The sequence below is a fragment of the Globicephala melas genome, chromosome X (assembly GCF_963455315.2).
Source record: "Globicephala melas chromosome X, mGloMel1.2, whole genome shotgun sequence".
In the NCBI taxonomy this organism is placed as follows: Eukaryota; Metazoa; Chordata; class Mammalia; order Artiodactyla; family Delphinidae; genus Globicephala; species Globicephala melas.
In genome coordinates, this window is record NC_083335.1 from 7,783,905 (window position 1) to 7,928,083 (window position 144,179).

Genomic DNA, 144,179 nt, shown 5'->3' on the forward strand with positions numbered 1-144,179 from the left:
CTGGGAATTTAGCCAACCTCCCTCCTACTACAGCCAAACTCTCTTTTCTAGATCTGCAAGGAATATGGAGTTTGCTGAACTGAACTGAACTTCTCCAAGCACCAGTTCCCTTAAGTAGGAAAGGGTTGTTGTGATGATTAGAAATAATGTATGCAAAGTAGCTAATTACAGACCTGGCTTTCAGTAGGCAATCAATAAATTGCAACTATTTTTATTTTGCTTATAAGCTAGAATTTCTACTGGGATGGTGCACACTGTGGAAAACTGGCATAGTCTAGACAAGGAACAAATATCCAAATTTGATTAAAGCCACAACTGGAGTCTCGGCTGAGGACTGGACCTTCAGAAAATGTTCACAAATGGGTTCTAAAATGAATGTGGCACCAGTGACTGGAGGATGGATGACTTCTTTGGGCCCTGGACTAGGGTAAGGCAAGTGAGACACCTAGGGTACAAAATTTAAGGAGGCGCTCACTTTCCAGTGCCCACTCTGTACTCGCATCAGCAGTCCCCAACCTTTTTGGCACCAGGGACCGGTTTCTGCCTTTCGTGGAAGACAGTTTTTCCGTGGACGGGGTGGGGCAGTGGATGGTTCAAGTGGTAACGCGAGCGATGGGGCAGATGAAGCTCTCACCTCCTGCTGTGCGGCGGGGGAGGGCGGAGGGTGTTGGAGACCCCTGCTCGCATGACCTTGAGAGTGGGTGCTTCCTTAAATGGTCTGCCCTGGATGCTTCACTTGCCTCAGCCTGAACCGGCCCTGTCTGACTTCCGCCTCCTTTTGGAGGGTGTAGGAAGGAGTGGGTGTACCACATGCACTGGCCTGGGACGAGCCAGAGCAGCCACCAAGAGAACACCCTGGCCTGGGTTGTTAGTACCCAGAGGTCACAGGAAAGAAGATTGGCTAGGGAATAATTATGGAAGAGAAAGACTACAAATTCAGTTGGGCCATTGCTGTTTTAAGCATCTTTTAGTAATACATAACAGAGTGTTCCCCTGTGAAAAAGGTCAGCTATTTAGAAGGAAGATCTGCTTTTTAGCAGAGGCGTCTGAGCCAAGGGAAATGGTTTAATACCTATATTTTATTAGTTGCCTCTGGCATAAAGAGTATAAAAGCATTTCCCCTAAAGAGATTAATAATATAAAGGTATAGGGTTCACAGTTCTCCTAAGACTCATCTATGAGTGTCGCTTTACATTTCACAAAGAGCTTCTGAACTCATCATCTTATCTGTTCATTACAACTCAGATGGTGGCAACCTAGGTACTAGTTTTTCCACATTATAGAAGAAGCAGCATGAGGCAGAGAGGGGGTTACTGCCTTAGTGATGCTACTTTTCGGGAGGGATCATGGCAGAGGGGCAAGAGTTTGTCCTGGAGAAGCTGACTTTTGAATCAGACAGTGCTTTTGATCCCAGATCCACCACTATTAGCTCTGCAGCCTCGGGCAACTGATTTCGCCCTTCTTTGCTTCCTGTTTCCTTAGCCATAAAATCTATGCTACAACATCCAGGCTTTGGGGTTGTAGTGGGCAGTAAATTAGAAAGCAGGTAACAAGTGTCCTCAACAAATCCCATTCTCCTTTCCTCTGTGATTCAGTATTGTACTGATTTGTGGTGTCTCTGCTCCAGATTTTGTCATGAGCCCTTTTCTAGATGACTTCCCCTCTGAATGCACAGTTGGCTTCTCCAGCTGGAAGATTAATGACAAAGAAGGGAGCTTTGTTCAAACAAATCCCTTCCCACAGCTAAAAGGGAGGGGGCCCTGGGAGACTGGCCGTCATTTTCATTGGAAATAAATCAATGCATGAATCAGAGCACTGCAGCTCGGGGGCGATGGGGTGGGCAGGATGGGAAACATTTTTAGAACTGTCACTTTAAAAATATGTTCCCTCCTGCACTGTGGTTCTCTCAGTGGGCAGATTTGAAAATAGAAACAAGTAACTTTAATTAGGCTCTAATTAGCCCCACAAGTTTGGTGAGCTAGGATAGTTCATTTTAGAAAAAAATTACAATAACAGACAGAGGATTTTCCAGCCACCATAACTTTAATTACAATCTCAAACACCTCAAGCATGCTTACTGCGCCAATTAAATCAGCAGGGCAATGGCAAAGCGAATGCACTGGATGCCAGACCCCAGCTATGATGAGGTTTTTGACTTCAGTTTGTTTCCAAAGTAATTTGAAAAGCAGCTAACTTACAATGCTTACTTAAACAGAAGCAGGAGGTTAATGCCCGAGGCACTGAGATCTCAGAGATAGGGATTCTCCAGGTCAATGTTGTTCAAGCGCAGGCCCTTGGGTGGGTGTCCCTCCTCCTGTTTGCTTCCGACCTAACCCCTAAGATGGAGCCACTTGGTCCTTCTCTCTCTCACTTCCCTTTGAACCTTGGTAGGGGATTCAGATGATTGAGCAATCCACAGAGAGTAAAAGACCAGAGAGAAACACCACTCTACATACCTTTTCTGGCATCTTCTGACGTATCAGTGGAGCCAGCCCACAGCAGACTACCTCTGAACTCAAGAAGTGTTGTCCAAGGAAAAACAGTATCTCCTCCTCTTCCAGTTACACTCCTAGAAAGGGAAAGAAGATGAAAAAGGCCTAGCATTTCCCTGACCATGTTTGGGAGAATGATGACAGTAAACACTCGTGTCCAAACAAGCCATTCAACCCCAACCAGAGGTTCAAATGAGAAGTCCAGGCAGGTAAGGAAATACTTTCGATTTCTTCCCCACAAATGCATTTTCCATATCAGCTGAGAGAAATCGAACACTTGTAACCAATTAATGGGCAGGTGGGCCCACCCCCACTCACAAATCTAGTGAATTCCTAGTTAAGGGCCTTTGAGGCTGTCAGGAGAGTGGATCTGTCAATTACTGAACAGCGGTCTCCAAATATAATAGTGGATTAAACTATTTTCCTTGCAGCAATAAAAGTGGTTGCCTAACATATTTTGATACTCTGTTGCTAGGCACATACACATTAAAGATTGTTATGTCTTCTTGGGGAATTGACCCTTTTATCTTTATGTAATAACCTTCTTTTTTAATATCTTTATTGGAGTGTAATTGCTTTGCAATGGTGTGTTAGTTTCTGCTTTATAACAAAGTGAATCAGTTATACACACACATATATCCCCATATCTCTTCCCTCCTGCATCTCCCTCCCTCCCACCTTCCCTATCCCACCCCTCTAGGTGGTCACAAAGCACCGAGCTGATCTCCCTGTGCTATGTGGCTGCTTCCCACTAGCTATCTATTTTACGTTTGGTAGTGTATATACATCCATGCCACTCTCTCACTTTGTCACAGCTCACCCTTCCCCCTCCCCATATCCTCAAGTCCATTCTCTAGTAGGTCTGTGTCTTTATTCCCGTCTTGCCCCTAGGTTCTTCATGACCCTTTTTTTTCCCTTAGATTCCATATATATGTGTTAGCATATGGTATTTGTTTTTCTCTTTCTGACTTACTTCACTCTGTACGACAGACTCTAGGTCCATCCACCTCACTACAGACTCTAGGTCCATCCACCTCACTACAAATAACTCAATTTCGTTTCTTTTTATAAGCCCTTTACTTCTTAAGGCAGCTGTTTTTGAACCTCCTCTAACTGTTGGCAGATTATCACTTTTATCTAGATGAAACTCACTCCCTTCTGACTTCCACCCATTGGTTCTCATTTTGCTCTTTGGGGACATATTATTAGTCTAGCCCTTTTCCTACATAACAACTCTGAAAGCAACTACTATATTCCCTATGAAACTTTTCTTCTCCTGATTAAATAACCCCCATTTCTTCATCTGGTCTTTCAAATCTCCTTTGCCATCATGATCACCCTCCTCTATCTGCTCCTGTTCACCTATAAGCTTCTTCTGAAGTAACGATACCAAGCCAGCACTGATTTTGTTCTGGTCTCACTCCAGGAATGAAAGGGAAGGCAGCCCGCAGTCAGTCAACAGTATGGAATATATGGGAGCTTTAGAAGTCAGTTGTGAATTCTGGCAATAATATAGAGGATATATTCATCTATCTATCCTTCCTTCCTGAAACATTTTAATGAGGGCCTATCATGTGCTATGAGGATATAAAGGTTAAAAAATCTGTATCATATGCTACTTTTTCTACCTTGGAGCTCCTCTCTTTCTTACTCTCTCAGATACCTCTCTCTCCCTCTTTCTCCATCTCTGTCTCCCTCTGTCTCTCTCCTCTCCAAGGAGCCACGTCACCCCAGAAGTTGCTGGCAGCTATTTTTTGACCAGGAAGAAAGTCATACTTAGAATGAAATCTATGAAACTGACATCACAGAAGGTGGAGTGGAAAAACAGAAACAAAACAGGATCTTGGTGACATCACTGTGTTACTTGATCAAGCTATACCTGAAGCCCTGCCTCCCTCTCAACATTTCATTACTCTTGACAGGTAGCTGCTCTATGGCCATTTAGACCTAGCCTCAGAAACCACTAGCATCATTTCCACAGTATTCTATTTGCTGAAGAATTCACAAGCCTGCCTAGATTCCAGGGGAGGAAAAGCAGAACTACCACTGGCTCTAAGAACTGAAGTTAGTGAGTAGTAAACCCTGAGGCTCAAATGCAGCCTTTCCTGATATAGGACCTGTGCTTAGTGTACCACAAACTCATTCATAACCTGTGGACAGAACACCCCTTAGGATCCACAGAGTTATTACAAGGAGTCTGGGAAACCATATGCACACCAAGCATTTTCTGTGGATAAATGATGTGTCTTATATACATAAATAACTGTATTATTATCTTTAAAGTGTAAGTACTGTTCTTACAAGTAATAAAATGCAAACTCATTTTTAAAAAAATCTGTATCATAGCTGAAACCTATAAGCTTATCTTTTTGATGTGACAAAGAACACAACAGAAGACACCATAGGAAAAACAATAGATTGCCAAAAGGGAGAAGCCCAGAAACCCTCAAGCTGTCTCCACATTTTCTGTTTTTTTTTAATTTCAGTAATTTAGGACAGGCAGTCTTGGAAGTATTACTTTTTTTTTTTTAATGAGGCATAGCGATCCAGGTATTAGAAGCCCAGCAAGTGGTATAACAGAAAGAACTCTTAACTGGTAGTCAAGCAACCTGGGTTTAGGTCCTGGCCCTACTATCAGCTGCCTGTGTGGTCCTGGATATGTTACTTCATCTGTATTGACATAAGCTTCTCCATCTATAAATGTTAAAAATAAATAAACTTCATTACTTGTTTGGAGATAAGGACACAGAACGCATGAACTTTGGAAAGCAAGTCCAAACTTAAGATATAGGTTTCTTCTCTGCCAGTGCACGTGGACTAGGGAATGTCCTCTCTCCCTCACCTAAACCTCTTCCAGGAGGGACCCTTGTGGCTTTTAAGGACTCAGAGGGGAGGCAGGTATAGAGAAAGGTAAGAGGCCTTGGCAAGAGGAAGAAAGTAAGCCGCTGACTGTTTAAAGCACGCTGCAGGCTGAGACTCATAAAAGAGAATGAAAGGGGATTTCAAGTATGCTTTCCAGGGTAGCCAGCCTGCCACATGTGGGGAATAAAACAAGCGAGCATTTGAAACTAAAGTCTTATACTGGGGGGACAAAAGCTTCAGGGCAAAACCGACCGGATTAACTAAAATCCCAATGACAAATATCACACCAAAATGTGGAGAGAGAGAACTTCAACAAATCAAGCATAAAACAATACAATAGTGGCCCCCACCCAACACACACACATCAGGAATTCCTGGGAAATATATCCTTCTCTCTGCATAACTGGTGAGCTCCCACTTGTCCAGCTTAAATTCGACTTCCATTCTGTGGTTTTCCCTGGCCATCCCACACAGAGTCTATCATATTCCCTCTGTGTCACACGAGCAGTTGTGCAGACCTCCATTACAGCCCTGGACACATTACATCGTAATCATTTGCACATATGTCTGTCTTTCCCACTGGGTTGTGATTTTTTAAGGAAATGGTTCACCTTAGAACCCCCTGGATCCTGCACTGTGCAGGGCCTAGAGTAGGTTCTTAGTAAATGGCTTTTAATTTGACCTTAGGTAAGGGTCAAATCCCAGTTCTAACAATTTCCAAGAACTTTCCTTTAAAGAAAATTTGGATATAACTAGAGAAGGAAGGGTGTTTGATTAACTGTGGCCAGTTTGAGTTAACTAGAATACCAGAAGTTTGCGTGCTTGGCTAGAGGGAGTTTCCAGCTGACACTAATCTCTGTCCTTGCCCTGGTAATCATGGGCTTCACGTAAAGCTCTGGGAATGCATGTGAGGGAAGCAGACTGACCTTCAAGGGCTGGAATCTCACAATCATCCCAGCACTGAACTGAGTGAAAGCACTTTACTTGGAAGCTTCAAATGAGTACAGGCAGGTCTCTGCCTTTACCATGGGATTGCCTACTCACTTACCCCCTTGTCTAAGAAGATGAAGAAACCTTTAAAGTATAGCCAAAAAAGTTTAACTGTGAATAGCCTGTGAGTTAGGAGGTAAGGAAAGCTCAACCAGACACAGGATGCATACTGCTTGATTGCAGAACGCTCTGAGCGTCCCCACCCTCCTTCGCACATTTTACCCCTCCACAATGACGCAAACACACACACCTGCATCTCTATAACCACAGCAGAAAGTTCTGATAATTTCATGAGACCACGTGGAAACTGAGGGTAGAAGCTCTTTGCTAACACTATTCTGGTGTCCTCACAATGCACACAGAAACCTCCAGAGGCAATCTAGTTCATTCATTTGTAGTGGGGTCCCAAAATAGCCATACTGAATTCAGGTCTGCCAGGAAAATATAGCTTCGTCATTTCCCTGAAACTGTTCTGATCTCCTCTGTCCCTATCCCTTCCACAACCCTTTGATGAGGTCAAAGGGGAGGAGGAAATTAGAGACTAGATTGAATCCAATCCAATAAACTCATACCCATTCATAATTTGAACTGTCTCTTTAGGTAATTATGTCTCTCTCTTGATGGCTCAGGTTAATGGCCAGTCTTTCAGAGTTCAGCCTCTTTTCAAAGATGGCATCCAGATGTTATACAGAGAGGCTCCTCCCAGAGACTGACAGTATCTTTCTTCCAGGATGCTCAGGATAAGCATGCCACCAGGTTTTCCACTTCCTCAACATCATATCCTCTTATGAATCTAGAGTAGCAACCTTCACGGACAAAAGTTCTTTGGTCTGGGTTTTTGTCTTCCTGGGTATCTGTCTATCTCTCTGGCCAAATCTTGGCTTGAAAGCCTCTTGTCTTGCTGAGGACTCAAGGCAAAGTGAAATTTCGAGCGAGCACTGGCTTCTCAGTTCTAGCAGGTATTAGCCCTGCCCCGAAAGTCTAGCAACAATAAGGCAATGAAATCTAGAGACAGACCTCTTTCAAAATATCTCCAAAAAATAAATTCTGTGTTATACTTTCATTCACTCATTCACATGTACGGAGCCCCTGCTGCATGGCTTACCCTGTCCTAGATGCAGGCAATACATAAATACACAAGGCAGACAAGCCCCCTACTCCGGAAAAGTGAACAGACAGTGAGGGAGAGAGACAAGCAAACAGAAGAATTCAACATAGTGTGAGCAGCCCCAGACAGGGATTGGCTCCAAGGACTTAATGATCAGAAAAAGCTTGTCATAGAGGTATAGCATGTTTTATTTTGTTTTTTAAAAATTTTTGTTGGAGTGTAGTTGACTTACAATGTTGTATTAGTTTCAGGTATACAGCAAAGTGAGTCAGTTATACATATATATATATCCACTCTTTTTTTTAGATTCTTTTCCCGTAAAGGTCATTACAGAGTATTGAGTAGAGCTCCCTGTGCTATACAGTTGGTTCTTATTAGTTATCTATTTTATATATAGTAGTGTGTATAGGTATAGCATGTTTGATCTGCAAATGCCCTTAGAGGTCCTCTAGTCTGGTGGTTCTCAATGCTAGCACCCTATCAGAATCACTCATCACTCAGGAATTACAAAATCAGACACAGTCCCTAGACTCCACCCCAGATACTGAATCAAAATATCTGAGGACTGAACCCAAGAGTTCATATTTTACAAAATTTCTCAGATGATCATGATGCCATTTTACAGTCCTGTGTTTGGGAATCACTGATCTATTCCAGAGGTTTTCAAACCATTTTTTAAATCCAGAAACTGTTCAATAATAAAAAATAAAAACAAAACTTTTCTATCACTCCTGGATACTCAAAAGTAATGAGTTCATATGTGGACCAAAATACGTACAAGAATGTTCATAGAAGCTTTATGCATAATTAGCCACAAGCTCTAAACAACCCAGATGTCCATCAATAGTGGAGTGACTAAATAAACCATAATATATTCATACAACAACATACTGAAATACTACTCAGCAATGTAAATGAATGAACTCCTTCTACTTCCAGGTAGGAATTGACTTGGATGAATCTCACAGATGTTATGTTGAGCAAAATAAATCAGACACAAATGAGTGTATGCTGTTGATTCCATTTATATTCAGTTTAAAAGTAGGCCTAAGAAAGCCATGGTAATCTAAGTGGGAATAGCGACGACCTTGGGGGCAGCGGCATCAGAGCTTGTCTGGGAAGAGGCACAAGGGGACCTCGGAGGTGATCAAAATGTTCTGTATCTTGATTTGGGTAGTAGTCCAAGGGGTGAGTTCATTTTGTAAGAAGTCGCTGAGCTGTGCACTTAAGATTTGGGGACTTGACTTTATACAGCTTACACCACAATAAAAGTTTAAAACTCGAGAAGCCATAGTCACCTCCCGAGGAAGCACGAGCAGGCACAGCAGAGAAAGCTGACAGGCTCTGCTTGAAACTGAGGTGCAGGTTGGCCTGGTCTGGGCCTCCTATAGCAGCATCCACAGTACATGGGGGGAACATTACAGATCCAGTTTGTCTTCTTCACTATGCAGATGAAGGGACTGACCTCCAAGAAGGGAGAGTGCCTCAGAGTAAGGGGATGGCAGAGCCAGGAGTGAAAATGAATCCACCAGAAGTAACTACATTAAAAACCATTAGACAGAAAATGAAAAAAGCACTGTTATAGTCACTGTGACCTAAAACAAGGCAAATAGAAGCAAAGAAGGCCAGGTCACAATGTTTCCTTCTGAGCATCTATTCATTCCCTGGATCACCTTCGGCCTCCTCGATTCCATTTGCACTGTATAAAAGCCTCATTCAGTCAATCTCTACTAATTGCAGCATCATGATAATTTAATAGGTGTTTATCTGGAGTTACCTATTACTCAGCAAACTGTTTCTTCAAAGATTGGGCAAAGGAGCAGTACACAACTAGAGGCAGTATGTCTACAATACTTAAAAAAAAATAAAGCAGGTTTCAAGTAACACTAAGCACATTAGAAATGTTCAACAAACCACTGTCATCCTCAAGGCTGAGTCCAAGTGCCGCCTCTTTCCTGTGACCCACTGACCCACCAGCCGTAACTGACAGCTCCCTCGACTGTATTCCTCAGTCACTGGATCTTACCTCTGCGAAACATTGTCCTCATGATTATCTACCTATATGTTTAAGTCTTGACTTCCTCTGCTTGGTTGTGAACTCTTGGAAACCCTTGGTCTGGTCAGTGAACAGTGTGTAGTCAGGTGTGATGAGAGCAAAGGGCATGTCTGGGGGTCAGGGGGTCTGGACATGAGCTCAGGATAAGAGCTGAGGCTTGACTCTAAACCCATGTCTAGAATCCCAGCTTTTATAAAAGCAAGGTGACATAGCAGAGTATCAGCAAATAACAAGTAGCTCCTTGTGGCTAGACTATAAGCCAAAGGTGGAGCGGGGGAGGAGGGAGGGGTAGATAACATCAGGGGAGCCAAGGGTCAGAACAAACAGAACGTTGTAAGTCAGGTTACGACTTTATCAAGTAGCAAATGGGCATCCAGTGAAGGCGTTTGAGGCAGTAAAATGATCTGATTTCTGTTTAAAAGCTTACCTCTGGGCTTCCCTGGTGGCGCAGTGGTTGAGAGTCCGCCTGCCGATGCAGGGAACATGGGTTCGTTCCCCGGTCCGGGAAGATCCCACGTGCCGCAGAGCGGCTGGGCCCGTGAGTCATGGCTGCTGAGCCTGTGCGTCCGGAGCCTGTGCTCCGCAACGGGAGAGGCCACAACACTGAGAGGCCCGCGTACCAAAAAAAGCTTACCTCTGCTGATGTGAATTGAGAAGGAGAAACGAGGGAGACAAGTAGGCCAGTAGGGGTCGCTAAGGGTCTTAATTACAGTGCAGGGAGTGGTGATGGGGAGCAAGAAGGTGGGTTCCAGTGATATTTAGGAGGTGGAACCTCTAAGACTATGTTTCTGGCTTGAACAACATGGATGATACTAACCTTTTCAGTTGACTGACAACGCCTTACATTACACACGTACAAGCAAAGTATTTGTTAAATTAAAAATTTTAAATGATGAACCTGGTGACTTTGTGACCTGGCATTTGTCTTTGTTACTGGTTTGCTGTTTAGTTTCAACCTCATCTGCCCGAGGGCAGAGTCTTTCTCTTACCCAGACCCCCGTGCCCAGAAGGTCGGATCCTGACCTTCACATCCCCCGAATAAGAGCATGTGCCAGTCTCTCAGTATTGCCCCCTCTCGATGCCATTCAGTTGGGATCTAGCCCCACTATGCTCCATGCTGGATATAAAAAGATGCCCTCAAGAAGCTCCCACATTGTTGGGGACATGCAGATCTATAAGCCAACAAGGCATGGAGAAAGGGAAAGTACTTTTTTATCCATCCTTCCAACCATTTGCCTGTTCATCCATCAGTTCTACAAATGTTGATATACTTGCCATGTCAATCAGCTAATTGCTGTTTTGTGTGTTGGGGCTGGAAGTGCAAAGAATAATACAGCTCAGGTCCAGGAGGTCTCAGTCTCCAGGTCCCAGTGACTCCATTCCTGACTTCTTCCACTTCCCACATGTCCACTACTAAGTTCTCAACAAGCCTTGTGACCAAGCCTTTCTAAGACACATATTACACATCTAAGATCCTCTATTTCTTCTTTCTTTCTTTTTTTTTTTTTTTGCAGTACGCGGGCCTCTCACTGTTGTGGCCTCTCCCGTTGCGGAGCACAGGCTCCGGACGCGCAGGCTCAGCGGCCATGGCTCACGGGCCCAGCCGCTCCGCGGCATGTGGGATCTTCCTGGACCGGGGCACGAACCCGTGTCCTCTGCATCGGCAGGCGGACTCTCAACCACTGCGCCACCAGGGAAGCCCTAAGATCCTCTATTTCTGAGATCACAACTCAGGGTAACAGAAGATGAGAGACTGCAGAAAACTTAAAGGAAACCTGACATCAGAACAAGTTCATAGAAATAACAGTATCACAAACTATTCATTATATATGAACATGCTCCGGGATTCTTACATCATCTAGAAGAGCTAGGTCACCCAGGAAGCATTTCTGCCTCCAAGTTTTCTGCTATAGACACATCTGAGCAATTTGTGTGCCTCTCCAGAGGCCAAGAGATACTGCTTGCCTCAGACACTCTAAGGGCTCTGACCTTCCTTTGGAGTCCACAGTCTCCTCTGCAGGTTTGCAGCATTTCTAAAAATTGAGGGAGGCTCTCCAAAACCAGATTGAATTTCAGGAACTGTGGACAGTGTTGATTGGTACAGGGTTTTTTTTAATGTTATTTATTTATTTTTGGCTGCGTTTGGGTCTTCATTGCTGCATGCGGGCTTTCTCTGGTAGTGGTGAGCGGGGGCTACTCTTTGTTGCGGTGCATGGGCTTCTCACTGCAGTGGCTTCTCTTGTTGCAGAACACGGGTTCTAGGCACGGGCTTCAGTAGTTGTGGCTCGCAGGCTCTAGGGCGCAGGCTCAGTAGTTGTGGCGCACGGGCTTAGTTGCTCCGCGTCATGTGGAATCTTCCCGGACCAGAGCTCGAACCCGTGTCCCCTGCATTGGCAGGCAGATTCTTAACCACTGTGCCACCAGGGAAGCCCTGGTAGGTTTTTGTATCCAGAACAGGGTCCCTGCCAGCCCCATCGATTTGGTTCATGTCACTAAACTATTAGGGTACAACAAATTGTCCTGGCTCTACCCTCAAGCCCAGGAATCTGGTTCTATGTTTATATTAAAATTAAACCTGACTTAGAGGTCTCAGTGGAGGATTAGGAAACACTAGAAAAATATCATGATCTATAAACAGACAAGAGGCATCTTCCTGGACCATTACATTCCCTACTTCTAGCATATTCCATGGGGCTTCCTAAGCACCCTTAACTAAGAGTTGGCTCTTAGACCATGGTAGGTGCTCAAAAAACACACGAAAAAATGTCATCTTCTGATAAGGTAAATTCTTGTTTCACTCATGTAGCATGAATGAAAAGTCAGCACACATACTGAATTGATTTGTAAAGCTTATATGAGGAACATATGACCAGATGCCAGGGTGGGAGTCAGCCTAGACAAGCCAATAATAATCTTAGATACCATGAATCTAGTGTTTCCCACGTGCCAGGCATATTTTCTTATTTAATCCTCACAATAACCTTGGGACACTGGTACTATTATTATTATCCCTATTTTATGCATGAGGAATCTGAGGCCCATTGAGCTAAGGTGGCTTGCCCAAGGTCACATTGCAGGTAAGTGGCCAAGCTACAATTTGAACCCAGGTCTGTTTGACTCCAGAGCCTCTTAACCGCTATGATTTACAGTCTTTTAACAAGAAAGTTGCTTTTTATATTTTCAAAACCAAAATCAATCAAATTCAAGAATCCAATGAGCGGGCTTCCCTGGTGGTGCAGTGGTTAAGAATCCGCCTGCCAACGCAGGGGACACGGGTTCGAGCCCTGGTCCTGGAAGATCCCACATGCCGCGGAGCAACTAAGCCCCTGCGCCACAACTGCTGAGCCCACGTGCCACAACTACTGAAGCCCATGCACCTAGAGCCTGTGCTCCACAACAAGAGAAGCCACCACAGAAGAGTAGCCCCTGCTCTCCACAACTAGAGAAAGCCTGCGCGCAGCAACGAAGACCCAACGCAGCCAAAAATAAGTAAATTAAATTAAAAAAAAGAATCCAGTGAGCAAAAACCAGTTCAAAGATGGCCACGGTACATGATGGGGAGCCAGAATGTTACCAGATGATGAGTTGGCGGATGTTCTGTGATTGAAACAGTGATGTACAGATGAAGCAGACACTGAGAATGGGAAAAAGCCAGTTTGTGGCAGATGCAGTCCCCTGACTTCTTACCTGGCTCTGCCATTCCCACTTCCTCTTTGCTGGGCCTGCTTGTCCTTGGACCTGAAAGTTTAGTCCCATTCAGTTTCTGGGCCGGTCTTTAAGACTGAGGAAAGATAATGCACCTGCCCCGCTACCCACCCCCTTCCAAGGAGACTTTGGTCTCATTCCCAGTGTTGACTCGTGGGCCCCTGAGTTACTGTTTCCACGTGCATGAAGCTGCAACTCCCAGGACTGGGTTTCTCCCCTGCTTCCCGGTGCTCTGCCTGGTCTCACACAACTGCTCCCCCAAGGGCTGCTGCTGCACCCCTAACACCTGCCCAGTGGTGGCGAGCAGAGGGTGGGCTGGCTCTCCTGCCTGGCTCTTGCCAGGCCTCTGCTCTATAACCAAGCTAAGTTCCTGGGTGGGGTCCACAGATGGGCATCCTAAATGTTCAGATGTTTGAGTCCTCAGTTTCCCTCTGCTGCATTCCTCCTGCCCGAAGAAACCCAAGCTACCTCCTCTTGAACACTCTAGTGCCAACCTCAGAGATTGGACTTCATACCTGTGGTATCCGTTCACAACTAATATTGATACCAGGTCATTTTCCCAGCCTCTGTCCCATTGTAAAGGATGAGTCTCCTATTGGGTCCCAAATCCCTGCCTCTTTCACACATGCCTGGTGTCTCACTCTTTAGTTATGATAAGATCAAAGAATTAAACTGTCCAGCAGTAGAAGAAATATGAGTATTAAAGGATTTTAGTGCTGGAAAGGAATTCAGAGATTATCTTCTTCAAGCTAGACATTATTACCGATGGCCGAGCTGAGGCTCAGGCAGATGCGCCTGGCAAAAATGCCTAAGAAGTGGCTGTCCTACAGCCCCTGGATTGTGCAGACTGGTAGCCTTCCCCAAGCAGAATGGGTTTACATCTCGGAATCGGAACACTTACTATCTTGGTTTTACATCAGTTACTTCAATAATCAGGCCTAACAAGTCAATGCTTTGGAAGACCACATGGATCAGAGAAATAGAAAGGGCCAAGCCAAAGTGGGCTGCCTTATGTAAATTTTTCTCTCCCAAACAGAAGAGTTCCAAAAAGTCAGGTTGTCAAAACAGATTAAGTAAAATGCAATGTACAGTTAATACAAGGGCTACTCAAAGTGATGGGCAAATAACCTTGAAGCACATTTTGTCATTAGGAAGGCAAGACAGTCTTGGTCATGGGACAGGGCCTATGTTGTTTAGAAAAGCAAATAGGAGATGGATGATGACAAGTGAAAAGATATAGATTTATTATCCCTGTGAGATAAATACTGGGGACACAATGATCAGTGTTCTGTGGTCCAGGTTAACTATTGTAAAGAAAGCAGAGCCTATATGTATAGAGCCTATACATATATAGATTCATGCCTATGCTTGAATCTTGGCTTGGGAAAGGGATTTAAATTCTCTGAGCCCCATTTTTCTCATCTTTGAAGCAGGGATAATAGTAGTGGTGGTGGTGGTGGTGGTAGTGATGCAGGATAGGTTAGCAAGATTAAATGAAATAACAGATGCACGTGCCTAACACATTAGGGGCTCACTTCATGTCAGAACTCTACACCTAAATGACAGCAATTAGTATGTGGGCAAAGCTATACCAAATATCTCAAGATTCCCTTTCAGGCCAAGACAGGACAATGTCTCACAGTACTAGAAAGGAAACAGACCCTTTAGGTCAATAATTACATCAAAGATGGTCACATGTACACTCTCCACTTGGAACCTTCCTCCTGGTAGTATCCCCGTAACAATGGCAAACAGAATTTTGGCCTTTTCACACTACTCTTATAGTGACAATATAGTGGAAAGATTGAGAGTTAGAGGATCGCAAGCTTAAGTCTCACTGTCGCCACTTACTAATTATAAGTAAAGTAAAAATTAACCTCAAATAAGTATCTATATATTTATCTAATATACTTAACCTCACGCATTGGCTACTGGAACATAACATTTGTAAGGGTGCCCTAGTAAGCAGTGCGGATGGGTAAGGGCATGATGGTATCCACCATAACCACTTCCACAGGTGTTTAAGTGCACACAGGCTACATGGATTAAGATTGGATCAACACTGAACACTCAGGGCTGTTTCTGCTAGAAGACAGAATGGATCATGGGGAGGCAAACAATACACGTTCACTAGAACGCTCCACCTTGAAAAGGTGGAGATGTGAGTGAATAAGTCCCCTGCCCCGAAGATGTCAGGTCCTAATCCCTGAGACCTGTGAATATGGTACCTTACATGGCAAAGGGGATTTTGCAGAAGCGATTCATTAAGGATCCTGAGACTGAGAGTTTAGCCTGGATTATCCAGGTGGACCTAATATAATCACAAATGTTCTTAAAAGGGGAAGAGAGAGGAAGACGGCAGAGTGATGCAGTATGGGGGACTTGACTCTCTTGCTAGTTTTAAAATGGAGGAAGGGGCCATGAACTAAGGAATGCAGGCAGCCTCTAGCAGCTAGAAAAGGCCAGGGACTGCATTCTCCACTAGAGCCTCCAGGACTGTGGCCCTGCCGATACTCTGACTTTAGCCCAATGAGACTACTGATCTCCAGAACTGTAAGATAATACATTTGTATTATTTAAGTTTGTGGTAATGTGTTACAGCAGCAATAGGAAACCAACAGACCATCCCACTACTTACTGATACTATGGTGAAGAAACTACTAGTTACTATGAAGCCAAGGCAGCTTAAAGTTTAGGTGCACATTCTCAGCGTGAGAGCAGCATGGAGGAGTCCCGGCCCTTAGAGTTCAGTGCTGAGGCGGGGTAACGGGACAAAACCTTCAGCTCATCCAGACCCCATGTAAACAATTTGGTTCTTCAGTCGCTTTGAAATTTCTCATAGGTTCCAACATAACTCTGCTCTCATCAAGCCAACAGGACACTTTGTAGGGTTTGCAATGTCAAGCCTTTTGGGGCAGGAGCTCTCAGTTGACCTACAGCAAACTGAGAGGGCAGATTTCTGGGCCCCAGGGGGGGTGCTTTGACAAGACAAGCTCAAAGACCAGAAAGTTCTGCATGTCAGCATCACTCATGAGGAGGGTTCTGCTAAACACTGCACATTTCCATCCCAGTTATAGACACAGGAAGTTACGGAAGCTGAGAAAACGCCTCATTTAGAATACAATGTGAAAAGGAAAAAAATCCAAATAGAAAATGTGCCAAAAAGGAAAAGGTAGTGAGTTGAAACAAACAAGAGTAAAATTTAACAAGCCAATTTAAGATCCAACAAATATTTGTTCATACCACTGTGAGATTTTGAAGTCGATGGCATTAAAAAAAGCCCTACACTTTGAAGGAGCTCAGGTTTCCAACATAAAGGTTTACATTGACATAAATCCTAGTCCCCCAGCAGATCTTTCAATTACCTAAAAAAGTTCTTTATCATGGAGAGAAAAACTCACTGTGAGGAGGACGAGAACAGGGCTGCATGGTCCGCTGCGCACAAAGTGTGCTGGGGAAAGGGGGCCGGAGGAGAGTTCTCTGACTCTGCCAGCTGAACAAGTGGCAGAAATGACAAGCTTGATTTCCACAGGGAAAGCAGGAACTGACTTCTCCTTCTAGAAGCCCTCCCTGTCGGCAGTAGGTGAGCCACAGCCGACAGCACATCCGGCAGTGCTTTCTGGTGACATGGGAAAAGATGGGTTTTGAGCCAGTGGGCAGAGGAGAGAACACAGCTCCTACTAGGGAATCTAGGAGACTCACCGTGTGCACGGTTGTCGGTCTTCCAGGTCAGCTCCCCACTTGTCGCCTCAGAGGAGAGCCTCACATGGGCCACGCCAAAGCCTGCAAGCTCCAGGCTCAGGGGACTTGAGATGTGTTTGAGACAGAAAAGGTCAAGAGCACAGGACAGCTATACCAGCTACAGCTGGAGAAATTTCACTGTCCCAGAAAAAGAACAGCAACACTCCTCTTTCCCTAGCCATGGGGTGACTCTAATACCTTGGTTTTAGACTTAAACTGAAGGTGATCTAGCCCTTCGCTACTCAGTCAGTCCCTAGACCCGCAGGTTGTCATCACCCGGGAGGTTGATAGAAACGCTGAACCTCAGATCCCGCCTCCCCAGACCTGCTGAATCACAATTTGCATTTTAACAAGATCCTCAGGTGATTCACATGCACATTAAACACTGAGAACTGAAGCAGTCCTCAATTGGTGTGGATGGGGAAATTGAGGCCCAGGGCGGGGGAAAGGGAACTGCTCAAGGCCATTAGTACAGGTTTTTTTTAAAATTTTATTGGAATATAGTTGATTTACAATGTTGTGTTAGTTTCAAGTGTACAGCAAAGTGAATCATTGTACATATACATATGTCCACTCTTTTTTTTTAGATTCTTTTCCCATATAGGTCATTGCAGAGTATTGAATAGAGTTCCCTGTGCTATACAGCAGGTTCTTATTATCTATTTTATATTTTATTTTTTATCCTTTTTTTATTGGAGTATAGTTGCTTTACAATGTTGTGTTAGTTTCTACTGTACGGCAAAGTGAATCAGCTATACGTATACATATATCCCCTCTTTTTGGATTTCCTTCCCATTTAGCTCACCACAGAGCATTGAGTGGAGTTCCCTGTGCTATACAGTAGATTCTCATTAGTCATCTATTTTATACATAGTATCAATAGTGTATATATGTCAATCCCAATCTATCTCTTTTATATATATTAGTATGGGACAGTTTTTAATAGAGCCAGAATTAGCACTCAGGTCCCAGGTTTTTAGCTTTCTAAAACACATCCTTTTTATTCTCGTTTTGTTTCCAATCTTTTTTTTAATAGCCTTTGATCATTTTAAAAGGGAATTATTCGAAAAGACATTACACATTACCTTACCTCAGCAAATGAAAACTCTGAAGCAAATGGAACCTTTCCTAACGATTCAGCATCCCCATCCCTGTCTGATCGTGTGCTGTTTATAAAGTTCTTCTTTCTCCTTGTGACTACCAGTCACGGTACAAAGGTAACAACTGTAGTGATGAGGAGCCTGAGCTTTGCAGTCCTACAGACTGAGGTTCAAATCTGAAATCTGGTATCCCTAGGCTGTGCTATCTTGGTTAAGTCACTTAACCTCTCTGTGCCAAACTTTGTTTACCTGAGAAATGGGGCTAACAATACTCCGTAGGGTTGTTGTAAGGAGATGGAGAAATAACACATGTACAGCCCTTAGCACAGGACTTCACGTGCAATTGAAAGTCAGCAAACTTTAGCTCTCAGGACGTAACTAAAAATGATCAGCAGCCCTGTGCAGGCTTACAGGGAGCAGCCCATCTCGGGACGGTCATTATCCTTAAGGCCCGTCAGGTGTAGAGGCTTTTTCTTTTTCCTTTGAACCACTCAGCTTTGCTCTGGATAAATGAGGTCAGCAGGTTGTGACCTTCATAATCTCTGCAGGGGGAACCCGAATAGCAATGAAACAAGAGGGCTGCATTGGGATCTTAGCTCTACCTCCCAAGCACCTGAGGAAGTCAGAGCTTTTGTTTTCTTGCCTACAGAGTAATATCTGCTCAGTCTGCCTCAGAGGGTGCAGGGCTGAAAACAAAATTGCATATATGAAGGTGCATGTTTATCTCAGCACTAGAATCTTAGAACGCTGGAAATGAGAAGGCTCCTCAGGAACCATCTAGTTCAACCTACTCATTTCACAAATGAGGAAACTGAGCCCAAGAGAACGAGTGTAACATAGTTAGCCAAGATGACAAGCCTCAGAGCCAGGGATGAATAATAGTAAAAGCGATCATAAATGATAGATACAACCTGAGTGCCTTCTGTACACTAGGGGGTCCTCTAAACCTAATCTCAAATCCTCACAATTTTCTTAGATAGGTACTATTATTGTTCCCATTTAGCAAGTGCAGAAATTGAGGCACAGAGAAATTCAATAACTAACTCAAGACAACACTGCTAGGAAGTACAAGAGCTGGGATTTCAATCCAGGCCTGCCCACCCCAGAGCCTGTGGTCTTTGTGGGGGCCACTCCCTGCCCACACGTTGCACAGTGCTCTGGAGACTAACAGTGCAGAAATGGGGAAGCCAGAGCCAGTGGGACTCCACTCTGCAAAGCTGTGCTAATTATTCTTTGGGATTTCATCTGGGACTCCATTTTCGAGTGGCTGAGTTTCCTGAAAACTGATTTCATCCACTCAGGTTGAAGATGGGAGCTTTGTTTCTTAGCTGCTTGTGCCAGGACTTGGTCAAGCCTTAAAGCAGTCAGCTCCTAGACATACTGCTTGAATTACAAGTATCCCTTCCGAAGGCACGCAAGTACCAGAAACTCCATGGTTGTGATTAACTTCTTTGACTATAACTCCCTAGTTCCAGTCCCCAGTCTTCCCCGTAGGAGCTACAAAAATCACAGGAGTCAGCTTCCTGCAATAATGCAGAGTATCAATAAGAAGCCTAGAATGGGAGCCAAGAGAGTTGGTGCTACCGCTACCAGGGACCTTGAACAAATCACTTTCCCTCTCTGGGCCTCAACTGCCCGACATCGTGACCTCCCATTCCCAACCCTGGGTGGGTGAAGGGCCCTTCATCGGGCTACGGTTGATTGGGAGGCTTCACTCCACCATAGCACTTAGCACTCCATGTTGTCAATGTCATTTCTTTTTCATTCTGTCTATTACCCTGTAGATTCCCTTAAGTCCTGGACTTTATTATATTCATTTCTGCGTCCCCCAGGCCTAGCATGGTGCTCAGAGTGTAACTGGTACTAGATAATAAGCTGTAAGCTCCTTATGCTTCTCACAGTTTCCGATGGTATTTTACCCTGGATAATATAGAACGAGAAAAACGGATTTTCTCCGTAGCAGAACTGAATTTGTTGTGGCTATTTCTGTATACAGAAATTACCCAGCACTTCATAGGGGAAACCATAAAATAAAGAGAAGCAGCCAGGTTAACAGGGGATCTTAGGTCTCAAGATGGAACCAGTTTGAGATTTAAGGCAGAGCTGGGATCAACCGGTCATGATCAAAAACACTGACCCTTCCTCATGGCAATAATTTCTCACTTCATACCTTTTTATGCTAAAATAGGGGTGGAAGACAGGGTGTGACATGATGATGCTTTCTGGAAGCTCCTGGTAAAGTTCATCGTTCTTATTTCTAGTGATTCCTGAGCTGTGCAGAATTTCAAGGGAGCCGGCTTGTAGTGCAAATTGTTAGGATTTGGCCAAATCCCCTGCTCCTTGGGGCTGATCATTCTACATGTTACTGTTTCATTCAGCCAGCCACACAGACATATTGAAGATCCTGCTTTTGGGTTCATCACTGGGCTCGGGTACATGGAATCCAGAGATTAACAAAATTTACACTCTTGGTGGTTTCACAGTCTGTGGGAGACAGTGATTTTGATATAGAAATAGAAAAAATTCGAATACTAGCATAGTAACTGTTTATAATGGAATAAAAACTGTGGCGGGAGATGAGATGAGGTAGTGACTATCCCTGCCTGTGGGAGTTGAAAAGGAGAAAGGAGGAAGAAGGATGAGCGATCCAAAGCCTAAGAGAAGAGACCATTTGAATTAGCCCAGGTGTGTGGTGGAGAGGGCTGGGTGGTGGGAGCATTTCTGGCAGAAGGGACCACCCACACATGGAATGATGAGAAGGAAGCGTGGGTACAAGGAAGATGGGAGGAGAAGGCAGAGCTCAGAGAAGAGGGAGAAGTGGGAAAAGAGGTCAGAAAGTCCCGGGGAAGGCATGAGAGCCTTGATGAGGTTGGTGGAAGTGATGGGAGAAAGCAAAGGGGAAAGAATAGTTTCTTTAAATCTGGAGATGATTGAGAAGTTCTGAGGTATCTGGGTTAGCTAGAGGGACAACACAGAAAAAACATTGAGTTTCATCAGTTAACTAGTTCAATGAACGCCAAGTGAATCCCAACAGCAAAGTGGCCACTGTGTAGGGCAAAAGAACGAGTGGTCCCCTGAGCCAGGAAGAAAACAGAACAGGGATGACTCTATTTGCAGTTCATATCCAATACAGAAACTATAAAATTCCTGACCCTCTGACATAGAATGATCCAACCCTGATTGTTTCTTCCTATGATAGCAAACCATGGTCCTAGAGGAAGTACCCAGAAAAACATCTGGATCGACTCTCTTGAAGCCAAGTGTATTTGTTTTATATTGCTGTCTAACAAATCACCACCAGTGAGTGGCTGTGAAAACACTTTTATTATCTCACAATTTCTATAGATCAGAAGTCTGACAGGCACAGCTTAGCTGGTCTCACCCTATACTTCAGGTCTCAGCAGGCTATGATCCAGGTGACAGCCAGAGCTGTGGTCTCATCAGAGGCTCATCTGGGCAAAGGTATCCCTCCCAGCTCCCTCAGCTTGGCAGCAGAGTTTATCTCCTTGTTATTGCAGGATTAAGGTCCTCACTTTTTTGCTGCCTATTGGCTGGGGGAATCCTCAGATCCTGCAGTTTCTTGCCCCATGGCCTTCTCCATAGGTCCTTTCACAACATGGCAGCTGGTTTCTTCAAAGCTAGCAGGGGAGAGAGAGTTTCTCTGACCTTAGGGAGGGCCTAGTCCCTCTTTTAAGGGCTTTTACCTGATTAATTCAGGATAATCTCCATTTTGATTAACTTGGAATCAGTTGATTAGGGACCTTAATTATATCTGCAAAATCCCTTCACCTTACCATCCTCTATTGGCTAGAGGTAAGTCCCAGGTCTTGCCCACACTCAAGGGGCAGGAACAGTAGGAGGCAGGGGGCATTGGGGGGCCACTGCAGGGTCAAGTTCACCACAGCAAGTTCTGCTCTTGGGTGTATTTGATAACTCCCAAATTAAACACATCATAGATTTGGACAAAACTGCCCACATCTGAAAATAGTAACCTTCTTTTGTTTCTGCACTCAATTATTTCACTGGCCTCCATTCCTCACACCACACCCTTGGCTTTACACTCCCATCCACCAATGACAATTCTAGAGAAGTAGCCTAAGACTTTTGTCTAACAAGAAAAAGGATATAGTGTGCCTAGCATAGGGCTTAATACATTCTAAGTCCTGAATAAATATTCCGTGGATAGATGGATGAATGAATGAATAAATGAATGGATAAAGGGAGGGAGGTGTTCTGAATTCAGACAAACCTAAATTCCAGTCTTGTTCTGCTCCTTACACATTGTGTGACCTTAGTACAATGACTAAACCTCTGAGCCTTCATTTCCATGCCTATACATTTCCATGCCTATAACTTGGAAATAGGAATACCTCCCTCACAAGAAGCCATATAATAGAGTAGCTACGAGCATAAATTATAGAGGCAAACTCCTCGATTGTATCCCCAGCTCCCACACTCACGCAAAGCTCCTGGAGTAACAGTAGAACCTGCCTCATAGGCGTGGTGCAAAAATGACGTGACAAACTACTTATAAAGGTTTTAGAGCAGGGCCTGGCAGTTAGTATGCATAAAATGTTACTGTTAGTACCATTACTGAAACCTACTAATGACTATTAGTACCACGACAGGCTGTTGTTGTAGTTATTCAGTAAATGCTATTTAGCTTTCCCAGTCCAGGTGGCGTTAACTCCTTTCCCCCTATACTAAGTGGGTAAAGACCTCTCTCTCTCTGCCCTCCTTATCTTCTTCAAATTGGACACAGCAAATGATCAGGGGTTAGATGGGACACCCCAAATCAGTGGTTTTCAAATTTTTTCTTTTAAGCCATGGAACCTTTTCTTCAGAGGAAAGTCTATGGGGGAGGCCAATGAAATTAACCCATAAAAGTGGCTGCTGTGTTTGAAGCTGCTTGGTGGGACAGACCCCTGGTGTCTAGCTTAACTGTCTCTCTCTCTTCTAAATTAGTGGCTCTTAAACCTGGCAGATTATCCAAAGTAAGAGCTAAGCTGCCAGTGCACCAGGGGAAGTGCTATAACTACCACTGTAAAACAAAGATACCAAGACGAATGGAGATGCTGCCAATTTCTGTAAAAAACGAAAAAAAAAAAGCTGCCAGTGCTTGATGTCATGGACCCTGGTGACTTCCTCTCATCCCCCAAACTGCTGCCCAGCAACCATCGCCACTCTTTTCCTTCCTGGAAGAGTTCTCATTTTGTTCAAGTGGCCATTCCTCCCCTATGTGGTTCAGAAAATAGAAGACCCTCTCTTCATCCCCAGAAGAAAATCCTGATTGTTTTAAACCATCATCATGACCCATTCTACTTGCTAGGTATTGGATTTGGACTGAGAATGTGAAACAATTCCGCCAGTGAGGAGAAGCCTGCTGAGGAATTTCTGGGAAAGGTTCTTCTAATAAGAGAAATACTGAGGAAGAGAGAGTCCCTGCTCCTCTGCTGGACTCTACCTGGATATGGCCTATAGAGGCAGCCATCTTGTAACTGTGAGGTGAGCTTACCCAAGGCAAAGCCACTCCACTTTGAATGGCAGACTGAAGGATGGAAAGCATCTGTGCCCTTGAGGACATCATTGAACTCTCAAATAAGCAGGGGGCTTCCTTTCCTTGAGACTTCTTATTACGTAAAATAACCATTGTTTTTATCCTTTAGGCCAGTGTTTCTCAAAGTATCAGCATCACCTTGTTAGACATGCAAATTCTTGGGCCCCAACACAAACCACTGACTCCAAAAGTCTTGGGGCTGGAGGCCAGCCCTCTGGGTTTTAACAAGCCTTTAGGTAATGCTGATGTCTGCTCAGGTCTGAGGATCATTGAGAACTAAGCCATTTTGAGGTGTTTTTTTTTTTAATTTATAGCCAAGTACTTTAATTGATACTAAAATCTATATAAAGTTTCCAAGCCTGAGATTATTCTTTTAGTTTTTATGTGCTCATTGATGGTAGCCCCTCTGCCAAGGGCTGAGACCTGAGTTTGTAGGGTTGGTCTAGGGACAGTCCTCCTCTCCCATCCCTTCTCCTCACACAGGCTCATGACTCTCACCCAAATGGTTAATGTTTTGTTCTTTCTTCCTCTCTCCCTTCTTCATGGTAGGTACCCTCATCCTCAGTGCCTACTGCACATACACTTCTTCTAGGCCCGTCCAGGCCTCCAGAAATACCTCAACATGAAAGCCTTAGCTACACACAAGTTGTCTTTTAAGCCTCACAACAACCTTGGGGACAAGTGTTATCACCATATTTTCCATATGGGGAAAAACACAAGGCTCTGAAAATGTAAGGAACTTTTCAAGGTCACCAAGCCAGCAGGGTATGGAGCCTGGGTCTTGACTCTAATGACTATTCTTTCACAAATAGTGATACCACAACTGGTGATGGTCATTTGAATCACATTTTCGTCATTTGTTTTGGAGAGACGTAGACCAGACCAAAGTAACTCAGAGGAGTCTAGGACCCTCCTGCAAGCCAGTTGCCTAGGGTGTTATTCAGAAACACCCGCAGTGTTAATCCTGCTTTTAGACAAATTTACTGCTATTACAGACTCCTCTTGGGGAGGTCTAGAACTATCAATAAATAAAGGCAGTAGAAAGATAAACCAGGAGGCTAAGAGCACAAACCACTCAGAGGTTCTGGAAATTCAATTTGATATGTTTAAAGACTATGAGATGTAGGAGGAGAGATAAATTAGGAGTTTGGGATTAGCAGATACAAACTACTATATATAACATAGATAAACGACAAGGGCCTACTGTACAACACAGGGAACTATATTCAATATCCTGTAATAAACCATAATGGAAAAGAATATGAAAAACAATATAGACATATATATGTATAACTGAATCACTTTGCTGTACACCAGAGACTAACACAACATTGTAAATCAACTATACGACAATAGAAAAAAATTGTTTAAAAGACTATGAGATGGACAGATACATCCGAAATACATCTACATGTGGAACAACTCCTACAGAACACCTACTGAACGCTGGCAGAAGACCTCAGACCTCCCAAAAGGCAAGAAACCCCCCACGTACCTGGTTAGGGCAAAAGAAAAAAGAATAAATAGAGACAAAAGAATAGGGACGGGACCTGCACCAGTGGGAGGGAGCTGTGAAGGAGGAAAGGTTTCCACACACTAGGAAGCCCCTTCGTGGGTGGAGACTGCGGGTGGTGGAGGGGGGAAGCTTCGGAGCCGTGGAGGAGAGTACAGCAACAGGGTTGCGGGGGTCAAAGCAGAGGGATTCCCACACAGAGGATTGGGGCCGACCGGCACTCACCAGCCCGAGAGGCTTGTCTGCTCCCCCGCCGGGGCGGGCAGGGCTGGGAGCTGAGGCTCTGGGCTTTGGTCAGAGCGCAGGGAGAGGACTGGGGTTGGCAACGTGAACACAACCTGCAGGGGGTTAGTGCACCACGGCTAGCCAGGAGGGAGTCCCAGGAAAAGTCTGGACCTGCCGAAGAGGCAAGAGACATTTTCTTCCCTCTTTGTTTCCTGGTGCGTGAGGAGAGGGGTTTAATAGCACTGCTTAAAGGAGCTCCAGAGACGGGCCCGAGCCGCGGCTAAAAGCGCGGACCCCAGAGACGGGCGGGAGACGCTAAGGCTGCTGCTGCCGACACCAAGGGGCCTGTGTGCGAGCACAGGCCACTCTCCACACCCCTCTTCCGCGGAGCCTGTGCCAGGTCCCTGTGCCAGGGCCACCACTGCCAGGTTCCTGGGATCCAGGGACAACTTCCCCGGGAGAACGCACGGCGGGCCTCAGGCTGGTGCAAAGTCACGCCGGACTTTGCCGCCGCAGGCCCACCCCGCACTCCGTGCCCCTCCCTCCCCGCCGGCCTCAGTGCGCCCCCGAATCAGCGGCTCCTTTAACCCCGTCCTGTCTGAGCACAAAACAGACGCCCTCCAGCGACCTACACGCAGAGGCAGGGCCAAATCCAAAGCTGAGCCCCTGGGAGCTGTGAGAACAAAGAAGAGAAAGGGAAATCTCTCCCAGCAGCCTCAGAAACAGCGGATTAAAGCTCCACAATCAACTTGATATACCCTGCATCTGTGGAATACCTGAATAGACAACCAACCATCCCAAATTAAGGAAGTGGACTTTAGGAGCAAGATCTATGATTTTTTTCCCTATTCCTCTTTTTGTGAGTGTGTATGTGTATGCTTCTGTGTGAGATCTTGTCTGTATAGTCTTGCTTCCACCATTTGTCCTAGGGTTCTATCCGTCCATGGTTTTTTTTTTAAATTTTTTTCTTAATAATCAATTTTAATTTTAATAACGTTATTATGCTTTACCTTCGTTCGTTCTTTCTTTCTTTCCTTCCTTCCTTCCCTCCTTTAGACAACGAATCATCCCAAATTGAGGAGGTGGTCTCTGACAGCAAGATTCATGATTTTTCCCCCTTTACCTCTTTTAGTGAGGGTGTATGTGTATGCTTCTGTGTAAGATTTTGTCTGTATAGCTTTGCTTCCAACATTTGTCCTAAGGTTCTATCCGTCCCTTTTTTTTTTCTAAATAAGAATTTTTTAATTCAATAACTTTATTATACTTTATTTTATTTTTACTGTATATTCTTTCTTTCTGTCTTTTTTCCTTCTTTCCCTCCTTCCTTCCTCCCTCCCTCCCTCCCTTCTTTCCTTCTTCCCTTCTTTCCTTCTTTGCTTCTTTCTTTCTTTCTTCCTTCCTTCCCTCCTTTCCTTCTTTCTTTCCTCATACTTCTACTAATTCCCTCTACTTTTTCTCCCTTTTATTCTGAGCCGTGTGGATGAAAGGCTCTTGGTGCTCCAGCCAGGAGTCAGGGCTCTGCCTCTGAGGTAGGAGAGCCAACTTCAGGACACTGGTCAACAAGAGACCTCCCAGCTCCACATAATATCAAATGGCGAAAATCTCCCAGAGATCTCCATCTTAACACCAGCACCCAGCTTCACTCAACGACCAGCAAGCCACAGTGCTGGACAACCTATGCCAAACAACTAGCAAAACAGGAACACAACCCCACCCATTAGCAGAGAGGCTGCCTAAAATCATAATAAGGCCACAGACACCCCAAAACACACCACCAGACGTGAACCTGCCCACTAGAGAGACAAGATCCAGCCTCATCCACCACAACACAGGCACTAGTCCCCTCCACCAGGAAGCCTACACAACCCACTGAACCAACCTTAGACACTGGAGACAGACATCAAAAACAGTGGGGGGCTTCCCTGGTGGCGCAGTGGTTGAGAATCTGCCTGCCAATACAGGGGACATGGGTTCGAGCCCTGGTCTGGGAAGATCCCACATGCCACGGAGCAACTGGGCCCGTGAGCCACAGCTACTGAGCCTGCGCATCTGGAGCCTGTGCTCCGCAACAAGAGAGGCCGCAACAGTGAGAGGCCCGCGCACCGCAATGAAGAGTGGCCCCCACTCGCCACAACTAGAGAAAGTCTTCGCACAGAAATGAAGACCCAATAGAGCCAAAATAAATAAATAAATTAATTAATTAAAAAAAAAAAAAACAGTGGGAACTACGAACCTGCAGCCTGCAAAAAGGAGACCCCAAACACAGTAAGATAAGCAAAATGAGAAGACAGAAAAACACACAGCAGATGAAGGAGCAAGATAAAAACCCACCAGACCTAACAAATGAAGAGGAAATAGCCAGTCTACCTGAAAAAGAATTCAGAATAATGATAGTAAGGATGATCCGAAATCTTGGAAATAGAATGGACAAAATGCAAGAAACAGTTAACAAGGACCTAGAAGAAATAAAGATGAAACAAGCAACGATGAACAACACAATAAATGATATTAAAAGTACTCTAGATGGGATCAATAGCAGAATAACTGAGGCAGAAGAACGGATAAGTGACCTGGAAGATAAAATAGTGGAAATAACTACTGCAGAGCAGAATAAAGAAAAAAGAATGAAAAGAACTGAGGACAGTCTCAGAGACCTCTGGGACAACATTAAACGCACCAACATTCGCATTATAGGGGTTCCAGAAGAAGAAGAGAAAAAGAAAGGGACTGAGAAAATATTTGAAGAGATTAGAGTTGAAAACTTCCCTAATATGGGAAAGGAAATAGTTAATCAAGTCCAGGAAGCACAGAGAGTCCCATACAGGATAAATCCAAGGAGAAATACGCCAAGACACATATTAATCAAACTGTCAAAAATTAAATACAAAGAAAGCATATTAAAAGCAGCAAGGGAAAAACAACAAATAACACACAAGGGACTCCCCATAAGGTTAACAGCTGATCTCTCAGCAGAAACTCTACAAGCCAGAAGGGAGTGGCAGGACATACTGAAAGTGATGAAGGAGAAAAACCTGCAGCCAAGACTACTCTACCCAGCAAGGATCTCATTCAGATTTGATGGAGAAATTAAAACCTTTACAGACAAGCAAAAGCTGAGAGAGTTCAGCACCACAAAACCAGCTTTACAACAAATGCTAAACGATCTTCTCTAGGCAAGAAACACAAGAGAAGGAAAAGACCTATAATAACGAACCCAAAACAATTTAGAAAATGGGAATAGGAACATACATATTGATAATTACCTTAAATGTAAATGGACTAAATGCTCCCACCAAAAGACACAGATTAGCTGAATGGATACAAAAACAAGACCCTTATATATGCTGTCTACAAGAGACCCACTTCAGACCTAGAGACACATACAGACTGAAAGTAAGGGGATGGAAAAAGATATTCCATGCAAATGGAAACCAAAAGAAAGCTGGAGTAGCAATTCTCATATCAGACAAAATAGACTTTAAAATAAGGACTATTAAAAGAGACAAAGAAGGACACTACATAATGATCAAGGGATCGATCCAAGAAGAAGATATAACAATTGTAAATATTTATGCACCCAACATAGGAGCACCTCAATACATAAGGCAAATACTAACAGCCATAAAAGGGGAAATGGACAGTAACACATTCATAGTAGGGGACTTAAACACCCCACTTTCACCCATGGACAGATCATCCAAAATGAAAATAAATAAGGAAACACAAGCTTTAAATGATACATTAAACAAGATGGACTTAATTGATATTTATAGGACACTCCATCCAAAAACAACAAAATACACATTTTTCTCAAGTGCTCATGGAACATTCTCCAGGATAGATCATATCTTGGGTCACAAATCAAGTCTTGGTAAATTTAAGAAAATTGAAATTGTATCAAGTATCTTTTCTGACCACAACGCCATGAGACTAGATATCAATTACAGGAAAAGATCTGTAAAAAATACAAACACATGGAGGCTAAACAATACACTACTTAATAATGAAGTGATCACTGAAGAAATCAAAGAGGAAATCAAAAAATACCTAGAACCAAATAACAATGGAGACACAACGACCCAAAACCTGTGGGATGCAGCAAAAGCAGTTCTAAGGGGGAAGTTTATAGCAATACAAGCCCACCTTAAGAAGCAGGAAACATCTCGAATAAACAACCTAACCTTGCACCTCAAGCAATTAGAGAAAGAAGAACAAAAAAACCCCAAAGCTAGCAGAAGGAAAGAAATCATAAAAATCAGATCAGAAATAAATGAAAAAGAAATGAAGGAAACAATAGCAAAGATCAATAAAACTAAAGGCTGGTTCTTTGAGAAGATAAACAAAATAGATAAACCACTAGCCAGACTCATCAAGAAAAAAAGGGAGAAGACTCAAATCAATAGAATTAGAAATGAAAAAGGAGAGGTAACAACTGACACTGCAGAAATAAAAGAGATCATGAGAGATGACTACAAGCAACTCTATGCCAATAAAATGGACAATCTGGAAGAAATGGACAAATTCTTAGAAATGCACAACCTGCCAAGACTGAATCAGGAAGAAATACAAAATATGAACAGACCAATCACAAGCACTGAAATTGAAACTGTGATTAAAACTCTTCCAACAAACAAAAGCCCAGGGCCAGATGGCTTCACAGGCGAATTCTATCAAACATTTAGAGAAGAGATAACGCCTATCCTTCTCAAACTCTTCCAAAATATAGCAGAGGGAGGAACACTCCCAAACTCATTCTACGAGGCCACCATCACCTTGATACCAAAACCAGACAAGGATGTCACAAAGAAAGAAAACTACAGGCCAATATCACTGATGAACATAGATGCAAAAAACCTCAACAAAATACTAGCAAACAGAATCCAACAGCACATTAAACGGATCATACACCATGATCAAGTGGGGTTTATTCCAAGAATGCAAGGATTCTTCAATACACGCAAATCTATCAATGTGATACACCATATTAACAAATTGAAGGAGAAAAACCATATGATCATCTCAATAGATGCAGAGAAAGCTTTTGACAAAATTCAACACCCATTTATGATAAAAACCCTGCAGAAAGTAGGCATAGAGGGAACTTTCCTCAACATAATAAAGGCCATATATGACAAGCCCACAGCAAACATCATCCTCAATGGTGAAAAACTGAAAGCATTTCCACCAAGATCAGGAACAAGACAAGGTTGCCCACTCTCACCACTCTTGTTCAACATAGTTTTGGAAGTTTTAGCCACAGCAATCAGAGAAGAAAAGGAAATAAAAGGAATCCAAATCGGAAAAGAAGAAGTAAAGCTGTCACTGTTTGCAGATGACATGATCCTATACATAGAGAATCCTAAAGATGCTACCAGAAAACTACTAGAGCTAATCAATGAATTTGGTAAAGTGGCAGGATACAAAATTAATGCACAGAAATCTCCGGCATTCTTATATACTAATGATGAAAAATCTGAAAGTGAAATCAAGAAAACACTCCCATTTACCATTGCAACAAAAAGAATAAAATATCTAGGAATAAACCTACCTAAGGAGACAAAAGAGCTGTATGCAGAAACTTATAAGACACTGATGAAAGAAATGAAAGATGATACAAATAGATGGAGAGATAGACCATGTTCTTGGATTGGAAGAATCAACATTGTGAAAATGACTCTACTACCCAAAGCAATCTATAGATTCAACGCAATCCCTATCAAACTACCACTGGCATTTTTCACAGAACTAGAACAAAAAATTTTGCAATTTGTATGGAAACACAAAAGACCCCGAATAGCCAAAGCAATCTTGAGAACGAAAAAAGGAACTGGAGGAATCAGGCTCCCTGACTTCAGACTATACTACAAAGCTACAGTTATCAAGACGGTATGGTACTGGCACAAAAACAGAAAGATAAATCAATGGAACAGGATAGAAAGCCCAGAGATAAACCCACGCACATATGGACACCTTATCTTTGATAAAGGTGGCAGGAATGTACAGTGGAGAAAGGACAGCCTCTTCAATAAGTGGTGCTGGGAAAACTGGACAGGTACATGTAAAAGTATGAGATTAAATCACTCCCTAACACCATACACAAAAATAAGCTAAAAATGGATTAAAGACCTAAATGTAAGGCCAGAAACTATCAAACTCTTAGAGGAAAACATAGGCAGAACACTCTATGACATAAATCACAGCAAGATCCTTTCTGACCCACCTCCTAGAGTAATGGAAATAAAAACAAAAATAAACAAATGGGACCTAATGAAACTTCAAAGCTTTTGCACAGCAAAGGAAACCATAAACAAGACCAAAAGACAACCCTCAGAATGGGAGAAAATATTTGCAAATGAAGCAACCGACAAAGGATTAATCTCCAAAATTTATAAGCAGCTCATGCAGCTCAATAACAAAAAAACAAAGAACCCAATCCAAAAATGGGCAGAAGACCTAACTAGACATTTCTCCAAAGAAGATATACAGACTGCCAACAAACACATGAAAGAATGCTCAACATCATTAATCATTAGAGAAATGCAAATCAAAACTACAATGAGATATCATCTCACACCAGTCAGAATGGCCATCATCAAAAAATCTAGAAACACTAAATGCTGGAGAGGGTGTGGAGAAAAGGGAACACTCTTGCACTGCTGGTGGGAATGTGAATTGGTTCAGCCACTATGGAGAACAGTATGGAGGTTCCTTAAAGAGCTACAAATAGAACTACCATATGACCCAGCAATCCCACTACTGGGCATATGCCCTGAGAAAACCAAAATTCAAAAAGAGTCATGTACCAAAATGTTCATTGCAGCTCTATTTACAATAGCCCGGAGATGGAAACAACCTAAGTGTCCATCATCGGATGAATGGATAAAGAAGATGTGGCACATATATACAATGGAATATTACTCAGCCATAAAAAGAAACGAAATTGAGCTATTTGTAATGAGGTGGATAGACCTAGAGTCTGTCATACAGAGTGAAGTAAGTCAGAAAGAAAAAGACAAATACCGTATGCTAACACATATATATGGAATTTAAGAAAAAAAATGTCATGAAGAACCTAGGGGTAAGGCAGGAATAAAGACGCAGACCTCCTAGAGAACGGACTTGAGGTTATGGGGAGGGGGAAGGGTGAGCTGTGACAGGGCGAGAGAGAGGCATGGACATATACACACTAACAAACGTAGTAAGGTAGATAGCTAGTGGGAAGCAGCCGCATGGCACAGGGATATTGGCTCGGTGCTTTGTGACAGCCTGGAGGGGTGGGATAGGGAGGGTGGGAGGGAGGGAGACGCAAGAGGGAAGACATATGGGAACATATGTTTATGTATGACTGATTCACTTTGTTGTAAAGCAGAAACTAACACACCATTGTAAAGCAATTATACCCCAATGAAGATGTTAAAAAAAAAAAGATATCAGTAATACCAGAAGAGCTTGCGAAAGATTTTACGAGAGAACAATAAGCCTCAGTGCCTTCAAATCTCTAATACTTGCTCCAAACAATAATATGTTTAAAAAACCATATCAACTATAAGCCATAAAGAAAAAAATATAGCTTACTAGAAAAAAATTAAGGATGTCTATATGCCAGAAAGATGATGAACACATTTCTCAAAAGACAAATGGGAATCTGGGTACCATTTTAGACAGATCCATTTGACAAACAAAAGGTAATTTTACATAATACAGTATGACCTTCACACAATTAAAGAGTAATTACTTTATACAGATAGAGAAATTAAGGACAAAGAGGCCCAAGGAAAGGGACATGAATAAGGACATCAGAGGAAAGAAACACCAATGGCTTACTGGCATGTATAAATATGTATTAGTCTTAATGAAATGCTTATTTAAACAAGATGAGGATTATTCAACACAATAATCATAGATGATGATGTGAAAGTTGACATTTAGTGCTTCCCAGTAGCAGTATTCTCACGGGTGCCTATTTGTTTATTCATGTGATCATTCACTCACTCATCCAAGCATTTACTGAGCCGTTGTTACATGTCCACTGCCTGAATAGAGAGCAAAGCCTCCCACTTTCTGTTCACTAAAATCTCACATTATAATAATAAAAGTAAAGGTGTGAAAGATCAGAATCAACTGTGATTAAAAATTTCCGAGCTGGGGGAAGTCTCAAATGTTTCAGTTCTACTCCCCACAAGCACAAATGTAGGGGGATTTCCCCTCCACTCACTAGGGGTCCAGAGACCTATACATTTTTCTAATTCTTGCAGATGTTCCGGGACTTCGCAGTGAAGGTTCAGCCTAGGGCCATCAGATGGACACCTGGAAAAGTTTTTAGGCTCAGGCAACTGTCCAACTAGATTAGTCAGCGGAGGAGGTACTGACTGCTGACCAAGTGTGGTCCTCATCAGAATTATGGTGGGTGAAGGGGAAGAGATGGAAATCATTATGCCAGGCAACAAGAAACCAAAGGAGAAGGAGAGAAAAAGCAAAGATAGAGGATCTGAATAATAGAATTAATAAGCACAAACTGGTATAGAGAAAACTTACCCTCCACAAGTAGAGGATACACATGATTTTCAAGCACTCAAGGAATAGTCTCAAAAGTTTACCATGTACAAGTTTACAAAGAAAGTCTCAGAAAACTTTCATGAGTTAATATCCTACAGACTGTGTTGTTTGACTATAATAAAATTAGGTCTTTTAAAGGATAGCTTAAACACCTAACATGCTTAGAAACTAAAATCATACTACCTAATAATCCTTGGATGAAAGGAGAAATAATAAAAATGAGATACTCCTAACATGAATTAGCAGGAGAAGATTTGTGACTTGTAGCTAACACAGAAGTCTGTGAGAAAATTGCTGCTCTGAATACGTTTATCAGAATTCAAAAAAGTATATTGAAGACAAATAAGCTTTGTGTTCAATTTAACAAGCTAGAATGAAGGGCAACAGACTAAATGTGAAAGAAACCATAAAGGAGGAAATAGATATAAATAAACAAATGAGGAAATACAGACCAAAAATAAAGAATAATTATAAAATCAAGAAATGATTACTTTAAAAGATTTACAAGATAAACCATGGGAGACATCAGGGAAAAAAAAGAGCCAAGACTAAAGCAAAATATGAATGAGAAAAGTAAAAATACTATAGCAATTTAAAAAGTAACGAAATAATATTATGAATTAGTGTATGCCAATAAGCTTGAAGCCCAAGAAGAATGAGCATACTGCTGGGGGAAATAATATAAATGGCTAAATTTTGCAGAGAAAAACCTGAAAAGGCCAATTGTTTGGGAGACTCTCACTTGTTCTAGTGTAACTTTTTATTTTATTTTACTTTATTTTTGGCAGCGCTGTGTGGCATGTAGGATCTTAGTTCTCCAACCAGGGACTGAACCCATGCCCCCTGCAGTGGAAGCATGGAGTCCTAACCACTGGACCACCAGGGAATTCTCTCTGGTCTAACTTTTAAACAGATTTAGCCTCACTCGCTTCTCGCCAGGAAGAGACAGGGATTTCTTTGGTAAAATTGTAAGCAGCAGTGGGGCATGCTTCACCCAGCCCTTCTGATCCACTCACTTTTCACAGGATCAACCTACCAGCTGAATGATGAATTCTGATCTGCCACGTAGTAAGGAGTGGAGCAAATTCAGGGGTGAATTGTTAGCAAGTCTGCTTGGCTAGAGATCTAAAGTCACAACTTGCAGTCAGCTTTATCTATGTCTCTCTGATGCATACGTATCTACCAATAGGTTCCAAACTCGGAAAGGGAAGAACTGGGTATTATTAATTAGCCCATCTCACAAATCCAAATGCCTGTAACTATTACAGAAATAAAACAGTCATCAGACTCACCCTTGTCCACTGCTCCACATACAGGAAAGCCCTGGATCTATATAGCTTTAGAGATATATTGTACAAAATGTTCAAGGAACAGATAATTCCACCTCTCACACAAGCTGTTTCAGAAGATAAAAAATGAGAGAAACCTTACCAACCCGTCTTATAAGGCTCGTGTAAACCTTGGTTTCATAGCTGAGATAGAACGGATCATACAATGAAATTTAAAGGCTATCTCCCTTATGAACATAGATACAAAACTGGAAAATAATATATGATAATAGGATAATGCATCATAATCAAGTAAGATTTGTCTTAGGAAGAGAAGACTGATTTAAGATAGGAAAATACGTCTGTGAGATCCCCCACCCTAAGAAGATAAGGAAAACATTTAATTTAAATAATCATCTCAATGGGGAGATCAAAAGCATTTGGTAAAGACACATGATTTTTTACAAAGTGCTTTCCAAAACCTAAGAATAGCAGGAAACTTCTTTAACATGATGTAGTCTCTGTAGCAAATAAAACAAAATAAAACCCAGAAAACCTTCTCCTAATTACTATAACACATTAGGCACATAAATTTCAGGATATCCATGTCTGATATTGTCTCTACATTCAACCTAGTACTAGAGGCCATGATCAATGAAATAATACCCCTTCAAAATAAAAGGTATATGATAAAGATATCACCACATACCACATGGTGCAGGAACTCTATGTAGAGGATAACACAAGTATTGAACATTACCCAAAGCATATCAAAGTTCACTAACAAAGAATTAGTATCCATAAAATACAGAGGAATGGTAAAACCAACATGAAAAAGAGAAGAAATCCAATAGAATGAGAAACATTATTAACCAAGAAACAATTTAAAGAATAGAAAATCTAAATAGCTGAATCACTAGTAATCACAGAAGTGAAAGGAGATTACACTATTTACCAATCAGAGTTTTTTAAAATTAAAAGTCGGGTAATACTAAGTGTCTTTGTTATCACTTGCTGTGTAAAAACTTACCCCAAAACTTAGTGGCTTGAAACAACAGAATCTATTATCTCAGAGTTTCTATGGATCAAGAATATGGGTGCAGCTTAGCTAGTCCTCTGGCTCTGCATATCTTATGAGGCTACCTCATCTCAAGTCTCAGTTGGGAAGGATCTGCTTCCCTAATTGGGTGTTGGTAGCACGCAGCTCCTTGTGGGTCGTCGCACTAAAAAGCTCAGGTCCTCAGGAGCTGTTCCTTGATATGCGAGTCTCTTCACTGAGCACCACACAATATGCTTTCATCAGAATGAGAAAACAAGGGGGCAAGAGAGACCGTCAGCAACAAAGTTCTAGCAAGAGGAAACTTAATCATGTTAATCACATCCTATGACTTTTGCTGGCTTCTATTGATTCAACTCATTAGAAGCAGGACACTAGGTACAGCCCACACTCAAGGAGAGTGGATTACACAAGCATGTGAACATCAGGAGGCTGGGATTATTGGGAGTCATATCAGAAGCTGCTTCCACACTGTGTATTGATGAGTATGCAGGGAAACAAGTAATAATAGAATTCTATTGGGAAAACAGACTGGTACTGTCACTCTGGAGAGCAACCTGGCAGTATTTAGAAAAAAATATTGCTTATAGACAATGTTTGTGTCCCTCCAAAATCCATATGCTGAAACCCTAGCCCTCTAGATGTGATGGTATTTGGAGGTGGGGCTTTTGGGAGAAAACTAAAGTTGGATTAGGTCATGAGGATGGGGGCCTTATGATGGGATTAATGCCCTTAGAAAAAGAGGAAGACACAGGAGATAGCTGTCTCTCTCTTTGTGTGTACACACTGAGCTAGGCCATGTGAGGACATAAGCAGGAAGAGGGCCCTCACCAGAACCCAACCATGCTGGCATCCTAATCTTGGCCTTTCAGTCACCAGAACTGTGAGGAGTAAATGTTTGTTGCTTAAGCCACCAGTCTATGGTATTCTGTTCTAGCAGCTCAAACGGACTAAGGATATCTATGACCTAGAAATTCTATTCCTGAGCGTATATTACAGAAAAATATATGCAGAAGTCCATAGGGAGACATGAATGAGAATGCTCCTCATAGCAATGTTTCTGGCAGTGGAGTGGAGAGCCAACATAGATGTCCCTCAAAAGAGGAAGGAATGGACAAGTTATACTTGGGATATTCGTTCTAATGGAATATGATGCAGCGTTAGAAACAATTAGCTAGAGATACATATAGCTACATAAGTTGAACTTAAAAGCATAAGGTAAGAAACAGAACGAGGTCTATGGCACAATGCACCATATTCACACACACACACATTTCATAAGGCTATATGTTTCACAAGAGTACAAACATATACGAGGGCATGATTCAAACACATCCGAGTAGGTGCCTAATTGTGGGAAGGAAATGAGTGTTGGACTCTAGGATGAAAGAAAAATAGAAAAACTGTAGGAGAAAGAACCTTGTCAAACTCAATGATGACAATATGGCCAGAGTCCAAGAATAGAATAAAAGAAAAAATAAAAGCAACCTTCATGAGTGGGCAGTTAATTCTAATCCCTGCCTTTAAGTTGCAGAGCGGGCAGAAGATAATTTAATCAAAATCAGCAGGCTTTAATGCCAGATGCTCTAGGTAGGGAGATGTTTATTCATGGGAGCTGTCTTTTTGTTAGTTTGTAAGATGATTCATATCTCCACCAATATTTAAATTCAGCCATACAGCTTTTGGAGGGATTTTAAGTAAGATATCCAAAACACTAGCTGATAACTAAGGGTGGGAGATCTCAGAATAAACCACTGAGTAGGGGTGGCCTTGGAGAATAGCTTGGAGGAAAGGTTTGTTCTCTACCATGTGCACCACCACAACTGAACATAGGGATATGAGGAGGGTGGCAGTTCGGCTTGGGAAGACTCTTCTCTCTAACCGAGCCATCCTGGCCTCATCATCATCCCCCCCCCACTCCGCCTCATCATCATCCCCCCCCCACCCCGCCCCAGGTGTCAGGAATGGTTCTTTGAAATGTCTGAGCTACAGCAACAGACGTGTCACAAGGGCTGCTTTGTGATGGCTAAGTCCCTCCTTAGCCACCATTGGCTAAGGGTACGGACCCTTCATCGTCCTGGGGAGCTGAATATATAGCGTGGTCAGTAGGCCCGGATTAGACCACTGGTAGGCTTCAATACAGCTGAGGTGTGCCGAAGACTACTGGAGCCTGATACAGACATGGATCGAAAACCCTCGAGAGCCAAACGGAGAAGGGTGGATGAGGCTCCCTATAACCTCAGACCTAGACGTGGTGGCCACGTAAGATGACCCTACCCAAGCTGTTTTCTTCATGGATTCCCTCTCCCCCAAGAATCCTACCCTCTCCCTGCCTGGCACAAACCCCCTCCTCAGCCCTGACCCCTTCTCATGAAGTCTCCCTTTCCATCAATAGCCCATCTTCTTCTCCCTAATCCAATGTCCTTTTGACCTCACTCTGTTGTCCTTCCAGGTGCTGAAGACAGCCAGGACCGTGAGGAAACCCCGTCAAAGGAGTCTGAATAAAAAAGCCTCTAAGAAAGCTGTCAACCCCACAAAACAGCAGAAGAAAGCTACAAGACAAACACTCTCCAGCTGTTCTCACAGGCTGGATGAGACACTAAATCAACATCAGAATAATGCAGAGCAGAACCAAGAGGCCGAGCAGAACCAAGTGCCATGTAGCAACACCCCTCCAAGCGAAGAGCTGTGAGCCAGTAAAGCTCAGGGGGAGGCCAGAGACCTCAGAAATATCTGCCAAGTCTGAGGTCTGAGAAATGGCCAACTGTGTAGACACGGAATTTTATAGCATCAGGGTACACGGATGCTAATTAAATAAAAATCAACTTGTGAAAATTTCTGTGTGTTTCTGCGAGTTCTCTCATGGTGGGAGCAGGGAAGGAAGGGAAGAGGCAGGTGTGTGAGGAGGGAGGGACGTTGAGTCCTGCAAGGTTGCGGGGGACACTGGCAGAATCACAGTTAACCAGACAGTGGGGATAAGGAATGGGTCAGGACTGAGTGCTGAAGATAAATTTCCTACTTAACACTTGAACCCACAGGCAAGGTGGAAAGGGGCTTGGCGTTTCTGTCTTTGGGGTAGGGGGCTGGACGAGGGGCACGACAAAGTGTACATTGCCAGAACCTATGTGGTTTGAGGTGTGTAGGTGGCAGTATCATCCCAAGAAATAGACAAATCACTTCCAGGCCACCTACGTCATACAAGTGTTTGCTACATCTCACCCTACGATGCCAGCGACTAAAGGTCCTCCAGAGGGCCAAAAATCTCACCCTACTAAAAGTTATTGAAAGCACCCTGAGGACTCAAATAATGGTGGATGGAAGCCACAAACTCAACACTGATCAGCCCACTTTCTAAAGAAACTTAAGGTGGAGCAGTGGCTTCCCAAGGGCAGGGAAGTAAGAGCTGTCTGCTCTCAGTACAGGCAACTGTCTACAAAGAATTCTAAAACAACATCATCTCCCCTCCAAACATCTTTTATCTCTATTCCTTCCAAAGTTGTTGTTGTTTTTTCTCTGAAGAGACGATCCTTTTAAGTGGTTTTATTGAAGTATAATTGACATATAATAAATTGCACATGCTTAAAGTGACCGCTGAATGAGTTTGGTCATATGTGTATACTTGTTAAACCATTACCACAATTTTAAGTGTGAAAATACCCATCACCCCCATAAGTCTCCCCTTACCCCCTGACAATTACTTCCTCTTGTCCCTCTCTGCACCCCCATCCTCAGATAACCACTGATTTGCTTGCTGTCTCCATAGATTACATGTTCTGGCATTTTATATAAATGGAATCAGTATGTACTCATTTTTATCCAGCTTCTGTTACTCAGCATAGAGAGTCAATGTTCTTGTGTGCATCAATATTACATTTCTTTTTAATATTATGATTGTTATTTTGTTGAGAGTTTAGTAGCATTTAAATGATGCCACAAACTTGCTTTAATTTTATTTAAAAATTAAGATCATTGTCAAGCCATATGCAGTCATAAGAAATAGAAAGATACCTTATACCCTTAAATGTTGCATATAATGCAACATTTAATAATCTCCCACTACATAATTTTCTCTTTACATCCCATTTTAACCCCCAGTATCTACCTCATGGGTTTCACTGAAGTATATCTGTCATATACAAAGAAAGAGAGAGAGAAAGAGAGAGGAAAGGAGAAAGAGGGAGAGGGAAAGGCAGGAGGGGGTCGGCGGGGGAGGGAGAGAAATTCCACTATAATGCCCTGTATGGGGTGTTTATTTTATTTTCCTATAAACATTAGAACACACTATGCACATCATTATGCAGCTCATTTACTCTTCAGATCACTCCATGGACATCCATGCCAAGATGCATATATATCACTGGATAGATACATAGATTTATGGATATAGACAGCAGATTTTAAAATTTAGCTCTGTAAACCACAATGTCTTGTGGGAAGAGCTAGTTTTTGTAAAATGGAATCGATTTTTCAATGGGAGATTCAAATTTCTCTAACAGCATTTTATGTGTTCATTTATTTTCCTACTGTACACGTCATTAAAACTCTAGCTATAAATATATATTAAAAAAACTCTAGGTAATGCCATATTTTAAAAATGCACGTATGACAGAGCCTTCATATACTCTGGTTTCTGCTATTGCCAATCTTCTTAGCAGGCTCCTTTTTTATGGTAAATCTAGAAGACTTTTGTTAAGACTTCATGTGGCAACTAACTAAATGTTGCACAGGTTTGCAAATACCAGTTGTGTTGACTGGAGATTTGACTTATAAAAAGTGAAAATAAAATGAAATATCCAATATTTGGGGGGAAAAAGATAAAAGCTGTGACCACTGGTGAGAATAGGAGAGTAATAATATAATAATAGCCCAATAAGATAATGAGGAATTATGATATATACATTATAAGCAGGGGTCCTAGAATCTGGGAGACTGGATCTAAGTCTCAGCTCTGTCAGTTACATATTAGTGTGAATTTGGGCAGGTTACTGGACTTCTCTGAGATTCACTGTTCTGATCTATAAAATACTGGGTCAGTAAACATTTTCTGTAAGGGGTCAGGTAGTAAATACTTTAGGCTTTGTAGGCTATATAGGTTTCTGTTGTGTTAGCACAAAAGCAACCACAGACACTATGTAAGTAAAAGTGTACAGTTATGTTCCAACAAAGTTTTATTTGTAAAAATAAGCAGCTGTGGTCTATATTTACCCCCACATGGACACTGGTTTTCTGGCCCCTAAATCACAGTGACTATATATATATATTTGTTTTTTTCAATAACTGCCATCGAGAAAGAACTCAAGCAAGAATGTAAAATATCCCAACATATTAAATACCCATAAAAGAGATTTTAAAGTGAAGGATTACTATAAGCCACGCTAAGATAATAGGTTTGAAAAATGCAGTCTGATCGATTTCCTTAAGATTATAAAATACCAATTTTCACATATTAAATTTCAAAAAAAGGAAAGAAAAGCAGAATAACCGACCCAACTATAAAATTATTAAATGTATTCTATAACTCTCATTTGGTCCTTATTAAAAATATAATAAAGGAGATTTCATTCTAAAGGTTGTTTATAACGGAAAGGCAAAGCTCTGACAATCTGGCCCATCAATACAACCCCCAAATGATTTAATTGTGATGCAAATAAGATAAAATATGGAAGTACAATATTACAGAAAACACTTGATTTTTTAAAAATATATTTTAAAAATTATTTGTCAGCCCTGGATTTATATCTAGAAAGATAGATTTCTCATATCCTGAAATTGCTTTATCAGGGGGAGAGCATATATATATATATTTTTTACCGGTAATAAGAAATATTAATCAGGTCATTACTGACAGTCCAGTCCTATATTGACTATTTCTTGGTACTCCATGCAAAAAGGATAATTTACTCATTAATATTTTACTATTAGAAGTTCTTCTGGGCTTGAAAAGTTAGTTCAGGTTCCAGAAAGACCTCATTGTAAATATTGAGTTACGTAAAGATCAACATTTAAAAATATCCCTCCTTTGTTTTAAGGTTTTTGCTATTTTTAAGTGGATTCTGAGGCTGCAGCAGAAAATTACGGCACCATCAATTAGCTATGCTTTCATATATGCATTATGGTGGTTGTAGAAATGTCACTTCCCTACCTATTTTTAGCATGAAAGACAGACACTAACAAAAAACTATTAAAACTTGTGAAAAATGTCATAAAAGACATGTATATAAGACAAAAGGTACTTAAAGATATCAGAGGGGGGACCTTGAAGATGGCGGAAGAGTAAGACGCGGAGATCACCTTCCTCCCCACAGATACACCAGAAATACATCTACACGTGGAACAACTCCTACAGAACACCTACTGAAGGCTGGCAGAAGACCTCAGACCTCCCAAAAGGCAAGAAACTCCCCACGTACCTGGGTAGGGCAAAAGAAAAAAGAGACAAAAGAATAGGGAAGGCACCTGCACCAGTGGGAGGGAGCTGTGAAGGAGGAAAAGTTTCCACACACTAGGAAGCCCCTTCGCGGGCGGAGACTGCGGGAGGCGGAGGGGGGAGCTTCGAAGCCGCGGAGGAGAGCACAGCAACAGGGGTGCGGAGGGCAAAGCGGAGAGATTCCCGCACAGAGGATCGGTGCCGACCGGCACTCACCAGCCCGAGAGGCTTGTCTGCTCACCCGCCGGGGCGGGTGGGGCTGGGAGCTGAGGCTCTGAGGCTCGGGTTTCGGTTTCAGACGGAGCGCAGGGAGAGGACTGGGGTTGGCGGCTTGAACATAGCCTGAAGGGGTTAGTGCACCACGGCTAGCCGGGAGGGAGTCCGGGGAAAAGTCTGCACCTGCCCAAGAGGCAAGAGACTTTTTCTTCCCTCTTTGTTTCCTGGTGCGTGAGGAGAGGGGTTTAATAGCACTGCTTAAAGGAGCTCCAGAGACGGGCGCGAGCCGCGGCTAAAAGCGCGGACCACAGAGACGGACGGGAGACGCTAAGGCTGCTGCTGCCGACACCAAGGGGCCTGTGTGCGAGCACAGGTCACTATCCACACCCCGCTTCCGGGGAGCCTGTGCAGCCCGCCACCGCCAGGGTCCCATGATCCAGGGACAACTCCCCCGGGAGAACGCACGGTGCGCCTCAGGCTGGTGCAACGTCACGCCGGCCTCTGCCGCCGCAGGCCCGCCCCGCGCTCCGTGCCCCTCCCTCTCCCCGGCCTGACTGAGCCAGAGCCCCAGAATCAGCGGCTCCTTTAACCCCGTCCTGTCTGAGCACAAAACAGACGCCCTCCAGCGACCTACCCGCGGGGCGGGGGGGGGGGGAAATCCAAAGCTGAGCCCCTGGGAGCTGTGAGAACAAAGAAGAGAAAGGGAAATCTCTCCCAGCAGCCTCAGAAGCAGTGGATTAAAGCTCCACAATCAACTTGATGTACCTGCATCTGCGGAATACATGAATAGACAACCAATCATCCCAAATTAAGGAGGTGGACTTTGAGGGCAAGATTTATGATTTTTTCCCCTTTTCCTCTTTTTGTGAGTGTGTATGTGTATGCTTCTGGGTGAAATTTTGTCTGTATAGCTTTGCTTCCACCATTTGTCGGAGGGTTCTATCCGTCAGTGTTTTTTTTCTTAACAATCATATTTATTAATAACTTTATTGTATTTTATCTTATTTTATTTTATTTTACTTTATCTTCTCTCTTTCTATTTTCCTTCCTTCTCTCCTTGCTTCCTCCCTCCCTCCCTCCCTTTCTTTCTTTCTTTCTACTTCTGCTGATTCTTTCTTTCTACTTTTTCTCCCTTTTCTTCTGAGCCGTGTGGATGAAAGGCTCTTGGTGCTCCAGCCAGGAGTTAGTGCTGTGCCTCTGAGATGGGAGAGCCAACTTCAGGACACTGGTCCACAAGAGACCTCCCAGCTCCACATAATAGCAAATGGCAAAAATCTCCCAGAGATCTCCATCTTAACACCAGCACCCAGCTTCACTCAACGACCAGCAAGCTACAGTGCTGGACATCCTATGCCAAACAACTAGCAAGACAGGAACACAACCCCACCCATTAGCAGAAAGGCTGCCTAAAATCATAATAAGTCCACAGACACCCCAAAACACACCACCAGACGTGGGCCTGCCAACCAGAAAGACAAGATCCTGCCTCATCTACCAGAACACAGGCACTAGTCCACTCCAACAGGAAGCCTACACAACCCACTGAACCAACCTTAGCCACTGGAGACACACAACAAAAACAGCGGGAACTACGAACCTGCAGCCTGCAAAAAGGAGACCCCCAAACACAGTAAGATAAGCAAAATGAGAAGACAGAAAAACACACAGCAGATGAAGGAGCAAGATAAAAACCCACCAGACCTAACAAATGAAGACGAAATAGGCAGTCTACCTGAAAAAGAATTCAGAATAATGATAGTAAAGATGATCCAAAATCCTGGAAATAGAATAGAGAAAATGCAAGAAACATTAACAAGGACCTAGAAGAATTAAAGATGAAACAAACAATGATGAATAACACAATAAGTGAAATGAAAAATACTCTAGATGGGATCAATAGCAGAATAACTGAGGCAGAAGAACGGATAAGTGACCTGGAAGATAAAATAGTGGAAATAACTACTGCAGAGCAGAATAAAGAAAAAAGAATGAAAAGAACTGAGGACAGTCTCAGAGATCTCTGGGACAACATTAAACGCACCAACATTCGAACTATAGGGGTTCCAGAAGAAGAAGAGAAAAAGAAAGGGACTGAGAAAATATTTGAAGATTATAGTTGAAAACTTCCCTAATATGGGAAAGTAAATAGTTAATCAAGTCCAGGAAGCACAGAGAGTCCCATATAGGATAAATTCAAGGAAAAATACACCAAGACACATATTAATCAAACTGTCAAAAATTAAATACAAAGAAAACATTAAAAGCAGCAAGGGAAAAACAACAAATAACACACAAGGGAATCCCCATAAGGTTAACAGCTGATCTTTCAGCAGAAACTCTGCAAGCCAGAAGGGACTGGCAGGACATATTTAAGTGATGAAGGAGAAAAACCTGCAACCAAGATTACTCTACCCAGCAAGGATCTCATTCAGGTTTGATGGAGAAATTAAAACCTGTACAGACAAGCAAAAGCTGAGAGAGTTCAGCACCACCACACCAGCTCTACAACAACTGCTAAAGGAACTTCTCTAGGCAAAGAACACAAGAGAAGGAAAAGACCTACAATAACAAACCCAAAACAATTAAGAAAATGGGAATAGGAATATACATATCGATAATTACGTTAAATGTAAATGGATTAAGTGATCCCACCAAAAGACACAGACTAGCTAAATGGATACAAAAACAAGAGCCATATATATCCTGTCTACAAGAGACTCACTTCAGGCCTAGAGACACATACAGACTGAAAGTAAGGGGATGGAAAAAGATATTTCATGCAAAAGGAAACCAAAAGAAAGCTGGAGTAGCAGTTCTCATATCAGACAAAATAGACTTTAAAATAAAGACTATTAGAAGAGACAAAGAAGGATGCTACATAATGATCAAGGGATTGATCCAAGAAGAAGATATAACAATTGTAAATATTTATGCACCCAACCTAGGAGCACCTCAATACATAAGGCAAATACTAACAGCCATAAAAGGGGAAATCGACAGTAACACATTCATAGTAGGGACTTTAACACCCCACTTTCACCACTGGACAGATCATCCAAAATGAAAATAAATAAGGAAACACAAGCTTTAAATGATACATTAAACAAGATGGACTTAATTGATATTTATAGGTCATTCCATCCAAAAACAACAAAATACACATTTTTCTCTAGTGCTCATGGAACATTCTCCAGGATAGATCATATCTTGGGTCACAAATCAAGCCTTGGTAAATTTAAGAAAATTGAAATTGTATCAAGTATCTTTTCCGACCACACGCTATGAGACTACATATCATTTACAGGAAAAGATCTGTAAAAAATACAAACACATGGAGGCTAAACAATACACTACTTAATAACGAAGTGATCAATGAAGAAATAAAAGAGGAAATCAAAAAATACCTAGAACCAAATAACAATGGAGACACGACGACCCAAAACCTATGGGATGCAGCAAAAGCAGTTCTAAAAGGGAAGTTTATAGCAATACAATTCTACCTTAAGAAACAGGAAACATCTCGAATAAACAACTTAACCTTGCACCTAAAGCAATTAGAGAAAGAAGAACAAAAAAACCCCAAAGTTAGCAGAAGGAAAGCAATCATAAAAATCAGATCAGAAATAAATGAAAAAGAAATGAAGGAAACGATAGCAAAGATCAATAAAACTAAAAGGTGGTTCTTTGAGAAGATAAACAAAATTGATAAACCACTAGCCAGACTCATCAAGAAAAAAAGGGAGGAGACTCAAATCAATAGAATTAGAAATGAAAAAGGAGAGGTAACAACAGACACTGCAGAAATACAAGAGATCATAAGAGATTACTACAAGCAACTCTATGCCAATAAAATGGACAACTTGGAAGAAATTGACAAATTCTTAGATATGCACAACCTGCCAAGACTGAATCAGGAAGAAATAGAAAATATGAACAGACCAATCACAAGCACTGAAATTGAAACTGTGATTAAAAATCTTCCAACAAACAAAAGCCCAGGGCCAGATGGCTTCACAGGCGAATTCTATCAAACATTTAGAGAAGAGCTAACATCTATCCTTCTCAAACTCTTCCAAAATATAGCAGAGGGAGGAACACTCCCAAATTCCTTCTACAAGGCCACCATCACCCTGATACCAAAACCAGACGAGGATGTCACAAAGAAAGAAAACTACAGGCCAATATCACTGATGAACATAGATGCAAAAATCCTCAACAAAATACTAGCAAACAGAATCCAACAGCACATTAAACGGATCATACACCATGATCAAGTGGGGATTATTCCAGGAATGCAAGGATTCCTCAATATACGCAAATCAATCAATGTGATACACCATATTAACAAACTGAAGGAGAAAAACCATATGATCATCTCAATAGATGCAGAGAAAGCTTTTGACAAAATTCAACACCCATTTATGATAAAAACCCTGCAGAAAGTAGGCATAGAGGGAACTTTCCTCAACATAATAAAGGCCATATATGACAAGCCCACAGCAAACATCATCCTCAATGGTGAAAAACTGAAAGCATTTCCACTAAGATCAGGAACAAGACAAGGTTGCCCACTCTCACCACTCTTATTCAACATAGTTTTGGAAGTTTTAACCACAGCAATCAGAGCAAAAAAGGAAATAAAAGGAATCCAAATCGGAAAAGAAGAAGTAAAGCTGTCACTATTTGCAGATGACATGACACTATACATAGAGAATCCTAAAGATCTTCCCAGAAAACTACTAGAGCTAATCAATGAATTTAATAAAGTATCAGGATACAAAATTAATGCACAGATATCTCTGGCATTCTTATACACTAATGATGAAAAATCTGAAAGTGAAATCAAGAAAACACTCCCATTTACCACTGCAAGAAAAAGAATAAAATATCTAGGAATAAACCTACCTAAGGAGACAAAAGACCTGTATGCAGAAAATTATAAGACACTGATGAAAGAAATGAAAGATGATACAAATAGATGGAGAGATAGACCATGTTCTTGGATTGGAAGAATCAACATTGTGAAAATGACTCTACTACCCAAAGCAATCTACAGATTCAATGCAATCCCTATCAAACTACCAATGGCATTTTTCACATAACTAGAACAAAAAATTTCACAATTTGTATGGAAACACAAAAGACCCCAAATAGCCAAAGCAATCTTGAGAACGAAAAAAGGAGCTGGAGGAATCAGGCTCCCTGACTTCAGGCTATACTACAAAGCTACAGTAATCAAGACAGTATGGTACTGGCACAAAAACAGAAAGATAGATCAATGGAACAGGATAGAAAGCCCAGAGATAAACCCACTCACATATGGTCACCTTATCTTGATAAAGGAGGCTGGAATGTACAGTGGAGAAAGGACAGCCTCTTCAATAAGTGGTGCTGGGAAAACTGGACAGGTACATGTAAAAGTATGAGATTAGGTCACTCCTTAACACCATACACAAAAATAAGCTCAAAATGGATTAAAGACTTAAATGTAAGGCCAGAAACTATCAAACTCTTAGAGGAAACCATAGGCAGGACACTCTATGACATAAATCACAGCAAGGTCCTTTTTGACCCACCTCCTAGAGAAATGGAAATAAAAACAAAAATAAATGGGACCTAATGAAACTTCAAAGCTTTTGCACAGCAAAGGAAACCATAAACAAGACCAAAAGACAACCCTCAGAATGGGAGAAAATATTTGCAAATGAAGCAACTGACAAAGGATTAATCTCCAAAATTTATAAGCAGCTCATGCAGCTTAATAACAAAAGAACAAACAACCCAATCCAAAAATGGGCAGAAGACCTAAATAGACATTTCTCCAAAGATGATAAACAGACTGCCAACAAACACATGAAAGAATGCTCAACATCACTAATCATTAGAGAAAGGCAAATCAAAACTACAATGAGATATCATCTCACACCAGTCAGAATGACTATCATGAAAAAATCTAGAAACAATAAATGCTGGAGAGGGTGTGGAGAAAAGGGAACCCTCTTGCACTGTTGGTGGGAATGTAAATTGATACAGCCACTGTGGAGAACAGTATGGAGGTTCCTTAAAAAACTACAAATAGAACTACCATATGACCCAGCAATCCCACTACTGGGCATATACCCTGAGAAAACCATAATTCAAAAAGAGTCATGTACGAAAATGTTTATTGCAGGTCTATTTACATTAGCCCGGAGATGGAAACAACCTAAGTGTCCATCGTCGGATGAATGGATAAAGAAGATGTGGCACATATATACAATGGAATATTACTCAGCCATAAAAAGAAACAAAATTGAGCTATTTGTAATGAGGTGGATAGACCTAGAGTCTGTCATACAGAGTCAAATAAGTCAGAAAGAGAGAGACAAATACCGTATGCTAAAACAGATATATGGAATTTAAGAAAAAAAAATGTCATGAAGAACCTAGGGGTAAGACAGGAATACGGACACAGACCTACTAGAGAACGGACTTGAGGATATGGGGAGGTGGAAGGGTGATCTGTGACAAAGCGAGAGAGAGGCATGGACATATATACACTACCAAACGTAAGGTAGATAGCTAGTGGGAAGCAGCCGCATAGCACAGGGAGATCAGCTCTGTGCTTTGTGACCACCTGGAGGGGTGGGATAGGGAGGGTGGGAGGCAGGGAGATTGAAGAGGGAAGAGATATGGGAACATATGTATATATATAACTGATTCATTTTGTTGTAAAGCGGAAACTAACACACCATTGTAAAGCAATTATACTCCAATAAAGATGTAAAAAAAAAAAAAAGACTATGAGATGTAGATGCCGCTGAGGCCACAAAAAAGTGTTATGCACAATATCCACTTCAACTGTGATTGGGACCTACAGGAGGTAGCCATGCATTGAATAACTTACTCAACATCTTGGGGAGAAATTCTAAATACAGCCCTAACTTTCTTTGAAAAAAATAAAAGACATTTGAGACTCAGCTAAAAGAAGATGCCCTGTGACAGGTACCTTCCCTCTCTTTCTCCATGCCCCCAGGCACCATTTTCCATTTAACAGAGAGGAAGTGATGGTGAAAAACTTGGAGTCAAAAGACTTAGGGTGGGGACTTCCCTGGTGGCGCAGTGGTTAAGAATCCGTCTGCCAATGCAGGGGACATGGGTTCAATCCCTGGTCCGGGAAGATCCCACATGCTGCAGAGCAACTAAGCCCGTGCACCACAACCACTGAGCCTGTGCTCTAGAGCCCACAAGCCACAACTACTGAGCCCACGTGCCACAACTACTGAGCCCATGTGCCACAACTACTGAAGTCCGCACACCCTAGAGCCCATGCTCTGCAACAAGAGAAGCCACCGCAATGAGAAGCCTGCGCACAGCAACGAAGATCCAAGGCAGCCAGAAATAAATAAATAAATAAACAACCAAAAAAGAAAACTGTTATTCAATTAAAAAAAAAAGTCTTAAGGTGAATTTCAAGCTATGCCACTTACTAGTCCTTAGTGGGACATAGTGCAACTCAACCTCTGAGCCTCAGGTTTCTTAGCTGTAGAATGGGGATTACAATCGCACTACCATCATCATGGATCTTTTATGGGGGAGGGAAGTACTAAATGAGAGAATAACATACAAATACCTAATCAGTGATAATATAGTGGGTTGGCATTAAATATTAATAAAAATAAGTTTCCATATATTGGGTGCTTACTCCTTGCCAAGCATGTTGCTGAGGCTTTAGGGGTATGATTTCTTTGGATCCTCACAACAATCCTATTATAACCATTCTATTATCTTCTCCATGTTACACATGAAGAAGCAGAGTAAGGTTAAATAGTAGCTTCCCCAAGTTTAAATAACTAGCACCTGGCTGCCCTAGGATTCAATACCAAGACTGCCTGACTGCTAAGACAAATGTGTGAGTACTATTATTATGCCCATTTTACAGATGAGAAAAACCAAAAGCTTAAAGAGGGTATGTAACCTGCGAAACTAGTAGATGTCAAATCTGGGATATAAACCCAGCTGTGATTCTAATGCTCAGGCTCTTAATCACACATGGTCCCACTGCCTCCAGAAGATCCTTGGTGAAGGAATTAGCATAGCACGAAGTGAAGGGCGGGGCCACAGCGTCCCTTTGTGAACACCTGGGTTTCAAGTACTGCTAGATATCTGGTTTCCTTGCTCCTGTTCAGACAAACTTGGCACCTTTCTCAGCAACACCTGGGGTTTCTTTGTATCACAGTCTTGTTGAGATATTTTGTTTGAAGACAAAAGAAACAAAAAGAGTGTGGTGGTGTCTATTTAAAGTACAAGATGCAAGTGGCTAAGGAAGCAGCAATTGCATTAGTTCTTGGAGTCTCTGATTCAGCCTAGCTAAAGAAAAAATCAGATTACTGAGTTTTTCAGATTGAAACATTCCTTTCAAGTACATAGATGCAATATATCTGCTGCCACGAAAGTTCCAGACTGTGGATGTTAGGAGTATCCTGCTTTCTTTTATATGTGTTATACTCGGGAACCATCGCTTACACTAACCCAGTAAGCATTTGTTCCCATGTCATGCATCTTGTAAGCCTTCCTGGCATTGAGATGTTTGAAGACATTTAATGAACATAAAACAATATTTGTCAGTACTACTTCATTAGCTGGTGTACGGAGCTAGAAAATTCTCCTCCCTTCTGCTGCACTCTCAAATACTATTACCCTGGGTACAGGACCACAGATAGAGCCCTTTCTTCTTGATCTTCTACCAAGCTCTCAATAGTCACTCTTTACAAGTCTCTCCCAGTTATTATCTTGTCTCCTCTTCTGCATGTTTTCCCCTCTGGCCTCCTAGGGAGGCCTTTTCTCTTTAACTAGTGGATAAGATGGCCTCCCCATGGCCCCTCCCACAGCACAGTGCCATCCCATGGGCTGGCTGATTCACACCTACGTCCAGGTGTGGTACCCGGGAAACTGAAACTGAAAAACCTTTCCATTAGAGTACTGCCGTGCTGACTTTCCATTAGAGTACTGCCACTGATCATCAGTGGCAGAAGCTTGTCCAATTTTGGATCGGGTCACCCATGGTCCTGCAGCCAAACAGACCCATGGGGAACACTGGCACATTACCAGAATAGAGCAACAAACACAGAGATCCAAATCCGAGGAGAAGCAGAGACCACCAGAGAGAAAATGAAGACAGGAACACCTAAAGAGGGGGGCATACAGACAAACCAAAGCGAAGCACATAGTGGTCAGGGTCAGGATGTACGGGGACCAGGCTCCTGGGGGAGTGCTTAAAAATGCACGTTCCAGAACCAGACAGCACTGAATTCACAGTCCTATTTTTCTATTTACTCTGAGACTTTGGGCAAGTCACTTCCCTTAGTTTCTACATTCAAAGAGTAGAGATTAGTACTGCTTCCCAGAGTTAATGCTGGGGAATAAAGGCAATGAAAGGGATACAAAAGTCCTGGCACATAGTATGTGCTCAAAAATTGTTTGTTGAAACAATAGAACAAACAGCCCAATCCAAAAAATGGGCAGAAGACCTAAATAGACATTTCTCTAAAGAAGATATACAGGCGACCAAAAAGCACATGAAAAGATGCTCAACATCGCAAATTATTAGAGAAATGCAAATCAAAGCTACAATGAGGTAGGATCTCACACCAGTCAGAATGGCCAACATCAAAAAGTCTACAAACTATAAATGCTGGAGAGGATGTGGAGAAAATGGAACCCTCCTACACTATTGGTGGGAATGTAATTGGTACAATCACTATGGAGGTTCCTTAAAAAGCTAAAAATAGAACTATCATATGATCCAGCAATCCCACTCCTGGGAATATATCTGGAGAAAACTATAATTCAAAAAGATGCATGCACCCCTATGTTCATAGCAGCACTAATTACAATAGCCAAGACATGGAAACAACATCTATTTGTCCATCGATAGATGAATGGATAAAGAAGATGTGGTATGGGAATTCCCTGGCAGTCCAGTGGTTAGAACTCCTTGCTTTCATTGCCAGGGCCCAAGTTTGATTCCTGGTCAGGGAACTAAGATCCCACAAGCCACATCGCACAGCCAAAAAAGATGGACACACACACACACACACACACACACAGTGGAATACTACTGAGCCATACAAAAGAATGAAATACTGCCATTTGCAACAATATAGATGGACCTAGAGATTATCATACTAAGCAAAGTAAGTCAGAAAGAGGAAGACAAATATCATATGATATTACTTATATGTGGAATCTGAAATACGACACAAATGAACCTATCTACGAAACAGAAACAGAATCACGGACATAGAGAAGAGACTTGTGGTTGCAAAGGGGGAGGGGGTTGGGGGAGGGGTGGAGTGGGAAGTTGGTTAGGAAACGCAAGCTGTTATACACAGAATGGATAAAAAAACAAGGCCCTACAGTATATAGCACAGGGAACTATATTCAATATCCTATGATAAACCAAAATGGAAAAGCATATTAAAAAAAAGAATGTATGTATATATATATATATATTTGTATAACTGAATCACTTTGCTGTATAGCTGAAATTAACACAACATTGTAATCAACTATACTTCAATTAAGAAAATGGTTGTTTACATTTCTTTCCTTTCTGCAAGAGGCAGAATTAGGGCAGGGCAAAAGAGAAAGAACAAACGCAGGCTCATGAGGGCCAGAGGATGTCAACAACCAGGCATGGCTTTGCAGGAAGTTGCCCTCTCTGGGCTCAGCTCACTCACCGACCTGGCAAACCCAGGACTTCCGCTTCACAGTAGTACTTTACAGAGTCAATTCATATCGATTTTTAAATTTTTAACACAGCAACTAATATTTACAAATTCTTATTTCTACTGCCCTTGAGGGTACTGGAAACAACTCTCTGAAGCAAGGAAAGCTTCACCATTGAGGTTTTTTCTATTGAAATTTATGTAATGAATATTTTAACTATTTTCCTCAAGAGAACCTTTATTAATTCACACGTGATGGAGACCAAGATGGGTGAGGAGTAGGAAAACAGAGATACCAGAGAGGGTTAAAAAGAATCGTGGGGGCTTCCCTTGTGGCGCAGTGGTTGAGAGTCCGCCTGCCGATGCGGGGGACACGGGTTCGTGCCCCGGTCCGGGAAGATCCCACATGCCGCGGAGCGGCTGGGCCCGTGAGCCATGGCCATTGAGCCTGCGCGTCCGGAGCCTGTGCTCTGCAACGGGAGAGGCCACAACAGTGAGAGGCCCGCGTACCGCAAAAAAAAAAAAGAAAAGAAAAAAAGAAATAGAATCGTGGATTTGAGCATTGATTTAGCTTGAGGAGATCACCAAAATAAACCAAATGAAATACAAAAACAAGAAGTGAAGACTTTTGGGATGGTCCTTGCATTTGCTGGAGGGTAAAGCATACTTAGACCCTTTTCAACATCTCTTTCAAATTTCCATATACTTTCATGTAATACCCAAATGATATGTAATGTTTTACAATAACTGTCTCATTAAGTCTAAATTAAGTGCTTAAGATACTTAAAATGTAATCAATTTCGTGCTGTATCATGTTTCTTTCATAGCTTAAAAATCATGCAAAATGTATTTATGGTGCATTTCTGCCCCAGTAAATCTTACAAAAAATGGTTCTTATTTATGATATCCCATGCCTGAGCCTGACGACTACATTTGTGACAAGGGAAGTCTCAAGAGGCAAACTCATGACTCAGAAGACAGATGAGTCATCCAACATATTTAAAAGGGAATTTGAATTAGACCAACCCACCCATTAACGTGGTTAGGATTAGTTGACAGGACATAATTCAATCTACAAATAAAACTTTCTTTTCTTTTTTCTTCTTTATTCACATTAAGGTGTCTGCCACTAATGTATTCAAATTGAGACATAAGAGATTTGGGTACTTGTGTGTGCCTATGAGGTCATATAAAACTCATTGTATTTGTGTCTCGGGAAATCATTTCTCTTTCAGCATTAATAAAATTAAAAAACGAATGGCTTTATGGTAAGTCATTGAATCAGGCTATAGTTCCAAAAACTTACTTTTTAATTACAATATTAAAGCCACCTTTAATTGATGTGCCTGCTTAAAATGAACAATGCTATTGATAGAGCTCTAGAAACAATTAAGATAATCCTGTCAAGAGGAATAGAAGTGGCATATTCTTATTAGCCCCAATGCCTGCTGGAATCCAGGATTCTGTTCTCTTGTTTTCACTTCCCTATTCTTCTCAAAGGTCATCCACTGAAAAGTAGTCCATTCCCTTGTTTGTTACTGACTCCAGGTAGAGCTGGGCAGAGGAAGAGATCTAAAGTATAGGTCAAACTCCGGGGGTGAGGATTTGCTGCTTGTTCCTTCCCTCTAGTGCCATAGTATAGTCTAGTAGACGTAAAAGGAGATCTGGCTCTTTAGGAAGAAAGATTGTCAAAATTAAGCTAGGGATATTTTCTTAAGGATGAAGTACCATAGATTTTCAACTCAAGCCATTGAAGGCCACCCAATTCCAGTGGAAAAGTGGCACCATTTGAGATGAGTAATGTCTTGTTGCAAGCAGCACAACATTCATGGTTCTTTTATTCTGCTCAATGTTCCTAGAGGAAGGGTATCTTAGGCAGAACATGCATTCCATCTTCTTTATTAAGCACTCATTATCTGTCAGGAACTGAGCTAAGGGCTATGCTTATATTATCTCATGTAAACTTTAAAACAATCCTGTGTGAAGGTGTGGCTGAGCCTGCCAGCTGCTTATCAAATATCCATTCTTTCTTGCTTCATAAAGAGAATTATGATTTTATTTGGCATAGCAATGCCAATAACTAAACACATTTCCTGGCCTCCCCGGCAGCTATGTGTGGTCATGCTAAGTTCTGGTCAATTACATAAAACTGGAAGTATTATGATTATGACAGACTTCAAGACATACTTTTTATTTGTTTTTAAAAAATTTTTATTGGAGGATGTTGATTTACCATGTTGTGTTAGTTTCAGATATACAGCAAAGTGTATCAGCTATACATATACATATGTCCACTCTTAGATTCTTTTCCCATATATGCCATTACAGAGTACTGAGTAGAGTTCCCTGTGTTATCCAGTAGGTCCTTATTAGTGATCTATTTTATATATAGTAGTGTGTATATATCAATCCCAATCTTCCAATTTATCCCCCTCCTACCCCCTGGTAACCATAAGTTTGTTTTCTACATCTGTAACTCTATATCTGTTTTGTAGATAAGTTCATTTGTGCCCCTTTTTTAGATTCTACGTATAAGTGATATCATATTTGTCTTTCTCTGTCAAGACAGACTTTTTAAAGGGAGCTGTCTCAACACAGAAATGGACCCTTTTTGCCTTCCAACCATTCTTTCTTCCTGCTGCATGGAATATAGTCCAAACAGCTGGAGCTTCAGCAGCCATATTAGACTATGAGGTCACTTGAAGATGGAAGCCCAAGTGCTAATGTGCTGGTGCAGAAAGACATAAAGGAACTGAGTCCCTATTGATCTTGGAAATATTGTGTTAGTCCTGGACTTCCTGCTTCTAGACTTCTTTCACACGAGAGATAAACTTCATTCTTTTTAAACTACTGTTATTTTGTTTTTCTTTTTTATGAAGTCAAGCCTAATCCATCCTCCTAATGCAGAAGGACACTATTATCACCCTATTTTACAGATGGGGAAATTGAAGTTTATAGAGGTTTATTAACTCATCTAAGGCCTTAGAGCTACTAATTGGTGAAGCAGAGCTTTGAATCCAAATACGATTTGTATGCATACGGTATGTGGGATGCATGCACACACAAGCATATGCATCCACATACTGCCTCTAGGGAATATTAGTTACATTTATATTTTGTACTTTTTTGGTATACCCTCCTCTGTAAAAGAAATCATATAGTTTACCTTTATTGAGTACCTAAAATGTATCAGGCACGTTGTCAGGCACTTTTCATCCACTAAGTCATTTAACCCTTACAACAACTACAAGAAAGTACTATTATAATTTTCCATTTTTCGAGATGAGGAAAATAAGAATCAGAGAGGCTAAGTAGCTTACCCAAGGCCTCACAGCTAGGAAACAGCAGAGTCAGTACTCAAATTCAAGTCTGTCCAATATACTGTACTCTCATAGGAACTGTATTGCTCAAGGTGTCTGCCTACCACCCACATAAGAGTAGGGAATGTCAGGAATTCCCTAGTGGTCCAGTGGTTAGGACTCCACGCTTTCACCACTGGAGGCCTGGGTCCCATCCCTGGTCGAGGAACTAAGATCCCAGAAGCCACGCTGCATGGTGAAAAAAAAAATGAAAATTGAAAGAGTGAGGAATGTCCATTTCTCATGGTCCTGGGGTCTGGTAGCCAAGAAAAGTTGGCAGTCCCACCAGTGAGGGTAATACATATAGGCATTCCAACAGAGAAACTATTTCAGATGATGTCATCCTTGTGTTGATTACCTACTAAAGGCTTCTCATTGCCTTCAGAATAAAAGCCAGACTCTTCACCAGGGACTACAAACTCCTGGATCAACTAGTGTTATTCTGCCCCTTTCTCGGTATGTCACAGCCACCCTGTCTTGCTATTTTTCATTCTAGTCCAAGCCCATTCTGGCCTCAAGACCTTGAAGTTTCTTTTCGGTAAGCCTGTAGTTTTCTTTCTCCACTATTTCCACATGGCTTTTTCCTTTTCACCATTCAGGTCACTGCTAAATGCCACTTTCTCACTGATGTATTTCCCTGAAAATCTAGTCTAAAGTAGCTACTGGCAATTCTGCCACTCGTTTTCATTATCTGATATTATCTAATTTATTCGTGAACTTGCATGTTGGTTATCTCAATTCACTCAAATGTAAGCTCCATCAAACAATTACTAGAAGGGCTGATTCTTCTCTAGCTAATCTTTTATGCAACAATAATTCACTCAGCAAACACTTACTGAGTGTCTCTTCTGTGCTGGTTCACCTGATTCCTTTGCATTTTATGACTGTTTAACTTGGGAGAGTCAGAAAAGATGATCATTATAGATACCTGTTTAGAAGCAGGAGTCCTATTCTCTAATAACGGTGTTGCTGGTAGAAACCCTGTTCAAGGAACTCTTTAATATTAAAAGAGCACAAATAAAGGCAACACTCCTGATTCTGCAAGGTTTGAAAGTTCTATTCATTCCCCTACCCTTTCTCTCTCATAATAAAAGACACACATTGACCAGATAATCGGCAAAGAAGGAGGATTCTTTGGGGTTCTGGGGAAAGGAGTTAGTGTAAATGTAAAGAACCTAAGTAAGGAATAAATTCATGACCCATGCTCTAGAGTCTAAGCAAACGAGTCACATGGTATTCATGGTTTCAGAAAGATGCTTTTAAGAAATGTGCTTCCACTTGGAATCAAGCTATTCTTTCTTACAGGTACAGTTCTTACATTATACGCCCTCATGATCAGGGCATTCATACCCTAGCCAATGAAAAAGTCATCATCACTATTGTTCTTAGATGTTATCATCTATAAAAATAGGATAGAGCTTTGAGGGAACAAAGGATGAGATCATTCTCATCCAGTTATTAGCCTGTTTTAATTTTATTTATTTCTTTTTCTTTTTTTTTGCCGAGCTGCGCACAGCACGCAGGATCTTAGTTCCTGGACCAGGGATCGAACCCGTGCCTCCTGCAGTGGAAGAGCAGAGTCCTAACCACTGGACCACCAGGGAAGTCCCTAGCCTGTTCTTTTTAATTAAACATTTTACTCTGATATAATAACACATTCACGTGCATTTATATGAATTAGTACAAAGAGGTCATTTGTACCCTTTACCCAGCTTCCACCAATAGTAATATCTTCTGGGAATTGTAACAATAATATTGTATCATCATCCAATGGGATTGGTAAAAATCAAGCATATATTTTTTTTCTCCCAGTGTTTTAGAATTAAACTACTGTCCACATAGGTCAAGATGGAAGAGGCTTGCTTGTAAGATAAGACTTGCTTTAGCCCATAATGCCAATGCTGTTTGAATTCCTAACTAACAGAATCTACACTGGAGGTGTGAGGTTAAAAACAAGCACGTCAGGGCTTCCCTGGTGGCGCAGTGGTTGAGAGTCCGCCTGCCAATGCAGGGGACACAGGTTCGTGCCCTGGTCCGGAAAGATCCCACATGCCGCAGAGCGGCTGGGCCTGTGAGCCATGGCCGCTGAGCCTGCGCGTCCGGAGCCTGTGCTCCGCAACGGGAGAGGCCACAACAGTGAGAGGCCCACACACCGCAAAAAAACCCACAAAAAAACAAGCATGTCAGCAGTAAATAAAGCACTAGCTATTTTATCAGAGCACCACACTGGGGCCAGGACTTACAAATAGTCTCTGTAGAAGAAAAAACTTTATCTAATTATCATTTCATAATAAGTTTGTCCAATTATATATATATTTTAAGTTAAACTCCCTAAATTTTAAACACACACACACAGCAGAGTCACAAAGCAACAGTTTTATTGGACGTATTTTATTGACTATGAGCTCCATGAGGAAAGATACTGTGTCTGTCATATTCACAGTTATAGCCCTAGCATGGTGCCTGGCCCATAATATGTGATCATTACATAAATGTTAAAGGATTTTTTGGTTGAATAAATACCTCATCAGCAAGTCACAATTTTAAATATATTAAGAGACTAATAATTGCTAGAGAGAAGATATAATAAGGTCTCCTTTTCACATTTAATTGCAATAGTTTTCTTAAAAATACTTAGCACAAATTCCTGTTACAATAAGGAGACTTAGGCAATCTGTCTTAATGTAATTTAGAGCATGATGGCTCTAATTTAAAAGAAAGAAGTGCTGTTAATCAGTCTGTACTAGACTTTTAATACAACTTGAGAGAAACACGCTTTACATTTTACTCAGTCCATCAGGTGGGTAAAATGCTGATATGTCAACTTAGGTACACAAAAGTATCTTGAACATTCTTAAGATTTTAGCTGCTGATTCAGCCTCTCCAACTAGCAAAACAAACATCTACACAGAGACACAAGACACTGTCCTGCCTCAAAAATGAACTTTATTCTCTTGTATGAATGGCCCAAAGTTTTAAGGCACCTCCTACGACGCCTATTTATAAGCAAAACCTATTTATAAATAAAACCTGAGAACGTTGAAAATAAAAAATTATCATAGCTATTTATAAGATTGTTGACTACATTTTTCTTTTACAAAGATTTCATCTTGGGACTTCCCTGATGTCTCAGTGGTTAGGAATCCGCCTGCCAATGCAGGGGACACGGGTTCGAGCCCTGGTCCAGGAAGATCCCACATGCCGTGGAGCAACTAAGCCTGTGTGCCACAACTACTGAGCCTGCACTCTAGAGCCCATGAGCTGCAACTACTGAGACCACATGCCACAGCTACTGAAGCCTGCAAGCCTAGAGCCCGTGCTCTGCAACAAGAGAAGCCTCTGCAATGAAAAGCCCGCACGCCACAACGAAGAGTAGCCCCCGCTCACCACAACTAGAGAAAGCCCGTGTGCAGCAATGAAGACCCAACGCAGCCAAAAATAAAAAATAAATAAAATTAATAAATTTAAAAAAAGAGCTCTGCATAAAAAAAAAGATACAGTTCAATTGTGACCTCACTCTTTTAATGGGCGTATATCCATTATTTTATTCTCCACTATTTCCAGGTATACTGTTTCTTAAGTCAGAGGGGTGGAATTCACTGGAGAACTCAGAAATCTTTTAGTTTTTTATGAGCAGAGGCTATAGCAATGAGCTGTCTTAGAATTTGTAAAGTGTTTCAGGAAATCAGCCATCCCATATTATTTTTTTCCTCATAGTTCAGGAATAAAACCTCTGGACAGACCAAAAGAAAAAATTCCAGAAAAAAAAGTAATGATTCATTTCTGCTATTGTTGCCCTGACATAAGTCACTGAGACACTGGTTATACTGCCAGATTCATCTTGATACATTTCCAAGAGTCCTTTTGGAATCTACTAAATAGGTTCCATCCCCATCCTCAAGTAACTTAGGCTCATGAAACCAAGACCCACTAAGAGACAGCTCCAGTGAAAAATCCGTCAATATTAAGGTCATCTTGTTATTAAAATAAACCAGATTTGACTCCAATAATTTTTCGCCTATCACATTTGCAAGTATTCAAAAGAAGACTAATACCCAATTTGGTGAGGCATGGTGAAACAAGCACTTATGTATATACTACTAATGAGACCATTCATTGGCATTATCTTTCTGGGGGGAAATTTTGTAAGATATATTCAAGCCTTAAAAATCGCCAAATTCTTTTACCCAGTTATTTCCTTTCTGGCAATTTATCTTAAGAAAATTACCATGAATTTCCACAAAGACTTACATATAATGACATGCATCACAGCATTGTTTATACTAGCAAAATAACAGAAACAGTTGAAATACATACAATAGCGAACTGTCAAATCATGGTATACCCGTATAATAATATTCTATGTACCTATGTAGTGAGGATAGGATAGGTTATTCTACCACAACAAATTAACCTAGAAATCCCAGTGGCTTACCAAAATAAAGACCAATTTCTCACTTGTGCTGCCTGTCCAACATGAAGTGGCAGGGGTCTCCACACAGCCATTGTGAGACAAAGGCTGATAGAAAATCCAGCACACAATGTCACCCATCACTTAGCAGAAAAAGAAATAAACTGGTGGATGGCACATACCAGCTCTTCCACACTTTGGCCCAGAAGTTTATTCCTCATTTTTGTCCTTTATGCTTATGCCCATTGGCCAGAATTAGTCACATAGTCCTATCTAACTACAGAGGGGATGAGAAATGCAGAGGACCAAATGGAATGCTTGGTAACTCCCAATAACTCTATGGGAGCAGTTCAAAAAAACATTCTGTAGAGATATAAAAGAATGAAATGCTCATGATATGTAAGTAGAAAACTAAGCATAAATACTCTGTCTTGAATATAATTGCAGATTTGTAAAAAATATTGTATTCTTTTTAACTTAGTGCATTTTGAAAATGTTCTTCAATTAAATTGGTGACTTCTATAATAAAATTATTTTTGAAAAGTATCATTTGGCTTTGGATAGTTAATTTAAACTTCTTTTTCTCTTTATTGGTACCTAACTCAGTCAGATACTGAGTACTAGGCACTGAGGATACAGAGATGGACCTGACAGTCCTTAGCCTCAAGAAGTTCACAGTCAAATAGGGGAGAAAAATACATAAACTCAATGGTGAGGCAGCATTGGTACTGTGATGTGATAGTAGAGGTGCATACAAAGTCTATGGGGGAGCAGAGACAGGAGGAAGGCAAAGAGAAGGAGGGTTAGAGAATGCTACCAATGAGAAGATATTTGTTTTAAACTTTAAAGGGGGTGCAAGAACTTGCAACATAGGTCCCCAAAAGGTCTTGTCCTTGTTTTTGAAACCTACATTCTTTTGCTTTATTGCCTTACCTCTACCCTGGTTAGATATTGACTCATTGCCCCAAGTAACTGGCAACAAGAGTAGTTATGTGCCCTAAAGTTAGGATCTAAGATGCCTAGGATAGAGACACAAATACCAATATAGTCTTTACCCTATGCCCCACATTACATGCCTAGTCTCTAATGATATCTGCTTAACTTCATCACAAGAAAAATTTGGAGCCATAGCTTACAAGGCTTCGGCTCTTAGAAGAAGGCGCCTTTCCCCTTCCCTTGGTCCTCACTAACCAATCACCAACTTAGTTGCTGCTCCACAACTTTCTACCCTTCCCCCGCCAGGTTAACCATGACACAGTAACCTGCCAGACTACCAGTATCTCCTTTGCCCAGGTGCCTGCTACCTTGTCACTTCCACCAGAATGTGTGTACCTCAGATATCAATATCAGCCCCAAATTAACACAAATTCACTGCATTCTCTTTGGAAACAGTGATTTGAACTGCCTTTGGAGGTGATGGGTAGATAATGTCAATTCCTTTGGAGGACCTCACCACTTGAAAACCCAGCATACTCCTGGGTCAAAGATATTTTGGTGATGCCAGAGTTCTCAACTGTTCCTTACTAGACTAGAGGCCTGACTTCTGACTGGTGTCCCATTAATATTTGTCATCTTCACCAAGCACATTTACAGCCATTTCAGTGTGATGGCTTATTAAACTGGCACAATAATGATTTTTGAACACAGATTGTGTTCATAAGAAATGTGAAATTGTTTGTATCTATAATATGTGATTATCTTTAGATTGCTCATTTAGAGAAAAACATTTTGTGCTTAGCACAATGAGAGATTACCCTCTAACTCCTTACTGTTTCTAATGGTTAATGATGCAAACTAACAGTGCCCCAGAATGTCATTCATCATTTCAAGATGGATGGCATAACTGAAAAAATGTTGCCAACTTAGTAAAACACATATAAAATATTAGTTTAGGCAGCTATTGTGAAAACCAACAAAAAAGAAATGCAGTTAGATTAACAGGGACTGACTACACAGAATTTTTTGTGTGTTGATAGAGTATACATACTAAGAAAAATAACGCCATTGCCACAACTATTGAGTTGAGAGGTTAGTATTTCAAAAGTATTTAACAGCATACTAGCACACGGGACCTGCTTACATTGTCCAAATGGCAATGCAGTAAAGATTTCAAGACCAAAAAACATACAAACAGTGTGTGTGCGTGTGTGTGTGTGTGCGTGCGCGCGTGTGCACACGTGTGCGCACGTGTGTGTATAGAACAGCTATCCAGGGAATTCCCTGATGGTCCAGTGGTTAGGACTCTGCGCTTCCCCTGCAGGGGGCCCAGGTTCAATCCCTGGTCAGGGAACTAAGATCTGGCATGCTGTGCAGTGTAGCCAAAAAATAAATAAATAAACTTAAAATAAATAAATATAGAACCGTTATCCAATAGACAACTAACAGTAATAAGCATCCATGGGCAATAATTTTCTACAATAACATAGAACATTAGGTTTCAATTTTTAAAAAACAATTTGCTTATGAAATTTTTATGGATTAAAAGTAAAGCTAAGGTTTTATTCAGTTCAGATTTAAATATAAAGAAAGGCATTATTGTAGTCTCAGGAATATGCTTCAGGTTCTTTTTTAAATCTTTCTTTTAACATCAGCAAATTATACTCTAAAGCAGAGGTCTGCAAACCACAGCCTACAGGCCAAATCCGTCCTACCACTTACTTTGACCAATAAGGTTTTAGGAGAATACAGCCATGCCCATTCTTTTATGTATTGTCTATGTGTTTTGTTTTGTTTTTCCACTTTACAATGGCAGAGTTGAGTGCTTGTGACAAAGTCCATATGGCCCACAAAGCCAAAAACATTTACTATTTGGCCCTTTACAGAAAAAGTTTGCTGGCTGGTCCCTACTTTAGGGCTGCATTGTCTAATACAGTAGCCACTAGCCACACATGACTATTTAAATTTAAATTAATGAAAATGGGGAATTCCCTGGTGGTCCAGTGGTTAGGACTCTGAGCTTCCACTGCAGGGGGTTCAATCCCTGGTTGGGGAACTAAGATCCTGCATGCCTGCCGCGTGGTGCAGCCAAAAAAGAAAATGAAATAAAATTAAAAATTCAGTTTCTTAGTCACACTAGCCACATTTCAAGTGCTCAGTAGCCACATGTGGCTAATGGCTACCATGGTGGGCAGTGCATCATTTCCATCTTGGCAGAAAGTTTCATTGGATAGCAAGGCTCAGTGATAGCCTCACTACTCAAAGTGTGATCCATGTACCAGCAGCATTGTCATTACTGGGGAACTTGTTAGAAATGCAGAATGTGGGCCCCTACTAAATCAGGAACTACTGTTTAACAAGATCCCCAGGTGATTCTTATGAACATTAATGATTGAGAAGCCAGGTCTGGGGGGGATGAGGAAGAGGGTCAATAGATGGGGAACAGATGATTTAGTAATGAGAGGAAAATGCCATCACCAGGGGGAATAAAATACAGAGAAGTCCCCCACAACAGAGATTCTGCTAGCTGTGAGACCACCCTTCCCTCAGCACCTCCCATGTGCAGGCCCCAGAAACTCGTACTGTATTTAAGGGCAGCATTCAGGCCAATGATGTCCAGAAAGGCACAGTCCTTTCAATTTTGTATTGTTGCTGTTGTTACCATCACCATTAATATAAGGCTTCTGGTGATGTCATGATCTGAGGACGGAGACACAAAATGGAAGCCTGGGAAGCCCTGAGCCTCTCTCTAGAAGAGATGCCACTTGAGACATCCCTGTGCTGAGGACTGTCTGCATACATGTGAGTTGAAAGCGGACCTTCTGGTTCCAACCAGTCTGGGATCTAGTGCTTGTGGTCAGCATGTAGTTACCATCCTCCATCTGGGTGGGGGTCTTAGTTTCTGTAGAATAATTCAAAGATATGAATCAGACTGTTATCTGTATCCCTTCAGGAGGAACTAGGAATCCTGTGATTCTATCATCCAACTAACTGCTGGGTCTACTCTTTGGAACTCAGGGAAGGCCTAGGAGACTAAAGCCTTTTTTTCTGCAAACAAGAAACAGGGGACACAGAGGGGCTTTCATACCCGGGAGGACCCTGCAGAGTCCTGTCTGGTTTCAATCCCCCCTTTTCTTTGTTACTCCTCAATCTTGAGGGGAACAGGGGTGGTACAAGACAGAGAATAGAGTTTTGGAGAGGTTAATCCTAAACTCGGCGGAGGAACTCGGTTTTAGGGGGATTCAGTTTCATTATGAGGAAGCAGACGTTGGTACCCATAAAGGTGGCCTGCCTGTCATAGTGGAAGGCCAGAGGAACTGTTGACCCTACAGGTGTGCTAGTGGAGGCCTCCTTTGGAGCAATGCTTTTCAACCAAGTGAACAAACCAGAATCATTGCGGGTGGGAGTGAGGATGGATAAGGGAGCAATTTGTGTGGTCTAGGAAAGCAAATTATGAAGTGATCTTCACCTATGTATTTAGAAATTTTAAATCACAATCAAGAAAATTGTTATATCTTTCTGTTTATTAAAACATGGTATGGATTATAAAACGTTAAAAGTCTCTTTTAGGTAGAGGTGGAAATGGCTCCATGGGGTTGTCTTCATGACCTTGTGCATTTAGTCTGTTCCAAGGTCTAACACTTGGCATTGAAGACTCAGAAACCTGAATGAGTCACACATGGAGAGGAGAGGTGAATCCACTCACTGCTTCAGAGTGCACTCGTGTGAATCAAGATCACAGGAATAATGTATAAAACCCAAATGCTAACTTATTAATGTACAAAGTGTGTCACAAGAATCAAATAGTTGGCACAACTAGTTCATTTTCTCCCTTTTCTCCCTATCTCTACCTGTAATTCAAAGTGTTGAATATAATACAATACAATATAATATAATATAATATGATATAATATGAATGTTGATTTGTTAACATGCGGGGAGACTTACCACTGTCACAGGAACTAGATCATTTTAAGGACAGCATATTCTTTCTCTCCTTTGCAAACATATATTTGAATCCAAACCTTAAATGATTACTTTGTGATGGTTTATGGACTCAACTAAAGATAACCTTTTGTATTATTATTATTATTATTATTATTTTTTTTTTTTTTGCGGTACGCGGGCCTCTCACTGTTGTGGCCTCTCCCGGTGCGGAGCACAGGCTCCGGACGCGCAGGCTCAGCGGCCATGGTTTACGGGCCCAGCCGCTCCGCGGCATGTGGGATCTTCCCGAACCGGGGCACGAACCTGTGTCCCCTGCATCGGCAGGCGGACTCTCAACCACTGCGCCACCAGGGAAGCCCTTTTGTATTATTTTTATGGTAGGAATTGCTTGCCAAAGAAATAGGAAAACTTGCTTCTGTCATTCCTTTCACTTATTCATTCATTTCCCCAGTCATCCATCTATTCATTCATTTACTCTTTCATTCAGTGGACATAAATGTCTACCACGTGCTAGGCTCTCCCTAATAGGCATTAGGGATACAGACATGAACAAAACAGGCAAAAGCAAACAAACAAACTACATATTCACATGGGGTTAATATTTTAGGTGGACAAAAACATAAAGGGAGACAATTAAAGCGACGAAGGGAGATAGAGATTGAGGGTGAGGAGTGAAAATTTTAAACCAGTGATCAGAAAGGGCTCAAATACAAGTTTTCCCCAGAGTTTCCTTAGCTAACCAGACCCTCTCCCCTTACGAATGACACATTCCTTTTTTTGGCCACATCTCGCAGCATGCGGGCATACGGGATCCTACTTCCCTGACCAGGGATCGAACCCACATCCCCCCTGCATTGGGAGCACGGAGTCTTAACCACTGGACCACCCTGACACATTCTTTCTTTAGCAGCGTTCAGTGATGTGAGTGAAATCCTGAAACCTTAAAACCTACTCTGTCTCTTTAAGGCAATGATTTGAAACCATGACAGCAGATTAGAATCACTTGGTCCAATTAAATAAGAATCTCTTGTGACATCAATAGTTTTTAAAAGCTCCCCAGGTGACTCTAATATGCAGCCAACGCTGAGAATCACCGTTTCAAGGTGACATTGCTTTAATCTAATATACACTGAGCTTAAAGTTTAATTCTTCAAAGGCCACCTTATTTCCTATTTTGGGGGCAACATACCTTGCTCCTCCAAATTCCTCTGTAAGAAAAGAAAATGTATTCTCTTTAAACTGTTACATGCAGAGCAAAGAATTTTGATGGATATGATTCAATACCCTTTAACACTTCTAAAACAGGATCAGGAAATAAGTAACAAACAATCCTTTTTAAAAATGAATTTGAGGGCTTCCCTGGTGGCGCAGTGGTTGAGAATCCGCCTGCCGATGCAGCGGAAATGGGTTCGTGCCCCGGTCCGGGAGGATCCCACGTGCCGCGAGCAGCTGGGCCCGTGAGCCATGGCCGCTGGGCCTGTGAGTCCGGAGCCTGTGCTCTGCAACGGAAGAGGCCACAACAGTGAGAGGCCCGTGTACCTCAGGAAAAAAAAAAAAGTTGCACCTCTTTCCTTCTTGGAGAATAGAAGATTGAGTTAGTAATCTAGCTGCAGTCAGTTTAGCTATTAATTTGTTTCAGTTTCAAGACAGGTGCTGTGCTGAAAATTACAGCACTTTGTTGCTAAGTACCGAGGAGATTTCCACAGACCTCCTTTCCGGGAGACTGTTCACAGGAAATTCACAAACTTGGAATGCAAACCACTGGTGGCTAATGAGGTAATTAACACGTAATAGACCAGATCTGTATATTACAAGTGCAATACATAAGGTCAGTGTGACTCAGAACTTCAGAAAAGAGATGTTGTTGATTACACATACAAAGGCAGTGGGAAATGGGGTTGTGGAATTGGCTGAAAAGCTTGTCACATGCAACTTGGCTGCTCTGAAAATTGCCAGCAATGATATTGGCTAGGAGACCCCATATTTGATTCACTCCAAAGCTAACATCTGTCCAGATTTGCTCCTGAGCAAGTTGAAATTTGATACCTGTCTCACTTTCTCTTGAGATATACATAGGTTTCATAGTAAAGGAAAAAGCTGTCCTTCAGGGGTACAACAGAAAGCCATGGCCCACAGGAATATCACAGAGAATATTAATCCGTTCCCGAGGCAGGCACACCAGCAGCAGAGAGGAGAGAATGAGCTTTGAGTACAGCATTATACTATGAGGCTTTCCTCGCCTATGGCTTATTTCTTTTCATTCATCTGTTCCTTCACTTGAAAGGAACTTTTGCTCCAAAATGTACAGAGGAAAAAAGAACTGGTTTAGCTCCAGGACACATGTCATGAAAGCATCATCTTCTGTGTGTCCTAGTCCAGGAGATGCCCCTCTTTCAAAATGGGCAAGATTCACTTGGAGATTCCTGGAACAGTCTCCCACTCTATTCTGGGCCCTGAGTCGCTTGAGTTAAAGGGGAAAAGTGGGTAGAGGAAAAGTGTGTTAGGTGCTCACAATGTGTCAGACATTTTACCTAGATTGGTGCAACCTGTGGTGGACTGAATAGTGTCTGCCCCCCAACCCCAATTCATGTCCACCCAGAACCTCAGAATGTGACGTGAGTTGGAAATAAGGTCTTTGCAGATGTCATCAGTTAAGGATCTTGAGCTGATTTGATACTGGAATTAGGGTGATCTCTTGATTCAGTGACTATTGTCCTTGTAAGAAGAGAAGAGGACACACAGAGAGGAAGGCCATGTGAAGACAGAGGCAGAGGTTGCGTGATGCAACTACAGCCAAGGAACACCTGGGACCACCAGAAGCTGGAAGAGGCGAGGGATGCTTCTCCCCTCGAGCCCTCAGAGGGGTCATGGCCTGGCGGACACGTTGATTTTGGACTTCTGGACTCCAGATCTGTGAGAGAATACATTTCTGTTGTTTGAAGCCATCAAACTGGTGGTAATTTGTTAGGGCAGCACTAGGAACCTAATAGGCCATCCAGTTCAAAACAAATTTATGAGGAACACATGCTTATCCTCGCTTTCTAGATGAGGAAGCTGAAGGCACTCAGCAGTGAATGCAGAATTTTAAATTCATACCTGTCTGACCCTAAGGCTGCTCCCTTTCTAGTAACCCACACTGCTTGTCTGATAAGAGAAAGCCCTCATGGATTGCCTTCTGAGCCCAAGCCTCTCTAGGTTTAATGGGCATGTGAATCACCAAGGGCTCTTATTAAAATGCAGCTGCTGAGTCCATCCATAGGTCTGGAAGGTGCCCGAGATTCTGCATTTCTAATATGGTCCGGGGATCAGCACTTGGGTAGAACTCTAGGTAGCAAGGACCTATATCAGTGGTCAGAAAAGTGTTTCTGCAAAGGGTCAGATAGTACATACTTCTGGCCTTATGGACCATATACTGTAATCTCTGTTGTAGCTACTCAGCCCTGCCATGTAGCATGAAAGCAGCCATGGACAATATAAAAATGAGCGGGCGTGGCTGTGTCATTAAACCTATTTATAGACATGAAAATTCGAATTTCATATAATTTTCCTGTGCTATGAAATATTATTCTTTTGATTTTTTAACGAATAAAAAGTATAAAAAAAATTCTTAGCTTGCTATTGATGCCAAAAAAGATGGCAGGCTGATTTTGGCCCACAGCCCATGGTTTGCAGACCCCTGGTCTAAATTACTAACATCTGGTTGGTGCATGGTACAGAAGAGAGGATCTTATTTTTTAAGAAGGCAGCATATTTGAAAAACATCCTTGTGGTATGGAAAGAGCATTAAAGTGGGGATGAGAAAATCTAGGTTTCAAACCCGACCTGTGCTCTTTATTAGCAAATGACTTCTCTGAGCTGCATCCTTTTTCATGTCTTCTCTGGAGCTGATGATAAAAACTGCCCTCCTTTTCTTCCTGGGTTGTTTGGAGGTTAAATGGTAAGATATTCTCCTAGTTCCCCTTTCTTCCGGTTCCTTCTACCCTCTTCTTTGTTCACTTTTGCAAATGAGTTTACTCCCCGCAGGTAAATTAGTTGAGATGAGAACATTAAGTGGACTGTGTCAGCATCAATCTTAAAAATAACGGTGCCAGTGTGTTCTGAAGGCCTGTATATCATCAAGCTAAAAACACTGGAAATAGATACGTGTACACCCGCAACAAACAAACCCCAATGCCAGATAGGCATCTGAGAGGATATGGCGAATGGTGGCTAGGTGGCAGGGGAAGAAGGGATAGTGAGGGCTGGGGGGCAGAAGCATGCAAAGGAAAGAGAGGGGCTAAGGAAAAGAAGCCAGGAACAAGCATTGAGGTTGAGGATGTCATCCCTTTGTTAATCAGCATTGGGACTCACATCATTGTGGAGATGATTATACCATTATGTATAAAACATACATATTTGCACCCAACATTCTCATTTCAAAGTCATTTTTAGGTGCTAGGGTAGGCTTAACTCTGAGTGACACTGGTTTCCTACGATGTTCATCTTGGATTAAAATCCTCCTCCACTGGTGAGCCACAGAAATGACCCAGGAAATATTGGACCCACATTAATTGCTCAAAGATAAACTTCTATTTGGAAATCTACCTTTTAATCTGCCAGTTGGAAGTAAACAAGGCAGGGCAGAGGGGTCAAAGAAAAGCAGCTAATAATGTAAGTCCCCTACATACGAACCTTCAAGTTGCGAACTTTCAAAGATGCAAACGTGTGTTCGCATGTCCAATCACATAAGTTCACATGTCTGGTGTACATTGTCACATGTGTGCATCCTCTACAAGTGGTTGTGCTTTTGTGTATTTTACTGTACAGTACTGTATAGAGTACAGTAGTACAGTATCTTTATTTCAAGCCCAGAATGTCCGGAAACAAGCATAAAAGCAGTGGTATATAGCCGATTGTGTCAGTGGGGTACTTAGGCTAAATTTGTTGGACTTACGAACAAATTGGACTTACGAACGTGCTCTCGGAACGGAACTCGTTCGTATTTAGAGGACTTACTGTACTCAAGTTTCTACTAGTAAGAGAAATTTGACCCTAAAAATAATGTTGAATTACCATTCCTGTAACATGCCTTCCATTCAGTTCAGCAAGCATTTCTGGAGCACTTACCAGGCCTTAGGCACTGCACAGCACCCCAGCTCCACCAGTGGGTTCAAAAGGAGAAGGACCTGGCCCATGCCCGTAAGAAGCTTGTGGTCTAGAATGAGAGACAGGCATGCCAATAAATAGCCAATAAATAGAACGTGGAACGCACGTTCCATTAAGACAGAAGTGTAGACAAGGTTCAGCAGCAAGGATGGGGAAGGAGTGCTTTATTCTAGCTGAGGCCAAGGGAGCAAGGGTAATGGCACGTAGACTGGGCAGAGAACACCCAAGTAAGGTTCTGAAGAAGAGCAATATCCCATACATATAGTGTGCTTATTACATGCCAGACATTAGGCCACATTAACCCATTTGATCTTCACAACAACCCATTCTTTCTCTTTCCCTAGAAGTTGGGATTGGGATTGAGAGACACTAGTCAGTCTGTGCCAGTGGCCTGGGCTGAAGACACATAAGTGCAAGAGGCATGAATTAGCCATGTCAACCTATGTGCACACTCAAGCCCTCCAAACTGGCCTATAGGGAACGGCAGAGACAAATGGCAAATGAGAATGAATGAGGTGGTGTGCAAATAGAAACAAAGATAAGAAATGGGGTGAGCAAGCAAGAGAAAAGAAGGGCTGCCTGCTTAAGTGGGCGTTGACAAGTTTCAAACTAATTTATCACCATATCTTATAGATGCGTTTGAGAATAATGATTCAATAACAAGTTATGTATATTCCTCGATGAAATCAACTGGTGAGGAACCATGCTCCTCCCCTGTATCAAGCAACCCTTTCTGTGTTAGTCTAGTTGTGAGGGCTGACTCCAAAATATTCCATTTGGATGCAACAGGTCGTTCAGCTGAATTGGAAGGCAAGTTATAGCACAGGGCTCTTTGATTCTCAAAGAAGAGGATAAAGGAAGAGAATGCCACAGATGTGCCAACCTTCCCATCACACCTATTTGTACTCAACTGTGTTAGCACAAAAGGTACCCAGCAGAGTGGGTGAGTGGAAAAGGAAATCCAGCCATAGCTCTGTCCACCAAGCCTGGCACAATGGCCAGGACCTACTTCCTCCCGGAGGGAGAAATTTTCTGCCAGTTTGCTCAAGGGCATTGTACAGTCACCAAGCCCTGTGTTGCTGGAGCTGTATAAGCCCGGGAGGGGTAGCTTTTATTGATTTAAGGTACCCTTGAAAAGGCACCCTATTGATTAATGGCTCCCCTCTTCTTTCGAAAGCACATTTTTTTAAAGGCACATCTTAATCCCAGAATAAAAGCAACTCCTGCTCAAGGAGAAACAAACAAACACAAACACCTGTCTGTATAGTCCATACCTGTCTGGTGTCCCCAAAATAAAATTTATAATACAAGTGACTGATTTTTGGAGCCAGCAAAATCACAGAAACCTAATTGCAGAGACAAAGGCAGTCCTTTGCTTCTGATCACCCCGTAAGGAGCTACTCAACATGGGCCTGGATCAGAGGGGACAGATCCTCTGAGATTATGGCCTGCCCCAATTTGTGCAAGGCTCAGTGAGACAGCTCTTGATCCTACCCTTGTAGCATATCATGGAACTCTGGCCCTGGCCTTTGCTTAGGAATCTTGATTTTTGTGGGGCAGAGAAAGGCAGAAAGAAACCTTGAGGAAATAGAGGCAGCACTCCAGATCCAGATTTTCTAGAGGGGACAGCAAAGTATCAGTTTTCAGCATGGTGTTGGTCTTTCATGATCAGATCTTATCTCTCCTAGTAATAGCTTTAATAGATATTTGCTTGTGATTGACTATAAAACTATATAAATAAAGGTGATTCTCATCCATTATTACGTATTGCATATTTGGATCTCCCCAAATTTTATACGTTTAAATCCTAATGTCTGATGTGATGGTATTAGGAGGTGAGGCCTTTGGGAGATAATTAGGTCATGAGGGTGAAGCCCTCATGATAGGATCAGTGCCCTTATAAGAAGACAGCTTGCTTCCTCTCTCTGTTCTCCACCATGTGAGGATATAACAAGAAAATAGCCATCTGCAAACCGGGATGCACGACTTCGCTAGACACTGGATCCACCAGCACCGTGATCTTGGACTTCCCAGCCTCCAGAAACATGAAAAATAAAAGTTTGTTATTTAAGACACCCACTCTACTGTAATTTGTTATAGCAGCTGGAATTGAGACATCCATATGCTAATATACTTTATGTTAGAGAGAATGTATAACTGGGGTGTTGAGTATTACACATAACTGCAATAGGACCATGGGAATGTGGCACTTAGGTGATATGCAGGAAAGATTTAACACAGCAGGCTTGAGATTGCTATCCTTAGACAGGCTTGCTTGCAGACTTGGCCATTGGTTGGAGTCTGGAAACTTGGATTTGGGGAGGGTTCCCACCATTCTCTAACTGAAAACAGTGGCTTGCTCTGCTTAAACTGTTTGTACAAACAGTATATCAAGAATTTATGCTGAATGCCTGCTTTCCTTTTGGGAGTCTGGAATTCTGGTACATGCTAGGCAAAGAGTGCCTACAATACTAGCCTATTGAAAATCTTGAACACTGAGTCTCTAATGATCTTCCTTGGTAGACAACACTTTGCCTGTGTTGTCACAGTTTAATGCTGGAGGAATTAAGTTCATCCCTTGTGACTCCACTGGGAGAGAACTCTTGCAAAAGTGTGTCAGGTTTCCTCCAGACTTGATCCCCATGTTACTTTTCTCTTTGCTGGTTTTGCTTTGTAACTTTTTGCTGTAATAAGTCATAGCTGTGAGTGAGACCATATGCTGAGTTCTGTGAGTAATCCTACCAAATCATTGAACCTGGGGGTGGTCTTGGGAACCCTCAACATAGGTGAACACCAAGAGTCATGGGAGTAACAGAAGGAAACAGACAAATAAAAAGGTGAGATCTGCTGACAAACAGCCAGCCTCTCAGAAAAAATACCTTACTCTTAGTTGCGGCATGCATGTGGGATCTAGTTCCCTGACCAGGGATCAAACCTGGGCCCCCTGCATTGGGAGCGTGGAGTCTTAGCCACTGGACCTCCAGGGAAGTCCCTAAAACCCCACATCTTTATCACCTCACAGTTTCGGACGGTTCAGCAGTCTGAACCGGATCTTCTGCTCAGGGTCTCATAAGGCTGCAATCACATGTGTCTGCTAGGCCATGTGCTAATTTGGAGTTTGGGGTCCTCTTCCAAACCCATTTAGGTTGTTGGCAGAGTTCAGTTTCTTGCTGCAGTAGGACAGAGGACCTTGGCTCCTAGCGGTTTCCCCTTTCCATAGGTGGTTCGCAACCTATTGGTTGGTTTCTTCAAGGCCAGCAAGATAGCATCTCTGCTGCTTTGAGACTCTGACTCTAGGGAAGGCCTAGGCCCTGGTTATAAAATGCCTCACCTGATTAGGTCAGGCCCGCCCAGTATACTCTTTCTTCTGACTGTCTCAAAATCAACAGATTAGGGATTCTGCTTACATCAGAAAAGTTCTTTCACCTTTGCCGTGTAATGTAACATAATTACAGGAGTGATATCACATCATATTCACAGGCCCTACCCACAGTCAAAGAGAAAGGGTTATACAGGGTGTGTATATCAGGGGCAGGAACTTGGGGACCATTTTGGAATTCAGTATATTAGAGACCCCTTGATTTTACTTTGGGGACTACACTTCTCCCCCACCGCAGTCCATGAGATTTGGATGAGGCTGACCCCAATCTCCACCATTCTCTAACTGATTTTTATAGAAAATCCATTAATGAGCTGTTCTTTGTCAAATACAAGGCAGATTATGTCTAGCTGCTCTATAGGGAACCCAGGAGACCACCTGGTACAGGCAAAAGTATACTGATCTTTGTGTCAGACAAACCTGGATTGGAGTGTCCTACTTTACCATTTATTCTCTGTGTGACCTTTGGCAAGTCTTTTTTTTTTTTTTTTTTTTTGCGGTACGCGGACCTCTCACTGTTGTGGCCTCTCCCGCTGCGGAGCACAGGCTCCGGACGCACAAGCTCAGCGGCCATGGCTCACGGGCCCAGCCGCTCCGCGGCATGTGGGATCTTCCTGGACCGGGGCGTGAACCCCCGTCCCCCGCATCGGCAGGCGGACTCTCAACCACTGCGCCACAAGGGAAGCCCCTGGCAAGTCTTATAATCTCTCTGAACCCCAGTTTCATATGTGCAAAAGTGTTGTTGTGAAGAATTAAAACAATGATGGAGAAAATAAATATTGAGCAGCATAATCCCAGCCCTTCATATGTTTGCAATAAAACTAAAATAAATGTGATAAATGTACACATCTTACTAGAGCTTTGTTTTTATAAATTCTCTAGTGAAAATCTGGAACAGTGCCACAGTGCATTATTCTGGCCAACATGTTTATCAGTGACTTTCATAAGATAAAATCTCTGAACACATAAAGCTTTGAAGAAGGGAAACCCATTTGCTCTGGAATTCCAAAACATCCAGACCACCAGGCAATGCAAGATGGTCGTGTTTTCCCCTGAGGTCCTAAGTTAGCTGCTGCCTGGATTTATTAGCTCTGCTGGACCAAAGACTTGGGCACCCTCCATTGTTTGAGCTACAGATCTCGATGATCAGTGCTCTGGTACAGGAATCTCCTAACTTTCTAGAAGCAGCACTTACATACTCAGCTGGGCCAAAGCCATATCTAATGACTGTATACTGCATGTGCGTGCACACACACACACTCACACACACCAATACTCTTACTTCAACAAAATGGATGCTACTGTCATTCATTTTTATTAATAGTATAACTTATTTATATGACCACAGGAGATTCCTCCTCTCAAAGACAGAGAGGGGGCAGAGAGAGAGAGAAGTGACACAAAACCTCTTTTTCTTCTAATCTTCCTTATCTTAGTAAATAACATCACCTAGTTACCTAATTGCACAAGCCCAGGACTCGGGAATTACTGCATCCTCTCCTCCATATCCAATGCACTTCCAAGTCTTGTTGGCTCTACCACTAAAATACATATACCAAATCATTTCTTTCCATCTCCACTGCTACCAGTCTAGCTCAAGCCACCATCATCTCTTGCCTAAATAATTACAATAGTCACCTAATTTGTCCTTTGACTTTCACTCTTGCTGCTTGCCCTATAGCCCAATTTCCATGCAGCAGCCAAAATTATCTTTCTGAAGTTTAATCATATCATGCCATTCCCCTGCTTAAAATCTTAAACTGTCTTATATCTTAGTCCAAAATACTTGATGTGACTAGAAAATCTCAACACGATCTGGCTCCTACTTCAGTCTCCAACCTCATCTTATCCTACTCTCTCCCACATTCACCAACCACTCTAGCTACATTGGCCTGTTTATTAACATGTTAAGCTTATTTCCTCCTCAGAGCCTGTGCCCTGGTTGTTCCCTCTATTTGGGGCATTCTTCTCCTTGAACTTTGCACCCACAACCAGCTCCTTCATGCCATTCAGGTCTTAGCTCAAATGCCACCTGCTCAGTAATAACTTTTTAAGTTGCCCAATCTAAATTACATCTAATTCCCAGTCCATCACTATCAAGTCGCCTTGTTTATAGTCTTCATAATAATTTGTGTTATTTTATTCCCTATAATATTTGTTTTTATGTTTATAACCTCAGTCCCTACTAGAATGTAAGCACCGTGAAATCAAGGACCTTATAGATCTTGTTCAATTTTATGTCTTCTGAACTTAGATAACTGTTTGGTATATATTAGGGGATATTTGTATCCAAATATATATGTATTTGATATATATTAGGGGACAAATGTTAAATGGGTTTTCTCCATCTTCAGATGAGGAGAGGAGCTTGAAGAACTTATAGAACTGTTTTTGGGTTATACAGCTGGTAAACATCTTTGAAGCCAAGAATATCTCTGCAAAACGAAGTATAATAATAGTAACCACTTCTGTAATAATTTGTGCCAGGCATGGTCCTTACTTAATCTTCAAAACCTCTCTAAAGTGTAGAGTATCTAGTGGGGTGTTGGGGGAGGGTTAACAAATAATGATTGATTTATTGCACATCTCACAGTTCAGTGCAGTCAGCCAGACACGTCTCTTCCATCACGTGGCTCTGCCAGCTCCTTGGGCCTCAGAATCTGGATTCTTTGTAAATGCATTGCAAATGAAGGAAGAGACAATGTCAAAGATCACCTGGTATTTTCTAAGAACAAGGTCGTTCTCTTTCAGCACAGCAATACAAGGGAACAAGTAGAATATGTTGCCTAATTTTGAAACAAAGTAAACCCTCAGCGCACAAACACGCCGGGCTGGGGGAAGACACGGGCAAACGGAAATGGTTCCTATTCCTCCACATTTCATTGGCCAGGACTCAACCACGTGACCCAATCAGAGCCCAGAATGGGGCGGGGATAGTTAGTGCTTCCTGTGAGCCCGGAGAAACAGGATGCGACGTAGGGGCGGTTAATCCTTCTGACGACACCGTTTTTTCTCTTCACGAGACCATTTGTCCTGGGAGCTCTAGCGGTGCCAGACATGAAGGGGAAGAAGTTTGTCTCAGGTAAGCCAAAAAGATGAGGAGGAGGGAAGCTGTTTTCTTCATAAGCCTATATACTTTACAAGTAAATGCTGTTCCTTTGTCTTTACCGTTTTTTTGTTTGTTCGTTTGTTTTTTGGGGTTTTTTTGTTCCCTTACTCTACTTGTCCTTCAAAATAGGGCTCTGCCACCGTCTGGAACTCACTACCTGATTTCTCTAGCAACCCTGACGATTCTATTTTTCCCTATCTTTTTTTTTTTTAACATCTTTATTGGAGTATAATTGCTTTACAATGGTGTGTTAGTTTCTGCTTTATAACAAAGTGACTCAGTTATACATATGCTCCCATATCTCTTCCCTCTTGCGTCTCCGTCCCTCCCACCCTCCCTATCCCATGCCTCTAGGTGCTCGCAAAGCACCTAGCTGATCTCCCTGTGCTATGCGGCTGCTTCCCACTAGCTATCTATTTTACGTTTGGTAGTGTATATGTGTCCATGCCACTCTCTCAGTTTGTCACAGCTTACCCTTCCCCCTCCCCATATCCTCAAGTCCATTTTCTGTGAGTAGGCCTGTGTCTTTATTCCCGTCTTACCCCTAGGTTCTACATGATCTTTTTCTTTTCCTTAGATTCCATATATATGTGTTAGCATACGGTATTTTACTCTTTCTGACTTACTTCACTCTGTATGACAGACTCTAGGTCCATCCACCTCACTACAAATAACTCAATTTCGTTTCTTATTATGGCTGAGTAATATTCCATTGTATATATGTGCCACATCTTTTCCCTATCCTCTTTAGTCAGGTCTCTTTGCATCTCAAAAGTGAAGCTCTTCAAGGACAGGGGCTTTGCTGTTAGAAGTGTGAACCATGTAATTCCTAAATTTCAAAGGTTTCCCTAAGATTAGTCGTTTTCAACTTTGTGTTCATATTGTGGAATATTGGCTTAAATAACCAAAGTTCAATCTCATAGAAAAGAGCAAATTTGAAAGAAATGGAAAGGAATTATTTATAAATATTTAGACAGAGTCTAAAAACAGGCATTTGAACAAGGTGTGCAACATGGTATAAGAAAAAGAAAACATAGCCAGGAAAGATTCATATAAAGGTAAATAGAAAAGCTGAAAATCTTGAGATATTTTTTTCTTTCATATCACAGATATTAATTTTAAAGGAGGAAATGCCTTGCTATAGAGGTGGTTTCGTTTTTTACTCAAACTTTTTCTTTGGAAACAATTTCAAACTTTAAAAATGTTCCGAGATATGAACAGTATGAGCAAACCAGATACCCTTTACCCAGAGTTCACTTTTGTATTTTATAGTTTACTCCATGTGCTTCATCATTTACTCTCAATCTTTCTGAACCACTTGAGAGTCACTTGTGTGCCTCATGGCCCCTTCTGCTAAATATAAAAGTGTGTATTTCCTAAAAATAAGGATATTCCTGGGGATTTCCCTGGCGGTCCAGAGGTTATGACTCAGCACTTCCACTGCAGGGGGCGCAGGTTCGATCCCTGGTAGGGACTAAGATCTCACATGCCCCAGCATGGCCAAAAACCCCCAAAACTAAGGATATTCCTATGGAGATTGTATCTATTTAGTACCAGGGCATCTAGAAGAGCTGGAAGCCACAGCAGTTAACTGTTGTTGCAACTGTTGTAGCTGTTGTTGCAAACCTCACTGTATTGTATGCTGATTGTTTCTTTCTTTTCAGGGGGCCAGACTTGCTGCTATTGAGGGCAAGGATCACAGCTGATTATCTCTGAATCCCTGTGCCTGGCACATGGTAGGTGCCTGTGATTTTTTTTTTTTAGTTATATTGGCTAATGGTGGAAGGATTGCAAATATCAATTTTCTTTGCTTGACAAAAATGAATGAATTTTGTTTTTATTAGTAATTTCTAGTTTAACTGCTTTATGATTGGTGAGGGTTGTTTGTAATATTGCTCCTTTGTGAAATTTATTGATGTTTTCTTGTAACTTAATGTCTGATCAGTTTTTGTGAATATGCCATGGGCTATTGAAAAGGTGTGTTCTCTATGATCAGAGTGAAAAGTTGTACATATGTTCATAAATTCTACCTTGTTGATTATGTTGTTTAGGTCTTCTCTCTCCTTACTGAATTTTTGTCCACTCAATCTGTTTTGTCCTGAGAGTGGAGTACTAAAGTCTCCTATTCTTACTGTATTGCTGTTTCTGACTCCTTGCAATTTCCATAGTTTTTATTTCATTAAGTTTGTTGCTTACTATTTGGTAATATTCTTAAATGTATCATCATTCTGCATTGTGGCCTTTCGTATAAAAAATTGTCCCTCTTTTGTTATGTCATTTTGCTTTGGGACTTGAATTTACTGCTCTTTTTCTGTTTCCATACTTCTGTTTCCATTTGTCTGGTATACCTTTGTCCCTCTCTTTATAGGCTTTTTGAATCAGCTTGAGGTGTGTTTCTTGAGAGTTGTGTTTTGCTCTGTGAGTGAAATTGAAAATTGTCCTTTTTTACTGATTAGGTAAAGCCCGTTTAATTTTATGAAGTATCTGTTTATTCTCAATTTTGTCACAATCTTTTATAATTGTGTGTATTTTATTATATTTGCTATGTTTCTCTATAAAATGTGTATCCTTTGTTCTTTAATTTAACACACACATATTTTAGGGGTTTAGAAAAGTTTGCATTTTTTTCTGGTGGTTATCTTTGTGTTTGTACCTTTTTAAATATACATAGTTTCTTGTTTTCTTATTTACCCTATTGATGTCTGGTTTATCACTTTTTATTTGTATCATACTTTCTGTCTATTGGCTATTCTATTTTCATCTCTACTTTCCTTTATCCCATTTATTGGTTGAATTGCTTTTACTTTGTCAAAACATATAACATTTATATATGAGTCTTTCACTCTCATTTCTCCCAAATTTGTTTTGGTCTGTAAATCTGTATCATCCATCCATCCCTCAATCCACTTACCTAGCTACCTACCAAAATGCTTTACTATCAGTCCTTTTGCTGAATTCTTCCAAATATCTTTTGGTTGAGAGAAGCTTATCTTCTAGTGCAGAAGTTGGCAGACTTTTTCTCTGACAGGCCAGATAGTAGATATATTAAGCTTTGCAGGCCATACGGTCTCTGTCACAACTGCTGAGCTCTGCTTTTGTAGCACAAAAACTACTATAGACAATAAACAAATGAATGTAGCTGTATTCCCATAAACCTTTATCTATAGACACTGAAATTTAACTTGCATATCATTTTCACAGGTCACAAAATATTGTTATTTTTAAAATTTTCTTTCACCAGTTAAAAAATGTAAAAACCATTCTTATCTCAGTCCCCATACAAAAATAGGACAGGCTAGAAGTAATTGATGGATGTAGTTTGCCAATATTTGTTCTAGTAGATTTCTCAAAAGGAGCTCATGGGTGCAGAATTCCCTAAGGTTTTGTATGTTGAAAAACTGTGTGTGTGTGTGTGTGTGTGTGTGTGCGCGCGCGCGCGCTTAAAAGCCTTGATACTTATTGGGCAATTTTGTTGGATATAAAAGCCCTAGTTCATAGTTAATTTCATTGAGTATTTGTAAAATGCTGGTCCATTTTTGCTTTGCTTTATAATACTGTTTTTGAATGTCTGGTGTCAGTTGAATGCTTTTGCCTTTGTATGGTACTTGATCTTTTTGCCTGTAGGCCTTGAAGATTTTATCTTCATCTTTGAAATCTTGTAGTTGAAGTAGGCTATATCTTGGAGTTGACTTGTGTATTTTCAATGTGTAGGTAGACATAGGTCTTTTTTATTTCTGGAAAGTTTTCTTGGATTATAATTTTAAGTAACAGTTTTGTTCTATTGCTTATCTTTTTACCAGGACGGCAATAATATGTTATTCCTTCTTTGCTTGTCTTCTATTTCCTTTACTTTCTGTGCTACCCTTTTTACTTTCCTGATCTCATTTTCATTCTATTGGTTGTTTTCTTGATCCTAAATATTCTTCAGTGCATTTTATTAACTTTTACTAAGGTCCATTCTCACTTGAGAACCTTGTAATTTATTCTTCATTTATAAAATGTCTTATTTTTGTTCCATTTTTTTCCTGAGTTCAGTCAATTCTTTTAATTTCTTCCTGTGTTTTGCCCATTTCTGTTTTTAGCTTTTGAATTTCTGATTCAAGGTAATTTAAAAAAAAGTCACCAAAGTTTTATTTGTGTCCATTTAATTTCATTTGGAGTATTAATCCTACATTAACTTTTTTTTTTTTTTGCTTCATGATTGCTTCTCTGGGGTTAGGCTACCTCAGTTGTTATGTACTGAATTTAATTTTCTAGTTTTTCCTAGAACCCTATGTGAACCATTAATTTTCTTCTTATTCATTTTTGTGGTGTTGTGTGTTTTACAGGGTTCCTAGTTTAATGACACACCCTTCTGTCAGAATAGCAAAGTCCAGATACTTCAGTGGATTTGTTTGTTTTGGTTGGTGGGGAGTGATTGTGTGTTCTCTGATTTTATGGATCTCTTGTCTTGCGTGACCCCTAAAATTTTCTCTTTTGCTCCTTTTCAACTTCACCATCCAACTGCCAATGGATGCTTTTCTCTTCCTCTTACCACTTTTCTCTCCAAGAAACTATGAGTTTTGAAGACTGCACCTTCAAATTGCATGTAGTTTTAAAGTCCTCTGTTATCTATGTTCAGACACTTGTTTTTAGTATTTTCACACTGAGGATGGGTTTACACTTTCTCACAGTTTTTAGACCCACATTGGGTCCTGTTGCTATTTCCTCTCTTTTGTCTTGGTTTTTGTGTAGGCTTATTTTTTCCTTCCTGTTTTTCTTTTATTGTTTTGGAGGAAACATTGGGAGATGGAGACCTAGGTGGCCTTAGTTGTCTTCAGATGCTTTAGAAGTCCCTAAAAATGGATACACATTGAAAATAAGCCTTCTTTTATGCTATGAGAGAAGGAAAATTATTAAAACACAATTTGTATTTTTTTGCAAAGACCACCACTAAAATGCAGCCAAGGTCAAAGAGACCTTAATTATTTCAGTTTACAGTAAGACACACTATATCTGAGAAGCCCATAATAGATATTTGTCACACCACTATATCTGAGAAGCCCATAATAGATATTTGATGACTTCATGGAATCTTTTGAAACTCGAGCTATTTGTCCACATTTTCCTCAGTCTTTTTAATACTGCCAGAAACTTTAAGGTAATGACAGTATGAGTAATTCATGCTGTTGAGTCATGTTCAATTAATGTAATTATAAAAGTTAGACTGAGAGATTTTTTTAAACTCCTGGTAATGTCAAATGATAAACAACTCACCTGAATTGTTAATCATTTGAGAAAAGTTCCTTCAACTATTTTAGTCATACTGGGAATATTAAAGATAAAAAAATGCCTATACTTTATATAGGTGGAATGAAATGTCATCAATTAAAATGTTTACTATTCTTATATATAGCAAATAACATGTTACTAGCATCAAATACCAAACCAAATAAATAATAATTCCCTGATTGTGACTTTAATGGTTCAATGATGATGTTTACTAAATGATCTGCTTAAACTCTCGTAGCTCATTGGGAGTAGATTGAACCCTCACTAAATCAATTAGATTAGAAATTCCAAGAAAGCAGTACAGTTAATGTGCAATTTGTAATTTACATTCTATTATACTTTAAAGGAGTATTCTGAGCTACCTTTTGCAAAAGTAAAACATAGCTGACAATTATATGTCTTTGAAAGTTCTATATATGATAGATCCTTAAAACAAGAATAAAGAAATTAAGTCAAGATTTGCTCCTGCACAAATTACTTACTAAGAATTTGCTCTTTAAGAGGTTACATTCACTCTTTCTTGCCTAACTGATGATTTATGCAACTCTTGTCTTTTATTTCATTATTTTTTCTTCTAGTTTTATTGGGATAGAATTGCCATACAGCACTGTATAAGTTTGAGGTGTACAGCATAAAGATTTGACTTACATGCATAATGAAACGATTAATACAATAATTTTAGTGAATATCCATCATCTCATATAGATAACAAAATAAAAGAAAAAGTTATTTTTCCTTGTGGTGAGAACTCTTAGGATGTACTCTCTTAACTTTTTTAAAAAATTTATTTATTTTACTGTTGGCTGCATTGAGTCTTCGTTGCTGCGCACAGGCTCTCTCTAGGTGTGGCGAGCGGGGGCTACTCTTCATTGCGGTGCTCAGGCTTCTCATTGCAGTGGCTTCTCTTGGTGTGGAACATGGGCTCTAGGAGCGCTGGCTTCAGTAGTTGAGGCACGCAGGCTCAGTAGTTGTGGCTCGCGGGCTCAGTAGTTGTGGCTCACGGGCTCTAGAGCACAGGCTCAGTAGTTGTGGCACACGGGCTTAGCTGCTCCACGGCGTGTGGGATCTTCACAGACCAGGGATCGAACCTGTGTTCCCTGCATTGGCAGGTGGATTCTTAACCACTGCGCCACTAGGGAAGTCCCTCTCTTAACTTTCATGCATAACATATAGCAATGTTAATTATATTAATCATGTTGTACATTACATCCCTAGTACTAATTTGTCTTATAACTGGAAGTTTGTACCTTTTGACCACCTTCATGCAATTCCCCCTCCCACCACCACCTCCGCCTCTGGTAACCACAAATCTGATCTCTTTTTCTAGGAGTTTCTTTGTTTTTTGAAGTATAATTGACCTAAAGCACTATGTTAGTTCCTGATGCACAATGTAGTGACTCGATATTTCTATACATTACAAAATGATCACTATGATAAGTAAGTCCACTTACTACTTGTCACCATACAAAGATACTATAGTATTATTGACTATATTCCCCATGCTGTACGTTTCACTCCAGTGACTCATTTATTTTGTAACTGGAAGTTTGTACCTCTTAATCTCCCTTACCTATTTCACTCATCCTCTCACTCCCCTCCCTCTGGCAACCACCTGTGTTCTCTGTATCTGTGACTCTCTGTTTTGTTATAGTTGCTCATTTGTTTGTTTGTTTTAGTTTCCACATATAAGTGGTACCATACAGTATTTGTCTTTTTCTGTCTGACTTATTTCACTTGGCATAATACCCTATAGGTCCATCCATGTTGTCGCAAATGGCAAGATTTCATTCTTTTTTATGATGGGTAGTAGTGCATTGTGTATATTTACCACATTTTCTTTATCCATTCTTCTTTCAGTGGGCACTTAGGTTACTCCTATATCTTGGCTATTGTAAATAATGCTGCAATGAATATAGGTGTGCATATATCTTTTCTTCTTTTTTTAACATCTTTATTGGAGTGTAATTGCTTTACAATGTTGTGTTAGTTTCTGCTGTATAACAAATATTTTTTCAAATTAGTGTTTTTGTTTTGGAAAAATACCCAGAAGTGGAATTGCTAGATTGTATGATAGTTCTATTTTTGAGGAACCTCCATACTGTTTTACATAGTGACTGTACCAATTTACATTCCCACCAACAGTGCATGAGGGTTCCCTTTTCTCCACATCCTTGCCAACACTTGTTATTTGTTCTCTTTTTGATAAATAGCCATTCTGACAGGTGTGAAGTGATATCTCATTGTGGTTTTGGTTTGCATTTCCCTGATGATTAGTGATGTTGATCACCTTTCACATATGTCTGTTGGCTATCTGTATGTCTTCTTTGGAAAAATGTCTCTTCAGCTGTCCACAGGGGGGCAGGGCCACGTCCCAGGTTAGCTGACTGTAGGATCTGAGGGTTCCAGGGCTGGCACCGGCCCACTGGTGAGCAGGGCCAGTGGCCAGGGCCACTGGTTGTGGGTCTGGGGCTGGGTCCAAGGTTGGCTGGCTGCAGGGCCTGGGAGTCCTGGGGCTGGTGCCACATGCTGATGAGTTGGGCCGGTTCCCAGGGCAGCTGGGTGCAGGGTCTTTGGGATCCCGGGGCTGCCCCCTGCCCACTGGTGGGCAGTGCCATGTCCTGGGGCGTCTTGCTGGGGGACCTGGCTGAACCTGGGGCTGGTGTTGGCCTTCCGGTGGGCAGCTCTGGGTCCCCATGCAGCTGGCTGCTCAGCCTATGGAGGTCCTGGGACTGGTGCAGACCAGCTGGTGGGTCCCCATCACTAATAGGCTAGAGGGAGGACTCCAGAATGGTGCTTGCCAGTACTAGTGTCATCGTGGTAGAATGAGCTCCTGAAAAATGGCTTCTGCTAGTGTTTGTGTCTCCAGGGGGAGTTGCAGTTGCCTCCTGCCTCTCGGGGAGGCTCTCCAAGATCAGCAAGTGGGTCTGACCCAGGCTCCTTTCAAATTACTGCCTCTGTGCTGGATCTTGGAGCATGCGAGATTTTGTATGCACCCTTTAAGAGCAGAGTCTCTGTTTCTTACAGCCCTCCAGCTTTCCGCTGGCCTTCAAAGCCAGACATTCAGGGGTCGTCTGCCTGGTGCAGGACCTCCAGGCTGAGGAGCCTGATGTGGGGCTTGGACCCCTTGCTCTTCAGGAAGAACTTCTGCAGTTGTGATTATCCTCCCATTGGTGGGTTGTCTACCTGGGTGTATGGATTTTGAATATATCACGTCTACATCCCTCTTGCCCATCTTGTTATGGTTCCTTCTTTATATCTTTAGTTGTGAAAATTTTTTTCTGCTAGTCTTTAGGTTGTGCTCATCCATAGTTGCTTCATAAATAGTTGTAATTTTGGTTTGCCTGTGGGAGGAGGTGAGTTCAGGGTTCTATTCCACCATCTTCAATGCTCTTGTCTTTTAAAAATTTATCTAGTGTACTCAAATTACAACACCTTCAACTTCAAGAAGCTTTATCTCTACTACACTTCAGTTATGCATAAGCAATCTCACGCCTTAAATATCATTATCACTTTGAAATGCTCCATTTTCAAGTTCTCAAACTGAAGTCCAGACATTCTGTTTTCTCAAATCTCCTGCTGTCTCACTTGCACTGAGTATCCACAAGGCCTTGGCCTCCCAGTGATGTCCAGCCCCTTTCCTATTCTCTCCAGACCATTACTTAGTTCAGATTCATTTGTCACCTAGAGCAGCCTGGACCCCTGCATAGGCTCTTTCAGTAGTGTTCCTGCTGCTATTCCAGGATCCCTTGCCTCTTTGACCTGTAATTGTAACCGTACCCTTTTCCACTGTGGTCAGCCCCAGATAGGTCCTAGCCTGACATTCAGACCCCTACACTGGCTTCACTGTTGACTCCATTGTCTAACATCAGCTGAGCCCTCTTTTGTGTCGTTTATTTATTGGCTCCCTCTTTTGTTCCACCACACTTTCTCTTCTACTTCTCCACTATTTTCAAGCCTCCTAACCTACTTTTTTACAACGTCATATCTCACTATTCTTTTATTATACTTCTGCTTCAATCAAACTGTGCTGTTCGCCAACTCTGAAATAATCCATAGGCTTTCCCATCTCCATGCTTTCCCTCTTGTTCTTTCCTTAGCCTGCATTAGTCACCCTTATCATCACTGTCAAAAGGCTATAAATCCTTCAAGGTCTGGCTAAAGTGTTCCCTTATTCATAATGTCTTCCCTGGACTCCTCACTCAAAAAAACTTTGCATTTCTATAAAACTTTGTTTATACTTCTCATATGGTATTTTTGTTATTGGACCTTACAGCTGATGATTTTGTTTGCCATAGGTATCATTCAACACTGCTATGAGCCTCTTGAGGGCAAAGATGATAATCTGGTTTTTCTTTGTATCCTTAGCACATAATTTAAGGTATGACACACGCGAGATATTTATTAATAAAGAGAAAAAATAGCAAATCATGATCATTTTAAAGCCTACTGCATTAGTGTAGCTAACAAATAATGGTGACGTGGACAAGGGGAGTAGTGGTCGGTATCTACTCCATTCTGATAATTCTAAAAATATGTCTACATGGTGAGGAACACAAATTGTCCAGCTAAATTATAGAAAAATACTAGTTAACGTGATCTACAAAGAGCCAGTACCCTGTGTGCTAAATCTTTTGTATCTCATCCTCTAGCATGCTTTCCCTTGTTGTCTCCCATATAGCTATATTGGCTTGCTTGTAGGCATTCATGCATGAATATACTCATTCATTTGTTCATTCAGTATTTATTGAGCACCTACTCTGTTCCAAGCATTTTAAGTATTGGGGCTATATTTGTCAAATGGCACATATAAAGCCTTTGCTCTAATGCTAGCTTCCACTTTAGTTTGGAGAGACACAAAATAAAAGAAAATAGTAATAAGTTATTAAGTAAATAAATCAATAAATATTTTTCAAGTATTAGTGCTATGAAGAAAATGAAGCTTTGGCATGTGTTAGAAAGTGATGGTGTGGGAAGGCAATGTTAGATAGGGTTGTCAGGAAAGGTATCTTTGTGGAGATGACATTGTAGCTGAGACCTGTGTGACAGAAAAGAGCCAGCTCTGAGGAGGTGGGAGGAAGTGTTTTTCAGACAAAGAGATGACTGTGTGCAAAGGCCGTGAGGCTAAAACAGGTCTGAAGTGGTCAAGTAACTCCTGTGTGCTAAATACTGTTTTTAGGACCTCAGGACATTGTGATAAAGAAGGCAGGTCTACTCTCAAAAGGTGTGATGTGAAGACTGGGCAATAGGCAAATAACAGGAGCATGAATGAGTGAACCAGTTTATTTCAGATAAAGATAATGCTGTAAATAAAATGGGTGATGTGAAATAGGATGCAAAGGATAACTATTAGTATTCACTTTCCACAAATGAGAAAACTGAGACTAAGAAAAGTTAAAATTGCATGGGTCGTATTTTAGAGGTGTCAGAGTCTTTAGAGCCAGGTCTGAGTTAATGCTCTGTGGGCTTTCCATGGCAGCACTGGCCTTTCTGATCTTAGTCTTCTTTTGAGGAGCTCCCCTCACATTGATCTATATCCTTCCTGTAGCTCTTCCACTTTTTTCCAGTTACCTTTTAATTCCATAAGTAGTACATTCTCCTTGTTAATAAATAAGTAAATAAGTATTATAAATAAATATAAATAAATATTTAATATTAATCTTTCTAGAACATTTCTTATGTACTGAAATACTCTGAAAATGTAGCAGTTTTGTATGTGTTATTTTCACATAAATGGTATTGTAGTCTACATATGTTATGGAACCTGTTTTTTCATTCAATGCGTCTGGAGGATATATGCATATTTATCCATTCCTCTATTGGTGAACTTTTTTTTTTAACATCTTTATTGGCGTATAATTGTTTTACAATGGTGTGTTAGGTTCTGCTTTACAACAAAATGAATCAGTTATATATATACATATGTTCCCATATCTCTTCCCTCTTGCGTCTCCCTCCCTCCCACCCTCCCTATCCCACCCCTCCAGGCGGTCACAAAGCACAGAGCTGATCTCCTTGTGCTATGCGGCTGCTTCCCACTAGCTATCTACCTTACGTTTGGTAGTGTATATATGTCCATGCTTCTCTCTCGCTTTGTCACAGCTTACCCTTCCCCCTCCCCATATCCTCAAGTCCATTCTCTAGTAGGTCTGTGTCTTTATTCCTGTTTTACCCCTAGGTTCTTCATGACATTTTTTTTCTTAAATTCCATATATCTGTTTTAGCATACGGTATTTGTCTCTCTCTTTCTGACTTATTTGACTCTGTATGACAGACTCTAGGTCTATCCACCTCCTTACAGATACCTCAATTTCGTTTCTTTTTATGGCTGAGTAATATTCCATTGTATATATGTGCCACATCTTCTTTATCCATTCATCCGATGATGGACACTTAGGTTGTTTCCATCTCCGGGCTATTGTAAATAGAGCTGCAATGAACATTTTGGTACATGACTCTTTTTGAATTTTGGTTTTCTCAGGGTATATGCCCAGTAGTGGGATTGCTGGGTCATATGGTAGTTCTATTTGTAGTTTTTCAAGGAACCTCTATACTGTTCTCCACAGTGGCTGTATCAATTTACATTCCCACCAACAGTGCAAGAGGGTTCCCTTTTCTCCACACCCTCTCCAGCATTTATTGTTTCTAGATTTTTTGATGATGGCCATTCTGACTGGTGTGAGATGATATCTCATTGTAGTTTTGATTTGCATTTCTCTAATGATTAGTGATGTTGAGCATTCTTTCATGTGTTTGTTGGCAGTCTGTATATCTTCTTTGGAGAAATGTCTATTTAGGTCTTCTGCCCATTTTTGGCTTGGGTTGTTTGTTCTTTTGTTATTAAGCTGCATGAGCTGCTTATAAATTTTGGAGATTAATCCTTTGTCAGTTGCTTCATTTGCAAATATTTTCTCCCATTCTGAGGGTTGTCTTTTGGTCTTGTTTATGGTTTCCTTTGCTGTGCAAAAGCTTTTAAGTTTCATTAGGTCCCATTTGTTTATTTTTGTTTTTATTTCCATTTCTCTAGGAGGAGGGTCAAAAAGGATCTTGCTGTGTTTTATGTCATAGAGTGTCCTGCCTATGTTTTCCTCGAAGAGTTTGATAGTTTCTGGCCTTACATTTAGGTCTTTAATCCATTTTGAGCTTATTTTTGTGTATGTGGCGAACATTTAAGTTATTGACAATTTTTAGCTAATACACAGATGCTGTATATTTCTGTCATGCAAGTGTGCTAGAATTTCTCTAGGTTAGAGACTAAGAAGTGCAATTTTCCCCCCAGGGAAAACTCCTATATCCTGGCTCCTCAGAGCTATCTGAGAGGCTGTCTCCCAGGCTCTAGTAAGGTCCCTGAATAAAACATAACTTGCAACTTTTAGGTTGTGCATTTTTCTTGTCAACAGAAGAAAGTCCTAGAATTATATGTATTCAGATCAGTCCCTTTGGAAGCTTTCTTTTATGAGCAAGCTTTCCTTGTATACACATGGATCTACTTACAGCCTTGAGCAAAGCCAGAAACTGGAGCCCTCCTTTCTCTCTCACTAGTCTCTCTACCTTTTATCCCCTTTATCTTCCTTCTTCCTTATTCTGTCTCTTCCTTTTCTGTCCTCCTACACCTAATCCTTATCTCCTCTAGCCCAACTCTGCATTCCCTGCTTGCTTTATTCCTGGGCTGAGAGTTGCTGAAACTGAACAACTGAATCTTAATCAAAATATTCATGCATTTGACAGATACACCTTTAGAAATTTGCATGATATCACAACAATACACGTGGTCTTATTTTTATATCGCCCTAAGATTTCAAGATAGACTTGGATCATTTCCATCACACATGCCAATTTGTCCCCCCTCTCTTACGCTCACATTCTATGAAGATCACTCATTCCATTTATTGCCTTCATCACAGGGACATGAGTCATAAAAATTATGAGACAGATGACTAGGGAACAACATATTAGCAATAATAATGACACTAATTCCACTCTAGAGAAAGCACAATCCAAGAAAGAATTTTCCCTGCCCACATATGTTGTTTATAGGCTAAAGAGTTTAACTGTCTGAATAACAAGGAAAATAGGTAACTAGAATTACATAGTAGTGCTTTTCATCCAAGTTGTCCAAAAGCTTTATAAACCTGGATTTACCTAATGCCATAGAGCAGGGGTAGGCAAACTATGGCGCACAGGCCAAATCTACCCCATTGCCCAGTTTTGTAAATAAAATTCTATTGGAAGACCAACACCATTTGTTTTTGGTATTAATTATGGCTGCTTTCTTGCTACAATGGCAAGGTTGAGTAGTTGGAACGGAGATTGCCTTATGGCTCCCAAAGCCTAAACTATATACTGTTTAGGCTTATATAAACTGTATATGAATTTATATAAACTCTATATAAACTATCTGGCCCTTTACAGATGCAGTTTGCTGACCCCTGCCTGCCCTACAGAAAGAGCAGAATGCAGTGATAATTCAGTAACTGTTCCAAGAAGGCATGGATCTAGAGTCCCTTTTATCTAGCATAACTGAGCCACACAGCTGTTTAGCTAGTCCCTCTTTCTTTCCCCTATCTCCTGCCTCTAATCCTTCTTCCATTTTACAATGCCAGAATCATCTCAGGAAAATATTGGTTTTGTTGGTTCATTTTTGCCAGAACTCCTCTGTATCACTTTTAAGACCCTCTGTTATTGCGCTTTTATTCAAACTGACTCCTTCTGATTCCCCAACACAGTCTCCTTGTTCAGGTAGGTTAGTAATCTGACCGTACCCTACAGAGACTGTGGTGAGGTCCTGCTTCTATGCATCTGCCCAAGTTGCCTTCCCTCTTGGAATGTCCTTCTTGCTCTCTTATGTAAATTATACCCATTCTCTAAGATCCAACTCCAAATCCCACTTCTGTATGACTCTTAGCAACCCAGCCTACAGAAATTGGTCAATTCTGAGGACCATTCTTGCAACATACGGCTTCTAGTAGCCTTATAGATGCCAATTGATATTGTTTTTAGAGTCTCCTGTTCTGTTCTCCTTTACATCTATGTTTTAACTTGATAGAAATATCTATCATTCTATCTCCTTTGCTATCACTGCTCTAAACAAATGAAAGCTAAGGGTCTATTTTCACTTGGAGATATTTTAGTGACAATAACTAGGTAGTATTTTTCTAGAAAAGCAGAACATACTGTGAGAAAAAAAAGTCTTTCTTGTCAGCCTAGCAACTTCCTCCTGCCTCTCTAAAAATTCATTTCCCCAGTCCATACTTAAGTCAGAATTGCTAAGAAGAAAAATGCCACTAAAATGAGAAGGAAATCGAATGAACCATGCGCATTAACATTTTCAGAATTAGATGGATAGTAAAGAACATCAATCCAATTGAGTACATTTTTAGGAAATCATGATTTCCTAGGTCTAAATATGACCAGAATATCTTGAAACACAAATCGGTACATAAATGTGCTGTCAGTAAGATTCTATTTTTTCCTCACTTCCACAGTACTGTTTCTTAAGCCCAAGTTGAATATTTCACTATGGCAACATGAAGTAAATTACCCAGCATCAGATTGAAATGGAAAAATTCTAACATATATATGGTACAGTAAGCCAGGCTATCACTGTAAGTGCTCAAGAGCAAGATCTTTTGTTGACTGTTTCTGGTTTCTGTGAAAAAATAATCGCTCAGCTCAAGGCTTGCCCTGCCTATTCATCTCCTCTGCTATCTCGTTAACTACATGCCACCTCTACTCTGACCTTTCTTTATGTCCACGTATTGCCGACTAAAGTTTTATTTGTTATTATTCAGAAACTCAGATTAACTGAGGGTCTTGTATTTTATTCAGCAACCCTACCCTAAAGCGCTCATTTCGCCAGGTTCCTGTCACTGAGAGTGAGTAACATAGTACAAGGCTCCTCCTCTCCAGCCAGGCACCCAAGCCAGAAACTGGGAAGACATACTAGATATTAGACTCTAACCTCTCAGCATCCTCTCCATCACTAAGTCACATCCATACAATGAAGTTGCTATCACTAAACATTAGTCCCTCTCCATTCTTAATGTCACTGCCCTAGATTCAGCCCTCGTCAACTTCTGCCTGGATCTTTGTAGTAACTTCCTGAGTGGTCTTCATGCTTCTCCTCTTGTCTGTTTTATATTCATCTCTATCTGCTCCCTGCCTGTCTCGCCAACCTTTTCCCTTACCCATCCTCCCGTACCTTCCTTGAATGTTGTTTTCCAGCCATGCTTGTTGTTGGAACGTGCCATCTTATTTCTCCTCTCTGCCTTGATTCCAGTGATCTAGAATCAGCACTCTCCCCCATGCCTGCCTAAACTCTGCCCCACCTGCTGACCACTTACCTTTTAAGACTCAAAGGTCTCTACAACTAAAAGCTTTCTTTCTTTCTTTCTTTCTTTCTTTCTTTCTTTCTTTCTTTCTTTCTTTCTTTCTTTCTTTCTTTCTTTCTTTCTTAACATCTTTATTGGAGTATAATTGCTTTGCAATGGTGTGTTAGGTTCTGCTTTATAACAAAGTGAATCAGTTATACATATACATATGCTCCCATATCTCTTCCCTCTTGCGTCTCCCTCCCTCCCACCCTCCCTATCCCACCCCTCTGGGTGGTCACAAAGCACCAAGCTGATCTCCCTGTGCTATGCGGCTGCTTCCCACTAGCTATCTACCTTACGTTTGGTAGTGTATATATGTCCATGCCACTCTCTCACTTTGTCACAGCTTACCCTTCCCCCTCCCCATATCCTCAAGTCCATTCTCTAGTAGGTCTGCATCTTTATTCCCGTCTTGCCCCTAGGTTCTTCATGACCATTCTTTTTTTTTTTTTGATTCCATATATATGTGTTAGCATACAGCATTTGTTTTTCTCTTTCTCACTTACTTCACTCTGTATGACAGACTCTGGGTCCATCCACCTCACTACAAATAACTCAACTTCGTTTCTTTTTATGGCTGAGTAATATTCCGTTGTATGTATGTGCCACATCTTCTTTATCCATTCATCTGTCGATGGACACTTAGGTTGCTTCCATGTCCTGGCTGTTGTAAATAGAGCTGCAGTGGACATTGTGGTACATGACTCTTTTTGAATTATGGTTTTCTCAGGGTATATGCCCAGTAGTGGGATTGCTGGGTCATATGGTAGTTCTATTTTTAGTTTTTTAAGGAACCTCCATACTATTCTCCACAGTGGCTGCACCAATTTACATTCCCACCAACAGTGCAAGAGGGTTCCCTTTTCTCCACACCCTCTCCATAAAAGCTGTTTCTTATTACTGTGCACTTCTTCAGTTAATGGATGAGGCTTCACTGCACATCTTCTCCCCTACACTGAGCCTTTCTAAAAACACAGTGAAGTGGGTTAGTGTTAATTTGTCAGGGGAAACAGCAGTGGTAGATGGCTTTATAGGGAACATGCTGCTTTGTCCATGTAACAAAGTCATCGCTGCCAAAGACAGAGTGCCTTTTTGCCAGGGCTTAGTTCAGGAGTTAGGGAATCAGCTTATGGTCTCAGGGCCAGGCTAGGCTAATTCAGGAGAAGGGACGGGATAGGAAATTGGGGGGAAAATTCCTCTTGTTCACATTTACTTTGGTTTTGATCATGTCTTGTTTTATATTAATTAATTAAGACATTTATTTATCTACTTACTTGGGAACTGGAAACCTAGACCACTATTTGAGGAAAGCTGAAAAATTATGAGAAATTGAGGTAGCTACCCAACCCTGTGTTAATAAAATAGCTGCTAATGTGAATAGCATGGAAGAGAAATCCATCATTTTTGTAGAGTGTATGGTTACAAAATTCTGTAGACAGTTACATAAGAAAGAAGTAGGCCAATTTACAGAGGTCAGAGGAAAGTCACCCCTGTGATTTTAAAAGCAGCTACCTTTAGTTGGAAACATGGCTTACTTAAAAAAAAATTAACCCTTAAAAAACTTACTGCTATTTTGTATGTCCTTTACTAAGCACCTTTAAATGTTGGTTTCCGCTGACAACCTTTTAAGAATTAAGTCATAGGTGTATGCTCTATTCCCTAATAAGGCTTTTGGATAACATTTAAAACAATGGTTCTCAATCTTGGCTGCACATTAGAATCACAAGGGGAGTGTTTAAAAAGCACTATTACCTTGGACCCACCCCCAGAAATTCTAATTTAATTGGTCTGGTGTGAGACCCCTGGCAATGGCATTTTTTCAAGACCCCCAAGGTGATTTATGTGCAGCCAGGTAGAGAAGCACTGATGAAATTTAATAATTGACCTCTTTTACTGAGGTTTCACCTTTTACTTTATATAAAATGTACCTATTCCAAGAACAGTCTGAGCTGGATGCAAGGCTGCCGGCTGGTTGCATGTAGGAGCAGCACATGCTTCTCCCGTGGCTGCTCCTCTTCAGTCAAGCGTCTGGGCACTCAGAGTCCAGAGCCCACAACCCAGATAGCTGAAAGTTCTGTGTCACACACATGGAACACACTGCCCATACATCTTCAGCCTCATAAGGGGCTGGAAGTCTTGACCTTATACATGGTACTAAAAGGTGGTTGCTCTTTTAAATCCTGAGAAGGATGCTTTAAGGAACAAATAGACTTGGAATTCAGCCATGCTGCTCTTACTCAGGAATGTAATACATTTCCAAAGGATGAATGGATTCCAAAGTTATTCAATAATTACACTTGCATAGAGCCACAATTTATAGAATTTTACACAATGTTTCTCTCATCCTACCATTTCACATAAAATAGTGCCAGTCTGAAACAGGAATTTGATCTCTTAGGATTAGGTCCAGTAACTGAAAGCCCCAGGGCATCCTGCATAGGGGTGCTGTGGAAAGAATGTCTTCATCTTTAGTAAAAGTTATGAAGGAATTATGGGAGTTACTACTGATATTAAACATCATATGTAGGAGGTGTAGTACATTTTATGATTTATAAATTGACCTATAAATAGCAGTAGGAAAAACAGTCTAGCAGCAAACATAAAACTGATAAGATAAATAAAAGCATCAGTATTTTCAAAACACAGGAGCTTCTTTTTATAGCTGCAAGAGATGATTGCTTTCATTATTATCTCAATTCTTACCTATTTTTTCTATAGTTTAGCAGATCCAGGCCCCACATCCTATTGTGTTTTCCTGAAAATATGCTTTCTGAGAGTGGGAAAGAGCATGCATTCAGTGGGCTCCTTCCCTTACTCTTTTTTTTTCTTTGTGTGGATGTATGTATTTATTTGTAAAATAATTGTTGCTTCTGGGAAAAGATACTGGCAATTTAGAAACAAAATTACAAAGACAGAAAGAACCTCAATACAAACTTTTTAAAAATTACAATAAAAAACACCCAAGATCAAATCTATTTATGTTTACCCATGGCCCGGTTTTGCTTTTTCTTTCTTTTTTTTTTTAACGTCTTTATTGGAGTATAATTGCTTTACAAAGAATCATGTACCAAAATGTTCACTGCAGCTCTATTTACAATAGCCAGGACATGGAAGCAACCTAAGTGTCCATCAACAGATGAATGGATAAAGAAGATGTGGCACATATATACAATGGAATATTACTCAGCCATAAAAAGAAACGAAGTTGAGTTATTTGTAGTGAGGTGGATGGACCTAGGGTCTGTCATACAGAGTGAAGTAAGTCAGAAAGAGAAAAACAAATACCGTATGCTAACACATATATATGGAATCTAAGATAAAAATTTAAAAAAAGGTCATGAAGAGCCTAGGAGTAAGACGGGAATAAAGACACAGACCTACTAGAGAATGGACTTGAGGATATGGGGAGGGGGAAGGGTAAGCTGGGACAAAGTGAGAGAGTGGCATGGACATATATACACTACCAAATGTAAAATAGATAGCTAGTGGCAAGTAGCCGCATGGCACAGGGAGATCAGCTCTGTGCTTTGTGACCACCTAGAGGGGTGGGATAGGGAGGGAGATGCAAGAGGGAAGAGATATGGGAACATATGTATATGTGTGACTGATTCACTTTGTTATAAAGCAGAAACTTCCCTTACTCTTGAGGCGCTAAACAGTATAAATCTCCCACCAAAATGATATACTGCGGGCATCCCTCTAAATTCTGAAGCTCTCATCTATTCCCATAATGACTCCTTCATTGCCATGGGTGTGTATAGGAAGCTCGGGTGTTGGCAACATTGTGTCAGAGATTCCCTATTTCTACCCCTCCTATTGGTAAATGGGCTTACCTGTGTGGACAGCAAGTCATGGCTTCAGCTTTCTAATGGAATGGATTTGCTATAGGAAACTACTCTGGAGTAGGAGAGAGGAGTTGGAAGACTGGGCAGATAGATCTTTTGTGGGGGGCTCTTTAGTTAAACGTGGCCCCAGTAGTCATTTGAAGTTACTTTATGGCCAGTAACAAAAAGCAATAGAGAGATAAATGGAGAGGGGAGAGAGAGAGAGAGAGAAGGGAGGGAGTGAGTGAGGGAGGGAAGGAGGATGCTCTACATCACAAAGTAGGACAGGGCTTTGCATGTAATCTGTTGCTTTGATTGCAGGGAAGAAATACTGTTAAACTCAACCAGCATAATCTATGGCTAGGGGGGTTTCTGGTTGGCTGGGAGCAGAATTGAGGGACTGGGATGGAAGCCTTTCACTCTTTTTTAGTATCCTAAGCATGATTACCATATTCAGAAGGGCAGTACTTGGCACTACCAGGAGAGGAAAATTAGGATTCATCACCTTCTCTTATCAGCCAGTGAGAGAATGTTGAATTTGGTGTTTGGTTGATTAGATTTGTTAATACAATTCTGTGTCTGCAATACTTTCACGATATGTGCTGAGGGTAAAATCACCATCTGGGATAGTGTGATAGATACTCTCAAATAGCACACCTACTAAACAGAGCAGGATACTCTTTGAATTTTTAATCTAGTTCATCTGAGCCGGAACCAGAAACAGGAGTTTCTGTTGAGATGATGGTTGCTATTTCTATATTATTTCCCAAAAATGATCTGACACTGAGACACCACACATACATACCCACAAAATAGTCACAGATTTATGTATTCTTCCAGCATGGGCCCATGGGATTACTACTGGATTCATCAGGGATCTGTGGGTTCTTCCTTCAAGATATCTTGGGTCTTCTTTTCTTCCTTTCATGTTGTGTACTACTGCAATAGCCTTTAAAATTTTTTTCATTGAAATATAATGCAGCTATAATTTTATCAGGCAAGTTGTTGGGATTGGTTACAGAAGAAGGATCAAAGATGAATTTTTTAAACATGACTTGGTTCATTTTGGATAAAAGTAAAAAAATAAAAATGTGTCTCCTGAGCTTGCTGAAATTTCTATAAAATCTCCTCTTCCATTTCCATTGGTATACCTCAGTGAGACTCATTTCTGTACTGTTTTTTGTATATTTTTAAATTTTAAAAATTGTGGTAAAATATACCTTTCCCATTTTAAGCATTTTTAAGTGTACAGTTCAGTGGCATTAAGTACATTCATGTTGTTGTTCAGTCATCAATATCATCCATGTCCAGAACTTTCTTCATCTTGCAAAAACTGTGTACCCGTTAAACACTAACTCCCCATTCCTCCTTCCCCCCAGCTCCTGGCAGCCACCATTCTATTTTCTGTCACAGTGAATCTGACTACACTAGGTACCTTATGTAAGTAGACTCATACAGTATTTACCCTTTTGTGACTAGCTTATTTCACTTAGCATAAAGTCCTTAAGATTCCTTCATGTTGTACCTTGTATCAGAATTTCTATCCTTTTAAAGGAATATTCCATTGTATGTGTATATACCACATGGTTTTTATCCATTCACCAGTCAGTGGACATTTAGGGTGCTTCTGCATTCTGGCTATTGTGAATGATGCTGCTATGAACATGGGTGTGCAAATATCTGTTCAAGTTCCTGCTTTCAGTTGTTTTGGGCATATACTCAGAAGTACAGTTGTTGGATCATATGGTAATTCTGTATTTAATTTTTTGAGGAACAACCACTTTGTTTTCTGTGGAGGCTGTACCATTTTACATTCCCACCAGCAGTGCACAAGGGTTCCAGTTTCTACGCATCCTCACCGACACCTGTTATCTCCTATCTTTTTTTTATTTAATTTTTTGTAATTTTTTAAAAAACTGAAATATAGTTGATATACAATATTATATCTTACAGGTGTACAACATAGTGATTCACAATTTTTAAAGGTTATACTCCATTTATAGTTATTATAAAACATTGGCTATATTCCCCGTGTTGTACAATATATCCTTGTAGCTTATTTTACACATAATATATAGTTTATACCTCTTACTCCTGTACCCCCGTATTGGCCCTCCCCGCTTCCCTCTCCCAACTGGTAAGCACTAGTTTGTTCTTTATATCTGTGAGTCCACTTCTTTTTTTGTTATATTCACTAGTTTGTACTTTTTAGATTCCACATATAAGTGATACCACACAGTATTTGTCTTTCTCTTTCTCTAATTTGACTTATTTCACTTAGTATAATGCTCTCCAAGTCCATCCATGTTGGCAAAGTTTCGGGGTTTTTTTATGGCTGAGTAGTATTCCATTGTGTGTATGTGTGTATGTATATATATTATATACATATACACACACTACATTCTCTTTATCCATTCATCTGTTGATGGACACTTAGGTTGTTCCCGGTCTTTTTTTGACGATAGCCACCCTAATGAGTGTTAAGTGGTATCTCATAGTGGTTTTGATTTGCCTTTCCTTAATAAGTGATGTTGAGCATATTTTCATGTACTTATTGGACATTTGTTTATATCCTCTTTGGAGAAATGTTTATTCCTTTGCCCATTTTTGAATTGGGCTCTTTTTTTGACATTGAGTTGTAGGAATCCTTTATGTACTCTGAATATTAACCCCTTATCAGGTATATGACTTGCAAATATTTTCCCCATTCGGTGGGTTGCGTTTTCACTCTGTTGACAGCATCCTTTGATGCACAACTACAATAGCTTTTAATGTTTCCGGCTAAACCCAGTCTCTGCTTCTCTCCGTCCCTCCCCCTCTCCCTCACATCTCCCCCTTCCTCTCCTCTCCCCTCCCTCCTCTTCCTCTTTCTCAACTCCCCTCCCTACCACCTTCTTTCCACCATCTCTACCCCTTCCCCAAATGTGTAATCTCTCCTCTGCAAATTCCTTCTCTTCCCTCAGGGTTCACTTCCTTCACAGTTTTTAATTTTCATTTGAAGGCTTTAAGTAGACATAGTAATAGATGTTGGGATCAATCCCTGAGCTTTGATAGTTTGCACAACTACCATATTTGCATAGCTGTCATTTTTTTCAGTGATGAGCCATACAACTTGTTGGGCTGAGTCAATTCACTGAGTGAAGGAGGATGTAGTAGATTGGCTTTCCAGCATTACATGGACTCCAGGTCTTGTACACAGTGCTTCCAGAAGATAACATTTTGCTACCCTGGAGGATCTGAGAAGGTGGCTCAAAGGAGGCAGAAGAGTCTCAGTGCTCTGGTTGTTCTGGAAGTATCTTTGAGAATAATATAATGGAACAAACCCTGAAAGTGTAGTGGGCCAGGGAACTCCACTGAATTTCCCCCAGAGACAAATATGTGGAGAAGAGTTCTGGGTTATTTGCTTCCTGTGCAAATCGGCTGTTATGGACCACATAACAAGTAAAAAAACTGAAGCAGAACTTGTGCTTACTATGAAATGGTGCATGTTAATAAAACAGGCAACAGAACTACTTTGGGGACACAAAACGTGTAAGGAAAACCTTTAAAAAACTTCTAGAAGGCATAACAACTAATAAACATAAGTATCCTGTATTCTGATAGTAACTTTATTGTAAAGTACATACATAACAAAAAATACTTTTACTAAAAGGGTGAAAAAAAAAAACACGCAGAGGGGCCTTATGAATAAATTATTATCCATTTGTCCATGTCTTTCACAGCATTACTATTTAATTTGCACAAATCCTATGAAGTGGACAGTTTTTCACTCCAGAATGAGTTTTATTTATTTTCTTGAATTATTAATGATACACTTTATTAGCCATATGTCAACATCACAGACACATTTTTCAACGAAGGGACAGTGGCTTTGGTGTGAAAGAGAAAGCAGCTGTGACCTCTCCTGGCAGCAGCTCCATTTCCCCCATCTTGCCCCGGGAGGGTACTCCATTTTCCTGCCATGATTTCTCACAAAGGGGACTGTGAATTTCTCCCACTTCCTTTTCAACGGAAGTTGAGAAAATTCCTGCACTCAACGAAATGAGGCTGGGCATCTGGGGATTTGAAATACTGACTTTGCAGCAGGTTCTCATTTACCAGTCAGTGCTAGGCTTTGGCCTCTGAGCCAGAGCCTTCCTGCTTTTGTATTCACTCGCATTGCTGTGTTAGCACCTCCGGGGAAAATCTCTTTCTGAAAATATCTTTCTGTGTAATGTGGAAGATTTCCAGAAAAGCAAAATTTGTAAAGTTTTGTTGTTTTAGTCCCTCAAAAATGTTTTGCTTTCCCCCATGTTTTCCATCTTTTTTCTTAATGACTCCATCTTGTTCGCTCTTTAATGAAAGGATTATGCCATCATCATGGTTGAGAGTTTAATTTCACATTAAACTCTCAACCTCACATTATCTCTCAACCTCACTCTCATCCCTCACATTATCCTGAGGGACATACTCTTCCAAATTATCCTCATGTCAGTGCAGTCATAGGAATTACATCTGCATTTTTGAATTACAATGTTTGGCAAATGTCCCTTTAGGGTTTCAGTTGTTTAAAAAAGGCAGGGAAAAATACTGAAAATCGCTGTCAGAACAACATGTTCAGTGCTCCAGAAAAGGTCTTTTACCATCTTACTAAATTCTTCAAGCTACAGTACGGAAGAAATATAATAGCAAGTGGAAACTTCTAAAGACCAAATAAAACTAGTTTTTAGGGAAAAAATGATAATATTGCCTGAATTCTAAACATGAAGTGATCCCTTCCAGATCCTTTTGGCTCAAAGTTGCTAATTACACTTTGTCCTTTGGCCATCTTGAAATCAAGAATGGCATTTCATGTTAGTCACCAAGACAGTCACCTTAGCCTCAGAGTCCAAATAAGTAGGTTGCTGTACAGATCCATTATGCACTCATCAAACAGTCTAGAAGCATGTGGACTCAAGTGTTGACAGTGATTGTTTCTGGGTGGTGGGATTATGGATTTTTTTCCTTTCACTTGTCTGTCTTTCCTAAATTATTCACAATGAGCATGTATAGTTTTCATGATTTTCTGAATCTGGGTCTCCCTCAGAATCCAGAGCCTGAGACAAGTGCTCACATGAAGTGTTCTTTTGGGAGGTGGTCTCAGAGAAGGAAGTGAAAGGAAAAGAAGAAAGAGTAGAAGACTGGGAAAGTAAAACAAGGAAGGAATTATCACTGTGGTCAACAGAGACTCAGTGCCTGTGGACCTTCTGTGGAGACATGCAGAATGCATTGCACAGTTATCTTCTAGATAAGCATGGATGGAAGGAGCATTTATCCACCAGCGCCCACTGCTTCATTGGTCATTGGTTGCCTTACGTGGTGCTAACTTCATAGAAATTCTGTTTGAGCCTGTACGAGTGCCAAGCAGCTTTCCAAAGATGCCCCTACTGTGACAGCATCTAAAAGCCCCAGGGCTGGGAGCCAGAGATGTAAAAAGGTGGCTGAAAAGACTGCTTGCCACAGTAAGGGCTAGAGTAAAATGTAAGCCTACAGGATGTGAGGCACATGAGGTTCTAATGTAACAATGCAAAGATAATAGACATTTTCATTTTGCAAAAAAAACACAAGAAAACAAAAACCCCTAAGAATAATAAAACTCTTGGAGCTTTGTTTGCTGCTTCAAGTGAAAATAGATTTTTTATTTGTTTGTGAAATAGGTACTTGCATTATTTTTCTATTACTGCTGTTAACAAATTGCCAGTAATGATTTGGGCGTTTGAGTGGCTTAAAAAAACACCCATTTAACCTTGAAGACATTATGCTAAGTGAAATACGCCAGATGCAAAAGGACAAATACTGTTTGGTTCTACTTAGGTGAGGTATCTAGAGTAGTCAAATACACAGAGAGAGAAAGTAGAACAGGTTAATAGGGGCTGGGGGGTGCAGAGAAATGGGAAGTTGTTTAATGAAAATGTTCCGGAAATGGGTAGTAGTGATAGTTGAACAACAGTATGAATGTACTTACTTAATGCCACTGAACTGTACACTTAAGATGGTTAAAATGCTAAATGTTATGTATACACACAAAAAACCCACCTATTTATGATCTCACAATTGTGTCAGTCAGAAGTTAGAGTACAGCATGGCTCAGTGAGTTCCTCTGATTAGAATCTCATTAAGGCCAAAATCAAAGTGTCAGCAGAGTTGTGTTCCTTTCTGGGGACTCCACGGATTAATCTGCTTCCAAGCTCATTGAGTTTGTTGGCCAAAATCAGCTCCTTGTGTTTGTAGGACTGAAGCCCCATTTCCTAGCTGGCTTTCAGCCAGGTGATGGTCTGTGCTTGTAGGGGTTGCATTATTCCAATCACCTGAGCATTTTCTCTCTGCATGTCTTCACATTATCTTTTCTCTATGTCTGTGTCCAAATTTCTCCTTTTTAAGAGGATACTAGTCATATTAGATTAGGGCCCACCTCATTTTAACTTGATTATCTCAAAAACACCCTATTTCCAAATAAGGTCACATTCTGAGATACTGGGATTAGGACCTCAACATACATTTTGGGGGTACACAATTCAACCTGTAACACCAGATTGTGTTACCAGGTTGAAATAACATATTTCCAAGATTCAGTGATTAGGACGTGGACATCTTTTTCAGGGAGGGACACATTTTGCCTATCACACCTTAAAACTTTCCTTTATGACCATCTGTTAGAATAACCCTCTGAGTGGTCACACTTCTTGATTTGTTAGCACTTTGCAGATACTGAGTTGATTAGTCCAGAATAAATTTGAAGAGGAATTAACATTATCTGAAAAAAGATGTTCACAGTTGCATATAATTATCCAGGAAATTTCTGGAGATAAGAGTTAACATTTTCTGATTATGGTTATAAATGATTATCCTGCAGGACCCTTTGGTGTGGGCTGTATATATATATATAAAAGACTCACCTTAAATGGCCTTACTCAATGCTGTTTTTTAAATACTCAGAGGAATAAATTGTAACCTATGTACTTGCTTTCAAAATTCTTTCCTTTTCATAAAAGGACCTCTTTGAATTAAGAATCAAACTTTCTTGAAGGCCTTCAGCATTCATTCATTCCTATTTATTTTCCTTTCTTTCTTTTGAAGTATTTTTCTCTTTCCCTTACCTTTTCATTTATTCATTCATTTACTTATATATTCATTCAACAAACATTTACTGGCCTTCTCTGTGCCAGATATATTCTAGATAGTGGGGGATATAAAGATGAATCAGGCCTAGTCCCTCCCCTCAGGTGGCTCACAGTATAGTGATTAGAAGAGTTACCTCTTCCAATCCATTCTCCACACTGTCTTCCCAACTAGACCATCATCAATGAAGCCTCTTGTCTCTATCTTCCACCTTTTACAACTCAGCACAGTGCTTGACTTAGCATGACCTTGGATTTTTCCTATTATGTTAAATTTAATATTTTCAATTGCTTAACCTTTAGAATTTTCACCTTTAAATGGCACAGATACCAATTGTGACCTGCCTTACTTCCTCTTGGTCCACCTTTTCAATTCTAGTTGTTGCTGTGGCAACCAGCTGCAGACCTCAGAACAACTCACCTCAGCTGCACCATATACTTCTGCGTTTTGTCCAGGGACTTGCCGCTACTGCTGAGTAGTAAACCTTCAGGAACTTGCTTACCCGTTTGTTTGTATCACAGGTAGGGTTACCAGATAAAATATAGGACACACCATTAAGTATGTATTTCAGATAAGAAACTTTTCTTTTTCTTTTTTTTTTTTAGTATGTGTGTCTCAAATATTGTATGGAAAAAACTTATACTAAATACTTCTATGGTTTATCTGAAATTCAGATTTAACTGGGCATTTAAAATTTTTATTTTCTAAATCTGGCAACCTTAACTGCAAAGCTATAAGTGTGAATGAGTTATTACCTGCTAGGTGCAACCTTTGACCAATGGAGGAAGGGCTATAGTGGATACATTCCCCTCTGTTGTTCCTCAGGGGGACAATTCTGAGAACCATTCTAAGTGGCTTCTCAGAGGATCCCCCACAGGACTGAGCTATGGTTGACACAGCTATGAGTAGCTTATTAACAAGGCCTTGGTTTGTTTCTTCACCTTTCCCTGGTTCATTCTTTCCAGTCCCCCTCTCTAATTCTTTGGGATTACTACTTGCATACCAATTCTTCTCTCTGCCACTGCTTTTGGAGGAAACCCAAGCTAAGCACTTTCTTTTCCATTATTATACTCAAGCTCCAGGTACAATGCCTAGTTTAATTGTGGAGCTAGATTGAAATTGTAATTTTGATAGAGTAGTGGGGTCATAAGAGTCATAGCCTTGGATTGTCCATTTCTGGCATTTAATCATATCTAGGCATGTTTAGTGAACTGAAGGGGTAGGCCTAAGAGAAATCAGTGTGGGAAAGAATCCAAGGAGTATTCACATCTAGGGTTCAAAGACATTGGTGAAGTGTCTTGAAAGAAATTGATCAGGGGTTCGAGATAGCATACTGCATATATACATTTTAAACTCTCCTCTCTCCAAAATCCTGTTGAAATATCAGACATGAAATATATTTAAAGAATAAATCCATAGTAGCGTTGAAAAATAAGAAAGACTGCTTTGAAGAGATCAGGTATTTTGAGTAACTTATGCAAGATGGAAAAAAAATAGAAGACATCATATTGGCTAAAGAAGTAGAGCGGGGAAAACTCAAAGTAGCCATAGGAAAGGGCTTCCGCAAAGGTGCAGCTATTCCTTCTCAATTCTAGCTCAAAATGATAGATACAAAGATGAGTGAATGTTGGGGTGGTGCTACAAGCAGTACAGGCTCCTTCAGAAACAGCTGGGCCAGTTGGACACCTGTCCTTCTGCCATATATCTATTCATCTATCTAAACTACCCATCAGGCTGGCATGAGAGATGTTTTCCCCGATAAATAGTACTGATAAAGTTGTTTATCGATTATCTTATTGGGGGGAAAAAAGAAAGTTATGGTTTTACCTCATACCATATACAGAAGCAACAACAAAAATCCAGTTGTATTGAAGATCCAAACGTTTAAAAAGTATAAAATATTAGACAAGAATCTATAACAGACCACCTTTATGATATTTGAGGTTGATAAGCCCTTCCTAAGAAATACCTGAAACCCAGAAGCCAAAAAGGCAAGAGGGAAGGGAGGAAGGAAGAAAGAAAGAAGTAATCTAATGTATTTCTTACATCAAAATTAAAATTTCTGGGGACTTCCCTTGCAGCCCAATGCAGGGGGCGCGGGTTTGATCCCTGGTCAGGGAATTAAGATCCCACATGCCACAGGGCATGGCCAAAAAAAATTAAAGTTTCTGCATGGCAAAATTTATCCTTATTTATCATAAGCAAAGGTAAAAGACAACTGACAAGGCTGGAGAAGATGAGGCACAAGGTTAATATTACTAATCTGCACATTGCCCCAATAAATTAATACGAAAATGACACACACCAGAAAAAAGTAGGCAAATGGTATTGTAGTAGACTGTTCACAATGATCTGTTTCCCTTCCCTGTAGGAGAATTATGCTTTACAGTTTCAGCAAGCTCAGGCATGGCCATATGATTTACTTGAGTCAGTGGTATGTGATGCAGGCAGAAGTTTTAAGACTTGGTATTTGATTTGCCACGTTCTGTTTACCTTCTGCCAAGGCAGCCAGAGATATCCTGGATAGTGGCTGCTCCCAACCAATCCAAGATTGAAATATTGTGTGAGCAAGAAGTAAAGCTTTGTTTAAAACCACTGAGATTTGGGGGTTGTTTGACACCATGGCTTAAGCTTGCCTGTCCTGACCCATACAGAAATCAGTATCAGAATACAGGTGCTATTACAACAAAATCTATAAAACATATGGCATAGATTTAAAGGTTGTGCTCTGGGCTGTGAGGAAACTGTCAGAAGCTAGGAGGTAAGTGAGACGTCAGGCAGTAGAAAAAGTTTTAGTAAAACTGTTATCTACTGTAGCCTGAAAGGCAGATCGTGTACATAATGAGCTTGTAGTTTTAGGGGAAGAGGTTGAAAAACAGAATGTTTCATGTGTTGGTAACTTTTGTCTACATTTCTCAAATTATTACAAAATAGATGAGCTTAGATAATTAACTGGTTTGTAAACATAAATGAAAGAGAATTGAGAGTCTAGAAATTGGTGGGCCTTTAGGGCTTGAAATTGAGTTTAAACTTAAAACAGTGTGAAATAAAGTTTTTGAGCAATAAAAGCAGATTTAATTTTAAGAATTATACCAAGGAAAAAATCAAAATACATGGCCTCCTCCATATCTATTGTTAAAATCTTTAAATCCTTTTAACCTATTTTCTCAGTGCAGCATCAATTAAGGGTATAATCCTCACACCCATTATTAAAAACTCTCAGTAGATTAAAATTCCCAGATTTTGAAAATTCAACTAAATGTGTGATACCCTTCATTTGGGTAAAATGGCTCAGGAAAAGAGAGACTGAGGGTGTGACTTGGAGGAGTCACATGGAGGAGTGATGGACTCAAGGTACTCAAACTTAGGGAGAAGGGAGAAATCTAGATATCTAAAAAAGAGGTGGAAATGTGGTTACTGGCACATAGAGCTGACTAGAAGGCAGTTGATACGAAGCCAACTTAAGTTTTTGAAGAAAAAAAATTGTGCTGCCAGAGAGACGATGAGCCTGGACTACATAGTTTGTTTCTGAGACTTAAAATGATACTTGGACTTCAGCCTCTTTGGGATGAGAAGCAGTTCACAAAAGCTGCTGGATTTCCAAGGAAGGCAGTTTCCTGATGCCAACTTCATATATAGCCTAAGAAACATAGTTGAAAAAGAAGAACCTCCTGGTTGGTGAAGTCAAGAACCACAGGCAAACAGTGGAGAGCAAAACTACTTGAAGGAAGAGCAACCAGGGCCTGTTCTCAGGATAATTTTCTAAGCCTAGGGCAGGGGCCCCTCTAAGCATTTGTATGGTGAGATTGCATTATTGCTGTGGGTCAGTGGCTACCCAATGTCTCCCATTCTTCCTCTTTCTCAATGGGAGACTTTAATGCAGTTATTCTATGCCTGTTTCACCATTGTATATTAGATGTGTGGATCTCTGATGTAGAAACTACGCTATGCTTTGAGAATCTTGATTTTGAGCTTGAAGCAATGATTGCATAGTGGTTAAGGTTATCTTCTTTAGAGAAGCGGTAAAGTGAGAGGGGAGAGAACCGGTATTTGTCAACCAGAAAGGTTAGACTGCATTAGGTCTTTATTATTGCTCCCTAATGTGAAATTCCCCTTCTTCCTGGAGGATCAAACTCCCCAGCCTTTTTGAACTGGTCATGACCATGTGTTTCTTTGGCCAATGAAATGCGAGCAAAAGTAACATTTATCCCTTCTAGGGAGAAAAATTATGAGTCCGTACATACTTCATCAAATTCTATACTCCATTGGCCATGGCAACTATCATTGTTGTGGCTACTAAATAGTGGCAGCTCCCACTATTAACTTGGGTCCTGGAGTGAAGATAAGGGGTCTGACCTGTGGTAAACACGGAGTGTGAGAAACCAACCTTTCCTCTTGTAGGCTGCTGAGATTTGGGGGGTGTTTGGGTAGCATAACCTAGCCTATCCTAACTGACAGCTATAAATAAGTAATTGGGAAAAGATTAAAGTACAAATGGCCAGTGAACATATGAAAACAGATGAGTTAACTGGGTAGTAGAAGTACCAAGGAAAGCAGTACATAAACCTTGGGACTTTTTCTAGAGTACATTTAAAACACTCCTAGAATTTAATTTTTGGATTGGGGATTTGTCAGGAGATGTGAATTTTTTTGATCAGATGGGAGACGTAGGGTTACAGTTAGGAAACAATTTGATTATATCTAGTTTTCACATGTGCACCTTCAACAAGAATGGCTGAATGGTTGGGTGAATCATATTCCCTCTGACACTTAACAGTGTGTTTGTGAGTCTTTCTTTTAGTTTTCAAACTGGTTCATTTACCTTTCTACTCATAGAAGACGTTCCCCTACTCCCTAAGGGATACAGCCCTAAATTGTATCTACTCACTGTCCCTAGATCAAAGTCCAAACTCTCAGGATGATATACAGTATTCTCTATCTCATCCGTATACAGTCCCTTTTTGTCTAGCAACTTATGGGTTGAAAGATAGATCACCTGCCCACACTCACCCATACCCAGTATACAAATAATTACAAAACATTTTGGTAGTAGACTATAATTGGTATTCACAATTTTCCCTTTTTCTATCCTTAACAGTAGTTCACTGTGGGCAGGGTGTATTTCCCTACCCCACTGATTTTGTTTATAGCCACGTGCCTTGCTTTGGCTAATGGAGTGTGAGAAGATCCAACTTGTGCTGTGCTGGACTAGAGGCTTTAGATGTGCTTGTGTGGCTTAACTTTCACTTTAGTGCTCTGTTCCTGAACTGCTATGAGATCACGCCCCTGGTAAACTGCTGTTCCCTCACCCTGCATCCCACAGTTAGACATGTTGAGCAGCTCAAAATGCAACCCATAACTTGGAGCTGAACACCATTGAGCCACAGCTGACCCACAAATCTGTGAATGAGAAATGAATGCTTGTTGTTATAAACTACTAATATATGTAGGCTTTTTTAACCACAGCAAAAGTTAACACAGTTCCCGTTTAGAAAGGGGAAGAATAGGAGACACAGAGCAGTCACTAGGGCATGGTAGTTTTGAAATCCCCTGAGAAGATGCTATGAGGGTTCCTTACCCTTGGGCTGGGAACATTCCTTGATTAGACTCTGATCCTGTAGTCTGAGAGAACTCCCTTGTTCACTGATATCCATGGTTCATGGGTCCACCCTCTGGGGGACCCACTCCTTGTTCATTATTCTCCTTGGCCACATCCAAAATACGTTTTGGGGAGAAAGCTCTCTTTAGGGGCTTCAGAGCCTTTGAAGTCACCCACCTAATCATGGAAGGTTAAAGAGCCCAGGTTTGTTTATTGTCTAGATGATCCAAGGTACTTTGTTCTAGGCTTACGGTTTCCTTAACAGTACAGTTACCTCCAAATTTAGTAATCTATTTATATTTAGTTAGCTCTGTGTGTCAGTAACTTCAATCAAAGTTTTTTTCTGGGCATAATTTTCAAATATTCCTTATTTATTTGTTTCTTTACCCCCAGACCTATTTCAACTTATAGTTAAAAATATTTAGAACAGCCCATGGAAATGCTACCCCCTTAATTTGGTCTCTGTCTGGAGTCGCTTTGAGAAGTTTTACTGGGCATTTGAGGCTTTAAGCCTGTTTTGTACTGTCTCCTATCATTTGCATTATGCAAGGAAATGGCTTTTCCAACTTTACAAGGCCCCAGTTTTCTGGACCTTCCTTTATCCTTTGATTTATTCTCAGAAACCAATCACTCCTTTTTTAGGTCATCTTTCTTATATTATCTTGCCAGATGGAGTCAATAGAACCTAACACATGGAACTAACATTTTGTTTTTCATCCTCTTCTGTTACAAACACCAACTATGTAACCTCACCATCTGTAATTAAGTTAATGTACTGATAGTACCCAATGTTTTGCCGTTAAATTAAATAGATCTCTAGTCATCCAGGCTGTTCATGTCTCCTTGCCATCAAGCCTGCCTGACCACTAAGGCAATGATGCATACTTTTGCTATTTTTACAGTTTCATCCCACTTCTGGTACCAGTTTCTGAATTAGGTGAAGTTAGGCATTAAAAAGAACACCTTGGCAGCTTGAGTACAAAAGTGTTTGAAGAGACCAAAGTGAGAAGAATTGTTTAGGAGGCTAATGCCCTTATTTGGTGAAAGTTACCTAGATCCTACCTATGGATACGATGTTGAAAAAATATATATAAAACAGATTTCTCAATCAGTTGTTTTCAGTAGAGTAAAATAGTGAGGTCTTGATCTCATCTCATAACTAAAATGAGCAAGAAACTGGTTGATGAATCACACTGTTTGAACGGTCTGTTATTTCTATCATCATAACAAACCAAATAGATTGTTTATGACTGACCAGAATAACAACTGAAAATTTAATGAATCTACTGCAGTCTTGTCACTTCAGTCAAACAGTATAAAGGCAGTCCATGGAAATATCATTCTTGCTTTATTCCGATGTAAGGTATTCAGCAGTTAGCATGAGCTCCTCTGATTAGAAATGCAGACATAGAACCCTTGGGGCAAAGGCTTGCTCACTTGCTGTTAGAATCCCCCTAAGGACCAATTTCAAGCCCAGTGAAGTATATGATTTTGAAATTAATAGAAAATATATATTAACAAACACTCAGGTCAAGGAGACCTATGAAATACTACTTAATTTTGAGAACAGAAACTTACAGGACAAATGCATTATGAAAAATGAATGTTTTCAATGACAAGGACTTTTATCCAGTATCCATAAAGAGCCCAATAAGGAGACCATTCTTCCATATAGTAGAATACAAGCTCTCAGAACTAGGACTCCAATTTAGGGCATTCAGCTGCAAATGAGCAATTCATCATATAGCCAAAGAGAAAAATCACTCCAGATTTGTGTCATGTGGCTTTGATTCCAGGCATTACTGTTTGGAGCAAGTTAATACTACTAAAATAATTTAGGGAACATAATTATTTCCTTAGCACAAAGAAACATGTTCAACTATGTGTGTTTATTACTATGTGCTATTTTACTTAAAGACGATAGCTATGTAAGTATGTGTGACCAAAATTAAAATAAAGGAAGCAGAAGAAAAAAAGAAAGGAATGTTCCCAGCTTCCACAAAAAGGTCTATAGTTACTGTCACAGTTTGAGTTTCCCGGAAAGCAAACTCTGAGGTGGGGAGTTGTATGCAAGAGTGAGTTGGTGAGTGTTCTCATGATCAACACCTCCTCGGGTGTGAAGGAAGGAAGATTAAGAAGGAGAAGTTATACTTCATGCAATCAAAACAAAGGCTTTAACCCAACACCTCAGAGAATTCTGGAGCCAAAATATCCCTGCAAGGTTGTCCCAAATTGGAGTAAGGGCCTGGACTATTATTACTTCTCCCACAACTCCCCTCCTACCACCTTCCACACCCCACCCCCAGGGTAGCCCCTCCACCCTGGCCAGTCAGTCATTGGACACAGGCTGTCCAAGGAAAGGAGATGTGGTTTTGGGGAGCAGTGTCTCTCTCCAGCAATGGGAAGTTTCTGGAAATTGACTCAGCTGAGAAAAGTCAGTCACCAATACTCCCAACAGCTGAGGAAATGAGTGCTTCAGTCCTGGGAGTGGGAGGCGCATCACAGTGTCCACTACAGTTTTCCATCTGGCAAATATACCACTAACAGCTATATGATTGATTTTGAACGTGTGTGTTGGTGGTGGGTGAGTAGGAAGAGGTGGTAATGGAGAGGGAGGTTGATGGGGAAGGATTGGAGCCAGATATATGACTTTTTCCTCCTCTGGAATCAAATAATGTCAGTCTCCTTATTGTTCAGCTTCTTTAACAGCAGATGAAGCCGTAAACGTTATTTGATTTAAAAGTATCTAACAAGATTCCCTGGACTTCAAAGCTAGGAGGAACCTTGAAGATCTTCCAGTAAAAAGCCCCAGAGATATTAAATGCCCAAAGGCAGAAGTTAGACTAGGGAGTTGTATTCATGCTTGATGACGGAAGTCATGCCATGACAGAAGTCAAGTGTAGCTGTTAACTGAAACATTGATTATCATCTCAACAGCTATCTTCCCCTTCTTTTATTCTAAAATGACTCCTGACTTTGTTCAGGTATTAGGAGGAGGCAGTATGATGAGCTGGGCTGAAATTAGGTAAAGCAGTTGAAGCATCCAGGGCCCAAAAACCTAAGGAGGCCCTCATTTCAAGATCATAAAAGGTACCCACAGTTTAAGAAGGAACTCAAAGGGTTGTTGCAAGTGCATGGCCCTGAGAGTGAGTGCCTCCTTAAATTTTGTACCCTAGACACCTCACATGCCTCATCCTATTTCTGGCTCTGGGGTTGAGAGGATGGGCCTTTCTCCTTCTGAAGGAAAGAATCACATTCTCCTTCAGCAGAGGTTGGTTTAGGGCAAAGCATATAACCCAGTACTGGTCAATGAGATGTAAGAAGACGTCAGCTGTGGGACTCCTAGGAAAGATTTTCCTTCCTGATAGAAAGGAGACACTGAAGGAAAAATTTCACTTTTCATCTGTGGACAGAGTGATAGGAAGATGTGATGCCTTGAGCTGTTGCAGCCATTTTGCAGCCATGAGGGGATAAACCAACTGGTGAATACCAGCTGGTGCAGAGGAGAGCCTCATTCCTTGATGTCGTGCTGCTGAATGAACCAGCCCTGGAAATGCTTGCCTCAGGACTCAGAGATGAGAGAATAAATTTCCACCCTTTCAGTCTTTTTAAATCAAATGTTCTGTTACTTACTGGCCAGATTACCCCAACTATTATATGGGGTCTATTTAAATGTGGAGTTTTGTTCCATCTCCTCAAAAGGACTTTGATCCCCATGAGCATGATTCTCTTTCTCCATTAGAATTTCTCCCTTGTACTGACAGATACGTTAACCTGGAGAGTTTGGCAATATCCTGAGTTGATATCCCTGTTCCTCCACTTACTAGCTATGAGACCTTGGGCTAGTGATTTCACTGCTCTGTGGGCCCTCAGTTTTCTCATTCGTAAGGTTTCGATAATACTAGTACTCAACCTCAGAGGGTGGTTGTGAGGCATATGAGAATATATGTAAGTGCTTAATTAACACAGTGCCTGGTAGAGAGGCATGGACATATATACACTACCAAACGTAAGGTAGATAGCCAGTGGGAAGCAGCCGCATAGCACAGGGATATCAGCTTGGTGCTTTGTGACCGCCTGGAGGGGTGGGATAGCGAGGGTGGGAGGGAGGAAGATGCAAGAGGGAAGAGATATGAGAACATACGTATATGTATAACTGATTCACTTTGTTATAAAGCGGAAACTAACACACCATTGTAAAGCAATTATATCCCAATAAAGATCTTTTTTAAAAAAAGAATTCAGTAGATGTTATGAATTATTAGCCTTTAATAGCCATTAATTCCCTCTCTGGGACATTTATTTATTAGAGATACATAGAGGACCTTTGCTGTCTTTTGGCCAGAGATATCCATTTATTTTATCAAGCAATAGCCATTTGAGACTCTATCCTTCCCCCATTCTTGGTCTGTTTGGCTCAGGTGACACCCACCCCACAACTCAGTTGGCAGAGCATGTGACCCAGGATTAAACCATCAACCATATCCCATTTGATCCATGTGACCATGGCCATAGTGATTATTCAGATTTGGGCACATAATGAAATAAAAACCAGTGAGATATAATGTCTGGGACATTTTAGGAAGTTAGTCTCTTTCTAACTGGTCTTGAACCTAAGAAAGTGAAGAATTTGGAGCTATTGCCACCATCTTGCTAAATGTGGCTCCAGAGACTGAAACTAATAAAGCAGAAGACAGGAGCAGGAAACTTGTTCCTGATGATATAATTTTAGCCCTCAATCCAGCCATGCTCTGAGCCATCCGTACCCCTGGACTCTGTAGGTATGTAAACCAATGAATTCTGCTTTTATTTAACCTAGTTTGGGTTAGTTTTCTTTCATTTATGATAAAAAGAATCTAAACTCATACAAGAAAAAGGCTTGTTTTAAACATAAAATATCTTAATTGTCACTTACGAGAGGAAGGTGATAAAAAAGACCATCTTGCATATGTGTAATAGGTATCCTACCTTCTACTTCCTGCTTCCTACTCCCCGTAATGGCCAGTACCCACTTGTACTATGAAGTACTATAGAAGCCATAGGGACTAATAAATCTTCCTTGAAGAACTTCATCAAGTTTCTTAACCTATGATTTCTTTGTCTTCATTTGTAGCATGTGTATAAACAGCTTCATAGAGATGTTGTCAGGATTAAATGAGATCGTTATATGTCAGGTACTTCTTATACTCTTGTCATCTTTACTCCTGTATCTCAGGATGCTCAAAGACATTCCAGGCCAGGCAGCACAGATTTTATCCCTTGGAGCAGTCCCATTTCAAGGAGGGACCGGGTCCTCATTTATTAGAGGCTCTTGCTGTTGAGCACAGCTGACAAGAGTGGGAACATGGTCTCTCTTCCTGAGAGTAAAGAGCCAAGGAGCAGGGGGATAAGCGTGGGTGAATAAAAATGAGCCTGGCCTAAACCTGGAAGAGTAGGGAGAAGGTCTGGTGGGGATGTGGGGAGAGCAGGCAGTAGGCTGTCAGAGGAAACTGAGAGCATGTGGAATGGCAAAGGGAAGTAAGCAAGGAGTCCAACCTAAGTGGCAGAAGGTCAGGAGTACTGGAATGCAAAAGGAAGGAAGAATATAAATAAGTGTATGAAGGGGAGAGAGAGCATGGTGTGGAGGGTACCCATTCCCGGAGCTCGTTATTGGAGTGCAGTGATTCCATGCAATCACCACTGCCTTGAGGCTTGGCGGAAGAGAGAAGGAACTGCCAGAGGGTACAGAACTGGGCCTGACAAGCAATTAATATAAACTCTTTTAATATCATCATCTGGTACTAGTTCCTTTTGATTCTATGACATTTTTCTGTCGATAACACACTTTCACCTACGTTGTATCATTGAATCCTTACCACATTCTTGTGAAGGAAGCAGGGCCGGGATTAAGATCTCCATTTTGTAAGTAAGGAAATAGAGGCTAACCACCTTTTCCAGGGTCACCCAGCTAGTTAGTGGTGCTTTCCTTTTCTTTTTCTTTTTTGTTTTTTGGGGGGTTTTGGCCACGCCACACACGGCTTGCGGAATCTTAGTTCCCTGAGCAGGAATGGAACCTGTGCCCTCTGCAGTGGAAGCACAGAGTCTTTTTTTTTTTTTAACAGGTATTCCTTTTTTTTTTTAAATATACATTTATTATTTATTTATTTATTTTTGGCTGCATTGGGTCTTTGTTGCAGCATGCAGGCTTTCTCTAGGTGCAGCGAGCGGGGGCTACTCTTCGTTGCGGTGCGCGGGCTTATTGTGGTGGCTTCTCTTGTTGTGGAGCATGGGCTGTAGGCACACGAGCTTCAGTAGTTGTGGCACGCAGGCTCAGTAGTTGTGGCTTGCTGGATCTGGAGCGCAGGCTCAGTAGTTGTGGCGCACGGGCTTAGTTGCCCTGCGGCCTGTGGGATCTTCCCGGACCAGGGCTTGAACCTGTGTCCTCTGCATTGGTAGGCGACCACTGTGCCACCGGGGAAGCCTCTACGCTTGTTTTATAACATGCAGTCTTTGTCAGAAGAAGCAGGTGGCATGCAGTTTACTACAAGCTCATTCCTTCTTAGCAAACACTTTCCCCTCTGCTGGGAGTAATTCAGAGTTCAGTTTAGCCTGATCATACCTGACCCAAGGTGGCACGATGGTTTTTGATCAGAACATTTTTTTTTGCCCCAGCACATAGGAAATTGGAGTTACGTGCATTTTATTTTGCAGTCTTAAGTTACCTTTCTTTGCTTTTATTTACCAGTGTTCCCACTGCTTTTGTTCAGGTCTCAGAAAATCACAATGTAGCAAGTTAAGAAGAAAAGAAGCCTTCAAATACATCATAAAATATAATGATCTGCAGTACAGCCAAGATGATATTAACACATATTCAGAATGACTTGTTTATCTCTGCTTTTACACTGAGGACTAGATCAGCTGCATTTAAAACTTTTTTGTTTCTTTTTTGTGCTATTTTTGAATTTTCTTATACTTTTTCCACTTAGATAAATTCAAAGAGTGGAAGCATCAATCTTATGTTCTTTGTCATTTTCATGTCATCTTTAGAAAGAATGCTTCTCTATTCAGGCTGATGGTCTGAGGGGCTTGCTCTGGGAGAATTTGGATTGGGATATTTTAAATATCAGTGTTCACCCATGGTCTTGACAGCAGCACCTCTCCCTCTTCCTATTACGTACAGGTTTCTGCCATCCAGAACAATCCTTTAAAGGGGGCATGGCATAACTGAACCTGTGTGAGTCTTAGTTTTCTTATCTGAAAATAAGGTTAGTTGGAAAATCTCTTAAGTTCCTGAGTCAGTAACTTCAGGTCCAGTCTCTTTTAGCCAGATACCAGCTTGTACTCCTTTATGCATTACTGCTCTTTCTTTGCAGAAGTAATTGGGGATCTGTATTACTTAATCACTGTCTTTGTCAGAGTATTAGGGCAAGCATCTTCCTAAGACACCCAGACCCCTTTGCAAAGCTCTGCAGTCTAGACTCAGGTATGTGTGTACCAACTTCCGTCTGCAGCCACTCCAGGGAAACATGTTTTTGCCTCAATGATTGTTTGTTCTCTGTCCCTTTGTGTTTTTACAATCTGCATTTTACTTCTTACTTTGGCTTTTCTGACCTGACTCCTTGAATCTACCACTCTGTGTTTGTTTTCTTCCTTGGGAATTTGCCCAGCTTCCACTTTGGGTTGTTTCCCCCCTTTGATTGCCAGTGCCTTGTGCTAGGTTTGTTGTTGCTGTTAAGAACTGGGAGGGAAAAGTAGGTGAGTTGCTGAGTGATACAGCTGCTGACTGTTATTCCCAGAACAGTTTGTCTTTGATATTCTCCATTTATGATCAGTTCATGATGATGGCTCAGGTGCTGGGAAGTGGCCTGGGATGCATTGCCAATTTCTCCTCATCTTATCTCCTTTATGTGGTTTTTAAGTCACTTTATACGACTGTGGATTTTTGTGTCCAGTACTCTTTACTGCACTGCATTTTCCACCAAGAAATTTTTTCCATTCACTTTTTGTTTCCACTTTCAGCCGTTCTGTGAGCTTTTCATAGACACCTGTATTTGAGACCTGGCTTTTGTTCTCTTACTATTAAGGAAGTCTCTTTACCTCTGTGAGCCTGTTTCTCTCTGTGTAAAATGTAGATGATAATACTTTTCTCATATCGTTAACGTGAGGATTAGAAGAGATAATATTTGTGAAAATGCATAGCACAGTGCCTGACACAGAGTGGAGCTCAGTACATGTACGTTTCTTCCCTCCCCCTTCGACCTCTTCCCCCTCTTTATTTCGCACTGCATAAGCAAGGCACAGTGGGCTATTTTCATGGTTCCACAACACGCCTCTCAATTACTGGGCCAGGAAACTTTGCTTCCACAGGTTTTTCTGGCATATTTAGAAAGGCTTCTAAAGCCCCCCAAGTAAAACTAGATTCCATTCCCAGAATTCAGTTCGTGTTGCTGGTGGCTATGGATACCCATGGGTCATGCTGTATTTCTTGGTTCTTAGCAGCTTTACTAAGCAGGATAAACTTCCATGAAATAATTATTTACCTCCAATTCTTCTCAGATACTTTCAATTCCTTTTCTCTACTCCTGGTAATCCTGAAGTAAACAGTCATTGTCTCTCCTTCCTCTCACGTTTTCTCAAGCAAGCACCATCTGTTACAGTGCTAACCTTGTCAACAAGCCACTCCAGATTTGGACTTTGGCACCTGGACCATTCATCAACTATAGTTCGCAGTATTTCAGAGATGTTGCAGATTCGTGTATTCATTTCTCTATTCCCTTTTCTTCCACAGTCAGCTTCGGCTTCTGAGGAATCCTCTTTGCCTTCCTCTGCCAGCCTTCCAAATCCTTGGCTCCAGTCTTCACTCATTGGCTCAACTTCGCAGCCATAACCACTTAGGTCAGGCACGTAAAATTGTCCACATTTCTCATTGTCTTTGTGCATTCATGGTACCTCTTTTCTCCTTAGCAAAAGCCAAACCTAATGCACTGCTCTGTGCTCTTAGTATAGGAAGTGCAACTCTTTATTACTCTCTGGTTATCTTACTCATCCCTAGTTCAAGAGGCTATGCTCTTTTAAAGACACGACAGCTAAAATGATTCCAGCCCTATATTTATGTTGTCTGCTCTTTTTTGGTGTTTTGTTTTTCATGCAGTTGTGCAGATTTTACATTATGAGAGAAAGTCCCCCATACATCATCAAAGGCAGTACTCAGGCACTTACTGGGAAGGTCTGATAGGAATACTGACACTCTGGACCAGAAATTCCCTTTGAAGTTTTTCAAGCCTGAGTTTTCTTTAATAAATGACATTGAGTTTTGTTTTTAAATCAGGGGTGATATTATTATTAATTAATTAATTAATTAATTAATTATGGCTGTGTTGGGTCTTTGTTTCTGTGCTAGGGCTTTCTCTAGTTGTGGCAAGCGGGGGCCACTCTTCATCGCGGTGCGCAGGCCTCTCACTATCGCGGCCTCTCCTGTTGCGGAGCACAGGCTCCAGACGCGCAGGCTCAGTAATTGTGGCTCATGGGCACAGTAGCTCCGCGGCATGTGGGATCTTCCCGGACCGGGGCACGAACCTGTGTCCCCTGCATCGGCAGGCGGACTCTCAACCACTGCGCCACCAGGGAAGCCTGCCCTTATTCTTTTATTTCTGCTTATTTTTCTTTTCTGCATAACATGATATAAAGCAATGAAATATAATGAAATACTTAACAGTATCCTGATACAAGTCAATTGGAATCTTGAGGACTTGTTTCCTATATAGTAAACAACCTGTCTTATTCTGTGTGAGCTAAATAAGCAACCTGTGGACCAATAGCAGATATAAATACTGGGAGAAATGGGTCTAAGAGTGATTGTTTTCCAGATGTTTGCTATCACACTTTTGTAGACCTGCAGAGTCTCAGAGAATAGGCTGCTCTGAATCAAGTATTATTTCTGCTTTGGTAAACAAAGATGAGACTTTGGCCACATTTGTGTCAAGCTTTGTAGAGGGATGACAGGAGAAGCGTTATGCAGGTATTGATAATGTCAGGTGGGAACAAGAGTTAGATTCCAGTCAAGACAAGAAGTGGTTTAGGGTCAGGTATCTCCTCATATATTGTCACAACTTCCCTCAGGTTCACATGGGTTAAGAGAAAGTGACAGCACAAGAGGCCTGTATCTCAGGATGTAAAGATAGAAATATGTAGTTGCAACAATCAGCATTCAGATGTAAGGCAGAGGAAATACAGACCTGAGAGGAGAGGGACAGCCTAAAATCTTTTCTCTCCTGGAATTCAACCGAAAAGTTAAACATTAAGTTTCCTCTCAAGGGATGGGGGAGGAAATTAAATTTTTTGTCCTCTTATCTACATCAGTACTTTTCAGTGTAGAATTTTGGATATCTTGTCACTCTATCTTTTGTAAGTGGATTGAAGGCATTTGTGGAGAAAAAGAAAGATGCAGTGGATGTGTTGAAAGGTTTTTTTAACTTTAGGGAGAAGCCCACTATCTTCAAAGTTCCAGTCCTGCCAATGAACAACTAAAGGTTAGAGAAGATAAAGGTACTTCCCAATAGAAGTGAGAACATGAACAATTTTTGTCTGTCTTGGTCCTCAAAGTCAGTAAGATAAACGTAGAGCAGATGTGGGGATCCTCAATGAGGGACGAATGTAAGTTAGAAGTCACTGGGTTGGATTTGTCAAGGGTCATGGAAAATAATGGGTGCATTCATCATGAAGAGGTGGGGAGAGAGATAAAGTTACATTCAAGAGTGGAAGGGAAACTGAGTAGGACCTCCACAAGGAAGCCCTGCTGTGTGCAGTGCCATGCCAAGACAGCTGCTAATCACTTAGACTAAGTGTAAACAGTGCCTGTCTGTGTAGGGTAATGCTCAACAACAGCATCATTTGTGGAGGATGTTGGAACAGTAATAGGGTAGAGCTGCAGGTGTATTGGTATTGGCCACCTTGATGTCACCAGAGCCATGGAAGCCACTGATATCTGTCATCCACAGGAATAATTCATTGGTCCACTACTAACAATGGGAAAACTTAAAGGTTAGAAAGAGAAAGATAATGCCAAAGAGAAGAAGGGAGAACAAGAACAAACTTGTTCTATCTGGATCCCCATTATCATTTACATATACAAAGAGGAGGAGGGGAGATCCCCACTGACAGACTGATACAACTATGAGGGGAAAAGAGGGACACTGTCTATGGTTATGGACAAATCTTGGGAAAAATCATAATGCTATGGAGAGAAGAGAGATGAAAGCTATATTCGAGAGTGTGAAGAGTACTGGGTAGGTCCGCCACCTTGAAGCACTCCTGAGTATGGTGCCATGCCTAGACAGGTGCTGTTCATTTAGACTACAAGAACCGGTGACTGTGTGGGTGGAGTAAGGCTCACGAGAACATCCTTGGTGGTGGCCTCTGGACGATTGATGTGGGTGGAGTGGCAAGTGTCCTTGAGTTGGCTGCCTTGAGATCCTAATGACCCTGGGAGACATCTGTGACTCTGGCATCCTCAGGATGAGTTAAGTGCTCCTTTCCTCACAAGGTAAACACAAAGAGGTTGCAGGAAGGAACATCATTCCTACGAAAAGAAAAGAGGAGTACAATATGTGTATTATTGGTGGGGTCCTGATACTTCTCAATTAGGCATAGAGTGGGGTGGAGGTGGGTGCGGATATCCACTGAGGGAAGGATGCAGCTTGGCAGGCAGCGCTTAGATAGCCTCTAGGGGGTTGGATATATTGTGGGTGCAGCCGTTAGGATGTGATGGGGAGACAGATCAAAGCTACTTGCGAGAATGGGAAGGGGACCGGGGAGATCCTTCACCGAAAGCACTTATGTATGCGGTGCGCTACCCGGACAGGTGCTGATTACTTGTATTTTAGGTAATTAGTTCCTGGCTAGGTAGAGTAACGCTCAAAAAGAACAACATTTGGGCAGGCAGACAGCAGCGTGGTTGTGATGGAGCTGCAGGTGTCCTTGAGCTGCCTGCCATGAAGTCATGAGGGCTCTGGAAGCCACTGGATCATGGGAAAACTCACGGCAACTGCATTAGTCGGTTGCTAGCAATGGGAACACTCACAGGTGAGAGAAGCTAATGGGACTTTACAATAGAACAAGAAACAACTCGAAGGATATTTTCCTCTGATGCTCCCTCGAATCATCCTAGCATAATGTAGAGCAGAAGAGAGAATCGCCATTGAGTGATGGATGCAAGTTGCAGGGCGGTGAATCAAAGTGTCTCGATGTAGGGAAAATTCTTGAAATCATTCAGTATGATGTCCTGAGTCGTTCCTCCAACGGGAAGCCACACTGTGTGTGTGGCAGTGCTCAGAGGGGTGATGGTCTCTCAGACTTGGTGCAAACAGTGTCTGCCTGGCTAGAGGGAGGCTCAAAAGGAACATCACTTGTGGTGGCCTGTGGACCCGTTCTAGCGGTGGAGCTGCATGTGTCCTTGAGATACTTGCCATGGCGAAAAGAGGGAACTGAGAGCGACCTGGATCCCTGACATTTTGAGGATGACTCTGGTGCTCTAATAATCCAAATAATGTGGGCACACACAGTTTAGGAATGGGAAAGACAGATCCCATCAGGAAAATCGATAAAGGGAGGAAGATTCTCCCATGGTTTCCTCATTCTTGTGACAGTACACATAGAAGCGGTGATGAACTGCTCAGTGAGGTGGGATGCAAGTCGGAGGGCAGAGGGTCAAGAGTGTCTAAGGCTATGGAAAATCTTGGGTAGAGTCTTAAGGTGTGGTTGGCATAGAGAAGCAAAATTCTCTACGGATGGGAAATGAGATTCAGCAGGTCCTCCAGCGTGAGGCCGTGCTGTGTGCAGTGCGCAGCCCGGAAAGGTGCCGTTTACTACACTAGGGGAAAACTGTGCCTTTCTGGGTGGAGTACTGTGCAACTGGAGTGTCGGTTGTGCTGCCTCTGGATGGGCGATGGGCGTGGGCCTGCAGGTGGTCAACCTCCCCGAAGTCAGGAAGGCTGTGGGAGCCACATAGATCTCAACCACACCTTGATGATGATTTACCTGATCCCCCCTAAAAAACGTGACCATGTATAAAGTGAATAAGGTAAAATAATTGCTGATAGAGTAGCAGATAACAGAAAGCAAGATCATTCTTCCTGTGTTCACATATATCTCCAGATATGCATAGAGCAGCTGCGGAGATCTCCACGGGGGAGAGATGCAAGCTGGAGGACTGTGGGTCGAGATATTGTGAATGGGTACGGGGGAAGCCCGTGTACGGACATGAGGATGTGATGGATAGATGTAAGAAAGGTACATGTGTGAGTGAGAGGGTGGTAGGGCTTGTCCTCCACCTCGAAGGTGTGCTGTGTGCGGTGCCCTGCCCAGACAGGTAGTGTTCACATGTAGTACTAGTGAACGCTGCTGTTTGGGTAGAGTAAGGCTCACAAGAACATCCTTGGTGGTGGCCTCTGGGACAGTGATGTGGGTGGATTTGCAGATGTCATTGACCTGGATGCCTTGATACCCTAATGACCCCGGGAGCCATCTGTGTTTCTGGCATCCTCAGGATGAGTTAGGTGGTCCTTTCCTCCCAAAATGAACACAAAGAGGTTGCAGGAAGGGAAATCATTCCTCTGAGAAGAAGAGAGAAGTACAATATGCGTTTCTCTCGTGGGGTCCTGATACATCTCAATTAGGCATAGGGCGGGGTGGAGGTGGGTGCGGCTATACACTCAGGGAGAGATGCAGGTTTGAAGGCAGTGCTTTGATATCTTCTAGGGCTCTGGATATCTCATTGGTGCAGCCGATAGGATTTGACGGGAAGACAGATGAAAGCTAGTCGCGACAGTCGGAAGAGGATGGGGCGATCCTTCACCGAGAGCCCTGATGTGTGTGGTGCCCTACCCGACCAGGTGCCGATTACTTGTATTTTGGATAATTAGTTCCTGGTCAGGTTGAGTAACACTCAACAAGAGCAACTTTTAGGCTGGCTTTTGGAATGGTGGTAGTGGTGGAGCTGCAGTTGACTTGAGCTGGCTGCCGTGAAGTCACGAGGTCTCTGGCAGCCACCTCATCTCGGGAACATTCGGCGCAATTGTATTAGCCTTTTGCTAGCATCGTGTACACCGCCAGCTGAGCGAAGCTAATGGGACTTTCCAATAGAACAAGACAGAACTCTAATGATCTTGTCCTCTGATGCTCTTCCTACTCATCCTAGCATAAGTTAGAGCAGGAGAAAGGATCCCCAGTGAGTGATGGGTGCAAGTTGCAGGGCGGTGAATCAAAGTGTCTCGATGTAGGGAAAATTTTTGGAATGCATTCAGTATGATGTGGTGGGTAGAGTGGTGACAGTTACGTGTGGAAGTGCCAGAAGTCCTGGGTCGTTCCTCCAACGCGAAACCACACTGTGTGCGTGGCCATGCTCAGAGGGGTGCTGGTCTCTCAGACTTGGTGTAAACAGTGTCTGTAAACAGTATCTGCCTGGCTAGAGGGAGGCTCACAAGGAACATCACTTGTGGTGGCCTGTGGACCCGTTCTGGTGGTGGAGCTGCATGTGTCCTTGAGATGCTTGCCATGGCGAGAAGAGGGAAGCGAGAGCGACCTGGATCCCTGGCGTTTTGAGGATGACTCTGGTGCTCTAATAATCCAAATAATGTGGGCACACACAACTTAGGAATGGGAAAGACAGTTCCCCTCAGGAAAATCGATAAAGGGAGGAAGATTCTCCCATGGCATCCTCATCCTTGTGACAGTACACATAGAAGCGGTGATGAACTGCTCAGTGAGGTGGGATGCAAGTCGGAGGGCAGAGGGTCAAGAGTGTCTAAGGCTATGGAGAAATCTTGAGTAGAGTCTTAAGGTGTGGTCGGCATAGAGAAGCAAAATTCTCTACGGCTGGGAAATGAGACTCAACAGGTCCCCAAGCGTGAGGCTGTGCTGTGTACAGTGCGCAGCCCGGATAGGTGCCGTTTACTAGACTAGGGGTAAACAGTGCCTTTCTAGGTGGAGTACTGTGCAACTGGAGTGTCGGTTGTGCTGCCTCTGGATGGGCGATGGGCGTGGGCCTGCAGGTGGTCAACCTCCCCGAAGTCAGGAAGGCTGTGGGAGCCACATAGATCTCAACCACACCTTGATGATGATTTACCTGATCCCCCCTAAAAAACGTGACCATGTATAAAGTGAATAAGGTAAAATAATTGCTGATAGAGTAGCAGATAACAGAAAGCAAGATCATTCTTCCTGTGTTCACATATATCTCCAGATATGCATAGAGCAGCTGCGGAGATCTCCACGGGGGAGAGATGCAAGCTGGAGGACTGTGGGTCGAGATATTGTGAATGGGTACGGGGGAAGCCCGTGTACGGACATGAGGATGTGATGGATAGATGTAAGAAAGGTACATGTGTGAGTGAGAGGGTGGTAGGGCCTGTCCTCCACCTCGAAGGTGTGCTGTGTGCGGTGCCCTGCCCAGACAGGTAGTGTTCACATGTAGTACTAGTGAACGCTGCTGTTTGGGTAGAGTAAGGCTCACAAGAACATCGTTGGTGGTGGCCTCTGGGACAGTGATGTGGGTGGATTTGCAGATGTCATTGACCTGGATGCCTTGATACCCTAATGACCCCGGGAGCCATCTGTGTTTCTGGCATCCTCAGGATGAGTTAGGTGGTCCTTTCCTCCCAAAATGAACACAAAGAGGTTGCAGGAAGGGAAATCATTCCTCTGAGAAGAAGAGAGAAGTACAATATGCGTTTCTCTCGTGGGGTCCTGATACATCTCAATTAGGCATAGGGCGGGGTGGAGGTGGGTGCGGCTATACACTCAGGGAGAGATGCAGGTTTGAAGGCAGTGCTTTGATATCTTCTAGGGCTCTGGATATCTCATTGGTGCAGCCGATAGGATTTGACGGGAAGACAGATGAAAGCTAGTCGCGACAGTCGGAAGAGGATGGGGCGATCCTTCACCGAGAGCCCTGATGTGTGTGGTGCCCTACCCGACCAGGTGCCGATTACTTGTATTTTGGATAATTAGTTCCTGGTCAGGTTGAGTAACACTCAACAAGAGCAACTTTTAGGCTGGCTTTTGGAATGGTGGTAGTGGTGGAGCTGCAGTTGACTTGAGCTGGCTGCCGTGAAGTCACGAGGTCTCTGGCAGCCACCTCATCTCGGGAACATTCGGCGCAATTGTATTAGCCTTTTGCTAGCATCGTGTACACCGCCAGCTGAGCGAAGCTAATGGGACTTTCCAATAGAACAAGACAGAACTCTAATGATCTTGTCCTCTGATGCTCTTCCTACTCATCCTAGCATAAGTTAGAGCAGGAGAAAGGATCCCCAGTGAGTGATGGGTGCAAGTTGCAGGGCGGTGAATCAAAGTGTCTCGATGTAGGGAAAATTTTTGGAATGCATTCAGTATGATGTGGTGGGTAGAGTGGTGACAGTTACGTGTGGAAGTGCCAGAAGTCCTGGGTCGTTCCTCCAACGCGAAACCACACTGTGTGCGTGGCCATGCTCAGAGGGGTGCTGGTCTCTCAGACTTGGTGTAAACAGTGTCTGTAAACAGTATCTGCCTGGCTAGAGGGAGGCTCACAAGGAACATCACTTGTGGTGGCCTGTGGACCCGTTCTGGTGGTGGAGCTGCATGTGTCCTTGAGATGCTTGCCATGGCGAGAAGAGGGAAGCGAGAGCGACCTGGATCCCTGGCGTTTTGAGGATGACTCTGGTGCTCTAATAATCCAAATAATGTGGGCACACACAACTTAGGAATGGGAAAGACAGTTCCCCTCAGGAAAATCGATAAAGGGAGGAAGATTCTCCCATGGCATCCTCATCCTTGTGACAGTACACATAGAAGCGGTGATGAACTGCTCAGTGAGGTGGGATGCAAGTCGGAGGGCAGAGGGTCAAGAGTGTCTAAGGCTATGGAGAAATCTTGAGTAGAGTCTTAAGGTGTGGTCGGCATAGAGAAGCAAAATTCTCTACGGCTGGGAAATGAGACTCAACAGGTCCCCAAGCGTGAGGCTGTGCTGTGTACAGTGCGCAGCCCGGATAGGTGCCGTTTACTAGACTAGGGGTAAACAGTGCCTTTCTAGGTGGAGTACTGTGCAACTGGAGTGTCGGTTGTGCTGCCTCTGGATGGGCGATGGGCGTGGGCCTGCAGGTGGTCAACCTCCCCGAAGTCAGGAAGGCTGTGGGAGCCACATAGATCTCAACCACACCTTGATGATGATTTACCTGATCCCCCCTAAAAAACGTGACCATGTATAAAGTGAATAAGGTAAAATAATTGCTGATAGAGTAGCAGATAACAGAAAGCAAGATCATTCTTCCTGTGTTCACATATATCTCCAGATATGCATAGAGCAGCTGCGGAGATCTCCACGGGGGAGAGATGCAAGCTGGAGGACTGTGGGTCGAGATATTGTGAATGGGTACGGGGGAAGCCCGTGTACGGACATGAGGATGTGATGGATAGATGTAAGAAAGGTACATGTGTGAGTGAGAGGGTGGTAGGGCCTGTCCTCCACCTCGAAGGTGTGCTGTGTGCGGTGCCCTGCCCAGACAGGTAGTGTTCACATGTAGTACTAGTGAACGCTGCTGTTTGGGTAGAGTAAGGCTCACAAGAACATCGTTGGTGGTGGCCTCTGGGACAGTGATGTGGGTGGATTTGCAGATGTCATTGACCTGGATGCCTTGATACCCTAATGACCCCGGGAGCCATCTGTGTTTCTGGCATCCTCAGGATGAGTTAGGTGGTCCTTTCCTCCCAAAATGAACACAAAGAGGTTGCAGGAAGGGAAATCATTCCTCTGAGAAGAAGAGAGAAGTACAATATGCGTTTCTCTCGTGGGGTCCTGATACATCTCAATTAGGCATAGGGCGGGGTGGAGGTGGGTGCGGCTATACACTCAGGGAGAGATACAGGTTTGAAGGCAGTGCTTTGATATCTTCTAGGGCTCTGGATATCTCATTGGTGCAGCCGATAGGATTTGACGGGAAGACAGATGAAAGCTAGTCGCGACAGTCGGAAGAGGATGGGGCGATCCTTCACCGAGAGCCCTGATGTGTGTGGTGCCCTACCCGGCCAGGTGCCGATTACTTGTATTTTGGGTAATTAGTTCCTGGTCAGGTTGAGTAACACTCAACAAGAGCAACTTTTAGGCTGGCTTTTGGAATGGTGGTAGTGGTGGAGCTGCAGTTGACTTGAGCTGGCTGCCGTGAAGTCACGAGGTCTCTGGCAGCCACCTCATCTCGGGAACATGTGGCGCAATTGTATTAGCCTTCTGCTAGCATCGTGTACACCGCCAGCTGAGCGAAGCTAATGGGACTTTCCAATAGAACAAGACAGAACTCTAATGACCTTGTCCTCTGATGCTCTTCCTACTGATCCTAGCATAAGTTAGAGCAGGAGAAAGGATCCCCATTGTGTGATGGGTGCAAGTTGCAGGGCAGTGAATCAAAGTGTCTCGATGTAGGGAAAATTTTTGGAATGCATTCAGTATGATGTGGTGGGTAGAGTGGTGACAGGTACGTGTGGAAGTGCCAGAAGTCCTGGGTCGTTCCTCCAACGCGAAAGCACACTGTGTGCGTGGCCATGCTCAGAGGGGTGCTGGTCTCTCAGACTTGGTGTAAACAGTGTCTGTAAACAGTGTCTGCCTGGCTAGAGGGAGGCTCACAAGGAACACCAGTTGTGGTGGCCTGTGGACCCGTTCTGGTGGTGGAGCTGCATGTGTCCTTGAGATGCTTGCCATGGCGAGAAGAGGGAAGCGAGAACGACCTGGATCCCTGGCGTTTTGAGGATGACTCTGGTGCTCTAATAATCCAAATAATGTGGGCACACACAACTTAGGAATGGGAAAGACAGTTGCCCTCAGGAAAATTGATAAAGGGAGGAAGATTCTCCCATGGCATCCTCATCCTTGTGACAGTACACATAGAAGCGGTGATGAACTGCTCAGTGAGGTGGGATGCAAGTCGGAGGGCCGAGGGTCAAGAGTGTCTAAGGCTATGGATAAATCTTGGGTAGAGTCTTAAGGTGTGGTCGGCATAGAGAAGCAAAATTCTCTACGGCTGGGAAATGAGACTCAACAGGTCCCCCAGCGTGAGGCCGTGCTGTGTGCAGTGCGCAGCCCGGATAGGTGCCGTTTACTAGACTAGGGGTAAACAGTGCCTTTCTAGGTGGAGTACTGTGCAACTGGAGTGTCGGGTGTGCTGCCTCTGGATGGGCGATGGGCGTGGGCCTGCAGGTGGTCAACCTCCCCGAAGTCAGGAAGGCTGTGGGAGCCACATAGATCTCAACCACACCTTGATGATGATTTACCTGATCCCCCCTAAAAAACGTGACCATGTATAAAGTGAATAAGGTAAAATAATTGCTGATAGAGTAGCAGATAACAGAAAGCAAGATCATTCTTCCTGTGTTCACATATATCTCCAGATATGCATAGAGCAGCTGCGGAGATCTCCACGGGGGAGAGATGCAAGCTGGAGGACTGTGGGTCGAGATATTGTGAATGGGTACGGGGGAAGCCCGTGTACGGACATGAGGATGTGATGGATAGATGTAAGAAAGGTACATGTGTGAGTGAGAGGGTGGTAGGGCCTGTCCTCCACCTCGAAGGTGTGCTGTGTGCGGTGCCCTGCCCAGACAGGTAGTGTTCACATGTAGTACTAGTGAACGCTGCTGTTTGGGTAGAGTAAGGCTCACAAGAACATCGTTGGTGGTGGCCTCTGGGACAGTGATGTGGGTGGATTTGCAGATGTCATTGACCTGGATGCCTTGATACCCTAATGACCCCGGGAGCCATCTGTGTTTCTGGCATCCTCAGGATGAGTTAGGTGGTCCTTTCCTCCCAAAATGAACACAAAGAGGTTGCAGGAAGGGAAATCATTCCTCTGAGAAGAAGAGAGAAGTACAATATGCGTTTCTCTCGTGGGGTCCTGATACATCTCAATTAGGCATAGGGCGGGGTGGAGGTGGGTGCGGCTATACACTCAGGGAGAGATACAGGTTTGAAGGCAGTGCTTTGATATCTTCTAGGGCTCTGGATATCTCATTGGTGCAGCCGATAGGATTTGACGGGAAGACAGATGAAAGCTAGTCGCGACAGTCGGAAGAGGATGGGACGATCCTTCACCGAGAGCCCTGATGTGTGTGGTGCCCTACCCGGCCAGGTGCCGATTACTTGTATTTTGGGTAATTAGTTCCTGGTCAGGTTGAGTAACACTCAACAAGAGCAACTTTTAGGCTGGCTTTTGGAATGGTGGTAGTGGTGGAGCTGCAGTTGACTTGAGCTGGCTGCCGTGAAGTCACGAGGTCTCTGGCAGCCACCTCATCTCGGGAACATGTGGCGCAATTGTATTAGCCTTCTGCTAGCATCGTGTACACCGCCAGCTGAGCGAAGCTAATGGGACTTTCCAATAGAACAAGACAGAACTCTAATGACCTTGTCCTCTGATGCTCTTCCTACTGATCCTAGCATAAGTTAGAGCAGGAGAAAGGATCCCCATTGTGTGATGGGTGCAAGTTGCAGGGCAGTGAATCAAAGTGTCTCGATGTAGGGAAAATTTTTGGAATGCATTCAGTATGATGTGGTGGGTAGAGTGGTGACAGGTACGTGTGGAAGTGCCAGAAGTCCTGGGTCGTTCCTCCAACGCGAAAGCACACTGTGTGCGTGGCCATGCTCAGAGGGGTGCTGGTCTCTCAGACTTGGTGTAAACAGTGTCTGTAAACAGTGTCTGCCTGGCTAGAGGGAGGCTCACAAGGAACACCAGTTGTGGTGGCCTGTGGACCCGTTCTGGTGGTGGAGCTGCATGTGTCCTTGAGATGCTTGCCATGGCGAGAAGAGGGAAGCGAGAGCGACCTGGATCCCTGGCGTTTTGAGGATGACTCTGGTGCTCTAATAATCCAAATAATGTGGGCACACACAACTTAGGAATGGGAAAGACAGTTGCCCTCAGGAAAATTGATAAAGGGAGGAAGATTCTCCCATGGCATCCTCATCCTTGTGACAGTACACATAGAAGCGGTGATGAACTGCTCAGTGAGGTGGAATGCAAGTCGGAGGGCCGAGGGTCAAGAGTGTCTAAGGCTATGGATAAATCTTGGGTAGAGTCTTAAGGTGTGGTCGGCATAGAGAAGCAAAATTCTCTACGGCTGGGAAATGAGACTCAACAGGTCCCCAAGCGTGAGGCCGTGCTGTGTGCAGTGCGCAGCCCGGATAGGTGCCGTTTACTAGACTAGGGGTAAACAGTGCCTTTCTAGGTGGAGTACTGTGCAACTGGAGTGTCGGGTGTGCTGCCTCTGGATGGGCGATGGGCGTGGGCCTGCAGGTGGTCAACCTCCCCGAAGTCAGGAAGGCTGTGGGAGCCACATAGATCTCAACCACACCTTGATGATGATTTACCTGATCCCCCCTAAAAAACGTGACCATGTATAAAGTGAATAAGGTAAAATAATTGCTGATAGAGTAGCAGATAACAGAAAGCAAGATCATTCTTCCTGTGTTCACATATATCTCCAGATATGCATAGAGCAGCTGCGGAGATCTCCACGGGGGAGAGATGCAAGCTGGAGGATTGTGGGTCGAGATATTGTGAATGGGTACGGGGGAAGCCCGTGTACGGACATGAGGATGTGATGGATAGATGTAAGAAAGGTACATGTGTGAGTGAGAGGGTGGTAGGGCTTGTCCTCCACCTCGAAGGTGTGCTGTGTGCGGTGCCCTGCCCAGACAGGTAGTGTTCACATGTAGTACTAGTGAACGCTGCTGTTTGGGTAGAGTAAGGCTCACAAGAACATCGTTGGTGGTGGCCTCTGGGACAGTGATGTGGGTGGATTTGCAGATGTCATTGACCTGGATGCCTTGATACCCTAATGACCCCGGGAGCCATCTGTGTTTCTGGCATCCTCAGGATGAGTTAGGTGGTCCTTTCCTCCCAAAATGAACACAAAGAGGTTGCAGGAAGGGAAATCATTCCTCTGAGAAGAAGAGAGAAGTACAATATGCGTTTCTCTCGTGGGGTCCTGATACATCTCAATTAGGCATAGGGCGGGGTGGAGGTGGGTGCGGCTATACACTCAGGGAGAGATGCAGGTTTGAAGGCAGTGCTTTGATATCTTCTAGGGCTCTGGATATCTCATTGGTGCAGCCGATAGGATTTGACGGGAAGACAGATGAAAGCTAGTCGCGACAGTTGGAAGAGGATGGGGCGATCCTTCACCGAGAGCCCTGATGTGTGTGGTGCCCTACCCGACCAGGTGCCGATTACTTGTATTTTGGGTAATTAGTTCCTGGTCAGGTTGAGTAACACTCAACAAGAGCAACTTTTAGGCTGGCTTTTGGAATGGTGGTAGTGGTGGAGCTGCAGTTGACTTGAGCTGGCTGCCGTGAAGTCACGAGGTCTCTGGCAGCCACCTCATCTCGGGAACATTCGGCGCAATTGTATTAGCCTTTTGCTAGCATCGTGTACACCGCCAGCTGAGCGAAGCTAATGAGACTTTCCAATAGAACAAGACAGAACTCTAATGATCTTGTCCTCTGATGCTCTTCCTACTCATCCTAGCATAAGTTAGAGCAGGAGAAAGGATCCCCATTGAGTGATGGGTGCAAGTTGCAGGGCGGTGAATCAAAGTGTCTCGATGTAGGGAAAATTTTTGGAATGCATTCAGTATGATGTGGTGGGTAGAGTGGTGACAGGTACGTGTGGAAGTGCCAGAAGTCCTGGGTCGTTCCTCCAACGCGAAAGCACACTGTGTGCGTGGCCATGCTCAGAGGGGTGCTGGTCTCTCAGACTTGGTGTAAACAGTGTCTGTAAACAGTATCTGCCTGGCTAGAGGGAGGCTCACAAGGAACATCACTTGTGGTGGCCTGTGGACCCGTTCTGGTGGTGGAGCTGCATGTGTCCTTGAGATGCTTGCCATGGCGAGAAGAGGGAAGCGAGAGCGACCTGGATCCCTGGCGTTTTGAGGATGACTCTGGTGCTCTAATAATCCAAATAATGTGGGCACACAGAACTTAGGAATGGGAAAGACAGTTGCCCTCAGGAAAATCGATCAAGGGAGGAAGATTCTCCCATGGCATCCTCATCCTTGTGACAGTACACATAGAAGCGGTGATGAACTGCTCAGTGAGGTGGGATGCAAGTCGGAGGGCAGAGGGTCAAGAGTGTCTAAGGCTATGGAGAAATCTTGAGTAGAGTCTTAAGGTGTGGTCGGCATAGAGAAGCAAAATTCTCTACGGCTGGGAAATGAGACTCAGCAGGTCCCCCAGCGTGAGGCTGTGCTGTGTGCAGTGCGCAGCCCGGATAGGTGCCGTTTACTAGACTAGGGGTAAACAGTGCCTTTCTAGGTGGAGTACTGTGCAACTGGAGTGTCGGGTGTGCTGCCTCTGGATGGGCGATGGGCGTGGGCCTGCAGGTGGTCAACCTCCCCGAAGTCAGGAAGGCTGTGGGAGCCACATAGATCTCAACCACACCTTGATGATGATTTACCTGATCCCCCCTAAAAAACGTGAACATGTATAAAGTGAATGAGGTAAAATAATTGCTGATAGAGTAGCAGATAACAGAAAGCAAGATCATTCTTCCTGTGTTCACATATATCTCCAGATATGCATAGAGCAGCTGCGGAGATCTCCACGGGGGAGAGATGCAAGCTGGAGGACTGTGGGTCGAGATATTGTGAATGGGTACGGGGGAAGCCCGTGTACGGACATGAGGATGTGATGGATAGATGTAAGAAAGGTACATGTGTGAGTGAGAGGGTGGTAGGGCCTGTCCTCCACCTCGAAGGTGTGCTGTGTGCGGTGCCCTGCCCAGACAGGTAGTGTTCACATGTAGTACTAGTGAACGCTGCTGTTTGGGTAGAGTAAGGCTCACAAGAACATCGTTGGTGGTGGCCTCTGGGACAGTGATGTGGGTGGATTTGCAGATGTCATTGACCTGGATGCCTTGATACCCTAATGACCCCGGGAGCCATCTGTGTTTCTGGCATCCTCAGGATGAGTTAGGTGGTCCTTTCCTCCCAAAATGAACACAAAGAGGTTGCAGGAAGGAAAATCATTCCTCTGAGAAGAAGAGAGAAGTACAATATGCGTTTCTCTCGTGGGGTCCTGATACCTCTCAATTAGGCATATGGCGGGGTGGAGGTGGGTGCGGCTATACACTCAGGGAGAGATACAGGTTTGAAGGCAGTGCTTTGATATCTTCTAGGGCTCTGGATATCTCATTGGTGCAGCCGATAGGATTTGACGGGAAGACAGATGAAAGCTAGTCGCGACAGTCGGAAGAGGATGGGGCGATCCTTCACCGAGAGCCCTGATGTGTGTGGTGCCCTACCCGGCCAGGTGCCGATTACTTGTATTTTGGGTAATTAGTTCCTGGTCAGGTTGAGTAACACTCAACAAGAGCAACTTTTAGGCTGGCTTTTGGAATGGTGGTAGTGGTGGAGCTGCAGTTGACTTGAGCTGGCTGCCGTGAAGTCACGAGGTCTCTGGCAGCCACCTCATCTCGGGAACATTCGGCGCAATTGTATTAGCCTTTTGCTAGCATCGTGTACACCGCCAGCTGAGCGAAGCTAATGGGACTTTCCAATAGAACAAGACAGAACTCTAATGATCTTGTCCTCTGATGCTCTTCCTACTCATCCTAGCATAAGTTAGAGCAGGAGAAAGGATCCCCAGTGAGTGATGGGTGCAAGTTGCAGGGCGGTGAATCAAAGTGTCTCGATGTAGGGAAAATTTTTGGAATGCATTCAGTATGATGTGGTGGGTAGAGTGGTGACAGGTACGTGTGGAAGTGCCAGAAGTCCTGGGTCGTTCCTCCAACGCGAAAGCACACTGTGTGCGTGGCCATGCTCAGAGGGATGCTGGTCTCTCAGACTTGGTGTAAACAGTGTCTGTAAACAGTGTCTGCCTGGCTAGAGGGAGGCTCACAAGGAACACCAGTTGTGGTGGCCTGTGGACCCGTTCTGGTGGTGGAGCTGCATGTGTCCTTGAGATGCTTGCCATGGCGAGAAGAGGGAAGCGAGAGCGACCTGGATCCCTGGCGTTTTGAGGATGACTCTGGTGCTCTAATAATCCAAATAATGTGGGCACACAGAACTTAGGAATGGGAAAGACAGTTGCCCTCAGGAAAATCGATCAAGGGAGGAAGATTCTCCCATGGCATCCTCATCCTTGTGACAGTACACATAGAAGCGGTGATGAACTGCTCAGTGAGGTGGGATGCAAGTCGGAGGGCAGAGGGTCAAGAGTGTCTAAGGCTATGGAGAAATCTTGAGTAGAGTCTTAAGGTGTGGTCGGCATAGAGAAGCAAAATTCTCTACGGCTGGGAAATGAGACTCAGCAGGTCCCCCAGCGTGAGGCTGTGCTGTGTGCAGTGCGCAGCCCGGATAGGTGCCGTTTACTAGACTAGGGGTAAACAGTGCCTTTCTAGGTGGAGTACTGTGCAACTGGAGTGTCGGGTGTGCTGCCTCTGGATGGGCGATGGGCGTGGGCCTGCAGGTGGTCAACCTCCCCGAAGTCAGGAAGGCTGTGGGAGCCACATAGATCTCAACCACACCTTGATGATGATTTACCTGATCCCCCCTAAAAAACGTGAACATGTATAAAGTGAATGAGGTAAAATAATTGCTGATAGAGTAGCAGATAACAGAAAGCAAGATCATTCTTCCTGTGTTCACATATATCTCCAGATATGCATAGAGCAGCTGCGGAGATCTCCACGGGGGAGAGATGCAAGCTGGAGGACTGTGGGTCGAGATATTGTGAATGGGTACGGGGGAAGCCCGTGTACGGACATGAGGATGTGATGGATAGATGTAAGAAAGGTACATGTGTGAGTGAGAGGGTGGTAGGGCCTGTCGTCCACCTCGAAGGTGTGCTGTGTGCGGTGCCCTGCCCAGACAGGTAGTGTTCACATGTAGTACTAGTGAACGCTGCTGTTTGGGTAGAGTAAGGCTCACAAGAACATCGTTGGTGGTGGCCTCTGGGACAGTGATGTGGGTGGATTTGCAGATGTCATTGACCTGGATGCCTTGATACCCTAATGACCCCGGGAGCCATCTGTGTTTCTGGCATCCTCAGGATGAGTTAGGTGGTCCTTTCCTCCCAAAATGAACACAAAGAGGTTGCAGGAAGGGAAATCATTCCTCTGAGAAGAAGAGAGAAGTACAATATGCGTTTCTCTCGTGGGGTCCTGATACCTCTCAATTAGGCATATGGCGGGGTGGAGGTGGGTGCGGCTATACACTCAGGGAGAGATACAGGTTTGAAGGCAGTGCTTTGATATCTTCTAGGGCTCTGGATATCTCATTGGTGCAGCCGATAGGATTTGACGGGAAGACAGATGAAAGCTAGTCGCGACAGTCGGAAGAGGATGGGGCGATCCTTCACCGAGAGCCCTGATGTGTGTGGTGCCCTACCCGGCCAGGTGCCGATTACTTGTATTTTGGGTAATTAGTTCCTGGTCAGGTTGAGTAACACTCAACAAGAGCAACTTTTAGGCTGGCTTTTGGAATGGTGGTAGTGGTGGAGCTGCAGTTGACTTGAGCTGGCTGCCGTGAAGTCACGAGGTCTCTGGCAGCCACCTCATCTCGGGAACATGTGGCGCAATTGTATTAGCCTTCTGCTAGCATCGTGTACACCGCCAGCTGAGCGAAGCTAATGGGACTTTCCAATAGAACAAGACAGAACTCTAATGACCTTGTCCTCTGATGCTCTTCCTACTGATCCTAGCATAAGTTAGAGCAGGAGAAAGGATCCCCATTGTGTGATGGGTGCAAGTTGCAGGGCAGTGAATCAAAGTGTCTCGATGTAGGGAAAATTTTTGGAATGCATTCAGTATGATGTGGTGGGTAGAGTGGTGACAGGTACGTGTGGAAGTGCCAGAAGTCCTGGGTCGTTCCTCCAACGCGAAAGCACACTGTGTGCGTGGCCATGCTCAGAGGGGTGCTGGTCTCTCAGACTTGGTGTAAACAGTGTCTGTAAACAGTGTCTGCCTGGCTAGAGGGAGGCTCACAAGGAACACCAGTTGTGGTGGCCTGTGGACCCGTTCTGGTGGTGGAGCTGCATGTGTCCTTGAGATGCTTGCCATGGCGAGAAGAGGGAAGCGAGAGCGACCTGGATCCCTGGCGTTTTGAGGATGACTCTGGTGCTCTAATAATCCAAATAATGTGGGCACACACAACTTAGGAATGGGAAAGACAGTTGCCCTCAGGAAAATTGATAAAGGGAGGAAGATTCTCCCATGGCATCCTCATCCTTGTGACAGTACACATAGAAGCGGTGATGAACTGCTCAGTGAGGTGGGATGCAAGTCGGAGGGCCGAGGGTCAAGAGTGTCTAAGGCTATGGATAAATCTTGGGTAGAGTCTTAAGGTGTGGTCGGCATAGAGAAGCAAAATTCTCTACGGCTGGGAAATGAGACTCAACAGGTCCCCAAGCGTGAGGCCGTGCTGTGTGCAGTGCGCAGCCCGGATAGGTGCCGTTTACTAGACTAGGGGTAAACAGTGCCTTTCTAGGTGGAGTACTGTGCAACTGGAGTGTCGGGTGTGCTGCCTCTGGATGGGCGATGGGCGTGGGCCTGCAGGTGGTCAACCTCCCCTAAGTCAGGAAGGCTGTGGGAGCCACATAGATCTCAACCACACCTTGATGATGATTTACCTGATCCCCCCTAAAAAACGTGACCATGTATAAAGTGAATAAGGTAAAATAATTGCTGATAGAGTAGCAGATAACAGAAAGCAAGATCATTCTTCCTGTGTTCACATATATCTCCAGATATGCATAGAGCAGCTGCGGAGATCTCCACGGGGGAGAGATGCAAGCTGGAGGACTGTGGGTCGAGATATTGTGAATGGGTACGGGGGAAGCCCGTGTACGGACATGAGGATGTGATGGATAGATGTAAGAAAGGTACATGTGTGAGTGAGAGGGTGGTAGGGCCTGTCCTCCACCTCGAAGGTGTGCTGTGTGCGGTGCCCTGCCCAGACAGGTAGTGTTCACATGTAGTACTAGTGAACGCTGCTGTTTGGGTAGAGTAAGGCTCACAAGAACATCGTTGGTGGTGGCCTCTGGGACAGTGATGTGGGTGGATTTGCAGATGTCATTGACCTGGATGCCTTGATACCCTAATGACCCCGGGAGCCATCTGTGTTTCTGGCATCCTCAGGATGAGTTAGGTGGTCCTTTCCTCCCAAAATGAACACAAAGAGGTTGCAGGAAGGGAAATCATTCCTCTGAGAAGAAGAGAGAAGTACAATATGCGTTTCTCTCGTGGGGTCCTGATACATCTCAATTAGGCATAGGGCGGGGTGGAGGTGGGTGCGGCTATACACTCAGGGAGAGATGCAGGTTTGAAGGCAGTGCTTTGATATCTTCTAGGGCTCTGGATATCTCATTGGTGCAGCCGATAGGATTTGACGGGAAGACAGATGAAAGCTAGTCGCGACAGTCGGAAGAGGATGGGGCGATCCTTCACCGAGAGCCCTGATGTGTGTGGTGCCCTACCCGACCAGGTGCCGATTACTTGTATTTTGGGTAATTAGTTCCTGGTCAGGTTGAGTAACACTCAACAAGAGCAACTTTTAGGCTGGCTTTTGGAATGGTGGTAGTGGTGGAGCTGCAGTTGACTTGAGCTGGCTGCCGTGAAGTCACGAGGTCTCTGGCAGCCACCTCATCTCGGGAACATTCGGCGCAATTGTATTAGCCTTTTGCTAGCATCGTGTACACCGCCAGCTGAGCGAAGCTAATGGGACTTTCCAATAGAACAAGACAGAACTCTAATGATCTTGTCCTCTGATGCTCTTCCTACTCATCCTAGCATAAGTTAGAGCAGGAGAAAGGATCCCCATTGAGTGATGGGTGCAAGTTGCAGGGCGGTGAATCAAAGTGTCTCGATGTAGGGAAAATTTTTGGAATGCATTCAGTATGATGTGGTGGGTAGAGTGGTGACAGGTACGTGTGGAAGTGCCAGAAGTCCTGGGTCGTTCCTCCAACGCGAAACCACACTGTGTGCGTGGCCATGCTCAGAGGGGTGCTGGTCTCTCAGACTTGGTGTAAACAGTGTCTGTAAACAGTATCTGCCTGGCTAGAGGGAGGCTCACAAGGAACATCACTTGTGGTGGCCTGTGGACCCGTTCTGGTGGTGGAGCTGCATGTGTCCTTGAGATGCTTGCCATGGCGAGAAGAGGGAAGCGAGAGCGACCTGGATGCCTGGCGTTTTGAGGATGACTCTGGTGCTCTAATAATCCAAATAATGTGGGCACACACAACTTAGGAATGGGAAAGACAGTTCCCCTCAGGAAAATCGATAAAGGGAGGAAGATTCTCCCATGGCATCCTCATCCTTGTGACAGTACACATAGAAGCGGTGATGAACTGCTCAGTGAGGTGGGATGCAAGTCGGAGGGCAGAGGGTCAAGAGTGTCTAAGGCTATGGAGAAATCTTGAGTAGAGTCTTAAGGTGTGGTCGGCATAGAGAAGCAAAATTCTCTACGGCTGGGAAATGAGACTCAACAGGTCCCCAAGCGTGAGGCTGTGCTGTGTACAGTGCGCAGCCCGGATAGGTGCCGTTTACTAGACTAGGGGTAAACTGTGCCTTTCTGGGTGGAGTACTGTGCAACTGGAGTGTCGGTTGTGCTGCCTCTGGATGGGCGATGGGCGTGGGCCTGCAGGTGGTCAACCTCCCCGAAGTCAGGAAGGCTGTGGGAGCCACATAGATCTCAACCACACCTTGATGATGATTTACCTGATCCCCCCTAAAAAACGTGACCATGTATAAAGTGAATAAGGTAAAATAATTGCTGATAGAGTAGCAGATAACAGAAAGCAAGATCATTCTTCCTGTGTTCACATATATCTCCAGATATGCATAGAGCAGCTGCGGAGATCTCCACGGGGGGGAGATGCAAGCTGGAGGACTGTGGGTCGAGATATTGTGAATGGGTACGGGGGAAGCCCGTGTACGGACATGAGGATGTGATGGATAGATGTAAGAAAGGTACATGTGTGAGTGAGAGGGTGGTAGGGCTTGTCCTCCACCTCGAAGGTGTGCTGTGTGCGGTGCCCTGCCCAGACAGGTAGTGTTCACATGTAGTACTAGTGAACGCTGCTGTTTGGGTAGAGTAAGGCTCACAAGAACATCGTTGGTGGTGGCCTCTGGGACAGTGATGTGGGTGGATTTGCAGATGTCATTGACCTGGATGCCTTGATACCCTAATGACCCCGGGAGCCATCTGTGTTTCTGGCATCCTCAGGATGAGTTAGGTGGTCCTTTCCTCCCAAAATGAACACAAAGAGGTTGCAGGAAGGGAAATCATTCCTCTGAGAAGAAGAGAGAAGTACAATATGCGTTTCTCTCGTGGGGTCCTGATACCTCTCAATTAGGCATATGGCGGGGTGGAGGTGGGTGCGGCTATACACTCAGGGAGAGATACAGGTTTGAAGGCAGTGCTTTGATATCTTCTAGGGCTCTGGATATCTCATTGGTGCAGCCGATAGGATTTGACGGGAAGACAGATGAAAGCTAGTCGCGACAGTCGGAAGAGGATGGGGCGATCCTTCACCGAGAGCCCTGATGTGTGTGGTGCCCTACCCGGCCAGGTGCCGATTACTTGTATTTTGGGTAATTAGTTCCTGGTCAGGTTGAGTAACACTCAACAAGAGCAACTTTTAGGCTGGCTTTTGGAATGGTGGTAGTGGTGGAGCTGCAGTTGACTTGAGCTGGCTGCCGTGAAGTCACGAGGTCTCTGGCAGCCACCTCATCTCGGGAACATGTGGCGCAATTGTATTAGCCTTCTGCTAGCATCGTGTACACCGCCAGCTGAGCGAAGCTAATGGGACTTTCCAATAGAACAAGACAGAACTCTAATGACCTTGTCCTCTGATGCTCTTCCTACTGATCCTAGCATAAGTTAGAGCAGGAGAAAGGATCCCCATTGTGTGATGGGTGCAAGTTGCAGGGCAGTGAATCAAAGTGTCTCGATGTAGGGAAAATTTTTGGAATGCATTCAGTATGATGTGGTGGGTAGAGTGGTGACAGGTACCTGTGGAAGTGCCAGAAGTCCTGGGTCGTTCCTCCAACGCGAAAGCACACTGTGTGCGTGGCCATGCTCAGAGGGGTGCTGGTCTCTCAGACTTGGTGTAAACAGTGTCTGTAAACAGTGTCTGCCTGGCTAGAGGGAGGCTCACAAGGAACACCAGTTGTGGTGGCCTGTGGACCCGTTCTGGTGGTGGAGCTGCATGTGTCCTTGAGATGCTTGCCATGGCGAGAAGAGGGAAGCGAGAGCGACCTGGATCCCTGGCGTTTTGAGGATGACTCTGGTGCTCTAATAATCCAAATAATGTGGGCACACACAACTTAGGAATGGGAAAGACAGTTGCCCTCAGGAAAATTGATAAAGGGAGGAAGATTCTCCCATGGCATCCTCATCCTTGTGACAGTACACATAGAAGCGGTGATGAACTGCTCAGTGAGGTGGGATGCAAGTCGGAGGGCCGAGGGTCAAGAGTGTCTAAGGCTATGGATAAATCTTGGGTAGAGTCTTAAGGTGTGGTCGGCATAGAGAAGCAAAATTCTCTACGGCTGGGAAATGAGACTCAACAGGTCCCCAAGCGTGAGGCCGTGCTGTGTGCAGTGCGCAGCCCGGATAGGTGCCGTTTACTAGACTAGGGGTAAACAGTGCCTTTCTAGGTGGAGTACTGTGCAACTGGAGTGTCGGGTGTGCTGCCTCTGGATGGGCGATGGGCGTGGGCCTGCAGGTGGTCAACCTCCCCTAAGTCAGGAAGGCTGTGGGAGCCACATAGATCTCAGCCACACCTTGATGATGATTTACCTGATCCCCCCTAAAAAACGTGACCATGTATAAAGTGAATAAGGTAAAATAATTGCTGATAGAGTAGCAGATAACAGAAAGCAAGATCATTCTTCCTGTGTTCACATATATCTCCAGATATGCATAGAGCAGCTGCGGAGATCTCCACGGGGGAGAGATGCAAGCTGGAGGACTGTGGGTCGAGATATTGTGAATGGGTACGGGGGAAGCCCGTGTACGGACATGAGGATGTGATGGATAGATGTAAGAAAGGTACATGTGTGAGTGAGAGGGTGGTAGGGCCTGTCCTCCACCTCGAAGGTGTGCTGTGTGCGGTGCCCTGCCCAGACAGGTAGTGTTCACATGTAGTACTAGTGAACGCTGCTGTTTGGGTAGAGTAAGGCTCACAAGAACATCGTTGGTGGTGGCCTCTGGGACAGTGATGTGGGTGGATTTGCAGATGTCATTGACCTGGATGCCTTGATACCCTAATGACCCCGGGAGCCATCTGTGTTTCTGGCATCCTCAGGATGAGTTAGGTGGTCCTTTCCTCCCAAAATGAACACAAAGAGGTTGCAGGAAGGGAAATCATTCCTCTGAGAAGAAGAGAGAAGTACAATATGCGTTTCTCTCGTGGGGTCCTGATACATCTCAATTAGGCATAGGGCGGGGTGGAGGTGGGTGCGGCTATACACTCAGGGAGAGATGCAGGTTTGAAGGCAGTGCTTTGATATCTTCTAGGGCTCTGGATATCTCATTGGTGCAGCCGATAGGATTTGACGGGAAGACAGATGAAAGCTAGTCGCGACAGTCGGAAGAGGATGGGGCGATCCTTCACCGAGAGCCCTGATGTGTGTGGTGCCCTACCCGACCAGGTGCCGATTACTTGTATTTTGGGTAATTAGTTCCTGGTCAGGTTGAGTAACACTCAACAAGAGCAACTTTTAGGCTGGCTTTTGGAATGGTGGTAGTGGTGGAGCTGCAGTTGACTTGAGCTGGCTGCCGTGAAGTCACGAGGTCTCTGGCAGCCACCTCATCTCGGGAACATTCGGCGCAATTGTATTAGCCTTTTGCTAGCATCGTGTACACCGCCAGCTGAGCGAAGCTAATGGGACTTTCCAATAGAACAAGACAGAACTCTAATGATCTTGTCCTCTGATGCTCTTCCTACTCATCCTAGCATAAGTTAGAGCAGGAGAAAGGATCCCCATTGAGTGATGGGTGCAAGTTGCAGGGCGGTGAATCAAAGTGTCTCGATGTAGGGAAAATTTTTGGAATGCATTCAGTATGATGTGGTGGGTAGAGTGGTGACAGGTACGTGTGGAAGTGCCAGAAGTCCTGGGTCGTTCCTCCAACGCGAAACCACACTGTGTGCGTGGCCATGCTCAGAGGGGTGCTGGTCTCTCAGACTTGGTGTAAACAGTGTCTGTAAACAGTATCTGCCTGGCTAGAGGGAGGCTTACAAGGAACATCACTTGTGGTGGCCTGTGGACCCGTTCTGGTGGTGGAGCTGCATGTGTCCTTGAGATGCTTGCCATGGCGAGAAGAGGGAAGCGAGAGCGACCTGGATCCCTGGCGTTTTGAGGATGACTCTGGTGCTCTAATAATCCAAATAATGTGGGCACACACAACTTAGGAATGGGAAAGACAGTTCCCCTCAGGAAAATCGATAAAGGGAGGAAGATTCTCCCATGGCATCCTCATCCTTGTGACAGTACACATAGAAGCGGTGATGAACTGCTCAGTGAGGTGGGATGCAAGTCGGAGGGCAGAGGGTCAAGAGTGTCTAAGGCTATGGAGAAATCTTGAGTAGAGTCTTAAGGTGTGGTCGGCATAGAGAAGCAAAATTCTCTACGGCTGGGAAATGAGACTCAACAGGTCCCCAAGCGTGAGGCTGTGCTGTGTACAGTGCGCAGCCCGGATAGGTGCCGTTTACTAGACTAGGGGTAAACTGTGCCTTTCTGGGTGGAGTACTGTGCAACTGGAGTGTCGGTTGTGCTGCCTCTGGATGGGCGATGGGCGTGGGCCTGCAGGTGGTCAACCTCCCCGAAGTCAGGAAGGCTGTGGGAGCCACATAGATCTCAACCACACCTTGATGATGATTTACCTGATCCCCCCTAAAAAACGTGACCATGTATAAAGTGAATAAGGTAAAATAATTGCTGATAGAGTAGCAGATAACAGAAAGCAAGATCATTCTTCCTGTGTTCACATATATCTCCAGATATGCATAGAGCAGCTGCGGAGATCTCCACGGGGGGGAGATGCAAGCTGGAGGACTGTGGGTCGAGATATTGTGAATGGGTACGGGGGAAGCCCGTGTACGGACATGAGGATGTGAT

General features: G+C 42.7%; 1 non-coding gene across 1 annotated transcript; it reads left to right on the forward strand.

Moving 5' to 3' along the window:
- The first annotated feature begins 63,569 nt into the window (after positions 1 to 63,569).
- TRNAG-UCC (transfer RNA glycine (anticodon UCC)) lies at positions 63,570 to 63,642 on the forward strand. The gene has a single exon. It is a non-coding gene; the product is annotated as a tRNA-Gly (tRNA).
- Positions 63,643 to 144,179: the final 80,537 nt, after the last annotated feature.